We start from the raw sequence: 140,774 nt of genomic DNA, 5'->3' as shown, positions 1-140,774 counted from the left end.
AGTGGAAAGAGCTTGGGAGTCAGAGGTCATGGGTTCTAATCCCGACTCCGCCACTGATCAGCTGTGTGACTTTGGGTAAGTCACTTCGCCTCAGGGCGCCTGCGCACAACGTCCGGGCCTCCGGCGGCGGGGCGCCTGCGCACAACGTCCGGGCCCTCCGGCGCGGGGGCGCCTGCGCATAACGTCCGGGCCCTCCGGCACAGGGCACCTGCGGACAACGTCGGGCCTCCGGCGGCGGGGCGCTTGCGCACAACTTCGGGCCTCCCCCCGCCCCCCAGACGGCGGGGCGCCTGCGCACAACGTCCGGCCTCCCCCTACTCCGGGGCGGCGGGGCGCCTGCGCACAACGTCCGGCCTCCCCCTACTCCGGGGCGGCGGGGCGCCTGCGCACAACGTCCGGGCCTCCGGGCGACCAGGCGCCTGCGCACAACGTCCGGCCTCCCCGACGCGCCCCGAGCGGTGGGGCGCCTGCGCACAACGTCCGGCCTCCCCCTACTCCGGGGCGGCGGGGCGCCTGCGCACAACGTCCGGCTTCCCCCCCACCCCGGGGCGACGGGGCGCCTGCGCACAACGTCCTGGCCACCGGGCGACCAGGCGCCTGCGCACAACGTCCGGGCCCAACGGCGGCGGGGCGCCTGCGCACAACGTCGGGCTCCCCCCCGCCCCCCGGGCGACGAGGCGCCTGCGCACAACGTCCGGGCCCCCGGGCGACGAGGCGCCTGCGCACAACGTGCGGGCCCCTGGGGCGGCGGTGACGTGGCGTGGGGGCCGTGACGTCACCGGTGGCGTTCCCCTCCCCCATCTCCCGGCTCCGCTGCACGGTGAGAGGGAAGGCCGCGGGGGGCGGGGGACACATTTTCCCAGTCACATTTTCCCAATTTTCACGTTTTCCTAGTCTGGCATTCCCGGACTGAGCCCCTTCCTTCCTCTCCCCCTCATCCCCCTCTCCATCCCCCCATCTTACCTCCTTCCCTTCCCCCCAGCACCTGTATAGAGGTATATATGTTTGTACAGATTTATCACTCTATTTATTTATCTTACTTGTACATATCTATTCTATTTATTCTATTTTGTTAGTATGTTCGGTTTTGTTCTCTGTCTCCCCCTTTTAGACTGTGAGCCCGCTGTTGGGAGGGACTGTCTCTATATCAATCAATCAATCAATCGTATTTATTGAGCGCTTCCTGTGTGCAGAGCACTGTACTAAGCGCTTGGGAAGTCCAAGTTGGCAACATCTAGAGACGGTCCCCACCCAACAGCGGGCTCACAGTCTAAAAGGGGGAGACAGAGAACAAAACCAAACATACTAACAAAAGAAAATAAATAGAATAGATATGTACAAGTAAAATAAATAGAGTAGTAAATATGTACAAACATATATCCATCTATACAGGTGCTGTGGGGAAGGGAAGGAGGCCAGATGGGGCGATGGACAGGGGGATGAGGGGGAGAGGAAGGAGGGGGCTCAGTCTGGGAAGGCCTCCTGGAGGAGGTGAGCTCATGGGTTGAAATCCCGGCTCTGCCATGTTGCCAATTTGTACTTCCCAAGCGCTTAGTACAGTGCTCTGCACACAGTAAGCGCTCAATAAATACGATTGATTGATTGATTGATTTTATTTTGTTAGTATGTTTGGTTTCGTTGTCTGTCTCCCCCTTTTAGACTGTGAGCCCGCTGTTGGGTAGGGACTGTCTCTATAGGTTGCCAACTTGTACTTCCCAAGTGCTTAGTACAGTGCTCTGCACACAGTAAGCGCTCAATAAATACGATTGATTGATTGATTTTATTTTGTTAGTATGTTTGGTTTTGTTGTCTGTCTCCCCCTTTTAGACTGTGAGCCCGCTGTTGTGTAGGGACCATCTCTAGTTGTTGCCAACTTGTACTTCCCAAGTGCTTAGTACAGTGCTCTGCACACAGTAAGTGCTCAATAAATACGATTGATTGATTGATTGATTTTATTTTGTTAGTATGTTTGGTTTTGTTCTCTGTCTCCCCCTTTTAGACTGTGAGCCCACTGTTGGGTAGGGACCGTCTCTATATGTTGCCAACTTGGACTTCCCAAGTGCTTAGTCCAGTGCTCTGCACACAGTAAGCGCTCAATAAATACGATTGATTGATTGATTCCCATTCCCTATTCCCAGTCCCTAATCCCATTCCTTATTCCCCTTCCCCCGGGGAGGACCCTGGCTCCAGTTGGCCTCCTCGCCATTGTGGAGGCTGCCCCTTCTAGCCTGTGAGCCCCTTCTTGGATAATAATAATAATAATAGTAATAATAGTAGCATTTGTTAAGCGCTCACTATGTGCCAAGCACTGTTCTAAGCGCTGGGGGAGATACAAGGTGATCAGGTTGTCCCACGGGGGGCTCACAGTCTTCATCCCCATTTGACAGATGAGATCACTGAGGCCCAGAGAATAATAATGATGGCATTTGTTAAGGGCTTACTACGTGCCAAGCGCTGTTCTAAGCACTGGAGGAGATACAAGGTGATCAGGTTGATCCAAGGGGGGCTCCCAGTCTTCATCCCCATTTGACGGATGAGGGAACTGAGGCACAGAGAATGATACTGATAATAATGATGGCATTTGTTAAGCGCTTATTATGTGCCAAGCACTGTTCTAAGCACTGGAGGAGATACAAGGTGATCAGGTTGATCCAAGGGGGGCTCCCAGTCTTCATCCCCATTTGACGGATGAGGGAACTGAGGCACAGAGAATAATATAATAATAATGATGGCATTTGTTAAGCACTTACTATGTGCCAAGCACTGTTCTAAGCGCTGGGGAGGTTACAAGGTGATCGGGCTGTCCCACGGGGGGCTCCCAGTCTTCAGCCCCATTTGACAGATGTGGTCACTGAGGCACAGAGAATAATAATGATGGCATTTGTTAAGTGCTTACTATGTGCCAAGCACTGTTCTAAGCACTGGGGAGGTTACAAGGTGATCGGGTTGTCCCACCGGGGACTCACAGTCTTCAGCCCCATTTGACAGATGAGGTCACTGAGGCCCAGAGAATAATAATAATAATAATGATGGCATTTATTAAGCACTTACTGTGTGCAAAGCACTGTTCTAAGCACCTAGTGGGGAGGTTAATCAATCAATCAGTTAATCGTATTGATTGATTGATTGATTGATTAACCTCCCCACTAGGCGCTTAGAACAGTTACAAAGTGATCCGGTTGGCCCACGGGGGGCTCACAGTCTTCATCCCCATTTTACAGATGAGGGAACTGGGGCACGGGGAAGTGAAGTGACTTGCCCAAAGTCACCCAGCTGACAAGTGGCGGAGCCGGGATTTGAACCCATGACCTCTGACTCCAAAGCCCGGACTCTTTCCACTGAGCCATGCTGCTTCTCTAACAATGTAGTATATAGTAGTATAATGTAGTAGTAATGTAGTATATAATAGTATAATGTAGTAATAATGTAGTAGATAATTGTATAATGTAGTAATAATGTAGTAGATAATTGTATACTGTAGTAATAATGTAGTAGATAATTGTATAATGTAGTAATAATGTAGTAGATAATTGTATAATGTAGTAATAATGTAGTATATAATTGTATAATGTAGTAATAATAGTAATAATGATGGTAAGCCGCGTTCTAAGCGCCAGGGCAGATACAAGGTCAACAGGTTGTTCCCTGTGGGGCTCACAGTCTTCATCCCCATTTTGCAGATGAGGGACCTGAGGCACAGACAGGTTAAGTGACTTGCCCAAAGTCACACAGCTGACAAGGGGCGGAGCCAGGATTAGAACCCATGACCTCTGACTCCCAAATCCGGGCTTTCCCCCCCTCTTTCTACTTGGGCGTGGCTCAGTGGAAAGAACCCGGGCTTTGGAGTCAGAGGTCGTGGGTTCAAATCCCGGCTCTGCCCATTGTCAGCTGTGTGACTTTGGGCAAGTCACTTCGCTTCTCTGGGCCTCATCTGTCAAATGGGGATGAAGCCTGTGAGCCCCCCGTGGGACAACCTGATCACCTTGTAACCTCCCCAGCGCTTAGAACAGTGCTGTGCACATAGTAAGCGCTTAATAAATGCCATTATTATTATTATTATTATTATTATTACAATTATATACATCCTCCCTGCTGTTTTCCCTTCCCATGGCACTAACCACTGGGTTCATGAGGAAGTGAAATCCCTTTCCGGTTCTGTTTTTGGTACACTTTCTTCTCTTTCCCTGTGTGTGTGTGTTGGGGGGGTATGAATGGAGATGAAGGATAATAATAATCAATCAATCATCATCATCATCATCAATCGTATTTATTGAGCGCTTACTATGTGCAGAGCACTGTACTAAGCGCTTGGGAAGTACAAATTGGCAACATATAGAGACAGTCCCTACCCAACAGTGGGCTCACAGTCTAAAATCAATCAATCAATCATATTTATTGAGCGCTTACTGTGTGCAGAGCACTGTACTAAGCACTTGGGAAGTACAAGTTGGCAACATATAGAGACATCCCTACCCAACAGTGGGCTCACAGTCTAAAAGTAATAATAATGATGGCATTTATTAAGAGCTTACTATGTTCAGAGCGCTGTTCTAAGTCTTTTAGACTGTGAGCCCATTGTTGGGTAGGGACCGTCTCTATGTGTTGCCAACTTGGACTTCCCAAGCGCTTAGTCCAGTGCTCTGCACACAGTAAGCGCTCAATAAATACGATTGATTGAATAATAATGATGGCATTTATTAAGCGCTTACTATGTGCAAAGCACTGTTCTAAGCGCTGGGGAGGTTACAAGGTGATCAGGTTGTCCCACGGGGGGCTCACAGTCTTCATCCCCATTTGACAGATGGGGTTGGCAGAGTCGGGATTTGCACATAGTAAGCGCTTAACAAGTGCCATTATTATTTCTCAGTCAATCAATCGTATTTATTGAGCACTTACTGTGTGCAGAGCACTGTACTAAGCGCTTGGGAAGTCCAAGTTGGCAACAACATCTAGAGACGGTCCCTACCCAACAGTGGGCTCACAGTCTAGAAGGGGGAGACAGACAACAAAACTAAACATATTAACAAAATAAAATAAATAGAATAAATATGGACAAATAAAATCAATAAATAGAGTAATAAATCCGTACAAACATATATACATATATACAGGTGCTGTGGGGAAGGGAAGGAGGTAAGGCGGGGGGAGGGGCGTGGGGAGGGGAAGAGACGGTCCCTACCCAACAGTGGGCTCCAGGTCTAGAAGGGGGAGACAGAGAACAAAACAAAACATATTAACAAAATAAAATAAATAGAATAAATATGTACAAATAAAATAAATAAATAGAGAAGTAAATACATACAAACATATACACATATATACAGGTGCTGTGGGGAGGGGAAGGAGAGGAGGAGGGGGAGAGGAAGGAGGGGGCTCAGTCTGGGAAGGCCTCCTGGAGGAGGTGAGCTCTCAGTAGGGCCTTGACCCTAGCGCTTAGTACAGTGCCTGGCACATAGTAAACACCAAATGCTGAGAGGCAGCGTGGCTCAGTGGAAAGAGCCCGGGCTTTGGAGTCAGAGGTCATGGATTCCAGTCCCGGCCCCGCCAATTGTCAGCTGGGTGACTTGGGGCAAGTCACTTCACTTCTCTGGGCCTCAGTTCCCTCATCTGTCAAATGGGGATGAAGACTGTGAGACCCCCTGTGGGACAGCCTGATAATAATAATAATAATAATGGCATTTATTAAGCGCTTGCTACGTGCAAAGCACTGTTCTGACCTGATCACCTTGTATCCCCCCCAGCGCTTGCTTGATTGATTGTACATATTTATTCTATTTATTTTATTTTGTTAATATGTTTTGTTTTGTTTTGTTCTCTGTCTCCCCCTTCTAGACCTGGAGCCTGCTGTTGGGTAGGGACTGTCTCTTCCCCTCCCCACCCACCCCCCCGCCTTACCTCCTTCCCTTCGCCACAGCACCTGTATATATGTATCTATGTTTGTACGGATTTATTACTCTATTTATTTATTTTATTTGTGCATATTTATTCTATTTATTTTCTTTTGTTAATATGTTTTGTTTTGTTGTCTGTCCCCCCCTTCTAGCCTGCGAGCCTGCTGTTGGGTAGGGACCGTCTCTAGATGCTGCCAACTTGGACTTCCCAAGCGCTTAGAACAGTGCTTTGCACGTATTAAGCGCTTCACAAATACCGTTATTATTATTATTATTTTGAAAAATCAGTGCCATCGATTGATTAAGAGGTGTCTTTCTTCGCTTGGCAGGGTCCGGAGTGAAGACGGGCCCTCTCCTTCCCTTCCCCACAGCACCTGTATATATGTATATATGTTTGTACGGATTTATCACTCTATTTATTGATTTTATTTGTCCATATTTATTCTATTTATTTTCTTTTGTTAATATGTTTTGTTGTCTGTCCCCCCCCCCCCCGCCCTTCTAGACTGTGCGCCCGCTGTTGGGTAGGGTCCGTGTCTAGATGTTGCCAACTTGTCCTTCCCAAGCGCTTAGAACAGTGCTTTGTGCATAGTAAGCGCTTAACAAATACCATTGTTATTATTATTATTATTTTGAAAAATCAGTGCTGTCGATTAAGAGATGTCTTTCTTTGCTTGGCAGGGTCCGGAGTGAAGACGGGCCCTCTCCTTCCCTTCCCCACAGCACCTGTATATATGTATATATGTTTGTACGGATTTATTACTCTATTTATTGATTTTATTTGTCCATGTTTATTCTATTTATTTTATTTTGTTAATATGTTTTGTTTTGTTGTCTGTCTCCCCCCTCTAGCCTGTGAGCCCACTGTTGGGTAGGGACCGTCTCTAGATGTTGCCAACTTGGACTTCCCAAGCACTTAGAACAGTGCTTTGCACGAAGTAAGCGCTTAACAAATACCGTTATTATTATTATTGTTATTATTTTGAAAAATCAGTGCCGTCGATTGATGAAGAGATGTCTTTCTTCGCTTGGCAGAGTCCGGAGTGAAGACGGGCCCTCTCCTTCCCTTCCCCACAGCACCTGTATATATATATATATATATATATATATATGTTTGTACGGATTTATTACTCTATTTATTGATTTTATTTGTACATATTTATTCTACTTATTTTGTTGTCTGTCTCCCCCTTCTAGCCCGCGAGCCCGCTGTTGGGTAGGGACCGTCTCTAGATGTTGCCAACTTGGGCTTCCCAAGCGCTGAGAACAGTGCTTTGCACGTAGTAAGCGTTTAACAAATGTCGTTATTATTATTTTGAAAAATCAGTGCCGTCGATGGATTAAGAGATGTCTTTCTTCGCTTGGCAGGGTCCGGAGTGAAGACGGGCCCTCTCGTTCCCTATGGGCAGCTGGCAGGCGGGAAAGAACCTGCGATATTGCTTGGCACACCGCCCGCCCTTGGTCTGCGCCGCTCTTTCACTGCTGCTGCTAGGGGCCGCGGGCCTGGGCCTCGGGACCTTTGTTCATTTTCACGGGGCCGGGCTCCGCGACCCTGACGTACCCCAGGTGAGTAACCCACCCTCTCCTCCGGGCCCCTTCATTCATCCACTCAATCGTCCTTATCGTAATCAATCGTATTTATCATCTTCTAGACTGTAAGCCCGCTGTCGGGTAGGGGCCGTCTCTCTAGGTTGCCAACTTGGACTTCCCAGGCGCTTAAGTCCGGTGCTCTGCACACAGTAAGCGCTCAATAAATACGATTGAATGAATGTTTGTACGGATTTATTACTCTAGCTGGTACTTATTTACTCTTCTATTTGTTTTATTTTGTTAATATGTTTTGTTTTGTTGTCTGTCTCCCCCTTCTAGACTGTGAGCCCGCTGTCGGGTAGGGGCCGTCTCTCTAGGTTGCCAACTTGGACTTCCCAGGCGCTTAAGTCCGGTGCTCTGCACACAGTAAGCGCTCAATAAATACGATTGAATGAATGTTTGTACGGATTTATTACTCTAGCTGGTACTTATTTACTATTGTATTTGTTTTATTTTGTTAATATGTTTTGTTTTGTCGTCTGTCTCTCCCTTCTAGACTGTGAGCCCGCTGTCGGGTAGGGGCCGTCTCTCTAGGTTGCCAACTTGGACTTCCCAAGCGCTTAAGTCCGGTGCTCTGCACACAGTAAGCGCTCAATACATACGATTGAATGAATGTTTGTACAGATTTATTACTCTAGCTGGTACATATTTACTATTCTGTTTGTTTTATTTTGTTAATACGTTTTGTTTTGTCGTCTGTCCCCCCCTTCTAGACTGTGAGCCCACTGTCGGGTAGGGGCCGTCTCTCTAGGTTGCCAACTTCCCAAGCGCTTAAGTCAGGTGCTCTGCACACAGTGAGTGCTCAATAAATACGATTGAATGAATGTTTGTACAGATGTATTACTCTAACTGGTACATATTTACTATTCTATTTATTTTCTTTTGTTAATATGTTTTGTTTTGCCGTCTGTCTCCCCCGTCTAGACTGTGAGCCCGCTGTTGGGTAGGGACCGGCTCTCTATGTTGCCAACTTGGACTTCCCAAGCACTTAGTACAGTAAGCAGTCAATAAATGCGATTGAATGAATGAATGTTTGTACAGATTTATTACTCTATTTATTTTACTTGTACATATTTACTATTCTATTTATTTTATTTTGTTAATATGTTTTGTTTTGTCGTCTGTCTCCCCCGTCTAGACTGTGAGCCCACTGTCGGGTAGGGGCCGTCTCTATAGGTTGCCAACTTGGACTTTCCAAGCGCTTAGTCCAGTGCTCTGCACACAGTAAGCGCTCAATAAATACGATTGAATGAATGAATGTTTGTACAGATTATTACTCTATTTTACCTGTACATATTTACTATTCTATTTATTTTATTTTGTTAATATGTTTTGTTTTGTCGTCTGTCTCCCCCTTCTAGACTGTGAGCCCGCTGTTGGGTAGGGACCGTCTCTATAGGTTGCCAACTTGGACTTCCCAAGCGCTTAGTCCAGTGCTCTGCACACAGTAAGCGCTCAATAAATACTATTGAATGAATGAATGAATGAGTTGGGAGCTTACTGTGTGCAGAGCACTGTGCTAAGCGCTTGGGAAGTACAAGTTGGCAACATCTAGAGACGGTCCCTACCCAACAGCGGGCTCACAGGCTAGAAGGGGGAGACGGACAACAAAACAAGACATATTAACAAAATAAAATAAATACAATAGTCAGTATGTACGGGTAAAATCAACAGAGTAATCAATATGTACAAACATATATACAGGTGCCATGGGATTCATTCATTCAATCGTATTTATTGAATGCTTGCTGTGTGCAGAGCGCTGTACTAAGTGCTTGGGAAGTCCAAGTTGGCAACATCCAGAGCCGGTCCCTACCCAACAGCGGGCTCACAGGCTAGAAGGGGGAGACGGACAACAAAAAAAGACATATTAACAAAATAAAATAAATACAATAGTTAATATGTACGAGTAAAATCAACAGAGTAATCAATCTGTACAAACATATATAAAGGTGCTGTGGGATTCATTCATTCAGTCGTATTTATTGAGCGCTTACTGTGTGCAGAGCACTGGATTTAAGCGCTTGGGAAGTCCAAGTTGGCAACATCTAGAGACGGTCCCTACCCGACAGCGGGCTCACAGTCTAGAAAGGGGAGAAAGACGACAAAAGAAAACATATTAACAAAATAAAATAAATAGAATAAATATGTACAAATAACATAAGTAAATAAATAGAGGGATATGTATGTACAAATATGTACAAATAAAAAAGTAGAGTAATAAGTACATACAAACATATACATATATACTATGTATATATATATTCATAGTATATATACATATATACTATGTATATATATATATATATATTCATTCAATCGTATTTATTGAGCGCTTACTATGTGCAGAGCACTGTACTAAGCGCTTGGGAAGTACAAGTTGGCAACATATAGAGACAGTCCCTACCCAACAGTGGGATCACAGTCTAGAAGGCGGAGACGGAGAACAAACCAAACATATTAACAAACTAAAATAAATAGAATAAATATGTACAAATAAAATAAGAGTAATAAATACGTACAAACATATCATCATCATCATCAATCGTATTTATTGAGCGCTTACTGTGTGCAGAGCACCGTACTAAGCACTTGGGAAGTACAAGTATATATATATATATCTATATGCATACATATATGGGAAGCAGCGTGGCTCAGTGGAAAGAGCCCGGGCTTTGGAATCAGAGGTCATGGGTTCAAATCCCGGCACCGCCACTTGTCAGCTGGGTGACTTTGGGCAAGTCACTTCGCTTCTCTGAGCCTCAGTTCCCTCATCTGTAGAATGGGGATTAAGACTGTGAGCCCCCCGTGGGACGATCTGATCACCTTGTAAACTCCCCAACGCTTAGTGCTTTGCACATAGTGAGCACTTAATAAATGCCATCATTATTATTATTTATATATACGGGTGCTGTGGGGAGGGGATGGGGGTTCCTAGTGCCGTCCTTTCTCAGCCTGACCCGCCTTTCTTTCTCTTCTCCCTCCCTGTCTCCCGGCCCCGCCGCAGGACTGGATCTCCTTTCTGAGGTCCCTGGGACAGCTGAGCCTCTGCCCCGGGAATGGGTCGGCCGCGGGAAGGCCGCCGCTTCCTCCGGGAACTCATTCCGTGCGCCTGCTGACCCGGCTGAGCCTCGGAGGGGGCCCCAAAGGGAACAAGACCCGGAGGCTGCAGGCCGCCATCTGGGGCCACCAGCTGGGCCTAACTGGTGAGCTAAGGGAGGGGTAGCTCTTCCTATTTTATGTATTTATTGATTTATTTTATTGCTACATATTTATTTTGTAAAGATGTTTTGTTGTCTGTCTCCCCCCTCTGGACTGAGCCAGCGGGGTATTTTACTTGTATTTACTTGTAGAAATAGCTGTTGGGTAGGGACCGTCTCTCTGTTGCCAACTTGGACTTCCCAAGCGCTTAGTCCGGTGCTCTGCACACAGGAAGCGCTCAATAAAGACGATTGAATGAATGAATGAATAGCTGTTGGATAGGGACCGTCTCTCTATGTTGCCAACTTGGACTTCCCAAGCGCTTAGTCCGGTGCTTTGCACACAGGAAGCGCTCAATAAAGATGATTGAATGAATGAATGAATAGCTGTTGGGTAGGGACCGTCTCTCTATGTTGCCAACTTGGACTTCCCAAGCGCTTAGTCCGGTGCTCTGCACACAGTAAGCGCTCAATAAATATGATTGAATGAATGAATGAATAGCTGTTGGGTAGGGACTGGCTCTCTATGTTGCCAACTTGGACTTCCCAAGCACTTAGTCCAGTGCTCTGCACACGGGAAGCGCTCAATAAAGACGATTGAATGAATGAATGAATGAATAGCTGTTGGGTAGGGACTGTCTCTCTGTGTTGCCAGCTTGGACTTCCCAAGCGCTTAGTCCGGTGCTCTGCACACAGGAAGCGCTCAATAAAGACGATTGAATGAATGAATGAATGAATAGCTGTTGGGTAGGGACTGTTTCTGTATGTTGCCAACTTGGACTTCCCAAGCGCTTAGTCCGGTGCCCTGCACACAGGAAGTTCTCAATAAAGATGATTGAATGAATGAATGAATAGCTGTTGGGTAGGGACCGTCTCTAGATGTTGCCAACTTGAACTTCCCAAGCGCTTAGTCCAGTGCTCTGCACGCAGTAAGGGCTCAATAAAGATGATTGAATGAATGAATGAATGAATGAATAGCTGTCGGGTAGGGACCGTCTCTATATGTTGCCAACTTGGACTTCCCAAGCGCTTAGTCCGGTGCTCTGCACACAGTAAGCGCTCAATAAATATGATTGAATGAATGAATGAATGAATAGCTGTTGGGTAGGGACTGGCTCTCTATGTTGCCAACTTGGACTTCCCAAGCACTTAGTCCAGTGCTCTGCACACGGGAAGCGCTCAATAAAGACGATTGAATGAATGAATGAATGAATAGCTGTTGGGTAGGGACTGTCTCTCTATGTTGCCAGCTTGGACTTCCCAAGCGCTTAGTCCGGTGCTCTGCACACAGGAAGCGCTCAATAAAGACGATTGAATGAATGAATGAATGAATAGCTGTTGGGTAGGGACCGTTTCTGTATGTTGCCAACTTGGACTTCCCAAACGCTTAGTCCGGTGCCCTGCACACAGGAAGTTCTCAATAAAGATGATTGAATGAATGAATGAATAGCTGTTGGGTAGGGACCGTCTCTAGATGTTGCCAACTTGGGCTTCCCAAGCGCTTAGTCTGGTGCTCTGCACACAGTAAGGGCTCAATAAAGACGATTGAATGAATGAATGAATGAATAGCTGTTGGGTAGGGACCGTCTCTCTATGTTGCCAACTTGGACTTCCCAAGCGCTTAGTCTGGTGCTCTGCACACAGTAAGGGCTCAATAAAGACGATTGAATGAAGGAATGAATGAATAGCTGTTGGGTAGGGACCGTCTCTCTATGTTGCCAACTTGGACTTCCCAAGCGCTTAGTCCGGTGCTCTGCACACAGTAAGCGCTCAATAAATACGATTGAATGAATGAATAGCGTTCGTTGACATTTCCCCCCACCAACATCCCACTGCCCGCCCCCACCCGCGTGGTCCTCGGAAGCCTTTTTCTGCCTCTAACTGGAATATGTCAGCGCCGTCTCCCAGCCCCGTCTCTTTGAGATCCTCAGGAGAAAAAGTCTTTACAGCCGCGTGCCCTATTTAGAACAGGGACGGGCAAGTTCCTTAGTTCGTTCATTCCCTCGTTCCGCCGTACTTATTGAGCGCTGACTCTGTGCAGAGCACTGGACTGAGCGCCGGGGAAGTCCAAGTCGGCGACGTAGACGGTCCCTACCCCACAGCGGGCTCCCAGTCTAGAAGGGGGAGACGGACAACAAAACAAAACATGGAGACGGGTGTCAGAATCGTCAGAATAAATCGAATTAAGGCTGTGTGCGCATCATTAACAAAATAAATAGAATAGTGAATATGGACAAGTACAATAGAGTGATAAATCTGTACAGATATATACCTGTGTGCGCATCATTAACAAAATAAATAGAATAGTGAATATGGACAAGTAAAATAGTGATAAATCTGTACAGATATCTACCTGTGTGCACATCATTAACAAAAGAAATAGAATAGTAAATATGGACAAGTAAAATAGAGTGATAAATCTGTACAGATATATACGAGTGCTGTGGGGAGGAGGAGAGGAAAAGGGGGGCTCAGTGTGGGAAGGCCTCCTGGAGGAGGTGAGCTCTCAGTAGGGCTTCGAAGGGAGGAAGACAGCTAGCTTGGCGGATGTGCGTGGCTCAGTGGAAAGAGCCCGGGCTTTGGAGTCAGAGGTCATGGGTTCAAATTCCGGCTCTGCCAATTGTCAGCTGTGTGACTTTGGGCAAGTCACCTCTCTGTGCCTCAGTTCCCTCATCTGTAAAATGGGGATTAAAACTGTGAGCCCCCCGTCGGGCAACCTGATCACCTTGTAACCTCTCCAGCGCTTAGGACAGTGCTTTGCACATTGTAAGTGCTTAATAAATGCCATTATTATTATTATGTGGGGAAGGAGGGCATTCCGGACCGGGGGAGGACGTGGGCCGGGGGTCGATGGCGGGACGGGCGAGAACGAGGCCCGGTGAGGAGGTGAGCGGCGGCAGAGGAGGGGACGGTGCGGGCTGGGCTGGAGAAGGACACAAGGGAGTTGTCGTTCAGTTCATTCATTCATTCAATCATATTTATTGAGTGCTTACTGTATGCAGAGCACTGTACTAAGCGCTTGGGAAGTACAAGTCGGCAACATCTAGAGATGGTCCCTACCCAACAACCGGCTTACAGTCTAGAAGGGGGTGGGGGTGGGGGGTGAGAGAGAGAAAGAGAGAGGAGTGTTCATTCATTCAATCATATTTATTGAGCGCTTACTGTGTGCAGAGCACTGTACTAAGCGCTTGGGAAGCCCCAAGTTGGGAACGTATAGAGACGGTCCCTACCCGACAGTGGGCTCACAGTCTAGAAGGGGGAGACAGAGAACAAAACAAAACATATTAACAAAATAAAATAAGTAGAATAAATATCTACAAGTAAAATAAATGAATAAATAGAGTAATAAATCCGTGCAAACATATATACATATATACAGGTGCTGTGGGGAGGGGAAGGAGGTATGGCGGGGGGGATGGAGAAGGGGAAGAGGGGGAGAGGAAGGAGGGGGCAAGTTCAGTTGTCGTTCAGGAGTGGCAGGGGCTCACACCACTCGGTCATATCCGAGTGGAGAAGCAGCGTGGCTCAGTGGAAAGAGCCTGGGCTTTGGAGTCAGAGGTCATGGGTTCAAATCCTGCTCCACCAATTGTCAGCTGGGTGATTTTGGGCAAGTCACTTCACTTCTCTGGACCTCAGTTCCCTCACCTGTAAAATGGGGATTAAGACTGTGAGCCCACCGTGGGGCAACCTGATTACCGTGTAACCTCCCCAGCGGTTAGAACAGTGCTTTGCACATAGTAAGCGCTTAACAAATACCATTATTATTATTATTATTGCTCTCTGGGCCTCAGTTCCCTCATCTGTAAAATGGGGATTAAGACTGTGAGGCCCCCCGTGCGACAACCTGATCACCTTGTAACCTCCCCAGCGCTTAGAACAGTGCTTTGCACATAGTAAGCGCTTAATAAATGCCATCAAAAAAAAAATATCCATTGAGTGCTTTCTGTGTGCGGAGCTTGGGAGAGTCCAGTATGACAATAAATAGACATATTCCCCGCCCACAACTACGCTGTTGGATAGGGACCGTCTCTATATGTTGCCAACTTGGACTTCCCAAGCGCTTAGTCCAGTGCTCTGCACACAGTCAGCGCTCAATAAATACGATTGAATGAATAGAGGGGGTGACAGACATGGATATAAATAAATAACTGTCGGCCGAGCTGCCCGCACTTTGCACTGGACTCTTGATCCCGGGCTCAGGGGGCTGGGTGGGGCCGCGTCTTAGAACCGGGGGTGTCATGTGGTTTATTCATTCAATCGTATTTATTGAGCGCTTACTGCGTGCAGGGCACGGTACTAAGCGCTTGGGAAGGACAAGTTGGCAACATATATTGTATGTTGTATTTACCTCAGCACTTAACAGTAAACACTTAACTAATACCATACAAAAAGAGAGCCACTCCTTTTTTTAACTGTGTGCTGCAAGTGTTGGGTAGGGACTATCTCTATATGTTGCCAATTTGTCCTTCCCAAGCGCTTAGTACAGTGCTCTGCACATAGTAAGCGCTCAATAAATACGATTGATGATGATGAAGTGTCTCCCAACGTTCAACTTTAATGCCTCAATCTACTAAGGGTTTACGCAGAGCGAGGGTAATACAGCCTAATGGATAGACCATGAGCCCGGGAGTCAAAAGGACCCGGGTTCTAGTCCCCGTTCTGCCCCTTGGGCCGCTGTGTGACCTTGGACAAGTCACTTGGCTTCTCGGGGCCTCAGTTCCGTTTTCTGTAAAATAACTATGGTAATAATAATAATAATGTTGGTATTTGTTAAGCACTTACTATGTGCAAAGCACTGTTCTAAGCGCTGGGGTAGATACAGGGTAATCAGGTTGTCCCACGTAGGGCTTACAGTCTTCATCCCCATTTTGCAGATGAGGGAACTGAGGCCCAGAGAAGTGAAGTGACTTGCCCAAAGTCACCCAGCTGACAAGTGGCGGAGCCGGGATTTGAACCCACGACCTCTGACTCCAAAGCCCGTGCTCTTTTCCACTGAGCCGGTACTTTTTAAGTGCTTATTGTGTGCCAGGCGCTGTACTGAGCGCCGGGGTGGAGACAAGCAAATCAGGTTGGACCCGGTCCCCGTCCCCCGTGGGGCTCACGATCTCAATCCCCGTTCCACAGACGAGGGACCTGAGGCACAGAGAAGTGAAGCAACTTGCCCCACGGTCACACAGCAGGCAGGTGGCAGAGGAGGGATTAGAACCCGTGACCTTCGGACTCCCCCCGGGCCCGTGCTCAATGGGGAGTAAGACTATGAACCCCAGGGACTGCGTCCAACTCGATTTGCTTGTATCTACCCCAGCGCTTAGTGCAGTGCCTAGCACGTAGTAAACGCTTAACAAATACCATTAATATTATTACCACTGCCTGTTTAGTGAACGCCCCTTGTCCCCAAAGAGCTCGCAGTGTCACGGAGGGGAAGAGTTGGGCGCAAGCTACCCGCAGGAGGAGGAGGAGGAGCTGGACGGGGAGCTGGAGAGGTGAATTAACCGGTGGTTGAGAAGCAGCGTGGCTCAGTGGAAAGAGCCCGGGCTTTGGAGTCCGAGGTCATGGGTTCAAATCCCGGCTCCGCCACTTGTCGGCTGGGTGACTTCACTTCTCTGGGCCTCAGTTCCCTCATCTGTAAAATGAGGATTAAAACTGTGAACCCCCTGTGGGACAGCCTGATCACCTTGTAACCTCCCCAGCGCTTAGAACAGTGCTTTGCACATAGTAAGCGCTTAATAAATACCATCATTATTAGTAGTAGTAGTAGTAAGCGCTTAATAGATGCATTATTATTATTAAATAATAATAATGAAGTGTTCGTGAAGTGTTGACGACGGGCCAAACCCTGCGTCGCTCAGTGGAAAGAGCCCGGGCTTTGGAGTCAGAGGTCAGGGGCTCAAATCCCGGCTCCGCCACTTGTCAGCTGGGTGACTTTGGGCAAGCCACTTCACGTCTCTGGGCCTCAGTTCCCTCATCTGTAAAATGGGGATTAAGCCTGTGAGCCCCACGTGGGACAACCTGATCACCTTGTAACCTCCCCAGCGCTTAGAACAGTGCCTTGCACATAGTAAGCGCTTAATAAATGCCATCATCATTATTATTATTAGAGAAGCAGTGAGGCTCAATGGAAAGAGCCCGGGCTTTGGAGTCGGAGGTCATGGGTTCAAATCCCGGCTCCGCCACTTGTCAGCTGTGTGACTTTGGGCCAGTGACTTCACTTCTCTGGGCCTCAGTTCCCTCATTTGTAAAATGGGTATTCGTTCATTGATTCATTCAATCGCATTTATTGAGCGCTTACTATGTGCAGAGCACTGTACTAAGCGCTTGGGAAGTCCAAGTTGGCAACATCTAGAGACGGTCCTTACCCAACAGTGGGCTCACAGTCTAGAAGGGGGAGCCAGACAACAAAACTAAACATATTAACAAAGTAAAATAAATAGAATAAATATGTACAAATAAAATAAATAGAGTAATGAATATGTACAAAGATGTATACATAATATAAAGGTGCTGTGGGGAGGGGAAGGAGGTAAGGCGGGGGGGATGGGGGTATGAAGACCGTGAGCCCCCCGGGGACAACCTGATCACCTTGTAACCTCCCCAGCGCTTAGAACAGTGCTTTGCACATAGTAAGTGCTTAATAAATGCCATCATTATTATTATTATTATTATTATTAGAGAAGCAGCGTGGCTCAATGGAAAGAGCCCGGGCTTTGGAGTCGGAGGTCACGGGTTCTAATCCCAGCTCTGCCACTTGTCAGCTGGGTGACTTGGGGCCAGTCACTTCACTTCTCTGGGCCTCAGTTCCCTCGTCTGGAAAATGGGGATGAAGACTGTGAGCCACCTTGGGACAACCTGATCACCTTGTAACCTCCCCAGCGCTTAGATCAGTGCTTTGCACATACTAAGCGCTTAATAAATGCCATTATTATTATTAGAGGAGGATGACACGTGGATATGAACAAATAACTCTGTCAGCTGATCCGTCAGCTGCCAGCCCGTTCTACTGGTATCGGTGACAGAGGCCTTTTATGCCTCTTCTAGAACACAGAGTTGTTCATTCATTCATTCAATTGTATTTATTGAGCGCTTACTGTGTGCAGAGCACTGTACTAAGCGCTTAGGAAGTCCAAGTTGGCGACATAGAGAGATGGTCCCTACCCAACAGTGGGCTCACAGTCTAGAAGGGGGAGACAGAGAACAAAACAAAACATATGAACAAAATTCATTCATTCATTCAATCGTATTTATTGAGCGCTTACTGTGTGCAGAGCACTGGACTAAGCGCTTGGGAAGTCCAAGTTGGCGACATATAGAGACGGTCCCTACCCAACAGCGGGCTCACAGCCTAGAAGGGTGAGACAGACAACAAAACAAAACATATTAACAAAATTCATTCATTCATTCAATCGTATTTATTGAGCGCTGACTGTGTGCAGAGCACTGGACTAAGCGCTTGGGAAGTCCAAGTTGGCGACATAGAGAGACGGTCCCTCCCCAACAGCGGGCTCACAGTCTGGAAGGGGGAGACGGACGACAAAACATATGAACAAAATTCATTCATTCATTCATTCAATTGTATTTATTGAGCGCTTACTGTGTGCAGAGCACTGGACTAAGCGCTTGGGAAGTCCAAGCTGGCGACATCTAGAGACGGTCCCTACCCAACGGCGGGCTCACAGTCTAGAAGGGGGAGACAGAGAACAAAACAAAACATATTAACAAAATAAAATAAATAGAATAAATATGGACAAGTAAAATAGAGTAATAAATACGTACAAACATATGTACACTGAGAAGCAGCGTGGCTCAATGGAAAGAGCCCGATCGCAGGTTCAAATCCCGGCTCTACCAATTGTCAGCCGCGTGGCTTTGGGCAAGTCGCTTCACTTCCCTGGGCCTCAGTTCCCTCATCTGCAAAATGGGGATGAAGACCGTGAGCCCCCCGTGGGACAACCTGATCACCTTGTAACCTCCCCAGCGCTTAGAACAGTGCTTTGCGCATAGTAAGTGCTTAACAAATGCCATCATTATTATGATTATTATATGCAGGTGCTGTGGGGAGGGGGAGAGGAAGGTGTTACCGACTTGTACTTCATTCATTCAATCGTATGTATTATAATGATGGCATTTATTAAGCGCTTACTATGTGCAAAGCACTGTTCTAAGCACTGGGGAGTTTACAAGGCGATCAGGTTGTCCCACGGGGGGCTCACAGTCTTAATCCCCATTTTCCAGATGAGGGAACTGAGGCCCAGAGAAGTGAAGCAACTTGCCCAAAGTCACACAGCTGACAATTGGCGGAGTCAGGGTTTGAACCCATGAACTCTGACTCCAAAGCCCGGGCTCTTTCCAGTGAGCCACGCTTACTGTATTTATTGAGCGCTTACTGTGTGCAGAGCACTGTACTAAGTACTTCCCAAGCGCTTCGTCCAGTGCTCCGCACACAGTAAGCGCTCACTAAATACGACCGAATGAAGAAGCGCTTAATAAATGCCATCATTATTATTGTTATTATATCATCATCATCATCATCAATCGTATTTATTGAGCGCTTACTATGTGCAGAGCACTGTACTAAGCGCTTGGGAAGTACAAATTGGCAACATCTAGAGACAGTCCCTACCCAACAGTGGGCTCACAGTCTAAAAGTCCCGGCTCCGCCACATGTCTGCTGTGTGACCTTGGGCAAGCCACTTAACTTCTCTGTCCCTCAGTTCCCTCATCTGTAAAATGGGGATTACTACTGTGAGCCCCACGTGGGACAACCTGATTACCGTGTATCCTCCCCAGCGCTTAGAACAGTGCTTTGCACATAGTAAGCGCTTAACAAATGCCAATATTAAAAGGGGGAGACAGAGAACAAAACCAAACATACTAACAAAATAAAATAAATAGAATGGATATGTACAAGTAAAATAAATAAATAAATAAATAGAGTAATAAATATGTACAAACATATATACATATATACAGGGGCTGTGGGGAAGGGAAGGAGGTAAGATGGGGGGGATGGAGAGGGGGACGAGGGGGAGAGGAAGGAAGGGGCTCAGTCTGGGAAGGCCTCCTGGAGGAGGTGAGCTCTCAGCAGGGCCTTGAAGGGAGGAAGAGAGCGAGCTGGGCGGATGGGCAGACGTACATGCAGGTGCTGTGGGGAAGAGTTGTCGCCCTCCAGCCCGATTCCACCCCCAAATGTGCTCCTCCCGCCCCCTCCCCTGCTTTTGTCCCAGGCCTTTCTGCCGGAGAAGTGGTGTTGCTCACAGCCCAGGTGCCGATGGAGGGGACCGCGGGGACTTGCCTGGTCTTCACCGCAGCCCGAAGCGTCCTCCCGCCGAGCCAGCCGCCTCAGTCCTGCCGGGAGGAAGGAGACGGGGACGCCGTGAATGTGTTCGCCGACGAGAACCCCAGCCCGGGAGAGGAGTGTTATCGGGTCTGGGGCCGGGGAGATGTCATCGTCACCAAATTACTTACCTCAGTAAGTATTCCGGGGCGGGCGGGTGGGGGGGGACGGGACCACCCTGCTTCCTCCCTTCCCTTGTCCGTGGGCTGGATTCCCGGATTCCCTTCCCGGAGGGCGGAGATCCTGGGCGGGAGGCACCTCACCGTTCCCTCCTTCTCTGCCCCACCGATGCCCAGGAGGAGCTGGCGCTATGTGGTTCGCGTCTACTCTACTCCGGCTGTTTCCTCCTCTTCGTCTGCGGCCTCCTCTGCTGCTGTGCGGCCGTCGGTACCCATCCCCACTGGGAGACCCCCCTGCCCTGGAACCAAATCTAGCCCCCCGGCCCTCACCCTCAGCTTAGGTAAGAGCCTTCATATCCTTTTAGACTGTGAGCCCACTGTTGGGTAGGGACCGTCTCTAGATGTTGCCAACTTGGACTTCCCAAGCGCTTAGTACAGTGCTCTGCACACAGTAAGCGCTCAATAAATACGATTGATGATGATGATGGTGATGACTTCCCAAGAGCTTAGTCCAGTGCTCTGCACACAGTAAGCGCTCAATAAATACGATTGATGATGATGATGACTTCCCAAGCGCTTAGTACAGTGCTCTGCACACAGTAAGCGCTCAATCAATACGACTGAATGATTGATTGTCCTCATCAACGGTATTCACATTCATTCATTCATCTCTATCAATGGTATTTATTCATTCATTCAGTCACATTTATTCATTCATTCATTCAATCGTGTTTATTGAGCGCTTACTGTGTGCAGAGCACCGTACTAAGCACTTGGGAATAATAATAATAATGTTGGTAATTGTTAAGCGCTTACTATGTGCCAAGCACTGTTCTAAGCGCTGGGGAGGTTACAAGGTGATCAGGTTGTCCCACGGGGGGCTCACAGGCTTCATCCCCATTTTCCAGATGAGGGAACTGAGGCCCAGAGAAGTGAAGTGACTGGCCCAAGGTGACACAGCTGACAAGTGGCGGAGCCGGGACTTGAACCCATGACCTCTGACTCGAAAGCCCGGGCTCTTTCCACCGAGCCACGCTGCTTTTCTGTCAACTTCTCTGCCAACTTGGGAAGGCCAAGTTGGCAACATACAGAGACGGTCCCTACCCAACAGCGGGCTCACAGTCTAGAAGGGGGAGACAGAGAACAAAACAAAACAGATTAACAAAATAAAATAAATAGAATAAATATGTACAGATAAAGTAAATAAATAGAGTGGTAAATACGTACAAATTCAGTCATTCAATCGTATTTATTGAGCGCTTGCTGGGTGCAGAGCACTGGACTAAGCGCTTGGGAAGGCCAAGTTGGCAACATACAGAGACGGTCCCTACCCAACAGCGGGCTCACAGTCTAGAAGTGGGGGCGGGGGGGCAGAGAACAAAACAAAACATTAACAAAATAAAATAAATAGAATATGCACAGATAAAATAAATAAATAGAATAATAAATACGTACAAGTTCACTCATTCAGTCGTATTTATTGAGTGCTTACTGTGCGCAGAGCACTGGACTAAGCGCTTGGGAAGGCCAAGCTGGCAACATATAGAGACGGTCCCTACCCAGCAGTGGGCTCACAGTCTAGAAGGGGGGAGACAGAGAACAAAACCAAACAGATTAACAAAATAAAATAAATAGAATAAATATGTACAGATAAAGTAAATAAATAGAGTGATAAATACGTACAAGTTCAGTCATTCAATCGTATTTATTGAGCGCTTGCTGGGTGCAGAGCGCTGTACTAAGCGCTTGGGAAGGCCAAGTTGGCAACATATAGAGACGGTCCCTACCCAACAGCGGGCTCACGGTCCTGAAGGGTGTTGGGGGGCAGAGAACTAAACAAAACATTAAAATAAAATAAATAGAATATGCACAAAGTAAATAGAATAATACGTACAAGTTCACTCATTCAATCGTATTTATTGAGCGCTTACTGTGCGCAGAGCACTGGACTAAGCGCTTGGGAAGGCCAAGTTGGCAACATATAGAGACGGTCCCTACCCAACGTTTATTGAGCGCTTACTGTGTGCGGAGCACTGGGCTAAGCGCTTGGGAGGGACAAGTTGGCAACATATAACGGGTGGGAGGCGCGAAATCCCGGTGTTGACATTTCAAATCACCACGGGACATCTGTGGCTTTGGACATATGTATATACGTTTGTGCAGATTTATTATTCTATTTTATTTGTACATATTTATTCTATTTATTTTATTTTGCTAATATGTTTTGTTGTCTGTCTCCCCCTTCTAGACTGTGAGCCCGCAGTTGGGTAGGGACCGTCTCTAGATGTTGCCAACTTGGACTTCCCAAGTGCTTAGTCCAGTGCTCTGCACACGGTAAGCGCTCAATAAATACGATTGAATGAATGAATGAGGCAGAGGTCATGGGCTCAAATTCCCCCTCCACCACCTGTCTTCTGTGTGACCTTGGGCAAGTCGCTTAATTTCTCTGCGCCTCAGTTACCTCACCTGTAAAATGGGGATTAAGGCTGTGAGCCCCACGTGGGACAACTTGATCACCTTGTATCCCCCCCCCAGCGCTTAGAACAGTGCTCTGCACATAGTAAGCGCTTAACAAATGCCATCCTTATTTATTATTTAAAAGGAAATCAAAATTAGAACAGGAGTTAAAATTTACAATCTATTTAAACTTTAATTTGTGCATTGGGAGCCCCACGGAGGGCAACCTAGTCACCTTGTAACCCCCCCAGCGCTCAGAACAGTGCTTCATTCATTCATTCCGTCGTATTTATTGAGCACTTACTGTGTGCAGAGCACTGTACTAAGCGCTTGGGAAGTAGGGAAGCGGCGTGGCTCAGCGGAAAGAGCCCGGGCTTTGAAGTCAGAGGTCATGGGTTCAAATCCCGGCTCTGCCACTTGTCAGCTGGGTGACTTTGGGCAAGTCACTTCACTTCTCTGGGCCTCAGTTCCCTCCTCTGTAAAATGGGGATTAAGACTGTGAGCCCCACGTGGGACAACCTGATCCCCTTGTAAATTCCCCAGCGCTTAGAACAGTGCTTTGCACATAGTAAGCGCTTAATAAATGCCATCATTATTATTATTATTATTATTATTATTATTATATGAATGACTGCAACACACTCGGGTCTTTGTTTTTTTAAGAATGACATTGTTAAAGGCACATTTCATTTTACAGTGTGCTCTGCACAAAGAAAGCGCTCAATAAAGATGACTGAATGAATGAATAAATGCGATTGAATGAATGAATAAATACCGTTGATGGAGATGAATGAATGAATGTGAATACCGTTGATGAGGACAATCAATCAATCAGTCGTATTTATTGAACACTTACTGTGTGCAGAGCACTGTAATAAGTGCTTGGGAAGTCATCACATTTTCCTTACAAAGTACTTGAGCAGCCACTTACAGATACAGTGTAGCAAAATATATTTACAATCTAGTTTCAAATTTAACTAAAAATATATTTTGAAGAACTACAGAGAAAATTAGTGCTTTCTTCAGCTTAATTGTGTGAACCTACCCTGCCCTCTAATTTTTTTTTTAGTGATTTACTTCAATTAAAAAAAAAATGTCTGTACAAATGTAGTTACAAAAAGACCAAGTCAGTTTTTAATGCTAAAAAGCCCCTCTTCAGACACTGCTTCCAATGGGATTTTGGGGAAACTCGATGGGGGTGCAGACACAAAAGTATTTAGCGTTTATGTAAGTATTTAAAAGTATTTATTGGGCGCTTACTATATGCAGAGCACTGTCCTAAAGGCTTGGGAGCGTACGGTGGAGTTTTCCTTCTCTTCGCTCCCAGGCTTCGCCCTCCCACCCCTCGCCAAGCTCCTAAGCGCTTAGAGCGGTGCTTTGCGCATAATAATAATGGCATTTATTAAGCGCTTACTAGGTGCAAAGCACTGTTCTAAGCGCTGGGGAAGTTACAAGGCGATCAGGTTGCCCCTCAGGGGGCTCACGGTCTTAATCCCCATTTTACAGATGAGGTACCTGAGGCCCAGAGAAGTTAAGTGACTTGCCCATAGTCACCCAGCTGACAAGTGGCGGAGCCGGGATTTGAACCCATGACCTCTGACTCCAAAGCCCGGGCTCTTTCCACTGAGCCACGCTGCTTCTCTACATTCTCTACATAGTAACCGCCTTACCTCCTTCCCCTCCCCACAGCACCTGTATATATGTATGTACATATTTATTACCCTATTTATTGTCCATATTTATTCTATTTATTTTATTTTGTTAATGTGTTTTGTCGTCCGTCTCCTCCTTCTAGACCGTGAGCCCGCTGTTGGGTAGGGACCGTCGCTAGATGTTGCCGACTTGGACTTCCCAAGCGCTTAGTCCAGTGCTCTGCACGCAGTAAGCGCTCAATAAATACGATCGAATGAATGCACAAATGCCATTATTATACCCCTTCCGTTTCCGCGGCTCTGCCTTGGCTTTCAGACCGTCTTCCTCTCCGTCTCTCCCTAGGTTTGCCGCTGGATTTCCCTGGCCCCGCGGGGCGCGTCTGGTCGGAAGGAAACCGAGGATTGGGGATAAGGACCAATAAAACATTTTCGTTCGCTCACTGCCCGCTGTTGGGTAGGGACCGCCTCTCTGTGTTGCCGCTTTGTACTTCCCAAGCGCTTAGTACACACAGCCGGCGCTCAATAAATACGATGAATGAATGAACTTATTGAGCACCGACGGTGTGCAGAGCACTGGACTGAGCGCCTGGGAGACGACGCTGCAACGATAACCGGAGTGAGGTCGGAGGGGACTGCTGGGTTTTGAGCGTCACGCGTGTTTTCCCCCCAACGGGGAAATATTGGCGTGAGAAGCAGCGTGGCTCAGTGGAAAGAGCTCAGTGGAGTCAGAGGTCATGGGTTCGAATCCCGGCTCCGCCCCTTGTCAGCTGGGTGACTTTGAGCAAGTCACTTCACTTCCCTGGGCCTCAGTTCCCTCATCTGGAAAATGGGGATTAAGGCTGTGAGCCCCCCGTGGGACAACCTGATCACCTTGTCACCTCCCCAGCGCTCAGAACAGTGCTTTGCACATAGTAAGCGCTTAATAAATGCCATTATTATTATTTTTATCGGCGTGATTGCGGACGGGGTGGGAGACGCACATCTGTCCCTCCTTGGAGGGGAGGGCTTCCGTACTGGATCTGGGGAGTCGGAAAGCCCAAATGAATCGTTAAGGTAGTCACGTCTTTCCCTTGAGAAGCAGCGTGGCTCAGTGGAAAGAGCCCGGGTTTGGGAGTCAGAGGTCGTGGGTTCTAATCCCGGCTCGCCCCTTGTCAGCTGGGTGACTTTGGGCGAGTCACTTCACTTCTTTGGGCCTCAGTCACCTCCTCTCTAAAATGGGGAGAAAGACTATGAGCTCCCCGTGGGACAACCGGATCACCTTGCGGCCTCCTCAGCGCTTAGAACAGTGCTTTGCACATAGTAAGCGCTTAATAAATGCCATCGTTATTATTATTATTCCATCATCAATCGTGTTTATTGAGCGCTTACTGTGAGCAGAGCACTGGACTAAGCGCTTGGGAAGGCCAAGTTGGCAACATCTTTAGACGGTCCCTACCCGACAGCGGGCTCACAGGCTAGAAGGGGGAGACGGACAACAAAACAAAACATATTAACAAAATAAAATAAGTAGAATAGTAAATATGTACAAGTAAAATAGAGTAAGAAATCTGTACAAATATATATACATATACATGTAAACATAAGGAGATGGCTCGATTTGAGGAGATCCGGAAAAGCGAGATGAAGAAAAGAACAGAGCCAGCCTCCGCAAATAGAGAGCATTCAATCATTCATTCAATCATATTTATTGAGCGCTTACTGCGTGCAGAGCACTGTACTAAGCGCTTGGGAAGTCCAAGTTGGCAACATCTAGAGACGGTCCCTACCCGACAGCGGGCTCACAGTCTAGAAGGGGGAGACAGAACAGCGCTTGGCACACAGTAAGTGCTGATTTGTACTTCCCAAGCGCTTAGTCCAGTGCTCTGCACACAGTAGCGCTCAATAATAATAATAATAATGATGCCATTTATTCTGCTGCTCAATAAATACGATTGAATGAATGAATGAGTGAACAAATACCATTATTATTATTATCCATAATAGTGGATAAAGCAGCGTGGCTCAGTGGAAAGAGCCCAGGCTTGGGAGTCAGAGGTTGTGAGTTCTAATCCCGGCTCCGCCACTTGTCCGCTGTGTGACTGTGGGCAAGTCACTTCACTTCTCTGGGCCTCAGTTCCCTCATCTGGAAAATGGGGATTAGATTGTGAGCCCCACATGGGAGAACCTTGATTACCTTGAAGCAGCGTGGCTCAGTGGAAATAGCCCGGGCTTTGGAGTCAGAGGTCATGGGTTCAAATCCCGGCTCAGCCAACTGTCAGCCGTGTGACTTTGGGCAAGTCACTTCACTGCGCCTCAGTTCCCTCATCTGTAAAATGGGGATTAAAACTGTGAGCCCCCCGTGGGACAACCTGTTCACCTTGTAACCTCCCCAGAGCTTAGAACAGGGCCTTGCACATAGTAAGCGCTTAACAAATACCATCATTATTGTCATTATTATTGTATTCCCCCAGTGCTTAGAACAGTGCTTGGCACATAGTAAGCGCTTAACAAATGCCAACATTATTATTATTATTATTGTCCATGGGGGGGTTGAGGTAGTAATAATGATGGCATTTATTAAGCGCTTACTATGTGCCGAGCACTGTTCTAAGCACTGGGACAGTGATCTGAGTAAGCGCTCAATAAATACGATTGAATGAATTTATTCATTCGTTCATTCAATCATATTTCTTGAGCGCTGTGTGCAGAGCACTGTACTAAGCGCTTGGGAAGTCCAAGTCGGCAACACATAGAGACGGTCCCTACCCAACAGCGGGCTCACAGTCTAGAAGGGGGAGACAGAGAACAAAACAAAGCATATTAACAAAATGGAATAAATAGAATAAATAAATAGAGTAATAAATATGTACAAACATATACAGGTGCTGTGGGGAGGGGAAGGAGGTAAGGCGGGGGGGTGATGAGGGGGAGAGGAAGAAGGGGGCTCAGTTTATGTGCAAAGCACTGCCCTAAGCGCTGAGGAGGTTACAATAATAATAATGATGGCATTTATTAAGCGCTTACTATGTGCAAAGCACTGTTCTAAGCGCTGGGGAGGTTACAAGGTGATCAGGTTATCCCCCTGGGGGGCTCCCAGTCTTCATCCCCATTTTACAGATGAGGGAACTGAGGCCCGGAGAAGTGAAGTGACTCGCCCAAAGTCACTCAGCTGACAGTTGGCAGAGGCGGGATTCGAACCCACAACCTCCGACTCCCAAGCCCGGGCTCTTTCCACCGAGCCACAATGCTTCTCCAGGTTGCCCCTCAGGGGGCTCACAGTCTTCATCCCCATTTTACAAATGAGGGAACTGAGGCCCAGAGAAGTGAAATGACTCGCCCGAAGTCACCCAGCTGACAGTTGGGAGAGGTGGGATTCGAACCCACTACCTCCAACTCCCAAGCCCGGGCTCTTTCCACCGAGCCACAATGCTTCTCCAGGTTGCCCCTCAGGGGACTCACAGCCTTCATCCCCATTTTACAAATGAGGGGAACAGAGAAGTGAACCCAAAGTCACCCAGTTGACAGAGACGGAATTTGAACCCACGACCTCCGACTCCCAAGCCCGGGCTTTTTCCACTGAGCCACAGTGCTTCTGCAGGTTGTCCCTCAGGGGGCTCACGTTTTAGAAATGAGGGGAACTGAGGCCCAGAGAAGTGAAGTGACTCGCCCAAAGTCACCCAGCTGACAGTTGGCAGAGGCGGGATTCGAACCCACCACCTCCGACTCCCAAGCCCGGGCTCTTTCCACTGAGCCACAATGCTTCTCCATGTTGCCCCTCGGGGGGGCGCATAGTCTTCATGCCCATTTTACAAATGAGGGTAACTGAGGCCCTTAGAAGTGAACCCAAAGTCACCCAGCTGACAGTTGGCAGAGGCGGGATTCGAACCCACGACCTCCGACTCCCAAGCCCGGGCTCTTTCCACTGAGCCACAGTGCTTCTTCAGGTTGTCCCTCAGGGGGCTCATGTTTTAGAAATGAGGGGAACTGAGGCCCAGAGAAGTGAAGTGACTTGCCCAAAGTCACCCAGCTGACAGTTGGCAGAGGCGGCATTCGAACCCACGACCTCCGACTCCCAAGCCCGGACTCTTTCCACCAAGTCACAATGCTTCTCCAGTTTGCCTCTCAGGGGGCTCACTGGCTTCATCCCCATTTTACAAATGAGGGGAACAGAGAAGTGAACCCAAAGTCACCCAGTTGGCAGAGGCGGGATTCGAACCCACAACCTCCGACTCCCAAGCCCGGGCTTTTTCCTCTGAGCCACAATGCTTCTTCAGGTTGTCCCTCAGGGGGCTCACATTTTACAAATGAGGGGAACTGAGGCCCAGAGAAGTGAAGTGATTTGCCCAAAGTCACCCAGCTGACAGTTGGCAGAGGCGGGATTCAAACCCACGACCTCCAACCCCCAAGCCCGGGCTTTTTCCACTGAGCCACAGTGCTTCTCCAGGTTGCCTCTCAGAGGGGCTCATAGTCTTCATGCCCATTTTACAAATGAGGGGAACTGAGGCCCTTAGAAGTGAACCCAAAGTCACCCAGCTGACAGTTGGCAGAGGCAGGATTCGAACCCACAACCTCCAACTCCCAAGCCTGGGCTTTTTCCACTGAGCCACAATGCTTCTTCAGGTTGTCCCTCAGGTGGCTCACGTTTTACAAATGAGGGGAACTGAGGCCCAGAGAAGTGAAGTGACTCGCCCAAAGTCACCCAGCTGACAGTTGGCAGAGGCGGGATTCGAACCCACGACCTCCAACCCCCAAGCCCGGGCTTTTTCCACTGAGCCACAATGCTTCTCCAGGTTGCCCCTCAGGGGGGCTCATAGTCTTCATGCCCATTTTACAAATGAGGGGAACTGAGGCCCTTAGAAGTGAACCCAAAGTCACCCAGCTGACAGTTGGCAGAGGCGGGATTTGAATCCACGACCTCCGACTCCCAAGCCTGGGCTCTTTCCACTGAGCCACAATGCTTCTTCAGGTTGTCCTTCAGGGGGCTCACAGTCTTCATCCCCATTTTCCAGATGAGGGAACTGAGGCCCAGAGAAGTGAAGTGACTTGCCCAAAGTCACCCAGCTGACAGTTGGCAGAGGCGGGATTCGAACCCACGATCTCCGACTCCCAAGCCCGGGCTCTTTCCACTGAGCCACAGTGCTTCTCCAGGTTGCCCCTCGGGGGGGCGCATAGTCTTCATGCCCATTTTACAAATGAGGGGAACTGAGGCCCTTAGAAGTGAACCCAAAGTCACCCAGCTGACAGTTGACGGAGGCGGGATTCGAACCCACGACCTCCTACTCCCAAGCCCGGGCTTTTTCCACTGAGCCACAATGCTGCTTCAGGTTGTCCCTCAGGGGGCTCACATTTTACAAATGAGGGGAACTGAGGCCCAGAGAAGGGAAGTGACTCGCCCAAAGTCACCCAGCTGACAGTTGGCAGAGGTGGGATTCGAACCCACGACCTCCGACTCCCAAGCCCGGGCTTTTTCCACCGAGCCGCAATGCTTTTCCAGGTTGCCCCTCAGCAGGCTCACAGTCTTCATCCCCATTGTACAGATGAGGGAACTGAGGCCCAGAGAAGTGAAATGACTCGCCCAAAGTCACCCAGCTGACAGTTGGCAGAGGCTGGATTCGAACCCACGACCTCCGACTCCCAAGCCCGGGCTCTTTCCACTGATCCACACTGCTTCTCCCGGTTGCCCTCCTCTCCCGCCTTTTTATTGACACCTCCCTCCCCCCACGACGACGCCTCATCCAAGCTGTTGCGCAGGCGCAGTAGCTCGCTCCTCTCCAAGCTTCCCCTAGCAACAAGCGGGAGACGGCGCCTGCGCCGTGACCGCCTTCCCCCCCCTCCCCCGTGTGCCCTCCGTCGCTGATTGGCTGGCGGGTGGAGGGGAGGGGAGGGGGAAATCCGCGTGGCCCCGCGCCTGCGCACTCTCCCGAGGTCGCGAGGACGTGGGGGGGAGGGAGGGAAGGGGGCGGGGCTGTGCTCCAGCCCGCGCATGCGCGCTCTCCCCTGGCTACCATCTTGGAATTGGGGGGAAGAGAGGGACAGGGAAGGGATCTCAGCAGGGAAGAAAGGAAGTGAGGGGAGAGGCTGGATCCAGGATTGCCCCCCGATTCCCTGGCTTCTCCCTGGTGGAGCGAGGTGGAAGGAGAGGGGGTGGGGGGTGGGGTCCAGCCCCCTGCCCTCAGGTGGGGGCCTGGGTACCACTGGAGAAAAGGTGGATTTCCAGGGCTGCCCAGTTCCTCCAGTCCCTGGGGGTTGCCCTCCCTTTGGGGGGGGGGTCCCTTCCCCCCGCCCCCCCCCCACGAGGACAGGTTGGTGAGGAGGGGGGGGGCGGTGGAGACCCCTCCTCCAGCTCCTGGGAGCTGCTGGACAATCCCAGGAGGAGGAGGAGGAGGAGGAGAAGGAGGCGCTGGCTGGGCTGCTGGAGTGACCCCCACCAGGTGAGTGATGATGATGATGATGATGATGAAGGCATTTGTTAAGCGCCTACTATGTGCACAGCACTGTTCTAAGCCAACTCCAGGGGTTGGCACCCCCTCCCCTCATCCTTCCCACCCCCCAGTGCCATTCAGTCCATCGTCTTTATTGAGCGCCCACTGGGCCTGGAATGGCCCTCCCTCCACACATCCTCCGTTCAAAGCCCTGCTACAATCAATCAATCAATCGTATTTATTGAGCGCTTACTGTGTGCAGAGCACTGGACTAAGCGCTTGGGAAGTACAAGTTGGCAACACATAGAGAGACAGGCCCGACCCAACAGTGGGCTCATAGTCTAAAAGGGGGAGTAATAATGATGGCATTTGTTAAGTGCTTACTACGTGCCAAGCGCTGTTCTAAGCCCTGGGGAGGGTGACGACTGGGAGCCCCCCCCCAGGGGACAACCTCACCACCTTGGAACCTCCCCAGCGCTTAGAACAGCGCTTGGCACATAGTAAGGGCTTAAGTTGGGTAGGGACCGTCTCTAGATGTTGCCAACTTTTACTTCCCAAGCGCTTAGTCCAGTGCTGTGCACACAGTAAGCGCTCAATAAATACGATTGAATGAATGAATAAATGCTATAATAATAATAATTGGCTTTGTTAAGCGCTTACTATGTGCAAAGCACTGTTCAAAGCAAAGCGCTGGGGGATACAAGGTGATCAGGTTGTCCCACGTGGGGCTCACAGTCATTATCCCCATTTGACAGATGAGAGAACTGAGGCTCTGAGAAGTGAAGTGACCTGCCCAAGGTCACACAGCAGACATGGGGCGGAGCTGGGATTCGAACCCATGACCTCTGACTCCAAAGCCCATGCGCTTTCCACTGAGCCACGCTGCTTCTGTCATTATTATTATTACCATTACCAGGTGATCGGGTTTGTCCCACAGCCTTCACCCCCATTTGACAGATGAGGGAACTGAGGCCCAGAGAAGTGAAGCGACTTGCCCAAGGTCACACAGCTGACAATTGGCCGGGCCGGGATTTGAACCCATGACCCCCGCCTCCCAACCCCGGGCTCTTTCCACTGAGCCACGAGAGCTCACCTCCTCCAGGAGGCCTTCCCAGACCGAGCCCCCTTTTTTCCTCTCCTCCTTTCATTCACTCATTCCTTCAGTCGTATTTATTGAGCGCTGACTGTGTGCAGAGCACTGGACTAAGCGCTTGGGACCCCTCCCTACAGCACTTGTAGATATATTTGTACGGATTTACTCCTCTTGTACGTATTTACTATTCTATTTATTTTGTTAATGATGTGCATCCAGCTTTAATTCCATTTGTTCTGACGATTTGGACACCTGTCTACGTGTTTTGTGGTCTGTCTCCCCCTTCTAGACTGTGAGCCCGTCTATCTGTTGCCCAGTTGGACTTTCCAAGCGCTCAGTCCAGTGCTCTGCACACAGTCAGCGCCCAATAAAGACGATGAAATTCATTCATTCATTCCATCGTCTTTATTGAGCGCCGACTGGGTGCAGAGCACTGGACTGAGCGCTTAGGAGAGGACAAGTTGGCAACCCCAGCCGGGCAAAGGTGCAGCAGCCGCCGCCGGCCGGGTGGCACCTTGGCATGGCTTTCCGTCTGGGAACTGCAGTTCCTGTCTCTGCTGCAGGTTCCCCCCCCTTCCCCCTTTTTATTTTTTAGAGGAGGGGAAGGAGAGAGGTCGAGTGACATCACCTCGGGATGACACGGAGCGAGGTGTGCATAATAACGATGGCATTTATTAAGCGCTTACTCTGTGCAAAGCCCTGTTCTAAGCGCATAATAATAATAATAATGGCATTTATTAAGCGCTTACTCTGTGCAAAGCCCTGTTCTAAGCGCATAATAATAATAATAATGGCATTTATTAAGCGCTTACTCTGTGCAAAGCCCTGTTCTAAGCGCATAATAATAATAATAATGGCATTTATTAAGCGCTTACTCTGTGCAAAGCACTGTTCTAAGCGCATAAGAATAATAATAATGACATTTATTAAGTGCTTACTCTGTGCAAAGCACTGTTCTAAGCGCATAAGAATAATAATAATGACATTTATTAAGCACTTACTCTGCAAAGCCCTGTTCTAAGCGCATAATAATAATAATAATAATGGCATTTGTTAAGCGCTTACTCTGTGCAAAGCCCTGTTCTAAGCGCATAATAATAATAATAATAATGGCATTTATTAAGTGCTTACTCTGTGCAAAGCACTGTTCTAAGCACATAATAATAATAATAATAATGGCATTTATTAAGTGCTTACTCTGTGCAAAGCACTGTTCTAAGCGCGTAAGAATAATAATGGCATTTATTAAGCGCTTACTATGTGCAAAGCACTGTTCTAAGGGCTGGGGAGTTTACAAGATGATCAGGTTGTCCCACCTGGGGCTCACCGTCTTCATCCCCATTTTACAGATGAGGGAACTGAGGCCCAGAGAAGTCAAGTGACTCGCCCAAAGTCACCCAGCTGACAAGTGGCGGAGCCGGGATTTGAACCGATGACCTCCGACTCCAAAGCCCGGGCTCTTCCCACTGAGCCACGCTGCTTCCCCCGGGGGGGACAGCGACAACTGGCCTGGCGTCTTGGCACCTCTCCCGCCCGCCCTGGCTTTCGTGGCATTCCCGAATGCCGGGCCCCCCGGGAATCTGGGCCTTGGGTTCCCCTGGAACCCGGCCCTCCTCTCCCTTTTCGGGCGACACCCCCACGGGAAGCAGGCCCACCCGTCCCGTCCCTGCCAGTCCTTCCCTAAACGATCCCAACAGCTCTGGTTATTGAAACTTTCCCTCCCTTTGGAAAAGGGAAAGGCGGGCGGCTTTCCGCCCGAGTTCTTTCCCAGAGAAGAATAATGTTGGTATTGAACTAATAACAATAACAATTTTGGTATTTGTTAAGCGCTTACTATATGCCAAGCACTGTTCTAAGCGCTGGGGAGGATGCAAGGTGATCCGGTTGTCCCACGTGGGGCTCACAATTTTAATCCACTGAGCCACGCTCCTTCTCTACTCTGTGCCAAGCACAGCTCCAAGCGCTGGGATAGATACAAGGTGATCGGGTTGTCCCACGTGAGGCTCACAGTCTTCATCCCCATTTGACAGATGAGGGAACTGAGGCCCAGAGAAGTTGCGTGAGGCCCAGAGAAGTTGTGTGACTTGCCCAAGGTCACACAGCTGACAAGTGGCAGAGCCGGGATTAGAACCCAGGACCTCTGGCTCCCAAGCCCGGGCTCTTTCCACCGAGCCACGCTGCTTCTTCCCGGAGAACCCTGGCGACGTCGGCTTGGGTCTCGCCGCCTTTCTTCCGCCGCGGCCCCGGTTTTCGGGTTAGGGGACTGGGGTTCGGGTTGGGTGTTAGAGATCGAGAAGCAGCATGGCTCAGTGGAAAGAGCCCGGGCTTGGGAATCAGCGGTCATGGGTTCAAATCCCCGCTCCGCCACTTTTCAGCTGTGTGACTTTGGGCAAGTCACTGAACTTCTCTGTGCCTCAGTTACCTCACCTGCAAAATGGGGATTAAGACTGTGAGCCCTCAGTGGGACAACCTGACCACCTTGTAACTTCCCCAGCGGTTAGAACAGTGCTTTGCATATAGTAAGAGCTTAACAAATGCCATTATTATTATTATTCTTAAGAGTCTGAGGTCATGGGTTCGAATTCCGGCCCCGCCACTTGTCGGCTGTGCGACCTTGGGCAAGCCACTTCACTTCTCTGTGCCTCCGTGACCTCCTCTGCAAAATGGGGATGAAGACTGGGAGCCCCACGTGGGGCAACCTGATCACCTTGTGTCTATCCCAGCGCTTAGAACAGTGCTTGGCCCATAGTAAGCGCTTAACAAATACCATCATTATTGTTATTATTATTGGGAAGGGGAACCGGGGCAGGGAATGTCAAGCCCGCTGGACTGAGCTCATTTTGGGCAGGGAGTGTGTCTATTTATTGCTATGTCGTACTCTCCCAAGCGCTCGGTTCAGTGCTCTGCACACAGTAAGGCGTCAATAAATACGATGGAATGAATTTATGATTGAAAGGCAGTTCCATCCTGGGGCTCAGATGAAGCCGACCCCCCTCAACCTTGGGGAAATAGCCTCTCCCATGCCAGGGTGATCCGGCCAAGGAATTGGCTGCACCCTGGTAGACATCATCATCATCATCATCATCAGTCGTATTTATTGAGCGCTTACTGTGTGCAGAGCACTGTACTAAGTGCTTGGGAAGTACAAATTGGCAACATATAGAGACAGTCCCTACCCAACAGTGGGCTCACAGTCTAAAAGGGGGAGACAGAGAACAAAACCAAACATACTAACAAAATAAAATAAATGGAATAGATATGTACAAATAAATTAAATAACTAGAGTAAAAAAAAATATGTACAAACATATATACATATATGCAGGTGCTGTGGGGAAGGGAGGGAGGTAAGATGGGGGGATGGATGGGGGACGAGGGGGAGAGGAAGGAAGGGGCTCAGTCTGGGAAGGCCTCCTGGAGGAGGTGAGCTCTCAGCAGGGCCTTGAGCTCTCAGCAGGGCTCATAACGATGAAGGTACTTGTTAGCGCTCACTATGTGCCAAGCCCCGTTCTGAGCGATGGGGTAGATACAAGGTCATCGGGTTGTCCCGCGTAGGGCTCGCAGTCTTAATCCCCAGGATCTCCCCGAGAAGTATCTCTTCCGCTAGGATTTTCCCGATGGGGCCCGTGACTTTCCCGGGGGGCATGGAGAAGTGGTGACCGGCTAGGAGGTGCGGGTAGCCATCCATCGGTGGGGATTGCCAGGGCGCTGACTTGGAATTTGGGGGAACGGCGGAATGGAAAACGGGAAGATTTGAGATGACCTGACAGGTGTAGTGGTGAGACGTGAATCGAAGCAGGGCGTCTTTAGGAGGGGTCAAGGGGGGTCAGCCGACCTGTTGCTTTGGGAAGTAGCGGTCTTTCTGGAACAGAACGGGCACGTCGAGGGGGAGCAGAGTGAGAGGAACTCTGGCCCGGGCAAATGGAGCTAAATCCCAGTTCCAGTTTGGATCCTGACCCCTCAGTTTCTCTTTGTGTCTCTGGTCCCACCGGGCTGGGGCTGGGAATCCCAACAATGGCCGGATTTCCACCGTGTCCGGCCCGGCTATTTCCTGCCCCTCTCGCGGGCGTGCGTCCGCATGCCGGCAGGGAGGTGGGAAGCCAGAGGGTGAGGGGGGAGAACCAGGGGCCGAGGCGGGTCACCTGGGATTCCCAGCCGGGAGTTGGGAAGCGAGATATCAATCGTATTTATTGAGAGCCTACTGTGTGCAGAGCCCTGGACTAAGCGCTTGGGAAGTACAAATTAGCAACATATAGAGACAGTTCCTACCCAACAGTGGGCTCACAGTCTAAAAGATAGGAAGATAGATATTCAAGGAATAGCCTTTGGGAGCGAGGTGGGACCCCCAGGGCCGGATGTTTGGTGACTGGGGTCCCAATAGTTTGAGAAGGGTTCCAAACTCTGGCATTTGCCTAATTTTCACCCCGTTTTTGGCCCTCTGATGGAGTTCTCTTTCCCCCACCCTTCCCTTTCCCATGCTCCCCTATACAGTAATAATAATAATAATGATGGCATTTGTTAAGCACTTACTTTGTGCAAAGCACTGTTCTAAGCACTGGGGTGGCTACAAGGTGATCAGGTTGTCCCATGTGGGGCTCCCAGTCTTCATCCCCATTTTACAGATGAAGTAACTGAGGCACAGATCCCAAACCAGGGGCATTTTCATTCATTCATTCATCATCATCATCATCAATCGTATTTATTGAGCGCTTACTGTGTGCAGAGCACTGCACTAAGCGCTTGGGAAGTCCAAGTTGGCAACATATAGAGATGGTCCCTACCCAACAGCGGGCTCACAGTCTAAAAGGGGGAGACAGAGAACAAAACCAAACAATTCATTCATTCAATCGCATTTATTGAGCGCTTACTGTGTGCAGAGCACTGTACTAAGCGCTTGGGAAGTCCAAGTTGGCAACATAGAGAGACGGCCCCTACCCAACAGTGGGCTCGCAGTCTAAAAGGGGGAGACAGAGAACAAAACCAAACCATTCAATCGCATTTATTGAGCGCTTACTGTGTGCAGAGCACTGTACTAAGCGCTTGGGAAGTCCAAGTTGGCAACATAGAGAGACGGCCCCCACCCAACAGTGGGCTCACAGTCTAGAGTTTGCATTTCCAGTTCCGCTGTGCGGATCCCGTGCCGAGCGCGTGTTTTTTTTTTCTTTTCCCCGAAGGGTCCGTGCGGGGAGGGCCGCGCGCGCGGTCCGGAGGTCTGAAGGCTCCTTGTGTGTGTGTGTGTGTGTGTGTGTGTGTGTGTGTCTGTGTGTGTGTGTCTGTGTTCTCCAGGCCGGGCCCCGCTCCCCGTGGCCTCGGGGACCGCCATGCCCGCAGGGGGCCGGGCCGGGAGCTTGAAGGACCCCGACGTGGCTGAACTCTTTTTCAAGGATGACCCTGAGAAGCTCTTCTCGGACCTGCGGGAGATCGGCCACGGCAGCTTTGGGGCTGTGTACTTTGTGAGTGGGCCCCCCCCCCCCGTCATCCCTTCCTGCTCCCACCCTCCTCTTCCTCTCCAGAGGGCCTGCCCCCACCCCAGTTTCTCCCCTCCTCCCCCAACCCAACCCACCGATTCCACATTCCCGCTTGCCCCCACCTAACCCTCTCCCCCAACTTCCCAACCCACCTCCGCCCTTCCAGGCTCGGGATGTCCGGAGCAGCGAAGTTGTTGCCATCAAGAAGATGTCCTACAGTGGGAAGCAATCGAATGAGGTGGGTAGGAGGAAGCGGGTGGGGCAGAGGTAGAGGAAAGGGGTCCCGGGTATCGGTCGGCAGACGTTTAAACGCTTGATAGTCAAACAATCAGTCAATCAATCAATCAATCGTATTTATTGAGCGCTTACTATGTGCAGAGCACTGTACTAAGCGCTTGGGAAGTACAAATTGGCAACATATAGAGACAGTCCCTACCCAACAGTGGGCTTACAGTCTAAAAGGGGGAGACAGAGCACAAAACAAAGCATATTAACAAAATAAAATAAATAGAATAGATATGTACAAATAAAATAAATAAATAAATAAATAGAGTAAAAAATATGTACAAACATATATACAGGTAGTCACTCCACCCTCAGCCCCACAGCGCTTCCGTACGTAGCCGTACTCGGTTTGTCTATATTAACGTCTTTCTCCCTTTCTAGACTATGAGCTCCTTGTGGGCAAGGGAGGTGTTTACCAACCCCGTTATCCTTAGTCTCCGAGAGCTTAGTACGGTGCTCTCTCCGACGCAGTAAATGCTCGATAAGCAGAGAGGCAGTGTGGCTTGATGGGAAGAGCACGGGCCCGGGAGTCGGAAGATATAATAATGATAGTGATGGCATTTGTTAAGCGCTCGCTACGTGCAAAGCACTGTTCTAAGTGCTGGGAAGGATACAAGGTGATCAGGTTGCCCCATGTGGGGCTCACAACCTTAATCCCCATTTTCCAGAGAAGTGAAGTGACTTGCCCAAAGTCACCCAGCTGACAAGTGGCGGAGCCGGGATTTGAACCCACGACCTCTGACTCCAAAGCCCGGGCTCTTTCCACTGAGCCACGCTGGAAGATCTGGGTTCCAAACCCGGCTCCGCCACATACCTGACGGGTGACCCGGGGCAAGCCGCTCTTACTTCTCTGGGCCTCGGTTACCTCTTCTGCCAAACGGGGATGATGATGATGATGGCATTTGTTGAGCGCTTACTATGTGCCGAGCACCGTTCTAAGCGCCGGGGGAGGTACAAGGTCATCAGGTTGTCCCATGTGGGGCTCCCAGTCTTCATCCCCGTCTTCCAGCTGAGGTAACTGAGGCACGGAGAAGTCAGGTGACTCGCCCAAAGTCACGCAGCTGACGATTGGCGGAGCCGGGACTAGAACCCACGACCCAAGCGCTTAGTACAGTGCTCTGCACACAGTAAGCGCTCAATTGATTGATTGATTGATTGACCTCTGGCTCCCAAGCCCGGGCTCTTTCCCCTGAGCCACGCGGCTTCTCGGGGGCCGGCGAGCCCCACGTGGGGCGTGGACCGCGCCCAACCTGATTCGTCTTTATCTACCCCAGCTAGTACGGTGCCTGGCACGTAGCCCATGCCATTGAAAATAAAAGTAACGGTAAATGCGATTGATTGATGGATTGGATGACATTCCCTCCCCCCCCTGCTCTGACGGTTCCTCAGAAGTGGCAGGACATCATCAAGGAGGTGCGGTTCCTGCAGAAGCTGCGGCATCCAAACACCATTCAGTACCGGGGCTGTTACCTGAGGGAGCACACGGCTTGGGTGAGCCTGGACGCCCATCCCCACCGCCCCGCGTCCCCCGCCTCAGCCTTCAAGCTAGATCGCCGTGACCCCTAGACGCCCCCGGCCGAGCCCGGCTCCTGGTCATTCAGGCCCAAACGGGGGTCTTTTTCTCCCCCCGGGTCCTTCCCTCCCCTCCTTTCCGTCTGATCCTCTCCGCCGAATTGACCTGTTCTTTCTCGGGATGAGAGAGCGTTTCTCGTCGTTGCCTTTCTTCTTCGTTCCTTCCTCCTCGGGGGCTGGGTCAGGGGGTGAAAGTGACCTACTGACCTCTGACCCCTCCCTCAGCTGGTGATGGAGTACTGCCTGGGTTCTGCCTCCGACCTCCTGGAGGGTGAGTGAGTGATCCTGGGCTCCGGGTGGGGAAAAAGGGAGGCGGGAAGGAGCGGGCCGACGGAGACAGCCGGGGAAGCGCTAGCTGGGTGGCTCACCGTGAGAGCTTATGGTGTCGGCCTCCCGCTTCCTCCCTCTCGTCTCTTCTGATTTCGTTGTTTTTCTACCAAACGGTCAAGAGGGAGGGGGAACCTTAAAGCCCCCGGGGATTCGGGGACTTCCTGGTGTCCTTTGGGGGCTTCCCCGGCTCTCCCGCTCGCTGTTCCTCCATCCCTTGGACCCAGAAGTCCGGCTGCTCCGAGGGCAGCCCCTGGGGTCCCCGCGGGGACGGCTGGGAAGCCGGGATGACCCACGGATTGGCTCTGGAATCACGAAGCCGGGTTTTCCCTTTTCCTGCATTCCTTCTTTTCCAAGCGGGGGGGAGCTGGGGGTCTCATTGGAGCCCCACGAGGAGAAGCGGGGGTCCCTCTGACCCGGGCTCTCTCCCTGGCCTTCCCAGTGCACAAGAAGCCCCTCCAGGAGGTGGAGATCGCAGCCGTGACGCACGGGGCCCTGCAGGGGCTGGCCTATTTGCATTCCCACAACATGATCCACAGGTACCAACCTGAAGTCTTCCGTGGCTCCCAACCCCCTCCCTCGCCCTTTGACCCGAGCAGAACCCCCGGACCTCCGCCAAGCCCCCGATCCCGATAGGCCTCGGCTTTCTGGAACGCGGTCCGTACCCGCCCCCTGATCCCGACTGTTCTCTCGAGCCTGAATTTGACCTTTGAGGTGCCCCGGCACGCCCCCGACCTCCTTCTCCTTCCCGGCAGGGATGTGAAAGCTGGCAATATTCTGCTTTCGGAGCCAGGGCTGGTGAAACTGGGAGACTTTGGCTCAGCCTCCATCATGGCGCCTGCCAACTCTTTTGTGGGCACCCCGTACTGGTGAGGAGCCATGGGGGGAAGGGAAGGGAAAAGGAAGGCGGGAGAGAAGACGAGAGAGTGAATGTGAGCGAACGGAGGACGTGAGGGGTTAGGAGCAGCGGGGGTCTCAGAGGGAGGTGAAATCAGGGACGCCGTAGCCACGATCGATGGTATTTCAATCGGTGGCATTTACGGAGCGCGTCCTGCGTGCCGAGCACCGTGCTGAGCGCTCGGGAGAATTCAGCGCGGCAGAGTCGGAAGACACGTTCCCTGGCCCACGACGAGCTTCCCGCTTAGAGCCCCTCCCCTCTTGCCCCCAGGATGGCTCCTGAGGTGATCTTGGCTATGGATGAGGGCCAGTACGACGGCAAGGTGGATGTCTGGTCCCTGGGGATCACGTGCATCGAGCTGGGTAAGGAGCCGGACGGAAGAAGGCCGAAGGCGGGTCCTCCTTCACCCAACTCCCTCCCCCTCATTCTTTTCCTCTGCCTTTCTTTGTGCGTTCCCCTTTCTCTCTCTCTCTCCCTCTCTCCCCCCAAATCTCGGTTCCCTCCTGGGCTTTCCCATCCATATATCCCCCACACCCCAACGCTATCCAGCCTGTTGTCTTCCCATCCTCAGTCTCCCTCTTTTTCTCTCTGTCTGTCCATCTTTGTCTCCCCAGCGGAGCGGAAGCCACCCCTATTTAACATGAATGCGATGAGTGCCTTATACCACATTGCTCAGAACGAGTCCCCCGTGCTCCAGTCCGGACACTGGTGAGGAAAGGGGCACGTCCGCAGGTCCCGCCACCCCCTGGGAGGGCCGGGTGTCCCTGACCCCCGCTTGCCAGCCCGTGACCTCTTCCTCGCAACCCCTCCAGGTCCGAGTACTTCCGGAATTTTGTGGATTCCTGTCTCCAGAAAATCCCTCAAGACAGACCGACCTCGGACGTGCTGCTTAAGGTGCGGTTTTGAGCGATCGGAGGCGGGAAGGCCCGGTTCTCGGGGGGCGCGCCGGGCCGGGGGGAGGATGCTCGGTTTCCAGGAGGGGATCCGGCTCCGAGCGCGGAAGAGGGCGACGGGGCACCGTCCTCCGGGAGCAGGATCTTCGAGAAGAGCCTTGGGCTCCGGGTTTCGTGGGAAGGGGGACCGGAGTTCGGCGGCGGGGGACCTGACCGTCCCCACGCTTCCCTCAGCACCGGTTTGTTCTCCGCGATCGGCCTCCCACGGTGATCATGGACCTGATCCAGAGGACCAAGGACGCCGTGCGGGAGTTGGACAACCTGCAGTACCGGAAGATGAAGAAGATCTTGTTCCAGGAGGCTCAGAACGGGCCTAGCGCCGAGGTCCCCGAGGAGGAGGAGGTGAGGGCCGTCCCCGGGCCTCCCCCTGCTCCGGGTCCCGCGGGTCACCCGTGCGAGTCCCACCCGTCCTCTCCCCGTAGGAGCCGGAGCCGTACCTGCACCGGGCGGGGACCCTCACCAGCCTGGAGAGCAGCCACTCGGTGCCCAGCATGTCCATCAGCGCCTCCAGCCAGAGCAGCTCGGTCAACAGCCTGGCCGACGCCTCTGACAACGAGGAAGAGGACGAGGACGAGGAGGAAGAGGAGGAGGAAGAGGAGGAGGAGGAGGAGGACGGTCCGGAGGCCGGCGAGATGGCCATGATGCAGGAGGGCGAACACACCGTCACCTCCCACAGCTCCATCATCCACCGCCTGCCCGTACGCAGCCCCCTCCCCTGGGGCTCTTGGCTCGCTCTCTTCGGAGAGGGAGACCCTCCCCCGACCCGAGGGGGGGTTGGGGGAGCCGGGGGCGGGGAGCAGCGTGGCTCAGTGGAAAGAGCCCGGGCTTTGGAGTCAGAGGTCCTGGGTTCAAATCCCGGCTCCACCAACTGTCAGCTGTGTGACTTGGGTCGAGTCACTTCCCTTCTCTGGGCCTCGGCTCCCTCATCTGTCAAATGGGGATGAAGACCGTGAGCCCCCACCCCGTGGGACAACCTCATCACCTCGTAACCTCCCCAGCGCTTAGACCAGTGCCTTGCACGTAGTAAGCGCTTAACAAATGCTATCGTTATTATTATTATTATTATTATTATCCCAGCCTTCCCAGAGGAGAGGGCTCTGAATAGAGGAAGCCCGGCATTTGTCCGGGCCCGGCCGCCCGGAGCTGGGACGGGCCAGCGGGGCCTCCGGATGGGCCGGGAGAGGTCGGGCCCATTAAGCCCAAATTTCGGCACCAGTCTACACGTTTGGTTGTCTGTGTCCCCCTTCCAGACTGTGAGCCCGTTGCTGGGTAGGGACCGTCTCTATATGTTGCCGACTTGGACTTCCCAAGCGTTTATTACAGTGCCCTGCACGCGGTAAGCGCTCAGTAAATACGACTGAATGAATGAATGAAGCTGGCCCTCTCGGGTCCTTCCCCGGTCTCCCCAGGGTCTCAGGCCGCGTGCCCACCCTTCGCTCTTCAATCTCCCTCCCTGTTCCTCCAGGGCCCGGAAAACCTGTACGATGATCCTTACCAGCCGGAGCCGTCTCCGGGGCCCCTCCAGCCGCCTCCTCCCCCGGCCTCCTCCTCGTCCTCCGCCCGGCGCCGAGCGTACTGTCGCAACCGGGACCACTTCGCCACCATCCGCACCGCCTCCTTGGTGAGCCGGGAGCGGGGCGCCCGGCTCCGGGATGGGGAGAGGGACCGGGAGCGGGCTCTGACGCCCTTCCCTCCCTCCCTCCCCGCCTCCCGCGTCCAGGTGAGCCGTCAGATTCAGGAGCACGAGCAGGACTCTGCTCTGCGGGAGCAGCTGAGCGGTTACAAGCGGATGCGGCGGCAGCACCAGAAGCAGCTCCTGGCGCTGGAGTCCCGTCTGCGGGGCGAGCGGGAGGAGCACGGCGTCCGGCTGCAGCGGGAACTGGAGGCCCAGAGGGCCGGCTTCGGGGCCGAGGCCGACAAGCTGGCCCGGCGCCACCAGGCCATCGGGGAGAAGGAGGCCCGGGCCGCCCAGGCCGAGGAGCGCAAATTCCAGCAGCACATCCTGGGCCAGCAGAAGAAGGAGCTGGCCGCTCTGCTGGAAGCCCAGAAACGCACGTACAAGCTGAGGAAAGAGCAGCTTAAGGAGGTGGGCTGGGCCGGGGGCTGGGAATGTACTCATTCATTCATTCAATCGCATTTATTGAGCGCTTACCGTGTGCCGAGCACTGGACTGAGCGCTTGGGAAGTCCAAGTTGGCAACATCGAGAGACGGTCCCTACCCAGCAGCGGGCTCACGGTCCCGAGCGCTTCGTAGCGTGGCTCGTTGGAAAGAGCCCGGGCTTTGGAGTCGGAGGTCACGGGTTCAAATCCCAGTCCCTGGGTGACTTTGGGCAAGTCGCTTCGCTTCTCTGGGCCTCAGTTACCTCATCTGGAAAACGGGGATTAAAACTGTGAGCCCCAGGTGGGGCAACCTGATCACCTTGCATCCCCTCCCAGCGCTTAGAACGGTGCTTCGCACATAGTAAGCGCTTAACAAGTGCCATCATCGCCATTCTCTGGGCCTCAGTTACCTCAGCTGTAAAATGGGGATGAAGACTGTGAGCCCCTTGTGGGACAACCTGATCACCTTGTAACCTCCCCGGCGCTTAGAACAGTGCTTTGCACAAAGTAAGCGCTTAATAAATGCCGTCGTTATTATTCTTATAGTACGGTGCTCCGCACAGGGGAAGCGCTCCGTAGATCCCACCGACGGGGCGGCCGGGCCGGGGAGGTGCCACGCGGAGGGACCGCCGCGGGACTTGGGGGTCGGGGGAGTGGACATGGGGGGCTCCGAAGAGGCGCTTAGACCGGGCCATGTCCGGGGAAGGGGATGGAACGGACTCCAGACTGGGAGCTTGTCTCCATTCACTTAATCATATTTATTGAGCGCCGACTGTGCGCAGAGCACTGTACTAAGCGCTTGGGAAGTCCAAGTCGGCAACGTCTAGAGACGGTCCCCACCCAATGATGGGCTCACAGTCTAGACGGGGAGACAGACAACAAAACAAAGCGTGTGGACGGGTGCTCTAGATCGTAAGCTCGTTGTGGGCTGGGGACGCGTCCTCTCGTTGTCGTGGCGTCCTCTCCCAAGCGCTTAGGACGGTGCTCCGCGCCCGGTAAGCGCTCAGTAAATACGATCGACCGGACGAACGACGGGCGGGATCCCGGGAAGCCAGGGCGGGACGGGCCCCCTGACCCGAGCCGGCCCCCGCCCCAGGAGTTGCAGGAGAATCCGAGCACACCGAAGCGGGAAAAGGCAGAGTGGCTTCTGCGGCAGAAGGAGCAGCTGCAGCAGTGCCAGGCGGAGGAGGAGGCCGGGCTGCTGCGGCGCCAGCGCCAGTACTTCGAGCTGCAGTGTCGCCAGTACAAGCGCAAAATGCTGCTAGCCCGGCACAGCCTGGACCAGGACCTGCTGCGGGAGGTGAGGCCCCCTGCCCCGGCCCGGCCCGGCCCGGCCCGCCCCGCCTGCCCGCTCCCCTCCCGGCCTCTCCACCCCTCCGTCCCGCTCTCCCAGGCTCGCTCTCGCTCCCCCCGGCCCCCCGGCGCGGCTCAGAGGAGCCAGCTTCCGTGCCCGGCCAGCCCGGCCGACCCCTCACTCGCCCGAGCCACCCGCTTCCAGGGTTTCATTCTCTCTCTCTCTCTCTATCTACAACCTTCCCTTCTCCATCTTGGGCTTGTCTTCTCCCACCGTGTCCCACTGTGTCTGTCCACCTGGCCTCCTCCTGCTTCTCTCCGCCCCGATTTCCCCGTGAAGCCACCGTTTCTCTTCTGCACCCCGCCTTCCTCCGCCCGCCCATCCCTCCCCTTTCTTCCTCCAGATCCCACCCCTTCTTGATCACCTTTTCTCTCCGAAGGATTCCGCCTCAGCTCTTCCTGTGTCCTCGAGTCCTTCCCCTCCCTGCCCTTCTTGAAATCCCTCCACGGCCGCCACCTCCGTGAGGCTCGCAGCCCCCTGTCCCGTCCCCCATCTCCCCTTCCGCCTCAGCTCTCCTTGCGTCCTCGAGTCCTTCCCATCCCGTCCCTCATCTCCCCTTCCGCCTCGGCTCTCCCTGCGTCCTCGAGTCCTTCCCCTCCCTGCCCTTCTTGAAATCCCTCCACAGCCGCCGTCTCCGTGAGGCTCACCGCCCCCGTCCCGTCCCCCATCTCCCCTTCCTCCTCAGCTGTCCCTGTGTCCTCGAGTCCTTCCCCTCCCTGCCCTTCTTGAAATCCCTCCACAGCCGCTGTCTCCGTGAGGCTCCCCACGCCCCGACTCGTCTCATCTCCCCTTCCACCTCAGCTGTCCCTGCATCCTCGAGTCCTTCCCCTTCCTGCCCTTCTTGAAGTCCCTCCACGTCTGCTGTCTCTGTGAGGCTCACCACCCCCGTCTTGTCCCCCATCTCCCCTTCAACCTCAGCTCTCTCTGCGTCCTCGAGTCCTTCCCCTCCCTGCCCTTCTTGAAATCCCTCCACAGCTGCCGTCTCTGTGAGGCTCCCTACGCCCCATCGCGTTCCCCATCTCCCCTTCCGCCTCAGCTCTCCTTGCGTCCTCGAGTCCTTCCCATCCCGTCCCTCATCTCCCCTTCCGCCTCAGCTCTCCCTGTGTCCTCGAGTCCTTCCCATCCCATCCCTTATCTCCCCTTCCGCCTCAGCTCTCCCTGCGTCCTCGAGTCCTTCCCCTCCCTGCCCTTCTTGAAATCCCTCGACGGCCGCCGTCTCCGTGAGGCTCGCCGCCCCCCGTCCCGTCCTCCATCTCCCCTTCCTCCTCAGCTGTCCCTGCGTCCTCGAGTCCTTCCCCTCCCTGCCCTTCTTGAAATCCCTCCACGGCCGCCGTCTCCGTGAGGCTCACCGCCCCCCGTCCCGTCCCCCACCTCCCCTTCCACCTCAGCTCTCCCTGCATCCTCAAGTCCTTCCCCTTCCTGCCCTTCTTGAAGTCCCTCCACGTTTGCTGTCTCCGTGAGGCTCACCACGCCCCATCCTGTCCCCCATCTCCCCTTCCACCTCAGCTCTCTCTGCGTTCTCAAGTCCTTCCCCTCCCTGTCCTTCTTGAAATCCCTCCACAGCCGCCGTCTCTGTGAGGCTCCCTGCACCCCATCCCGTCCCCCATCTCCCCTTCCGCCTCAGCTCTCTCTGCGTCCTCGAGTCCTTCCCCTCCCCGCCCTTCTTGAAATCCCTCCACGGCCGCTGTCTCCGTGAGGCTCGCCGCCCCCCGTCCCGTCCCTCATCTCCCCTTCCGCCTCAGCTGTCCCTGCGTCCTCGAGTCCTTCCCCTCCCTGCCCTTCTTGAAATCCCTCCACGTCCGCCGCCTCGGTGAGGCTCCCCACGCCCCGTCCCGTCCCCCATCTTCCCCTTCCGCCTCGGCTCTCCCCGCGTCCTCGAGTCCTTCCCCTCCCTGCCCTCCTTGAAGTCCCCCCGCGTCGGCCGCCTCCGTGAGGCTGGCCGCCCCCCGCCCCGTCCCCTCGGTGCCCCCGCCCCGGCCCTGACCGTGCCGTGCCCCTCCCAGGACCTGAACAAGAAGCAGACGCAGAAGGACCTGGAGTGCGCCCTGCTGCTGCGGCAGCACGAGGCGTCGCGGGAGCTGGAGGCCCGGCAGCTGCAGGCCGTGCAGCGCACGCGGGCCGAGCTGACCCGGCTGCAGCACCAGACGGAGCTGGGCAATCAGCTGGAGTACAACAAGCGGCGCGAGCAGGAGCTGCGCCAGAAGCACGCGGCTCAGGTCCGCCAGCAGCCCAAGAGCCTCAAAGTACGTGCCGCCGAGCCCCAGGCCCCCCCGGCCCCCGCTCCCCGGGTCCCAGATCCCGGCCCCCGGCCGCCGCAGCGGGAGGAGGAAGAGCGGGAGCGGCGGCGACGGCAGCAGCAGCCCGCCGGGGAGGAGAGGAGCCGCGGCCCGAGAGAGGAGCGGAGCACGTTGGGAGAGGAGGAGGCGGCCCGGGAGCGCGCAACGCCCGGAGAGGAGGCGGCCCCGGAGCGCCGGATCCCGGGAGCGCGGGACGAGGCCGCCGCCGCCGCCGTCGCCGCCCGGGAGCGGAGCGTTCCGGGAGAGGAGGAGGAGGAGGAGGAGCAGTGGATGCTGGGAGAGGAGGAGGAAGTGGAGGCCGGAGCCTCCCTGGGGCCCGAGGAGCGGAGGATCGTGGGGGAGGAGGCCGAGGAGCCGCCGCCGCCGCCGCCGCCGGCCCCGTCCCCGACCCCCGGGGGACGGAGGACTCCGGGAGACGAGGGGCCGGCGGGGCCGGACGGGACCCCCCCCCGCCCCCGGGGAACGGAGGATCGTGGGCCGGGAGGGGGCCGAGGCGTGGAGGCCGTGCGAGGAGGAGTGGAGGATCGCGGGCGAGGAGGCCAAGCCGGGGTGGCCCCGGGGCGCGGCCCTGGCCCCGGTCCCGGAGGAGCAGGAGGAGGAGCAGGAGGAGGAGGAGGGGGCCCCGGCCGGGAGCCCGCGGGCCCCCGGGGACGGCTGCCCCTCCCCGGAGGCCCCCCCGCCGGTGGCGGCGGCGGCGGCGGCGCCCCGGCTCCCCGGCCTCCTGACCCACGGGCTCCTGGCGGGCCTGTCGCTGGCGGTGGGCTCCTCGGCGGCCCTGCTGCCCCTGCTGCTGCTGCTGCTCCTGCCGCTGCTGGCGGCTCAGGGCGGGGGCGGCCTGCAGGCGGCCCTGCTGGCCCTGGAGGTGGGCCTGGTGGGCCTGGGGGCCTCCTACCTGCTCCTGTGCACGGCCCTCCTCCTGCCGCCGGGCCTCTTCCTCTGGCTGGCGTGCGGGGCGGCCCTGGCGGCGGTGCTGGGGCTCAGCTGGCGGCGGGGGCTGGCCGGGGTGCCCCTGGGCCTGGGCGCCGCCTGGCTGCTGGCCCGCCCGGGCCTGGCCCTGCCCCTGCCCCTGGGGGCCGCGGCGGCGGCGGCGGCGGGCGGCGGCTGGCTGCGGCGCCGGGGGGCCCCGGCTGCGCCAGGCGGGCTCCAGGCTCTGGCTGCGCCTCCTGCTGCGGCTCCCGCCCCCCGTCTTCCGGGCCCTGCAGGGCTGCGGGGCCGTGGGGGACCGGGGCCTCTTCGCCCTCTACCCCAAGACCAACAAGGAGGGCTTCCGCAGCCGGCTGCCCGTGCCCGGGGCCCGCCGCCCGCGCCGGGGCCCGGCCGGGGGGCCCCGCGCCCTGCTGGGCCGGGCCTGGGCCCTGTGCGGGGGGCTCAACCGCCGCCTGGCCGGGGCCGGCAGGGGCCTGGCCGCCCGCCTGCCCCCCGACGCGGTCCGCCTCCTGGCGCGCTGGGGCCTGCTGCGGGGGGAGCGGCCCAGCCGGATCCCGCGGCTCCTGGGCCGGGACCAGCGCCGCCCAGCCGGCGCCTCCCCCCGCCCGCCGGTCCCCGGGGGGGGGGGTCGGCCCGCCGCCCCCGCACCCGCCGGGCCCGGGCGCCCCCGCCCTGGAGGTGACCCGAGACCCCGAGACACAGCACTTTAACGGCCCCCTCCCGTCCCCGTCCCCCCCTCGGGTCCCGGGTGGGAATGGAGAGGAGCTCCCCGGGGGTTCCTCCTTCCTTCCCTCGCTCCTCGTGTCTTCCCTATCCATCCCTCCCTCCTCCCTCCACCACGCCCCACCGTAAGCTTGAAGGGAATCGGGCAGGAGGCGACCAGTATTCCCAGCCAGCTCTCTCCCTCCCCTCCACCTTAGTCCCCCGGGAGGACCACCACCACCACCACCACCACCACCACCACTTATTTATATCCCCCCCCTCCCTCCCCAGCCACCTCCCTAAGTTATTGATGTCCCCCCCGCTCTCGTGTGGGTGTTCGTGTGAGTGGTTGCGCGCGTGTGGGCGCGGATGGCTTTCTCATCCTCATTCATTGCCTCTCCGTGGTCTGGGGGCTACCCCTCAGCTTCCTCATGCAGGTTTGGGAGGGTTTTTTTTTTAAGGTGGGAATGTTTTGGTTTTTTGGTTTTCTTCCCCCCCCCCAACCCCCACCCCTTCAATTTTGTTTTCTCCCCGTCTCCCTTCCCTTCCCCCTGCCAAAGCAAAGACAAATAAAATATGCGAGCGGAACTGTCCTTGCCCCTGGCTGCCTGGTCTGCTTTTGTCCTACTGCCCCCCTTCCCCTCCCCAAAGCCCCCTTAATCCCACCCGGCTCCCGTGGGCCCCGGTTCGCCCCCTCCCCGTCCTCCGGGCCCCGTTGAGTACTCTTCCAGAGTTTACTCGGGCCCCGGCCGGCCCCTTCCCCGTCAGAACCGCCTCCTCCTTCCACACGTTCCCTCCCCCCCGGTTTGGCCGCCTCCTCCGTGCCTCCCTCCCTGCTTCGCACCTCGGAACGGTATTCCCGCTCTCGGCTCTGCCCCCTTCCGTGCGGACCGTCGGGACGGTTAGCCGTCGAGGGTGTCCCGGGCGCCTCTGCCCCCTTCCCCGACCTTCCTCGCTTTCCAAGCCCTCCCGCCACCGCCCGCCCTCTCGTTTCTCCTTCATCCTCCTCACCTCCTCTCGTCATCCGCGCTTTCATTCCCTACCCGTAGCAGCCGAGCCCCGACCCTTTCCGAGGCCCCACAGGGCAGCGGCGGGGGGCGGTTGGAAGCTCCCTCCGACGGAGGACGGGCGGAGAAGGGGGGTCGGGCCGAGAAGGAGAAAGCCGTCTGTGAGGGGGCGGCGGGACCCTGGAGTTGGCGGAGCGTGGGGAGACGGGGAAGAGGAGGGATAGCGTGGAGTTGGGTCTCCAGGCGGGCCGGGCGAGATGGTTCATGACCAGCGGGATGGGTTCGAGAGACGGTGACCGGCACCCCAGGGGGAGGAGAGGGAGTTAGGGTCCCCCAAGGCGGCAGCCGCTCCTCTCCGCTCCGGAGAGCCACGGGGTCCGGCCCGCGTCCCTCTAGACGGGGTCCCCCCCACCCCCGTTTGAAGCGACCCGACGTCTCCCCGCCGCCTCCGGGCTCCTTGTCTCCTTCCCCCCGGCCTCGTGCTCGTCGTAACGGGATCTCGGCCCGGCTCGCGTTGTTCCCCGCCCGCGGTTGGCGGGCGTCCCCGCGGCCGGTTCTTCGTCCCCCCCGTCCGCGTGCGGCTCCCTGTCCGTCTAACGTGGTTTCCGCTTCTCTCCCCCTCCCCGTGTCTCTGTCCCGCTGCCCGCCCGGCAGTCCAAGGAGCTGCAGATCAAGAAGCAGTTCCAGGAGACGTGTAAGATCCAGACGCGGCAGTACAAGGCCCTGAGGGGGCACCTGCTGGAGGGCACGCCCAAGGCCCAGCACAAAGGCCTGCTGAAGCGGCTCAAGGAGGAGCAGACCCGCAAGCTGGCCATCCTGGCCGAGCAGTACGACCAGTCCATCTCGGAGATGCTCAGCTCCCAGGCGGTGAGACCCCCCGGCGGGGCGGCCGCCGTCGCCCGGGTTTCGGGATGGAGGAGGAGGAGGGTGCCCGCCAACTCCGTCGGGAGCGTGCTCTCCCGAGCGCCCGCGCTCCGTCATTCATTCAGCCCTATATATTGAGCGCTTACCGTGTGCGGAGCACTGGACTGAGCGCTTGGGAAGCCCAGGTCGGCAACATATAGAGGCGGTCCCTACCCGACAGCGGGCTCACGGCCTAGAAGGGGGAGACGGGCAACGAAACGTGAGAAGCAGCGTGGCTCAGTGGAAAGAGCCCGGGCTTTGGAGTCAGAGATCGTGGGTTCAAATCCCAGTTCCGCCGTTTGTCAGCTGGGTGACTCTGGGCAAGTCGCTTCACTTCTCTGGGCCTCTGTTACCCCATCTGTAAAATGGGGATTAAGACCGTGAGCCCCCCGTGGGACAACCTGATCACCCTGTATCCCCCCCCAGCGCTTAGAACAGTGCTTTGCCCATAGTAAGCGCTTCCTCTTTTAGACGGTGAGCCCACTGTTGGGTAGGGACTGTCTCTATATGTTGCCAACTTGTACTTCCCAAGCGCTTAGTACGGTGCTCTGCACACAGTAAGCGCTCAATAAATACGATTGATGATGATGATGATGATTAAATGCCATCGTTATTATTAGTATTATGCGGACAGGTGTCAAGTCGACAGAACAAATAGAATTAAAGCTCCATTCTTCAATCGTATTTGTTGAGCGCTTACTGTGTGCAGAGCACTGGACTAAGCGCTTGGGAAGTCCAAGTTGGCAACATAGAGAGACGGTCCCTACCCAACAGCGGGCTCACAGTCCCGAGCGCTTAGTAGCGTGGCTCATTGGAAAGAGCCCGGGCTTTGGAGTCAGAGGTCACGGGTTCAAATGCCAGCCCCGCCAATTGGCAGCTGGGTGACTTTGGGCAAGTCACTTCACTTCTCTGGGCCTCAGTTACCTCATCTGGAAAATGAGGATTAAAACTGTGAGCCCCAGGTGGGGCAACCTGATCACCTTGCAATCCCCCCCCCCAGCGCTTAGAACGGTGCTTTGCACATAGTAAGTGCTTAACAAATGCCATCATCATCGTCATCCAAGTTGGCAACATATAGAGACGGTCCCTACCCAGCAGTGGGCTCACAGTCTAGAAATGCACATCATTAACAAAATAAATAGAATAGTAAATATTCATTCAGTCGTATTTATTGAGCACTTACTGTGTGCAGAGCACTGTACTAAGCGCTTGGGAAGTACAGGTTGGCAACATATATAGTCAGTCCCTACCCAACAGTGGGCTCACAGTCTAGAAGACTAGTAAATATGTACTAAGCTCTTGGGACGTACAAGTTGGCAACATATAGAGACAGTCCCTACCCAACAGTGGGCTCACAGTCTAGAAGACTAGTAAATATGTACGAATAGAGTAATAAATCTGTACAAACATATGTACAGGTGCTGTGGGCAGGGGAAGGTGGTAGGGTGGGGGGCGATGGGGAGGAGGAGAGGAAAAAGGGGGCTCAGTGTGGGAAGGCCTCCTGGAGGAGGTGAGCTCTCAGTAGGGCTTTAAAGGGAGGAAGAGAGCTAGCTTGGCGGATGTGGGGAGGGAGGCCATTCTGGGCCAGGGGGAGGACGTGGGCCGGGGGTTGATGGCGGGACAGGCAAGAACGAGGCCTGGTGAGGAGGTGAGCGACTGCAGAGGAGTGGAGGGTGTGGGATGGGCTGGAGAAGGACAGAAGGGATGGGAAATAGGAGGGGGCGAGGGGATGGATGGACAGCCTTGAAGCCGAGAGCGAGCCATCGATCGGGTGTGAAGAGGGTCCCGCTTGCCTCTGCCCACCGCCATCCTGGGCCCCGCCCCCCACCCCCCCCCACCCCCACCCCGGTTCTGCTGCAGCTTCGCCTGGATGAGACCCAGGAGTCGGAATTTCAGACCCTGCGTCTGCAGCTGCAGCAGGAGCTGGAGCTGCTCAACGCTTACCAGAGCAAGATCAAGATCCGCACGGAGAGCCAGCACGAGCGGGAGGCCCGAGAGCTGGAGCAGAGGGTGGCGCTGAGGCGGGCCCTGCTGGAGCAACGGGTACGGAGGGGGCCCCGGGGGGTACGGAGGGGGCCCCGGGGGGCACGGAGGGGGCCCCGGGGGGCCCGGCCGCAGGGCCGAGCTTCATTCATTCAATCGTATTGAGTGAGCGCTCACTGTGTGCAGAGCACTGGACGGAGCGCTTGGGAAGGCCGAGGTGGCAACAGAGAGAGACGGTCCCTACCCGACAGCGGGCTCACAGTCCCGAGCGCTTAGTAGCGTGGCTCATTGGAAATCAATCAATCAATCAGTCGTATTTAGTGAGCGCTTACTGTGTGCAGAGCACTGGACGAAGCGCTTGGGAAGTCCAAGGTGGCAACATAGAGAGACGGTCCCTACCCAACAGCGGGCTCACAGTCCCGAGCGCTTAGTAGCGTGGCTCATTGGAAATCAATCAATCAATCAATCAATTGTATTTACTGAGCGCTTACTGTGTGCAGAGCACCGTACTAAGCACTTGGGAAGTCCAAGTTGGCAACATATAGAGACAGTCCCTACCCAACAGTGGGCTCACGGTCTAAAAGGGGGAGGCAGAGAACAAAACCAAACATACTAACAAAATAAAATAAATAGAATAGATATGTACAAGTAAAATAAATAGAGTAATAAATATGTACAAGCATATATACGTATATACAGGTGCTGTGGGGAAGGGAAGGAGGTAAGATGGGGGGATGGAGAGGGGGACGAGGGGGAGAGGAAGGAAGGGGCTCAGTCTGGAAAGAGCCCGAGCTTTGGAGTCAGAGGTCACGGGTTCAAATCCCAGCCCCTACCCAACAGCGGGCTCACAGTCTAGATGGGGGAGACAGAGAACAAAACATTTTAACAAAATAAGTAGGATAAATATGTGCAAGTAAAATAGAGTAATAAATACGTGCAAACATCTATACATATATACAGGTGCTGTGGGGAAGGGAAGGAGGTAAGGCCGGGGGGGGATGGAGAGAGGAAGGAGGGGGCTGAGTGTGGGAAGGCCTCCTGGAGGAGGTGAGCTCTCAGTAGGGCCTTGAAGGGAGGAAGAGAGCGAGCTCGGCGGATGTTGGGAGGGAGGCCATTCCGGGCCGGGGGGAGGACGTGGGGCCGACGGTGGGACGGGTGAGAACGAGGCCCAGTGAGGAGGTGAGCGGCGGCAGAGGAGCGGAGGGTGCGGGCTGGGCTGGAGAAGGACACAAGGGAGGTGAGGGAGGACGGGGCGAGGTGACGGAGAGCTTAGTCCTCGTCCCGGCCCCAGCCCTTTCCTCCTTCCCCTGACCCCGTGCGGCCCAGGTGGAAGAGGAGCTGCTGGCCCTGCAGACGGGACGGTCGGAGCGGATCCGGGGGCTGCTGGAGCGCCAGGCGCGGGAGATCGAGGCCTTCGACGCGGAGAGCATGCGGCTGGGCTTCTCCAGCATGGCGCTGGGGGGCATCCCGGCCGAGGCCGCCGCCCAGGGCTACCCCGCCCCGCCGCCGGCCCCCGCCTGGCCTTCGCGCCCCGTGCCCCGCTCCGGCGCCCACTGGAGCCACGGCCCCCCGCCGCCGGGCATGCCCCCGCCGGCCTGGCGGCAGCCCTCCCTGCTGGTGCCCCCCGGGCCGCCCACCTGGCTGGGCCCCCCGCCGGCGGCCGGGCCGCCCCGGCCCGGGGCCCTGCTGCTCCTGAGGAACAGTCCCCAGCCCCTGCGCCGGGCAGCCTCGGGCAGCGGGGACGGGGGCGGCCCGGGCCCCGGGCCCGGGGGACTCAGTCGCAGCACCAGCGTCGCCTCCCACATCCTCAACGGCTCTTCCCACTTCTACTCCTGAGCGGCCCGGGGTTCGGGGGAGCCGGTGGTGGCAGCGGCGGCCGGTGATCCCTTGGGGCGGAGGGCGGGGAGCGGGCAGGGGACGGGGTGGGGGGGAGGGCACGCGCGCCTGGATTATCTCTCTGGGCCTTAAAGGGTGACGGCCCCGCAGCCGGACCGCCGCCTCCTTGAAGGCCCCGGGGAGACGGACGAGACGGGATGCGTGAGTTCTCCAGCCCGGGACTCGGGGTGGCTCTTCAGCTCCCATCCCGGCCGTCCCCCGGGATGGATGGATGGAAGGAAGGAAGGAACGGCCTCTGGGGCCCGAGGTTTCCGCTTGCTCATATTAGGTCTCCGAAGCGGAGGCGGGCCATCGCGGGCGGCCCCAATCGTGCCACCGTCTCCCTCGATCGTGAAACGGGGAGAGGAAGATGCGTGTCAAATAGCCTAGCCAGCGGGCTAGCCGGGGTGGCGGGGGAAATCTCCCTGGGCCTCGGGGAGGGGTTGTAGATATCTAGAAAACTATACTTAAATTCGTCCAGGAGCCCCTCTGACCCTCCTGCCCGGGGAACCCCGCCCCTGTCACTGGGGGAGCCGGGGTCCGGAATGCTTAGACCCCCCCCCCCCCCACCGCCCCCCGAAAGTGGAAAGCGTGGGTTAAGGACCAGCGCCCGGGACCCGAGGGGGGCAGAGCCAGTGGAGGGAGGGAGTCCGGCCCGGGGCCAAGGCCCCGTCCTTGACCCTCCCCTACTTCCGTCCCCGTTGCTGTCTGACGTCCTGTGCTGGTCTTGTCTTGTTATTCTTTTTTATTGCGCGGAGGGAGGGGAGCGGGGGGACGGGGCAGCCCCCCGAAGGTGGAGGGGAAGGGGAACCTGTGGCCGATTTTTAGTCCCGCTCCGAGAGGGGAAGGAGGTGACAAAGAACCACCCCACCGCCCCTGTTCTCCCCCATCGCCCCCCCCAAAGCACTGAGGGGGCATCACGGAGGCCCCGAGGCAACAGAGCGGGGCTTTTAATAAACTGTTGGATATTCTAACCAGCCCCCCTGAGTCAGCTCTTCTGTTCAGGGAAGGAGGGAGATGATGGTTGGTTGCGATATTTGGCCGCTGCTTCTCCCTCCCGGGCCGTACTGCTCCTGGAAATCAGTCCGGCTTGTGCCAAAAGTGTGAAACAGGTTAAGGAAGGCCAGGGCATAGAGCTTGCCAGAATGGGCCGGGATGGGGGTAATCAATAAGTCACAGAGCTGACTTGAGAAGGGGCCCGGTGGAGCGGACGGGGGATGCTAGGAGCACCGGATGGCCAAGCCCGTCACCCCCGGCCACTTGAGCGACGAACCTAGATGCAAGCCCCCAACCCTCTTCCTTCCCGGGGACTGGAACCGGGATTTTCCCGGAAACAATTTCCTCCTGCCTCCGCTCTAGGATTTTAGAAGCCCCAAGGACTCGGAAGAACTTCAAGGAGCTAAGGTCGGGGCGGGATGTCCCACAGGGCTACCTCGGAGCTGGCTTCAAGTGATAAACAGTCATTTATTGGAGGCTTAAAAAGTGACAACCCTCCGCCCCGAACGCGAGGGACGAACATGATCGAGCACGGCTCCCTCTCCCTCCTGCTTCACCAGAACCTTTTCCCTAGCGATCCCCCGCTCCGGGGCAAGGCACCAAGGTGGGAGGAGTAGTACGTCTTTTATACATATATACAGCCCCAAGGGTGGTTCTCTACGTGCGGTTTTGTCACACCGCCTGCTCGTCGTCGGTTTAGGACGCCGGGGAAGAAGCACGGAGCGACCTTCCCGCAAGGCGAGCCCGTTCCGGTGCCGCGTGGCCTCGTGTCGGAAGAGCCGGCTGCGCCCGGCGTGTATCGCAGCGCAAGCTCCGGCCCGTCGTCGTCTCTCGCCGCGTTTTGTCCGAAGGCTCCGCGGGGCACCCTCTTCCTATTCAGTCACTCTCCCCGTCGCTGCTGATGATCCCACGCAGGTTGGACCAGTCGGGAGGCAACGGGCGAGACGGCGACTCCTCCCCGTCCGAGTCCAGCGCTGGGCGAGCGCGGCCCCCGGGGCCGGGGCCGGCTTCTTGCGGAGGGGGCCAGGCGGCCCGGCGGCGGGGCCGGCCTGCGGAGGCGGGGGAGGACCGGGGTGACAGGGGAGAAGACAACTAAGACCCTAGCGTGGCTCGGCCGAAAGAGCCCGGGCTTTGGAGTCAGACGTCCTGAGTTCAAATCCCGGCTCTGCCGCTTGTCAGCTGTGTGACTCTGGGCAAGTCACTTCACTTCTCTGGGCCTCAGTTCCCTCATCTGGAAAATGGGGATTAAGGCTGGGAGCCCCACGGGGGACAACCTGATCACCTTGTATCCCCCCCAGTGCTTAGAACGGTGCTCTGCACATAGTAAGCGCTTAACAAATACCATCGTTATTATTGGAGAAGCAGCGTGGCTCAGTGGAGAGAGCCCGGGCTTTGGAGCCAGAGGTCATGGGTTCAAATCCCGGCTCCGCCAATTGTCAGCTGGGTGACTTTGGGCAAGTCACTTCACTTCTCTGGGCCTCAGTTCCCTCATCTGTAAAATGGGGATTAAGACTGGGAGCTTCCCGTGGGACAACCTGATCACCCTGTAATAATAATAATGATGGCATTTATTAAGCGCTTACTATGTGCAAAGCACTGTTCTAAGCGCTGGCCGGGGGGTACAAGGTAATCAGGTTGTCCCACAGGGGGCTCACAGGGTTCATCCCCATTTTACAGATGAGGGATCCTCATCTTGTATCCTCCCCAGCGCTTAGAACAGTGCCTTGCACGTAGTAAGCGCTTAATAAATGCCATCATCATCAACTCCCCGACTCTTCCAGGCGTGGGAGGGGTAAGGGGAGGCTCCCTCCTTCCTTTGGTACCTGAGGTGCTGATGATGTTGCTGACGTCCAGGGACGCCATCTCGGCCGCCTCCTCTCTCTGCTCCTTCACGGCTCGGCACTTCTCCAGGGAGGGATTACCTGGGGCGAAGGAGAGGAAGGGGTGTCAGAAGGCGTCATCAGGTCTTGCTCAGCCCGGGGTCCTGTCGGCCTCACCCCCTCCTCCTTCTCTAACTGCCCCCCACCGATCCCTCCCGCTCCTTCCCGCGTTCTTCAAGGCAGGTGGGAGGATTCAGGGGCCCCATGAATTATCACGCCCGGCTTCGGGAGAGGAATCAGAATGGGAAATCCATCCTCTCTCTCCTCTAGCTTTTCCTGTTGCCAGCACTGGGGGAGAGGAGGGCAGCTTTTCAGTTTCAGGGGGCATTGGAAGGGGTTGAGGGGGGAGAAGAGGGGGAGAAAAAGAGGAAGAGAAGTGTGGGGGTGGAGAGGAGGAGAAAGAGAAGTGGAAAAGGAGAAGGAAAGGTTCTGACTTTCCCCGTTGTCACCGCAGTTGAGGGGGAGAAAAAGAGGAAGAGAAGTGTGGGGATGGAGAGGAGGAGAAAGAGAAGTGGAAAAGGAGAGAGAAAGGTTCTGACTTTCCCCGTTGTCACCGTAGTTGAGGGGGAGAAGAGGGGGAGAAAAAGAGGAAAAGAAGTGTGGGGATGGAGGGGAGGAGAAAGAGAAGTGGAAAAGGAGAGGGAAAGGTTCTGACTTTCCCCGTTGTCACCGTAGCTGAGGGGGAGAAGAGGGGGAGAAAAAGAGGAAAAGAAGTGTGGGGATGGAAGGGAGGAGAAAAAGAAGTGGAAAAGGAGGGAGAGGGAAAGGTTCTGACTTGCCCTGTTGTCACCGTGGTTTTCCTTGCCCTCTCTGGCCCCGGCCCCATGAAGCCAAAATGGAGTAGAGGGGCAGAAAGGAGGAGGAGAAAAAGGAAGAGAAGTGTGGGGATGGAGAGGAGAAAGAGAAGTGGAAAAGGAGAGGGAAAGGTTCTGACTTTCCCCGTTGTCACCGTAGTTGAGGGGGAGAAGAGGGGGAGAAAAAGAGGAAAAGAAGTGTGGGGATGGAGAGGAGGAGGAGAAAGAGAAGCGGAAAAGGAGGGGGAAAGGTTTTGACTTTCCCCATTGTCACCGTAGCTGAGGGGGAGAAGAGGGGGAGAAAAAGAGGAAAAGAAGTGTGGGGATGGAGAGGAGGAGGAGAAAGAGAAGTGGAAAAGGAGGGAGAGGGAAAGGTTCTGCCTTCCCCTGTTGTCACCGTAGTTTTCCTTGCCCCCTCTGGCCCCGGCCCCATGAAGCCAAAATGGAGTAGAGGGGCAGAAAGGAGGAGAAAAAGAGGAAGAGAAGTGTGGGGATGGAGAGGAGGAGGAGAAAGAGAAGTGGAAAAGGAGGGAGAGGGAAAGGTTCTGACTTTCCCTGTTGTCACCATAGTTGAGGGGGAGAAGAGAGGGAGAAAAAGAGGAAAAGAAGTGTGGGGATGGAAAGGAGGAGAAAGAGAAGTGGGAAAGGAGGAGAAAGAGAAGTGGAAAAGGCAGGAGAGGGAAAGGTTCTGACTTGCCCTGTTGTCACCGTAGTTTTCCTTGCCCTCTCTGGCCCCGGCCCCATGAAGGCAAAATGGAGTAGAGGGGCAGAGAGGAGGAGGAGGAGGGCCTGTGCTGGATCCCTCATCCTCATGACTTGTACTTCTCCCAAGGGCTGTCCCTCCAGCCCCCAACCCTTCCCCTCCATGCCCGGCGGGATTCCCCATTTCCCTTGTCCGGGGATGGGGGGGGACGACGGACACGGCCCCCTCAGCCTCACCCTTCATGCCCAAGGCCTGCAGCTCGGCCCGGAGCACGGTGAGCCGTTCTTTGTGAGAGCGGCAAGATCCCAGCAACCTCTTGTAGTTGCGGTGCGCCCCGCAGGCCCGGATGTAGCGCTTTAGCCGGACCACTGCCGGGTGATCCTCTCCACGGCGGGAGGCCTACAAGGGTTAGAAGAGGGCCCCGTCGGATCTTCTGAGCCCTTCCTGTGCGCGCGGCACTGTACTAAGCGCTTGAGAGACTATAACAGAGTGAGCAGACACATTTCCCCGCCCACAACGAGCTTACAGTCTAGAGGGATGAGGAACAAAGAGCTCGTCTCCAGCGGTAGACTGCAAGTTTCTCGTGGGCAGGGTTCACGTCCACCGATTGTACTCCACTCTCCCAAGCGCTTAGTAGTGCCCTGCACATGGAAAGTGCTCCGTGCCTCAGTGGAAAGAGCCAGGGCTTGGGAGTCAGAGGTCGTGGGTTCTAATCCCGGCTCCACCACTTGTCGGGCAAGTCACTTCACTTCTCTGGGCCTCAGTTCCCTCATCTGGAAAATGGGGATTAAGACTCTGAGCCCCACGTGGGACAACCTTGATTACCATGTATCTCCCCCAGTACTTAGAACAGTGCTTGGCACATAGTAAGTGCTGAACAAATACCAACATCATTAGTATTATTATAAATGCCATCGATTGACCATGATCTGTCAGTGCTTTGCACATAGTAGGCGCTTAATAAATGCCATTACTTATAAGCGCCATCGATCGTCCACGATTTGTCTGACCTCAGGATTCATTCAATTCCATCGTAGTTTTGTTTTTTAATTTTTATTCTTTTTAATGGCATTTATTAAGCGCTTACTATGTGCAAAGCACCGTCGTAAGCGCTGGGGAGGTTACAAGGTGATCAGGGGCTCACAGTCTTAATCCCCATTTTCCAGATGAGGTAACAGGCCCAGAGAAGTGAAGTGACCTGCCCAAAGTCACACAGCTGACAAGTGGCAGAGCCGGCATTTGAACCCATGACCTCTGACTCCAAAGCCCGGGCTCTCTCCACTGAGCCACGCTGCTTCTTACTGGGGGCGGAGCACTGTACTGAGCACTTGGGAAAGTACAACGCGACTATAAACAGTGGCTCCTTGCCCACAGCAGGCTTACAGCCTACAGTCCAGAAGACGGGTCTCGATTCGTCCCTCAGCTCGCCACCCAGCACCGTCCCGGGACGGCCTGCTAAACTCGGCTTAGTTGGGGCGCTCTGCACACAGTAAGCGCTCAATAAATACGATTGATTGGGTCCTGTGAGCCGAATCCAGACCAGGCCCCCCAAAAACCCTGCCCGACGTGAGCCAACCTCAAGCGTGGCTGAGGTAACCCCACCTCACCCGCCCCATAGGTACCCTGACTCCCTGAGGCTCGGCTGGGCGGCGGCGGTCAGCCCCGAGCCCCTGGTTCGAGGCCCGCGGCCCCGGGTTTCAGCTCAGGTCGGGCGGGCCCCCAAGTTTCGGTGGCCACAAGGTTCAAAACTCTCTCCAATCGTGTCCCTTTCCCCTCGAGGCCACCACCCTTCTGCCTTCTCCTTGGAGTTGCGGTCGTGGCCTCACTCCCACCTTCTTTTTGGGCTGGGGACTATTGTTCCGTGAGGAAGAGGAGGAGGAAGAAGGGGTGCTTGGTTTGGCTCCTTCTCCATCCTTCCTGGGCACGTTTGTCTTCTCCCCGCTGTCCTCGTCACTTTCTTTTTCGTCCTCGGAGCTCTCGCCTTTCTCACTGTCAGTTTTCGGTGATTTTTCTTCAGCCTTCTTCCCCTCACAGCCTGTCTCCTCGCTATTATCCTCACTACTTGCCCTCTCCCGTTCTTTCCCTGTCTCTCTGGCTCCCCTCTTCCTGCCCACACTTCCCTTCTCGCCGTCCTCCTCGCTACTCTCTTCTCCTTGACTGCTTTCACTCTCCCGTGACTTCTTTGCCCCCTTCTTCCCAGCTTGGCCTTTCTTCTTGTCACCGCTGCCGCCCTCTTCATTATTACTCTTCTCCCTCGAGGGCTTTCTTGTTCCCTTCCTCACTGCTGGACTGCTGTCATCTTCACTGCCCTCCTCTGCCACTGCCCTTTTCTTTCCTTTCTTTCCAGAACCTCTCTTCTGCTTGCCACCTCCCTCCTCCTCTTCCTCACTACTCTCGCTCTCAGATGTACTTTTCTTTCCCCCTTTCCTGGCCCCGCTTCTGTTCTTTCTTTCCCTTGCTCCACCGTTCTTCCACTTGGTACAGTTTTCTCTACTTGCCTCCTCTTCACTACTTGTTTTATCCTCCACCGGGGCTTTTGCTCCTGTGTTCTTAACCCCGCCTTTCCTCTTGCTACTCTCTTCCTCCTCACTCTCTTTCCTCTCACCATTCTCCACCTCTTCCCTGTTTCCTTTCCTCACTAATTTCCCCATAGGTTGCTTCCCCGCCCGGCTTTTTCCTTCTTCTTCCTCCTCCTCACTCTCATTCTCCAGAGCTTTTTTTGCTCCCTTCTTCTGAACTGCCTGCCTTCTCTTCCTGCGGTCCTCTTCCTGCTCATCCTCACTGCTTTCGCTCTCCATTTTTGCTCCCTTCCTCCTCGTCGGTCCCCTCTGCTTCTTTCCCTGACTGTCCTTGGGCTTCCTGCTCTCATTCTTCACTGCCCTGCCTGTTCCCCTCGGTTTCCCATTCTGCTCCTCTTCACTAGTTTGGCCCTCCTTTGGGGACTTCTTCAAGGAGGGACTTTTGCTCTCCACCGCAGCCTGTTTTACTCCTTTCTTAGTCAGGCCTTTCGCCATCCCTCTCACTGCTACAGTGCTCTTGGAGCTGCCAAGCAGCCGCGTGGCCTGGGGACCGGGATCCGAGTCATCGGAGCTGTGCTCTGCAAAGAAACAAGTACAGAAGGTGTGAGTCTTCCTCTCAGCCTCAACTCATTCCCTCAAACTCCCTTCCCCTAAGAGTCCTCTGTCCCCACCTCCCCCCGGCTTTCTTCGACTGGGCCCCTAAATAAAACCACGGCACATCCGTCTCTGGGAGACCGAATCCTGGTCCGCATCGCCTCGTGGGAGGGACGGGCGGGAGACGGAAAAAGAAGAGAGAAGGGCAACCGAAAAGCCCGGGGATTTGGGAGCGGCTCCTGTCAGTGTGGCCAGCCTGAAAAAAAATTCACATTTCTTTAACACTTGATAGGGATCGGGACAGTGGAAATCTACAACATGATAAAGGCTTTAGACAAAGTGCACACCAAATTATCGCTCATCACATCCCACGGCGCCAAAACTTGGGATAGCATTGAAGCCTGAGAGAGGCAAGTTTAGGTTTTCAAAGGAAAACCTTCTTCACCCAGTCGGGGATAGCAGTCCATCAGGCAGAAATATCGGGAGGTTTTATACAAAGCTCTGGATAACTGACTGGACAATGGGTCCATAATGGTCGTTAGAAATCAATCAATCGTATTTATTGAGCGCTTACTGTGTGCAGAGCATTGCACTAAGCGCTTGGGAAGTACAAGCTGGCAACATAGAGAGACGGTCCCTACCCAACAGTGGGCTCACAGTCTAGAAGGGGGAGACAGAGAACAAAACCAAACATAAAATAAATAAGTAGAAATAAAATTATTTCTAATAATTTAATAGAAATAAAATAAAAACAAAATAAAATAAATAGAATAGATATGTACAAGTAAAATAATAGAGTAATAAATATGCATATATACATATATACAGGTGCTGTGGGGAAGGGAAGGAGGTAAGATGGGGGGATGGAGAGGGGGGAAGAAAGACCCAGAGTTGTGAAAAGGTTTAGGTGGGTCTAGATGAATTCTTGGAAGATTGCTGCTTGAAGGATTATTAAAGGGAAAAAAACGAGGACTATTAGAGGGTCATCTCTAAGAAGATTGACTTCTGCCAATAGCATATTTTCTATTCTTCTGTCAAAGAGATGGGGGGAGCCACCACCCTGCTCCTGCAAGCAGTCGTTGACGCCACAGACAGTGGAAATCTTATTACCTGTCCTTTGTATTCCACAACAGGACACAATACACCGTCACAACAGGGGACCACCTTTTTGTGTGCCCAATGTGGCCAGGACTGCAGATCCCATTTTGGACTTTTCGGGCACATGTGCTCTCCTAGGTAAGCCCACCCATTAGTGGTGTCTTCTACGAATGCGAAGGACAGTTAAACGTGGCTCAGTGGAAAGAGCCCGGGCTTGGGAGCCAGAGGTCATGGGTTCTAATCCTGGCTCCGCCACTTGTCAGCTGCGTGACTTTGGGCAAGTCATCATCATCATCATCATCATCAATCGTATTTATTGAGCGCTTACTGTATGCAGAGCACTGTACTAAGCACTTGGGAAGTACAATCAATCAATCAATCAATCAATCGCATTTATTGAGCGCTTACTATGTGCAGAGCACTGTACTAAGCGCTTGGGAAGTACAAATTGGCAACATATAGAGACAGTCCCTACCCAACAGTGGACTCACAGTCTAAGAGGGGGAGACAGAGAACAAAACCAAACATACTAACAAAATAAAATAAATAGAATAGATATGTACAAGTAAAATAAATAAGCCACCAAGTCACTTCACTTCTCTGGGCTCCAGTTCCCTCATCTGCAAAATGGGGATGAAGACTGTGAGCCCCACATGGGACAACCTGATCACCTTGTATTCCCCCCCCCCCCACAATGCTTAGAGCAGTGCTTTGCACATAGTAAGCGCTTAATAAATGCCATTATTATTATTATATAATAAAATAATGTCATTGGTAGTGACTCAAATGACTGACCCTGGGGCTGGCTTTCCAACTACCCCCTTTTCCTCAGCTCCCCCTCCCTTCTGCATCAGACTCTCTCCCTTTGCTTTCTCCCCACCTGCCCCGCAGCACTTATGTTTATAAGCGCTTAGTACACTGCCTGGCACACAGTAAGCGCTTAAATACCACAATAATTATGATTATATATATATATACATATATATATAAAATTCCATTTATTTATATTGATCCTGTTTATTTGTTTTGATGTCTGTCTCCCCGCCCGTCTAGACTGTCAGCCTGTTGTGGGCAGGGACTGTCTCTCTCTATTGCTGTATTGTACTTCCCAAGCGCTTAGAACAGCGCTCCGCACACAGTAAGTGCTCAATAAATACGACTGAATGAATGAACACCACTAGGCAACCGCTGCTGCTTGCAAATTTTCCTTAGTTCTGTGATTCTCTTGAAGCTTTTTGGCTCAAAGAGGACCCGAGAAGCAGCGTGGCCTATCAGAAAGACCCCGGACCTGGGTTCTAATCCTGGCTCTACCACTTGTTGGCAGGGTGACCTTGGGCAAGTCACTTCACTTCTCTGTGCCTCAATTAACCTCACCTGTAAAATGGGGATGAAGACTGTGAGTCCCACGTGGACAAGCTGATTAGCTTGTATTCATTCAATCGTATTTATTGAGCGCTTACTGCGTGCAGGGCACTGTACTAAGCGCTTGGGAAGTACAAGTTGGCAACATATACTGTATGATGTATTTACCTCAGCACTTAACAGTAAACACTTAACTAATACCATACAAAACGAGAGCCACTCCATTTTTAACTGTGTGCTGCAAGTGTTGGGTAGGGACTGTCTCTATATGTTGCCAATTTGTACTTCCCAAGCGCTTAGTACAGTGCTCTGCACACAGTAAGCGCTCAATAAATACGATTGATGATGATGAAGTGCCTCCCAACGTTCAGCTTTAATGCCTCAATCTTCTAAGGGTTTACGCAGAGCGAGGGTAATACAGCCTAGTGGATAGACCATGAGCCCGGGAGTCAAAAGGACCCGGGTTCTAGTCCCCGTTCTGCCCCTTGGGCCGCTGTGTGACCCTGGACAAGTCACTTGGCTTCTCGGGGCCTCGGTCCCCTTTTCTGTAAAATAACTATGGTACTTTTTAAGTGCTTATTGTGTGCCAGGCGCTGTACTAAGCGCCGGGGTGGAGACAAGCAAATCAGGTTGGACCCGGTCCCCGTCCCCCGTGGGGCTCACGATCTCAATCCCCGTTTTACAGATGAGGGAACTGAGGCACAGAGAAGTGAAGCAACTTGCCCCACGGTCACACAGCAGGCAGGTGGCAGAGGAGGGATTAGAACCCGTGACCTTCGGACCGCCCCCCCACCCGGGCCCGTGCTCTATGGGGAGTAAGACTATGAACCCCAGGGACTGCGTCCAACTCGATTTGCTTGCATCTACCCCAGCGCTTAGTGCACTGCCTAGCACGTAGTAAACGCTTAACAAATACCATTAATATTATTACCACGGCCTGTTTGGCCCAGTTTTGTCAGGTGACGCAAGTGATCGGGAGTTATAGAGGAGCAGCGTGGCTCAGTGGAAAGAGCCCGGGCTTTGGAGTCAGAGGTCATGGGTTCAAGTCCCGGCTCCGCTCCTTGTCAGCTGGGTGACTTTGGGCAAGTCACTTCACTTCTCTGGGCCTCAGTTCCCTCATCTGGAAAATGGGGATTAAGACCGTGAGCCCCACGTGGGACAACCTAAAATCACCTTGTATCCCCCCCCCAGCGCTTAGAACAGTGCTTTGCACATAGTAAGCGCTTAATAAATACCATCATTATTATTATTATTATCGGGTAATTTTAAAGGCACCTTTCCTAATTCCCTACCCTCATTTGGGATGAGCAGTGCATTCTTATCTGTTTATAACAATGTCTCTGTCAGCCTCTAGACTGTAAGCTCCCGGTGGGCAGGGAACAGTGCTCTGCACACAGTAAGCGCTCAATAAATACGAATGAATGAATGCCAAGCCCACATTTACTCTCCCAAGTTCTTAGTAGAGTGCTCTGCACACAGTGAGCACTCAAATATCACTGATTGAGGGATTCCTTAAGAGGACTGTTCGCTGGCCCACTGTTGGGTAGGGACCATCTCTATATGTTGCCAACTTGGACTTCCCAAGCACTTAGTACAGTGCTCTGCACACGGTAAGTGCTCAATAAATACGACTGATTGATTAGTAGAGTGCTCTGCACACAGTGAGCACTCAAATATCACTGACTGAGGGATTCCTTAAGAGGATTGTTCGCTGGCCCACTGTTGGGTAGGGATCGTCTCTATATGTTGCCAACTTGGACTTCCCAAGCGCTTAGTACAGTGCTCTGCACACGGTAAGCGCTCAATAAATACGACTGATTGATTAGTAGAGTGCTCTGCACACAGTGAGCACTCAAATATCACTGATTGAGGGATTCCTTAAGAGGACTGTTCGCTGGCCCAAATGCGGCTGCTTCTTTAACAACCAGATGATCAATTCAGTCACTGGATCGTATTTACTGAGCGCTTACTGTGTGCACAGCACTGTGCTGAGCGCTTGGAAAGTATAATTCATCATCATCATCATCATCAATCGTATTTATTGAGCGCTTACTATGTGCAGAGCACTGTACTAAGCGCTTGGGAAGTACAAATTGGCAACGTATAGAGACAGTCCCTACCCAACAATGGGCTCACAGTGTAGAAGACGGGCTCCAAAGCCATGATAAATAGTAGGGGATCTTATGCCGCTCCTACAACATGTGTCAAGGAGGTGTGAGCAACCCTACAAAAACTGGGCCGCCTCCTCCCGTCTACTGACTCTATGGTGCTTTCCCAAGCGCTCAGTACGGTGTTCTGCACACGGTAAGCGTTCAATAAATACCCCTGATTGATTGATAGGGAGGATTTTAATGAGGAAATTGCACCACTGGTACGGCAGGCCCCTAAACAGTTCTTCTGCAGTGGTGACCACATTTACTGAGACCCCCACCGTCTTGGCCGGTCCCTTTCTGAACAACGGCATCCCCCCTGATACGGTGGCTAGTCTGGGGGTGGAAACTGTGGCTGGGGAACAGAAAAGTTCGCCTCACCCTCCCGCATCCTCCTCTGCTGCACGCGAGGCCTCTGCTGGGGTCGCAATCAATCAATCAATCGTATTTATTGAGCGCTTACTGTGTGCAGAGCACTGGCCTTTTGAGAAGCGAAACACGTTCTTCTACAAATTGCTGGGGTCTTTACTACTACTACTACTACTACTAATCAATCAATCAATCAATCGTATTTATTGAGCGCTTACTGTGTGCAGAGCACTGGACTAAGCGCTTGGGAAGTACAAGCTGGCAACATATAGAGAGAGTCCCTACCCAATAGTGGGCTCACAGTCTAGAAGGGGGAGACAGAGAACAAAACCAAACATACTAACAAAATAAAATGAATAGAATGGATAGGTACAAGTAAAATAAATAAATAGAGTAATAAATATGTACAAACATATATACATATATACAGGTGCGGTGGGGAAGGGAAGGAGGTAAGATGCGGGGGATGGAGAGGGGGACGAGGGGGAGAGGAAGGAAGGGGCTCAGTCTGGGAATAATAATGATGGTATTTGTTAAGCGCTTACTATGTGCCAAGCACCGTTCTAAGCGCTGGGGGGATACAAGGTGATCAGGTTGTCCCACATGGGGCTCCCGGTCTTAATCCCCATTTTACAGATGAGGGAACTGAGGCCCAGAGAAACGAAGTGACTTGCCCAAAGTCACACAGCTGACAATTGGCAGAGCTGGGATTCGAACCCATGACCTCTGACTCCAGAGCCCGGGCTCTTTCCACCGAGCCACGCTGGGCATCGGCAGCTGCTTGATGGGGAAAGACTAAAAAGGGTGGGAGAAAGGAAGAAAAACCAGGGGCCTGTGTCGGTAGGAGCAACACGCAGCCTATTTTCCCAGGCAACTGAAGCAGCGTGGCTCAGTGGAAAGAGCCCGGGCTTTGGAGTCGGAGGTCACGGGTTCGAATCCCGGCTCCGCCACGCGTCTGCTATGTGACCTTGGGCAAGTCACTTCACTTCTCTGAGCCTCAGTTCCCTCATCTGGAAAATGGGGATTAAGACCGTGAGCCCCACACGGGACAACCTGATCACACTGTATCCCCCCCAGCGCTTAGAACAGCGCTTCGCACATAGTAAGCACTGAAATGCCATCATTATTATCAACTCTCTCCAACCCAAGTCAGGGGAAAAGGAAAGGAGAAACAGATCATCAGCCTGTAATTTTTCTGTCCACGCTCTCCATTCTTCCCCCACCCACCACAAGCAGAATTTGTGAACTGGAATGCCCGTCGATGTCAGGGTGACCAGGGCCCGCTTCAGACAGTAAAAGTGTGGGAGGCGGTGCACTGAGAAGCAGCGTGGCCCAGTGGAAAGAGCCCGGGCTTTGGAGTCCGAGGTCCTGGGTTCAAATCCCGGCTCCGCCAATTGTCAGCTGGGCGACCTTGGGGAAGTCACTTCACTTCTCTGGGCCTCAGTTCCCTCATCTGGAAAATGGGGGTTAAAGGACTGTGAGCCCCCCCGCCGTGGGACAACCTGATGGCCTTGTAACCTCCCCAGCGCTTAGAACGGTGCTTTGCACATAGTAAGCGCTTAATAAATGCCATCATTATTATTAATGTCACTATCACGGGGGAGTGAGTCACAGCTGCAAATTTGAAAGTCCACAGCCTCCCGCCACCTAACTGGGAGACTGTGAGCCTGCTGTTGGGTAGGGACCGTCTCTATTATGTTGCCAACTTGAACTTCCCAAGCGCTTAGTACAGTAAGCGCTCAATAAATACGACTGAATGAATGAATCAATCATCCCAAGCACTTAGTACAGTAAGTGCTCAATAAATACGATTGAATGAATGAATGAATGAATCGTATTTATTGAGCGCTTACTGTGTGCAGAGCTCTGTACTAAGCGCTTGGGAAGTACAAGTTTGAAACAGGGCCTGCGAAGGGAAAACAATGACTCAGAGAAGCATTTTAATTTGGGGGGTTCAGAAAGACTTCTGGATGACATCATTATGTTACGCTGCGGGGCTAGGGTTTTGCAGATGGCGTGGCTCAGTGGAAAGAGCGCGGGCTTGGGAGTCGGAGGTCATGGGTTCGACTCCTGCCTCCCCCACATGCCTGCTGTGTGACCTTGGGCAAGTCCCTTCGCTTCTCTGTGCCTCAGTTCCCTCATCTGTAAAATGGGAATGAAGACTGTGAGCCCCACATGGGACAACCTCATCTCCTTGTGTTCCCCTCAGTGCTTAGAACAGTGCTTGGCACATAGTAAGCGCTTAACAAATACCACCATTATTATTATTATTATCAAAACGGCATCTTACAAATGGGGGCGGGGGATACACGGTGCATTCCTCACCCCCCTCACCACCGGCCAAATATCTGAAAGCAGGCTCGAGGGTGACCAGGATGGCATTTTCTTCCACTTTTAAATATATAAATCTTCTCTACCGCAGTCCCACTTCACGTACAAAAGCTTTTTCCTTTCTGCCTTTGGTTCAGGCCGTAGTGCCCCCGTCTCTCCGACCCTCCGGGGCCCCAGCCTTCTCCTTTGCAGTTTCCACTTCTCCCCAACTGCAACAGCTTCCTCGCCTGCGACGGCCTCTCCAAACCCAAATCTGGCTTTTTTTAAAAAAATGGCATTTTACTAATACTTAATTTAATATAATTAATAAATATAAGCATTTATTAAATGCTTATTACGTATCGAGCACCGTTCTAAGCGCTGAGGGGGTTACAAGGTGATGAGGCTGTCCCACGGGGGGCTCACAGTCTTTATCCCCACTTTACAGATGAGGGAACTGAGGACCGGAGAAGTGAGGTGCCTTGCCCAAAGTCACCCAACTGACAAGTGGCGGAGCCGGGATTTGAACCCATGACCTCGGACTCCCAAGCCCGGGCTCTTTCCACTGAGCCACGCTGCTGCTTCTTTCCCGTCTAACTCACCTGACTCCGAGTTGAACCTCTGCTTCTTCTCAGAGCTCACTACTTCTGGCGAGCTGGGTGGGCTGAGGGGCCGTTTCACCCCCTCCCCAGGAAGCGGGGCGTCCTCTGCAGCCCCCGCTTCGTCTACCTGAGGGAGAAAGTTGGACACACACATATATACAATCAATCGCATTTGATACGATTAATTGATACGAACACGCAAATAAACACACAGGAACATTCCACCCTTCAGCTCTCGCTTGGGAAATCCTATCCCCCCTATAATAATAATAATAATGATGGCATTTATTAAGCGCTTACTATGTGCACAGTACGGTTCTAAGCGCTGGGGAGGTTACAAGGTGATCAGGCTCACAGTCTTCATTCCCATTTTACAGATGAGGTCACTGAGGCCCAGAGAAGTGAAGTGACTGGCCTAAAGTCACCCAGCTGACAAGCGGCGGGGCTGAGATTTGAACCCATGACCCATGACTCCAAAGCCCGGGCTCTTTCCACTGAGCCACGCTGCTTCTTGTAATAATAATTATGATTCAATCACATTTATTGAGCGCTTACTGCGTTATGCTAAGCACTTGGGAAGCACAAATCAGGAACAGAGAGACAATCCCTGCCCACAGTGAGCTCCCAGTGTAATAACGATGGTATCCGTTAAGCGCTTACTATGTGCCAAGCACTGTTCTAAGCCCTAGTGTAATAACGATGGTATCCGTTAAGCGCTTACTATGTGCCAAGCACTGTTCTAAGCTCTGGGGTAGATGCAAGGGAATCAGGTTGCCCCATGTGGGGTTCGCGGTCTTAATCCCCATTTTCTGGATGAGGTAACTGAGGCACAGAGAAACGAAGTGATTTGCCCGAAGTTGACAGACTGTGAGCCCGCTGTTGGGTAGGGACCGTCTATGTTGCCAAGTTGGACTTTCCAAGCGCTTACTCCAGTGCTGTGCACACAGTAAGCGCTCAATAAATACGACTGAATGAATGAATGGCAGGTGGGATTAGAACCCACATCCTCTGCCTCGAAGCCCGTGCTCTTTCCACTGAGCCACGCCGCTTCTTGTCCCAGTTCTCCCGGCTGGGGACCCTGCCCGTCCAGCAGCCCGAGGAGAAGGGGGCCGGAGAGCCGCGCTGCTGCCCGTCATTCCATCGGCTTTATTGGGCGCTTCCTGCGTGTGGAGCACTGGACTAAGCGCTTGGGAAGTCCAAGTGGGCAACCCAGAGAGATGGTCCCTACCCCACAACGGGCTTCCAGTCTAGAAGGGGGAAGCAGACGACAAAACCAAACACGTGGCCAGGTGTCAAGACTCCCTCACCTGCATCTTGCCCAGTTCTGCCTCCACCAGTGGCTTCGGGGCCTGCTTCTCCTGGGGAGCTGGTGGTCCGGGGGGTCTGGGGGGTCCGGTCCCACGGGGGCCACGTAGCGCTTCCGCACCAGCAAGTGTGTCCGCACGCTGTGGGGACAGGGGGGGCGACAAGGAGGAGGACACGCGCGGGTGGTCACACGGACACCCCCAGACAGACACACATGGGCAGGCGGAGACACACACACAGAGCCAGACAAAGACACACAGATGGAGCCACACACACAAAGTCAGACAGACACACCGACACACACACACACACACGTCAGACACACCCAGACACACCCAGACACACAAACACACACTCTCACACACACAGAGTCTGACACAAACACATACACATAGCCAGACACAAACGGCCAGACACAAACACACACACAGCCAGACACAAACACACACACAGCCAGACACAAACACACACAGCCAGACACAAACACACACAGAGTCAGACACAAACACACACAGAGTCAGACACAAACACACACACACAGACACAAACACACACACAGCCAGACACAAACACACACAGCCGGACACAAACACACACAGCCAGACACAAACACACACACAGTCAGACGCAGACGCAAACACACACAGCCAGACACAAACACACACAGAGTCAGACACAAACACACACAGAGTCAGACACAAACACACACAGAGTCAGACACAAACACACACACAGTGAGACACAAACACACACAGCCAGACACAAACACACACACAGTCAGACACAAACACACAGCCACAAACACACACACACCGTCAGACACGGCCAGACCACGCAAACGCACACATAGTCGGACACACAGTCAGACACCCACAGAGAGTCAGACCCACACGGACACACACACACACACACACGGACGGTCAGACACACATAGACAGACACACGCAGAAAGTTTGTCAGACACACAGACACAGCCAGACCCACACAAAGTTAGTCAGACACACAGAAAGTTTGTCAGACACACAGACACAACCAGACACACACACCAAGTGGGTCAAACACAAACAGTGAGTGCGTGAGTGTGTGAGGCCGAGGGGCCCGTTACCCTCCCCCCCCTCCATCCCCCCGCACCTGCCTCTGGGCCTTCAAGGCCGCGGGCCCCGGGGGATGACGGGAAAAAAACCAATTGTGCGCGCGGGACTCCGTGCGTGCGTGCGTGCGTGCGGGACTCCGTGCGTGCGTGCGTGCGTACGTGCGTGCCGGGGGGCGGGGGAGGGGGGGTTCTGGAGCCGGCTCCCCTCAGAGGAGCGCCTGAGGAGGGGCACGCGCGGGACGCCTCCCAAGCGCTTAGTCCAGTGCCCTGCGCGCAGTAGGCGCTCAATAAATACGATGGAATGTATTAGGCGGCGCTTCTGGACCCCCCCCCCCCACCTCGGGGCGGGCCCGGAAGAGACCCCGGATCACCTGCCCCTCCCCCTCGCCCCCGCGCCCGTTCCCGCCTTTTTCCTCGCCGCGGCGGCGCGCGCTTAAATGGCGCCAAGCGGGGGGGGGGGGGGGGGGGCGGCCCGAGTCTGCGCAGCCGCACTAGGAGGGGGCGCGGTCTTTCAGTCAGTCAGTCAGTCAGTCAGTCAGTCATTTATCCATCCTATTTATTGAGCGCTGTGTGCATAGGGAGCCGGCCGTCATGGGGTCATTTAATCATTCATTCAATCGTATTGATTGAGCGCTTACTGTGTGCAGAGCACTGGACTAAGCGCTTGGGAAGCCCAAGTTCATTCATTCATTCACTATCCTATTTATTGAGCGCTGTGCCGTCATGGGTTCATTCGTTCATTCGATCGTATTGATTGAGCGCTTACTGTGTGCAGAGCACTGGATGAAGCGCTTGGGAAGCCCAAGTTCATTCATTCATTCACTATCCTATTTATTGAGCGCTGTGCCGTCATGGGTTCATTCGTTCATTCGATCGTATTGATTGAGCGCTTACTGTGTGCAGAGCACTGGACGAAGCGCTTGGGAAGTCCAAGTTCATTCATTCATTCATTCACTAGCCTATTTATTGAGCGCTGTGCCGTCATGGGTTCATTCATTCATTCGATTGTATTGATTGAGCGCTTACTGTGTGCAGAGTACTGGACTAAGCGCTTGAGAAGTCCAAGCTCATTCATTCCTTCATTCATTCACTCTATCCTATTTATTGAGCGCTCACTGTGCAGCGGGAGCCGGCTGTCATGGGGTCATTTATTCATTCATTCAGTCGTATTGATTGAGCAATTACTGTGTGCAGAGCACTGGACTAAGCGCTTGGGAAGCCCAAGTTCATTCATTCATTCATTCATTCACTATCCTATTCATTGAGCGCTGTGCCGTCATGGGTTCATTCATTCATTCAATCGTATTTATTGAGCGCTTACTGTGTGCAGAGCACTGGACGAAGCGCTTGGGAAGTCCAAGTTCATTCATTCCTTCATCCATTCCTTCATTCATTCACTCTATCCTATTTATTGAGCGCTGTGTGCAGCGAGAGCCGGCCGTTATGGGTTCATTCATTCATTCAATCGTATTGATTGAGCGCTGACTGTGTGCAGAGCACCGGACTAAGCGCTTGGGAAGCCCAAGTTCATTCATTCATTCATTCATTCACTATCCTATTTATTGAGCGCTGTGCCGTCATGGGTTCATTCATTCATTCGATCGTATTGATTGAGCGCTTACTGTGTGCAGAGCACTGGACTAAGCACTTGGTGAGTCCAAGCTCATTCATTCCTTCATCCATTCCTTCATTCATTCACTCTATCCTATTTATTGAGCGCTAACTGTGTGCAGCGGGAGCCGGCCGTCATGGGTTCATACATTCATTCATTCAGTCGTATTTATTGAGCGCTTACTGTGTGCAGAGCACTGGACTAAGCGCTTGGGAAGCCCAAGTTCATTCATTCATTCATTCACTATCCTATTTATTGAGCGCTGTGCCGTCATGGGTTCATTCGTTCATTCAATCGTATTTATTGAGTGCTTACTGTGTGCAGAGCACTGGACTAAGCGCTTGGGGAGTCCAAGTTCATTCATTCCTTCATCCATTCCTTCATTCATTCACTCTATCCTATTTATTGAGCGCTAACTGTGTGCAGCGGGAGCCGGCCGTCATGGGGTCATTTATTCATTCATTCAGTCGTATTGATTGAGCGCTTACTGTGTGCAGAGCACTGGATGAAGCGCTTGGGAAGCCCAAGTTCATTCATTCATTCATTCATTCATTCATTCACTATTCTATTTATTGAGCACTGTGCCGTCATGGGTTCATTCATTCATTCAATCGTATTGATTGAGCGCTTACTGTGTGCAGAGCACCGGACTAAGCGCTTGGGGAGTCCAAGTTCATTCATTCCTTCATCCATTCCTTCATTCATTCACTCTATCCTATTTATTGAGCGCTAACTGTGTGCAGCAGGAGCCGGCCGTCATGAGGTCATTTATTCATTCATTCAGTCGTATTGATTGAGCGCTTACTGTGTGCAGAGCACTGGACTAAGCGCTTGGGAAGCCCAAGTTCATTCATTCATTCATTCATTCATTCATTCACTATCCTATTTATTGAGCGCTGTGCCGTCATGGGTTCATTCATTCATTCGATCGTATTGATTGAGTGCTTACTGTGTGCAGGGCACTGGACGAAGCGCTTGGGAAGTACAAGTTCATTCATTCATTCACACTATCCTATTTATTGAGCGCTAACTGTGTGCAGGGCACTGGACTAAGCGCTTGGGAAGTCCAAGTTCATTCATTCATTCACTATCCTATTTATTGAGCGCTGTGTTCAGCGGGAGCTGGCCGTCATGGGTTCCTTCCTTCATTCATTCATTCAATCGTATTTATTGAGCGCTTACTGTGTGCAGAGCACTGGATGAAGCGCTTGGGAAGGACAAGTTCATTCCTTCCTTCCATCCTATTTATTGAGCGCTAACTGTGTGCAGCGGGAGCCGGCCGTCATGGGGTCATTCATTCATTCATTCAATCGTATTGATTGAGCGCTTACTGTGTGCAGAGCACTGGACTAAACGCTTGGGAAGTCCAAGTTTATTCATTCCTTCCTTCCTTCATCCATTCATTCATTCACTCTATCCTATTTATTGAGCGCTAACTTTGTGCAGCGGGAGCCGGCCGTCGTGGGTTCATTCATTCATTCAATCGTATTTATTGAGCGCTTACTGTGTGCAGGGCACTGTACTAAGCGCTTGGGAAGTCCAAGTTCATTCATTCATTCATTCATTCTATCGTATTTATTGAGCACTAACTGTGTGCAGCGGAAGCCGGCCGTCATGGGTTCATTCATTCATTCAATCGTATTGATTGAGCGCTGACTGTGTGCAGAGCACTGGACTAAGCGCTTGGGAAGTACAAGTTCTTTCATTCATTCACTCTATCCTATTTATTAAGCGCTAACTGTGTGCAGCGGCAGCCGGCCGTCATGGGTTCGTTCATTCATTCATTCATTCATTCGATCGTATTGATTGAGCACTTACTGTGTGCAGAGCACTGTACTAAGCGCTTGGAAAGCCCAAGTTCATTCATTCATTCCTTCATTCTATCGTATTTATTGAGCACTAACTGTGTGCAGCAGCAGCCGGCCGTCATGGGTTCATTCATTCATTCAATCATATTTATTGAGCGATTACTGTGTGCAGAGCACTGTACGAAGCGCTTGGGAAGCACAAGTTCATTCTATCCTATTTATTGAGCGCTAACTGTGCAGCAGGAGCCGGCCATCATGGGTTCATTCATTCATTCAGTCGTATTTATTGAACGCTTGCTATGTGCAAAGCACTGTTCTAAGTGCTGAATAATGATGGTATTTGTTAAGCGCTTACTATGTGCAAAGCACTGTTCAGTTTACAAAGTGATCAGGTTGTCCCATGTGGGGCTCACAGTCTTCATCCCCATTTTGCAGATGGGGGAACTGAGGCACAGAGAAGTGAAGTGACTTGCCCTAAGTCACACAGCTGACAAGTGGCGGAGCCGGGATTTGAACCCATGACCTCTGACTCCAAAGCCCGGGCTCTTTCCACTGAGCCATGCTCCTTGGGAAGTCCAAGTTCATTCATTCCTTCATTCACTCTATCCTATTTATTGAGCGCTAACTGTGTGCAGTGGGAGCCGGCCGTCATGGGTTCATTCATTCATTCAATCATATTGATTGAGCACTTACTGTGTGCAGAGCAGTGTACGAAGCGCTTGGGAAGTACAAGTTCATTCCTTCCATCCTATTTATTGAGCGCTAACTGTGAGCAGCAGGAGCCGGCCATCATGGGTTCATTCATTCATTCGATCGTATTGATTGAGCGCTTACTGTGTGCAGAGCACTGGACTAAGCGCTTGGGAAGTCCAAGTTCATTCATTCATTCATTCACTATCCTATTTATTGAGCGCTAACTGTGTGCAGCGGGAGCTGGCCATCATGGGTTCATTCATTCATTCATTCATTCAATCGTATTTATTGCGCGCTTTACTGTGTGCAGAGCACTGTACTAAACGCTTGGGAACTACAAGTTCATTCATTCATTCATTTACTCTATCCTATTTATTGAGCGCTAACTGTGCAGCGGGAGCCGGCCGTCATGGGTTCATTCATTCATTCATTCATTCATTCATTCAATCGTATTTATTGCGCGCTTTACTGTGTGCAGAGCACTGTACTAAACGCTTGGAAAGTCCAAGTGCATTAATTTCTTCCTTCATTCTATCGTATTTATTGAGCACTAACTGTGTGCAGCGGCAGCCGGCAGTCATGGGTTCATTCATTCATTCATGTATTCATTCATTCAATCATATTTATTGAGCGCTTACTGTGTGCAGAGCACTGTACGAAGCGCTTGGGAAGTACAAGTTCATTCTATCCTATTTATTGAGCGCTAACTGTGCAGCGGGAGCCGGCCGTCATGGGTTCATTCATTCATTCATTCATTCATTCATTCAATCGTATTTATTGCGCGCTTTACTGTGTGCAGAGCACTGTACTAAACGCTTGGAAAGTCCAAGTGCATTAATTTCTTCCTTCATTCTATCGTATTTATTGAGCACTAACTGTGTGCAGCGGCAGCCGGCAGTCATGGGTTCATTCATTCATTCATGTATTCATTCATTCAATCATATTTATTGAGCGCTTACTGTGTGCAGAGCACTGTACGAAGCGCTTGGGAAGTACAAGTTCATTCTATCCTATTTATTGAGCGCTAACTGTGCAGCAGGAGCCGGCCGTCATGGGGTCATTCATTCATTCATTCAGTCGTATTTATTGAGCGCTTCCTGTGTGCACAGCACTGGAGGAAGCACTTGGGAAGTCCAAGTTCATTCATTCATTGACGGGAGCCGGCCGTCATGGGCTCATTCATTCATTCAATCGTATTGATTGAGTGCCTACTGTGTGCAGAGCACTGTACTAAGCGCTTGGGAAGTACAAGTTGGCAACATCTAGAGACGGTCCCTAACCAACAGTGGGCTTACAGCCTTTCAAGCCTAGAGGAGATAGGAACCGAGAAAGGGGGCGTTTACAGCGCTCTGCACACAGTGAGCGCTCAATAAATAAGACTGAATAAATGAATGAATGTTGAGGGCGCGCCCGGCAGAGGGGGAAAAAATGCATATTTCAGGCCCTCAAAAGCTGCCCCGTTTTGTCATTTCCGCTACTCTTCCGGTGACGTCACTGCGCTGGGTCCCCGGCCACCATTTTGGGTGGGGCCTCCTGGAGCCGTAGTTCCCTCGCGCGCCCCCACCCGGCCGGCTGGGCAGGCGCGCGCGATGCCCGATGGGACTTGTAGTTCTTCCCTCACGGCCCCCAGCGCGGGTCCGGGCCGGGTGACGAGAATGCGCACGCGCGCGCTGACTGATGGGAGTTGTAGTTCTGTCCTCACCACCCCACCCCCCCCCCCCACCGCGCGGGCCCGGGCCGGGTGACGAGTACGTGTGCGCGCGCTGCCCGATGGGAGTTGTAGTTCTGTCATCACCGCCCCCTGCGCGGGCCCGGGCCGGGTGACGAGGACGTGCGCATGCGGACGCGCTACCCGATGGGTGTTGTAGTTCTTGCAGCTGGGCTCAGTGGACAGAGCCCGGGCTTTGGAGTCAGAGGTTCAAATCCCGGCCCCGCCACTTGCCGGCTGTGTGACTTTGGGTAAGTCACTTCACTGGGCCTCTGTTACCTCATCTGTAAAAGGGGGGTTAAGCCTGTGAACCCTCCGTGGGACAACCTGATCACCTTGTAACCTCCCCAGCGCTTCGAACAGTGTTTTGCATATAGTAAGTGCTTAATAAATACCATTATTATTATTATTATTTGCTCACCGACCCCAGCGTGGGCCCGGGCCGAGTGACGACGACGTGTGCGCGCGCGCGCTGCCCGATGGGAGTTGTAGTTCTTTCCTCACCTCCCCCAGCGCGGGCCCGGGTGACGAGGACGTGAGCAGGCGCGCAACCCGATGAGAGCTGTAGTTCATCCATTCATTCAATCGTATTTATTGAGTGCTTACTGTGTGCAGAGCACTGTACTAATCAATCAATCAATCGTATTTATTGAGTGCGTACTGTGTGCAGAGCTCTGTACTAAGCGCTTGGGAAGTACAAGTTGACGACATACAGAGACGGACCCCACCCAACAGCGGGCTCACAGCGTGGCTCACTGGAAAAGAACATGGGCTTTGGAGTCAGAGGTCATGGGTTCAAATCCCGGCTCCGCCAATTGTCAGCTGGGTGAATTTGGGCAAGTTACTTAACTTCTCTGTGCCTCAGTTCCCTAACCTGTCAAATGGGGATGAAGACTGGGAGCCCTCCGTGGGACAACCTGATCACCTTGTAACCTCCCCAGCGCTTAGAACAGTGTTTTGCACATAGTAAGCGCTTCATAAATGCCATCATTATTATTATTAGAAGGGGGAGTTCTTTCCTCATCGCCCCCAGCGCGCGCTGCCCGATGGGAGTTGTAGTTCTTTCCTCACCGCCCCCAGCGCGGCCCGGGTGACGAGGAGGTGCGCGCGCAGCCCGCTGGGAGCTGTAGTTCATTCATTCATTCACTCGTATTTATTGAGCAATTACTATGTGCAGAGCACTGGACTAAGCGCTTGGGAAGTACAAGTTGGCAACATCTAGAGACGGTCCTTACCCAACAATGGGCTCACGGTCTCGAAGGGGGAGTTCTTTCCTCACCGCCTCCAGCGCGGGCCGGGTGACGAGGACGTGCGCGCACTGCCCTATGGGAGTTGTAGTTCTTTCCTCACCGCCCCCAGCGCGGGCCGGGTAACGAAGACGTGCGCGCGCGCGCTGCCCGATGGGAGTTGTAGTTCTTTCCCCTCCTCCCCCAGCGCCGGCCCGGGTGACGAGACGTGCGCGCGCGCGCTGCCCGATGGGAGTTGTAGTTCTTTCCTCCCGAGCGCGGGCCCGAGCCGGAAGTGTGTGACGAGGACGTGCGCGCGCGCTGCCCGATGGGAGTTGTAGTTCTTTCCTCAAGAGCGCGGGCCCTGGCCGGAAGTGTGTGACGAGGACGTGCACGCGCGCGTGCGTTGTGGGGCGGGTGGACGAGGTAACTGGGCGCGCGGGGCCGCGGGCTGGACGGAGGAGCGGGGAGCGCTTACTACGGTGCTCTGCACATAGTAAGCGCTCAATAAATACAATTGAATAAATGGAAGGTCCCGTCGTCGGGCTGTTAACAACAACAACAACAATAATGACGACATTTGTTAAGCGCTTACTATGTGACCAGCACTGTTCTAAGCGCTGTGGTTCGGTGGAAAGAGCCCGGGCTTTGGGGTCAGAGGTCACGGGTTCCAATCCCGGCCCCGCCACCTGTCAGCTGGGTGACTTGGGGCAAGTCACTTCTCTGGGCCTCAGTTACCTCATCTGTCAAATGGGGGTAATTATAATAATAATGGCATTTATTAAGCGCTTACTATGCGCAAAGCACCGTTCTAAGGGCGGGGGAGGTTACAAGGTGATCAGGTGGTCTCACGGGGGGGGGCTCACAGGCTTCATCCCCATTTGACAGATGAGGGAACTGAGGCCCAGAGAATAATGATAATGGCATTTATTAAACGCCTACTATGTGCAAAGCACTGTTCTAAGCGCAGGGGAGTATACAAGGTGATCAGGTTGTCCCACTGGGGGGGCTCACAGTCTTCATTCTCATTTTACAGATGAGGGAACTGAGGCCCAGAGAATAATAATAATAATAATGACATTTATCAAGTGCCTTCTATGTGCAAAGCACTGTTCTAAGCGCTGAGGTCGTCCCACGGGGGGGGGCTCACAGTCTTCATCCTCATTTGACAGATGAGGGAACTGAGGCACAGAGAATAATAATAATAATAATGGCATTTATTAAGCACCTATTATGTGCAAAGCACTGTTCTAAGCATTGGGGAGGTTACAAGGTGATCAGGTTGTCCCACCGGGGGGGGCTCACAGTCTTCATCCCTATTTGACAGATGAGGGAACTGAGGCCCGGAGAAGTGAAGTGACTCCCCCAAAGTCACCCAGCTGACAATTGGTGGAGCCGGGATTTGAACCCTTGACCTCCGGCTCCAAAGCCCGGGCTCTTTTCCACTGAGCCACGCTGCATTTATTAAGCGCTTACTACGTGCAAAGCACCGTTCTAAGCGCTGGGGAGGTTACAAGGTGATCAGGCCGTCCCACACGGGGCTCACAGTCTTCATCCCCATTTTCCAGATGAGGGAACTGAGGCCCGGAGAAGTGAAGTGACTCGCCCAAAGTCACCCAGCTGACGGTTGGCGGAGCCGGGATTTGAACCCGTGATCTCCGACTCCAAAGCCCGGGCTGTTTCCCGCTGAGCCACGCTGCTTCTCTGGGAAGGTGAAGACCGTAAGCCCCCATCCCGTGGGCCAACCTGATCACCTTGTGACCTCCGCAGCGCTTAGAACGGGGCTTGGCACGTAGTAAGCGCTTAATAAACGCCATCATTATTATTATTATTGTTCTCAGGTTGTCCCACGGGGGGCTCACAGTCTTCATCCCCATTTTGCAGATGAGGGGACTGAGGCCCGGAGAAGGGAAGTGACCAAGTGGCCGAGCCCCGCTGCTTCTCCGCTAACATGTCCGTTGGCCACCACTTCTCACGACTAGCCATGAACGGCCCGCCGGACGGGGAGGTGGACTACAAGAAGAAATATCGGAACCTGAAGAGGAAACTCAAGTTCCTCATCTACGTGAGTGCACCCCTGGCCCGGCCCGGGGGGAGAGAGAGAAAGAGAGAGTGCCCCCGAGGGCCTCCATTCATCATCATCATCATCATCATCATCATCATCATCATCATCAATCGTATTTATTGAGCGCTTACTATGTGCAGAGCACTGGACTAAGCGCTTGGGAAATCCAAATTGGCAACATCTAGAGACAGCCCCTACCCAACAGTGGGCTCCCAGTCTAAAAGGGGGAGACGGAGAACAAAACCAAATGTACTAACAAAATAAAATATATAGAATAGATAGGTACAAGTAAAATAAATAGAGTAATAAATATGTACAAACAGATATACATATTTTCAGTCGTATTTATTGAGCGCTTACTGTGTGCAGAGCATCGTACTAAGCGCTTGGGAAGTACAAGTTGGCAACATATAGAGACAGTCCCTACCCAACAGTGGGCTCACAGTCTAAAAGGGGGAGACAGAGAACAAAACCAAACATACTAACAAAATAAAATATATAGAATAGATAGGTACAAGTAAAATAAATAAATAGAGTAATAAATACGTACAAACATATATACATATTTTCAGTCATATTTATTGAGCGCTTACTGTGTGCAGAGCACTGGACTAAGCGCTTGGGAAGTACAAGTTGGCAACATATAGAGACAGTCCCTACCCAACAGTGGGCTCACAGTCTAAAAGGGGGAGACAGAGGACAAAACCAAACGTACTAACAAAATAAAATAAATAGAATAGGTAGGTACAAGTAAAATAAATAAATAGAGTAATAAATATGTACAAACATATATACATATATTCAGTCGTATTTATTGAGCGCTTACTGTGTGCAGAGCACTGGACTGAGCGCTTGAGTCAGCGGGGGTGACCTCTGAACTCTCCCCCTCCGTCGATCGTATTTATGGAGCGCTTACTGTTACTAAACGCCTGGGAGAGTACGCTCTAACAGCCTTGGCAGGCACGTTTCTCTGCCCACAACGAGCTTCCAGCCTAGAGGAGGAGGAGACGGGCATTAATGTAAATAAATAAATTACGGCTATTCATTCATTCACGGTATTTGTTGAGCGCTTCCTGTGTGCAGAGCACCGGACTAAGCGCTTGGGATACGTACAGAGGTGCTGTGGGGCGGAGGGAGGGGGTGATGAAAGGGTAATAATAATTATAATGGCATTTATAAGACTGCACTTGTATATATAGACCCACGGCACCTGTATATATGTATATATGGTTGCACATATTTATTACTCTATTTATTTATTTTTCTTGTACATATCTATCCTATTTATTTTATTTTGTTAGTATGTTTGGTTTTGTTCTCTGTCTCCCCCTTTTAAACTGTGAGCCCACTGTTGGGTAGGGACTGTCTCTATATGTTGCCAATTTGTACTTCCCAAGCGCTTAGTCCAGTGCTCTGCACATAGTAAGCGCTCAATAAATACGATTGATGATGATTTATAAGACTGTGAGCCCCCCGTGGGACAACCTGATCACCTTGTAACCTCCCCAGCGCTTAGAACAGTGCTTTGCACATAGTAGGCACTTAATAAATGCCATTATTATTATTATTAAGCGCTTACTATGTGCAAAGCACTGTTCTAAGCGCTGGGGGGGATACAAGGTGATGAGGTTGTGGGGCTCACAGTCTTCATCCCCATTTTCCAGATGAGGTCACTGAGGCACAGAGAAGTGACGGGACTTGCCTAAAGTCACCCAGCTGACAAGTGGCGGAGTCGGGATTCGAACCCATGGCCTTTGACCCCAAAGCCCGGGCTCTTTCCACTGAGCCACGCTTTCTAGACTGTGTGAGCCCACTGTTGGGTAGGGACCGTCTCTATATGTTGCCAACTTGGACTTCCAAGTGCTTAGCCCAGTGCTCTGCCCACAGTAAGCGCTCAATAAATACGATTGATTGATGGATTGATTGATAAATCCAAGTGCCAGGGCAGCGCAGAAGGAAATGGGAGAGAGGGAAGGTTTAGTCAGGAGACTAACTCGGAGATGTCATCATCATCATCAATCGTGTTTATTGAGCGCTTACTATGTGCAGAGCACTGTACTAAGCTCTTGGGAAGTACAAATTGGCAACATATAGAGACAGTCCCTACCCAACAGTGGGCTCACAGTCTAAAAAGTCCTTTTAATAAGGCTTTGAAGGGGGGGAGGATGATCATCCCAGGCCCCTGGTACAGTGCTCTGTACACAGTAAGTGCTCAATAAATACCACTGATGATGATGATGCTGTTCGTCTTCTCCCCTCTCCCCTATCGTTTTAGGAACATGAGTGTTTCCAGGAGGAATTGAGGAAGGCGCAGAGGAAGCTCCTGAAGGTGTCTCGGGATAAGAGGTGCGGGGAGATGGCTGGGCCGGAGCTGACGGGGAAAGGAGGGCGGAGGTCCGGATCCTGAGGGGAAAGGAACAAAGCCTGTTCGGGGGGGCCTTGGTGGGAAAAGCCATAGGGAGAGCGGTGGGAAGAGAGGAATCAATCCGCCTTTCCCTGTCTCTCGTTAGTTTCCTCCTGGATCGGCTCCTGCAGTACGAGAATGTAGATGAAGACTCTTCAGGTAAGGAAGAGCTTTCAGGGATGGCGGTGGGTGACCCCTTCCTTCCTCTCCCCCTCGTCCCCCTCTCCACCCCCCCCCATCTTACCTCCTTCCCTTCCCCACAGCACCTGTATATATGTATATATGTTTGGACATATTTATTACTCTATTTATTTATTTATTCATTCATTCATTCATTTATTATCTATTATTTACTTATTTATTTTTATTTATTTATTTATTTATGATTCATCATTATTTATTTTTATTTATTTATTTATGATTTATCATTTATTTATTATTTATTTATTATTTGTTATTTATTTATTTATTTATTCATTCATTCATTCATTTATTTTACTTGTACATATCTATTCTATTTTGTTAGTATGTTTGGTTTTGTTCTCTGTCTCCCCTTTTTAGACTGTGAGCCCACTGTTGGGTAGGGACTGTCTCTCTATGTTGCCAATTTGTACTTCCCAAGCGCTTAGTACAGTGCTCTGCACATAGTAAGCACTCAATAAATGCGATTGATGATGATGACAGGAGGAAGATCTTTTTGAGATAACATCACCCTCCCCGGCCCATTCTCTTTCTGCCACTTGGGCTCTGCCCGTCCCATAAAGTGTCACCCGACCATTTGCAATTCTCCCAAGCCCTTGGTACAGTGCTCTGCACACAGTGAGTGCCCCACGGAGACCATTGAATCAATAAGTGAATAATAATAATAGTAATGGCATTTGTTAAGCGCTTACTGTGTGCAAAGCACGGCTCTAAGCGCCGGGGAGTATACAAGGTGATCAGGTTGTCCCATGTGGGGCTCATGATCTCAATCCCCATTTTACAGAGGAGGGAACTGAGGCCCAGAGAAGTGAAGTGACTTGCCCAAAGTCACACAGCTGACGAGGGTTGTCCCATGTGGGGCTCACAATCTTAATCCCCATTTTACAGAGGAGCGAACTGAGGCCCAGAGAAGTGAAGTGACTTGCCCAAAGTCACACAGCTGACGAGTGGCGGAGCCGGGATTTGAACCCATGCTCTCTGACTTCAAAGCCCGGGCTCTTTCCACTGAGCCACGCTGCTTGAGTTCCTCTCCCCAAGCTTGATGATCACCTCTGCATTCCTTCAGCCTCTCATTTTTCCTGACTCCGACCATTCAATCAATCAATCGTATTTATTGAGCACTTACTGTGTGCAGAGCACTGTACTAAGCGCTTGGGAAGTCCAAGTTGGCAACATATAGAAATGGTCCCTGCCCAGCAGTGGGCTCACAGTCTAGAAGGGGGAGACAGAGAACAAAACCAAACATATTAACAAAATAAAATAGAATAGATATGTACAAGTAAAATAAATAAATAGTGTAATAAATATGTACAAACATATATACATATATACAGGTACTGTGGGGTAGGGAGGGAGGTAAGGCGGGGGGGTGGAGAGGGGGAAGAGGAGGAGAGGAATCAATCAATCAATCGTATTTATTGAACGCTTACTGTGTGCAGAGCACTGTACTAAGCACTTGGGAAGTTCAAGTTGGCAACATATAGAGACAGTCCCTACCCAACAGTGGGCTCACAGTCTAAAAGGGGGAGACAGAGAACAAAACCAAGCATACTAACAAAATAAAATGAATAGATATGTACAAGTAAAATAAATAAATAAATAAATGAATAGAGTAATAAATATGTACAAACATATATCCATATATACAGGTGCTGTGGGGAAGGGAAGGAGGTAAGATGGGGGGGTTGGAGAGGTGGAAGAGGGGGAGAGGAAGGAAGGGGCTCAGTGTGGGAAGGCCTCCTGGAGGAGGTGAGCTCTCAGTAGGGCCTTGAAGGAAGGAAGAGAGATAGCTTGGCGGATGGGCAGAGGGAGGGCATTCCAGGCCCGGGGGAGGACGTGGGCCGGGGGTCGACGGCGGGACGGGCGAGAGCGAGGCCCGGTGAGGAGGTGAGCGGTGGCAGAGGAGCGGAGGGTGCGGGCTGGGCTGGAGAAGGAGAGAAGGGAGGTGAGGGAGGAGGGGGCCAGGGGATGGATGGATGGATGGACAGCCTGGAAGCCCAGGGGGAGGAGTTTCTGCCTGATGCGCAGATTGATTGGGAGCCACTGGAGATTTTTGTGGAGGGGAGTAACATGCCCAGAGCGTTTCTGGACAAAGACAATCCGGGCAGCGACGTGAAGTATGGATTGAAGTGGGGAGAGACAAGAGGATGGGAGATCAGACCATTCAGCGGCAGACTCGATATACTCAGTCAGACAAAATCCAGTCCTCACTTCCCTTCCAGACTCCGATGCCACAGCGTCCTCGGAGAATAGCGAGACGGAGGGGACGACCAAACTGGCCGAGACGCCGGCCCCCAAGAGGTCAGGAGAAATGATCCGTTCCCCTTCCTGCCGGCAACTCGGCCCTTTTCCGGGTCCTGATGGGGGGCCGGTGTTGTCTGGGTTGTGACCCTCTCGTCTGTCCGCTCTCTCTAGGAAGAAAAGCCCCCAGCTGGGGGGTGTCCCGTCACCCTCTGCCCTGTCACTGCCACCCTCTGGGTTTCCCCTGCAGGCTTCTGGAGCCCCCTCCCCCTATTTGAGCTCGGTGAGTAGGGTCTGTGGGGGGATGTGGTTTTCCAAGTCGCAAAGGGGACCCTTGGCTTGAGGGTTGGGTGAGGGGTGAGCCACCCGGGTGGATGTGAGTTAGGGGCTTGACTGGGGCTCAACGTGGCAACCGAATCTAAATTCGGTTAGATTTCCCTGGTAAAATAGGCTTCTCTGCCAGACCACAGGCCGTGGGAGTTTTGGGCTCCGGGTTGGATTTGCTCAGTTCACGGCCGGGGCGGGGCCCGGTGCGACAGAGATCGCCGCCTGAAAGGAGAGGAAATAATGATGGTGGTATTTATTAAGCACTTACAACATGCAAAGCACTGTTCTAAGCGCTGGGGAGGATACAAGGTGATCAGGTTGTCCCACGGGGGGTTCACAGTCAATCCCCATTTTCCAAATGAGGTCACTGAAGCCCAGTGAAGTGACTTAGAGTCACAAAGCTGACAATTGGCGGACCTGGGATTTGAACCCATGACCACCGACTCCAAAGCCCGGGCTCTTTCCCCAGAGCCACGCCGCTTCTCTAGGAAAGACAACATCATCATCATCATCAATCGTATTTATTGAGCGCTGACTGTGTGCAGAGCACTGTACTGAGCGCTTGGGAAGTACAAATTGGCGACACACAGAGACAGTCCCTACCCAACAGTGGGCTCCCAGTCTAAAAGGGGGAGACAGAGAACAAAACCAAACATACTAACAAAATAAATAGAATAGATATGTACAAATAAAATAGATAAACACAGAAGAGGCCCCAACTACAACTTGGGGCCAGGGGGAAATATGACAGCGATGTCTTGCTGAGGGAGAGTTATTACTGTGGAAACGGGCCCCGTTGCACCTAGTCCAGAATCCAGCCTTGCGAAACGGGAGGTAAATTTAGACTACGGAGGTAGGTTGTGGATCATCTAGAAGTAGAGTGATCCAAATTACCCGGCGGGCACAGGAAAGGGTTCACACTGGCTTCAAAACCGGGCCGAGGCCCGCAGGTACCGAGTGCGAGTCTCCGTCTCGGATCCTCTCTGCGGGTGATGTGGGGAGAGGGGCGGCGGGATTGGGAGTAGCGCGGGCAGCGGTGGCTGGGCCTTCCCACACTCATCGCCTTCTTTTTGCTTCTCCGTTTTCTCTCGTTTATAATAATAACGGCATTTATTAAGTGCTTACTACGTGCAAAGCACCGTTCTAAGCGCTGGGGAGGTTACCCGGTGATCAAGTTGTCCCTCGGGGGGCTCACAGTCTTCCCCCCCATTTTACAGATGAGGTAACTGAGGCACAGAGAAGTGAAGTGACTTGCCCAGAGTCACCCAGCTGACAATTGGCGGAGCCGGGGTTTGAACCCATGACCTCCGACTCCAAACCCCGGGCTCTTTCCACTGAGCCACGCTGCTTCTCAAAATGGTGGTATTTGTTAAGCGCTTACTCCGTGCAAAGCACTGTTGTAAGCGCTGGGGGGGGGATACAAGGTGATCAGGTTGTCCTACGTGGGGCTCACAGCCTTCATCCCCATTTTCCATATGAGGGAACTGAGGCCCAGAGAAGTGAAGTGACTTACCCAAAGTCACCCAGCTGACAATTGGCGGAGCCGGGGTTTGAACCCATGACCTCCGACTCCAAAGCCCGGGCTCTTTCCACTGAGCCACGCTGCTTCTCAAAATGGTGGTATTTGTTAAGCGCTTACTCTGTTATAAGCGCTGGGGGGGCGGATACAAGGTGATCAGGTTGTCCTGCATGGGGCTCGCAGCCTTCATCCCCATTTTCCAGATGAGGGAACTGAGGCTCAGAGAAGTTGCCCAAAGTCACCCAGCTGACCAGTGGGGGGGCCGGGATTAGAACCCACGACCTCTGACTCCCAAGCCCGGGCCCTTTCCACCGAGCCACGCTGCTTCGCTGCTTGTTTGGTTTCTCCCGCCTTCCCTGCCCCCTGTTCGCCTTCCTCAACTGGTTTCCCCATCGCCATTCTCTCCCTTTGCCCCTGCCCTGCAGCTGGCCTCCCCCCCATACCACCCCTTCCCCTCCGACTACTTGGCGCTGCAGTTGCCCGAACCCAGTCCCCTGAGGCCCAAGCGGGAGAAACGGCCCCGCCTGCCCCGGAAGCTCAAGGTACCTTGCTTTGGCGCGGCGGGGTGGGGGGACGGCCCGGGAGATTTGGGGGCGGCGGGATGGGAAGAAACACCCTGTTCAACTTCCCTCTTGGGGACCAGGGCGCTGGTTTTTGGGTTACGGAAAGGAGGAAGGCCAAAAGGGGCCGAGATCGCCGCGATGGGGAGTGCCGTTATCCTCAAGTCACATTTTAAGGTGTGCCGATCGCTCCTTTAACGAGCCTCTTTTAAGAAACGAAGGAAGAAAACGAAGCCGAGTCGACCTGGTTCGCACCGCTAGCCCACTCTTCCGCCTCCGATGCGGGAGGCTCGGAAGAAGAGTGTGATAATAATAATAATAATAATAATGATGACGGTATTTGTTAAGCGCTTACTATGTGCAAGGCACTACTCTAAGCGCTGGGGAGGTTACAGGGTGATCAGGTTGTCCCACGGGAGGCTCACAGTCTTAATCCCCATTTTACAGATGAGGGAACTGAGGCACAGAGAAGTTAAGTGAGTTGCCCAAAGTTACACAGCTGACAGTTGGCGGAGCCGGGATTGGAACCCATGACCTCTGACTCCAAAGCCCGGGCTCTTTCCACTGAGCCACACTGCTTCTCCAATAATGATGATAATAATGGCTTTTTAAGTGCTAGGGAGGTTACGAGGTGATCAGGTTGTCCCGCGGGGGGCTCACAGTCTCAATCCCCATTTTACAGATTCACTCATTCATTCATTCAATTGTGTTTATTGAGGGCTTACTGTGTGCAGAGCACTGGACTAAGCGCTTGGGAAGAACAAGTTGGCAACATATAGAGACGGTCCTTGCCCAACAGTGGGCTCACAGTCTAGAAGAATAATGATGCTATTTGTCAAGCGCTTACTATGAGCAAAGCACTCTTCTAAGCGCTAGGGAGGTTACGAGGTGATCAGGTTGTCCCACGGGGGGCTCACAGTCTCAATCCCCATTTTACAGATGAGGTAACTGAGGCACAGAGAAGGTAAGTGACTTGCCCAAAGTCACACAGCTGACAACTGGCGAAATCCCCATTTTACAGATTCATTCATTCAGTCATTCAATCGTATTTATTGAGCGCTTACCGTGTGCAGAGCACTGGACTAAGCGCTTGGGAAGTCCAAGTTGGCGACATATAGAGATGGTCCCTACCCAACAGTGGGCTCACAGTCTAGAAGAATGATGATGGTATTTGTTGAGCGCTTACTATGTGCAAAGCACTGTTCTAAGCGCTAGGGAGGTTACGAGGTGATCAGGTTGTCCCACGGGGGGCTCACAGTCTTCATCCCCATTTTACAGATTCATTCATCCATTCACTCAATCGTATTTATTGAGCGCTTACTGTGTGCAGAACACCGGACTAAGCGCTTGGGAGGTACAAGTTGGCAACGTAGAGAGACGGTCCCTACCCAACAGTGGGCTCACAGTCTAGAAGAATAATGATGGTATTTGTTAAGCGCTTACTATGTGCAAAGCACTGTTCTAAGCGCTAGGGAGGTTACGAGGTGATCAGGTTGTCCCACGGGGGGCTCACAGTCTCAATCCCCATTTTACAGATGAGGTAACTGAGGCACAGAGAAGGTAAGTGACTTGCCCAAAGTCACACAGCTGACAACTGGCGAAATCCCCATTTTACAGATTCATTCATTCAGTCATTCAATCGTATTTATTGAGCGCTTACCGTGTGCAGAGCACTGGACTAAGCGCTTGGGAAGTCCAAGTTGGCGACATATAGAGATGGTCCCTACCCAACAGTGGGCTCACAGTCTAGAAGAATGATGATGGTATTTGTTGAGCGCTTACTATGTGCAAAGCACTGTTCTAAGCGCTAGGGAGGTTACGAGGTGATCAGGTTGTCCCACGGGGGGCTCACAGTCTCATTCCCCATTTTACAGATGAGGTAACTGAGGCACAGAGAAGGTAAGTGACTTGCCCAAAGTCACACAGCTGACAACTGGCGAAATCCCCATTTTACAGATTCATTCATTCAGTCATTCAATCGTATTTATTGAGCGCTTACCGTGTGCAGAGCACTGGACTAAGCGCTTGGGAAGTCCAAGTTGGCGACATATAGAGATGGTCCCTACCCAACAGTGGGCTCACAGTCTAGAAGAATGATGATGGTATTTGTTGAGCGCTTACTATGTGCCAAGCACTGTTCTAAGCGCTAGGGAGGTTACGAGGTGATCAGGTTGTCCCACGGGGGGCTCACAGTCTTCATCCCCATTTTACAGATTCATTCATCCATTCACTCAATCGTATTTATTGAGCGCTTACTGTGTGCAGAACACCGGACTAAGCGCTTGGGAGGTACAGGTTGGCAACGTAGAGAGACGGTCCCTACCCAACAGTGGGCTCACGGTCTAGAAGAATAATGATGGCATTTGTTGAGCGCTTACTATGCGCAAAGCACTGTTCTAAGCGCTAGAGAGGTTACGAGGTGATCAGGTTGTCCCACGGGGGGGCTCACAGTCTCAATCCCTGTTTTACAGATGAGGTAACTGAGGCACAGAGAAGGTAAGTGACTTGCCCAGAGTCACCCAGCTGACAACGGGCGGAGCCGGGATTCGAACCCCTGACCTCTGACTCCAAAGCCCGGGCTCTTTCCACTGAGCCACGCTGCTTCTCCGAGAAGCAGCCCCCCTGACGGTTGCCCTCCTTGACATTCAGTCTGAAGTCCACCCTAATTTACGAGGGACCGTCCGCCTAAGCTCCGCTTGAATTTACGGCCGTGAGATCAGCAGACGAAACCGAAATGTCGCCGGAGGGAGGGCAGGGGGACAGCTGACGCTTCTGAAGATTACCGCCTATTGCCGGCCGCCCCTTTAAGTGGATCGAGTTAAGTATGGCCTGTCTTTTTTGGCTGTGGACCCCTAAAAAGATATAAAAAGGGAGGATCAAGAAGCGAGGTGTCCTTTCAAGGAGGAGCTTTTCTTTTAGTAAAGACCGCAGGCAGGGAAGTGTTTGCTGTTGCACACACTGTTGGGGTTCATTCATTCATTCAGTCGTATTTATTGAGCGCTTACTCGGTGCCTTTTAGACTGTGAGCCCACTGTTGGGTAGGGACTGTCTGTATATGTTGCCAATTTGTACTTCCCAAGCGCTTAGTCCAGTGCTCTGCGCACAGTAAGCGCTCAATAAATACGATTGATGATGATGATGATGCAGAGCACTGGGAAGTACAAGTTGGCAACGTATTATAGAGACGGTCCCTACCCAACAGAGGGCTTACAGTCTAGAAGGGGGAGACGGACAACAAAACAAAACATATTAGCAGAATAAAATAAATAGAATAAATATGTACAAGTAAAATAAATAGAGTAATAAATACGTAGCCGACCCCAGTTTATCCCACCTTCAAAACCTTATGAAATCACCTCTCCTCCAGCTGATAGGCCAAAAAGTTCTAAAAAGACTAGACAGAGACAACTTCCGCGCTTTTTTTATGGTATTTGATGTGGCAAGCACTGTTCTGAGCGCTGAGGTTGAATCCCGCTGATCAGGTTGGGCACAGTCTTCACCCCCGTTTTCCAGATGAGGTGACTGAGGCCCAGAGAAGTGAAGTGACTTGCCCAAGGTCACACAGCAGACAGGTGGCAGTGCCGGGATTAGAACCCAGGTCCTTCTGACTCCCAGACTGTGCTCTTCCTCAAGGCCGTGCTGCTTCCTCAGGTGCAGAATGCAGGAGCAGCTCAAATCAGAAGCCTCGAATCAACAATCAGGCCGTTTCAGACAAACGGAAACGATTCCAAGTGTTTTCTTGCAGAACAACCTTGGCATTCATTCATTCCTTCAATCATATTTAGTGAGCGCTTCCTGTGTGCAGAGCACTGGACTAAGCGCTTGGGAAGTCGGCAACATCTAGAGACGGTCCCTACCCAACAACGGGCTCACAGTCTAGAAGGGGGAGACAGACAACAGAACAAAACATGTGCACAGGTGTCAAGTCACCAGAATAAATAAAAATAAACCTAGATTATTATTATTATGGCATTTGTTAAGCACTTACTATGTGCAAAGCACTGCTCTAAGTGCTGGGGAGGCTACCAGATTGTCCCAGGCGGGGGCTCACAGTCTTAATCCCCATTTTACAGATGAGGCAACTGAGGCACAGAGAAGTGAAGTGACTTGTGCAAACTCACACAGCTGACAATTGGCGGAGCCGGGATTTGAACCCCTGACCTCTGACTCCAAAGCCCGGGCTCTTTCCACTGAGCCATGCTGCTTCTCACGATGATGATGGCATTTGTTAAGCGCTTACTATGTGCAAAGCACTGTTCTAAGCGCTGGGGAGGTTACCTTAACCTGGGGAGGTTAAGGTGATCAGGTTGTCTCACGTGGGGCTCACCGTCTTAATCCCCATTTTTCTGGAGAGGTAACCGAGGCACAGAGAAGTGAAGTGACTTGCCCAAAGTCACACAGCTGACAATTGGCAAGGGCGGGATTTGAACCCATGACCTCTGACGTACGCATCATTAACAAAATAAATAGAATAGTAAATATGTACAAGTAAAATAGAGTAATAAATCTGTACAAGCATATATACAGGTGCTGTGGGGAGGGGAAGGAGGTAGGGCGGGGGAGATGGGGAGGAGGAGAGGAAATGGGGGCTCAGTTCATTCATTCAATCTTATTTATTGAGTATTAATGCTCATACTTATTGATGAGTATTTATAAATTCAGTCAATTTATTGCTGTGTGCAAAGCACTGCAATCGGGTTTTTTTAGCACTCTCTGTGTGCAGAGCACTCTTATTGGGTATTAATACTCATACTTATTGATGAGTATTTATTTATAAATTCAGTCAATTTATTGCTGTGTGCAAAGCACTGCAATCAGGTATTTTTAGCACTCTGTGTGTGCAGAGCACTCTTATTTATTGGGTATTAATACTTGTACTTATTGATGAGTATTTATTTATTTATAAATTCAGTCAATTTATTGCTGTGTGCAAAGCACTGCAATCAGGGGTATTTTTAGCACTCTGTGTGTGCAGAGCACCCTTTATTTATTGGGTATTAATACTCATACTTATTGATGAGTATTTATTTATAAATTCAGTCAATTTATTGCTGTGTGCAAAGCCCTGCAGTCAGGGGTATTTTTAGCACTCTCTGTGTGCAGAGCACCCTTTATTTATTGAGTATTAATACTCATACTTATTGATGAGTATTTATTTATAAATTCAGTCAATTTATTGCCATTTGCAAAGCACTGCAATCGGGTATTTTTAGCACTCTCTGTCTGCAGAGCGCTCTTATTTATTATTAGTACTCATACTTATTGATGAGTATTTATTTATAAATTCAGTCAATTTATTGCTGTGTGCAAAGCACTGCAATCGGGTATTTTTAGCACTCTGTGTGCAGAGCACTCTTATTTATTGGGTATTAATACTTGTACTTATTGATGAGTATTTATTTATTTATAAATTCAGTCAATTTATTGTTGTGTGCAAAGCACTGCAGTCAGGGGTATTTTTAGCACTCTCTGTGTGCAGAGCACCCTTTATTTATTGGGTATTAATACTCATACTTATTGATGAGTATTTATTTATAAATTCAGTCAATTTATTGCTGTGTGCAAAGCACTGCAATAGGGTATTTTTAGCACTCTGTGCAGAGCACTCTTATTTATTGGGTATTAATACTCATACTTATTGATGAGTATTTATTTATTTATAAATTCAGTCAATTTATTGCTGTGTGCAAAGCACTGCAGTCAGGGGTATTTTTAGCACTCTCTGTGTGCAAAGCACCCTGTATTTATTGGGTATTAATACTCATACTTATTGATGAGTATTTATTTATAAATTCAGTCAATTTATTGCTGTGTGCAGAGCACTGCATTCAGGGGTATTTTTAGCACTCTCTGTGTGCAGAGCACCCTTTATTTATTGGGTATTAATACTCATACTTATTGATGAGTATTTATAAATTCAGTCAATTTATTGTCGTGTGCAAAGCACTGCAATCAGGGGTATTTTTAGCACTCTCTGTCTGCAGAGCGCTCTTATTTATTATTAGTACTCATACTTATTGATGAGTATTTATTTATAAATTCAGTCAATTTATTGCTGTGTGCAAAGCACTGCAATCGGGTATTTTTAGCACTCTGTGCAGAGCACTCTTATTTATTGGGTATTAATGCTCATACTTATTGATGAGTATTTTCTTATAAATTCAGTCAATTTATTGCTGTGTGCAAAGCACTGCAATCAGGGGTATTTTTAGCACTCTCTGTGTGCAGAGCACTGTCCTAAGCGCTTGGGAAAGTACAGTAAAATAGTTGTGAGGCGTGATCCCCGCCCACAAGGAACTGGCAGTCTTGAAAATGAGACAGTAAAATAGATTAGTGGTGGAAATGTGTCTTAAAGATAGGGGGTGAGAGAGGTGCTTGGAGGGGATGGCATTTTATTAAGCGCTTACTATGCACAAAGCACTGTTCTAAGCTCTGGGGAGGTTACAAGGTGATCAGGTTGTCCCACGGGGTGCTCACAGTCTTCATCCCCATTTGACAGATGAGGGAACTGAGGCACAGTGAAGTGACTTGCCCAAAGTCACACAGCTGACAATTGGCGGAGCTGGGATTTGAACCCATGACCTCTGACTCCAAAGCCCGGGCTCTTTTCCACTGAGCCATGCAGCTTCTCTGTCTGCCCTAATGGTTACAGCATGGGCCTGGGAGCTGGGTTCTAGTCAATCAATCAATCATATTTATTGAGCGCTTACTGTGTGCAGAGCACTGTACTAAGCGCTTGGGAAGTACAAGTTGGCAACAGCGTGGCTCAGTGGAAAGAGCCCGGGCTTTGGAGTCAGAGGTCGTGGGTTCAAATCCCGGCTCTGCCACTTCTCAGCTGGGTGACTTTGGGCAAGTCACTTCACTTCTCCGTGCCTCAGTTCCCTCATCTGTAAAATGGGGATTAAGATTGTGAGCCCCCTGTGGGACAACCTGATCACCTTGTAGCCTCCTCAGCGCTTAGAACAGTGCTTTGCACATAGTAAGCGCTTAATAAATGCCATTATCATTATTATTATTAACACATAGAGACGGTCCCTACCCAGCAGTGGGCTCACAGTCTGTCCTGGCCCATGAGAAACTTATGATTTTGGGAGATAAGTATTCCCCACGTAGAGGGAAGAGAAGTCTTTTAAAAAAGACCCGAAAGCTCACCGGGAGGGGTGGGCCAAGAAACAATCACTATTGCCACGACGTAACGTCGCTTCCCCAAGAAATATTGGGAACTTTTAGAGCGCTGCCGACCGTCCCTTTAGTGGAGCGGAGTAGTGACGATGGCCGACTGAAATTGGCAAAGGGTTAGTCGGAGGGGACCGACTTCCCTCTCCTCCTTTTCTTCGTCCTTCAAGGAGGTGCAGCCGGGGACTTGGAAAGGAAAGGAAGTTGTCGTTGGCTGTTCCTTACGCGTCTGTTGCTGAACCGTACTTCCTAAGCGCTTAGTACAGTGCTGTGCACAAAGCAAGCGCTCAATAAACACGATCGAACGAATGCAAGGCACTGTTCGAAGCGCTGGGGGGATACAAGGCGATCAGGTTGTGGGGCTCACTGTCTTCACCCCCATTTTACAGATGGGGGAACTGAGGCTCAGAGAAGCTGAGTGGCTTGCCCGAGGTCACACAGCAGACAGGTGAAGAGGCAGGATTAGAACCCACGACCTCTGACTCCCAAGCCCCGGCTCTTTCCACACTTGTCAGCTGTTTCGTTGTCTGTCTCCCCCCTCTAGACTGTGAGCCCAAGAAATACTGGGGACTTTAGAGCGCTGCTGACTGTCCCTTAAGTGGAGTATTGATGATGGCCGACCGAAATTGGCAAAGGGTTAGTTGGATGTTGCCAGCTTGTACTTCCCAAGCGCTCAGTACAGTGCTCTGCACACAGTAAGCGCTCAATAAATACGATTGATTGATTGATTGGAGGGGACAGCCGGCCAAATGTTGGGCTGACTTCCCTTCCCTCCTTTTCTTCGTCCCTGTGAGCCCACTGTTGGGTAGGGACCGTCCCTCTACGTTGCCGACTCGTGCTTCCCAAGCGCTTAGTCCAGTGCTCTGCGCACAGTAAGCGCTCAATAAATACGATGGAACGAAAGAATGAAAGTGAGTTGGAAAGGAAGTTCTCACTGGCTGCTCCTTCCCTGTCTTCCCCTGCAGATGCCCGTGGGTCCGCCCGAGTGTCCCGTGGGAGGCCCGCTGTCCTTCCCGGGGCGAGGGGCCGGCGAGGGGGGCGTAGGGGCGGCCCTGGCCCCGCTGGGGGCCACCAAGCTGCCCCCCCACACCATCCTCAGCACCGTCCCGCGCCAGATGTTCAGCGACGCCGGCAGCGGGGATGACGCCCTGGATGGAGACGACGACCTGGTGATCGACATCCCCGAGTGACCGGCCTTCCGCTCCGAGGACCGCGGGTCGCGTCGTCCTCCGGAAGGCCTCAGCTCAGACCGTGACCCGCTGTCTCATCCGTCTCTCCTCCACCCCGTCCCCCAAATCCTCCCTTCCGTCTCCCTCCTATTTTTCCCCTTCTTGCCTTTCCCCTCCAAAACCTCACCTGCTTCCCCACGCATCCCCCCCATGCCCCCTCCACCCCATTCCCAGGCGGTTGCAAGGATGAACTGCTAGTGACTCTTTCGGCTTCTCTGAGACTTTTTATTGATTTTTCTCGGTTTCCGTGGTTTTGGCATTGACACAATCAAAAGGCGTAGAAACATGCAACACGGACCGACAGAGCCGGGGCCGGGGGGGAGGAGGGGCGGGGAGGAAGCCCCCACACCGGCTCCCCCGCCCCCATTCTCCCTCACCCCTGAAAGACTAGAAATACCCTGCTGCTCCTTTGAGTCAGTCCCTTTTTCTTAGATTTTTTTTCCACTGTAGGAGGCAAATTTTATAGAAAGGGTGGGCCCTGCAAAGCAGAAAAGACGACACTGGCGCCTACCCTCTTAAGAGGAGCGTCCTCCCGATCTCTGGATTGCAGCCCGAAAAACATATTCTACAGAGGAGCAGACCAAGGTACTTCCAAGGGAGACGGGGCACGCCTGTCTCCCATTCCTGAAGGCAAAGCTCACACGACTATCCACCCTCTAACGGGGGTGGGTAACCGGTGCTGATTTTTTTATTTTTTTATTTTTTGGCCACAAACCAAAATTTTTGTCATTGGGGTGGGTTTTTTTCTCTCCTGTAAACTATCTCCCCACCCTATCCTCCCCGAATCCGGCTTTCTCTCCCCTCCTGAAGGGATTTTTGCCGGGCAGCCTGGAGAGGTGGGAAAGGGGAGAAATGACCCCAGAGGGAGAGGGGCATTAAAAAAAAATCCCCCCCCCCACTCCTTTACACATGCGTGTGCTGTGGTTTGTTTGCATATAACATCACATCAGGCAGTAGGAAATTTGCATATGTCCCTGTCCCCCACAAAAAAGACAACCCCACATTAACCAAGTGAATCTCACGAAATAAGACAGGAAGTGTCGGGGGGGGCGGCGAGGAAGCGTCCCCCCCCCCGTGTAAACGTGCAACATACTCGTGCAAAATTTAGTCACAATCACGTCCCCTCTTTCCGTTTCTCCCTCCGTGATGACAGGGGTGGGTTTTCTGTTTCTTTTCCGACTAGAGGAGCCGAGACCCCCCACCCCGCCACCTCCCAGGGCTGTGAAGGAGGGGACCGCTGGAGAGACGGAGCGCTTGTTTTCTCCTGAAGGCATCCCCCGACTCGGTGCAGAAGGCGGCCCCTCTTCCCGACGTGTCCCGCGCCTCAGTGGGCCGCCAAGGCTCAGAGCCCGGGGAGCAGGGCTGAGAGACCAGAGAATCGGAGGAGGAGACGGGACGATGGGTCCCTTCGATCCCCCCGCAACCCCTCTTACTGCCTTGCCAAAGGAGGAGCGTGGGCTGGCGGAGACGGGTCGGGCGATCAGGCGGAGTAGGAGGCGGCGGCGGGGGGCAGCTCGCTGGTCAGGGTGTGCCAGTGCTCCAACGCCGTGTCCGGCCGCCGCAGACACTCTCCCCAGTGCTTCAACGCCTCGCCTTGGGAGCCGGGGCCTAGAGACACCCCGCCTGGGGAGAAGCGGGGGGGATTCAGGGCCCATTCGTTCATTCCGTCATACTTATTGAGCGCTTACTGTGTGCAGAGCACTGGACTATCATTCAATCAGCAATCGTATTTATTGAGCGCTTACTGTGTGCAGAGCACTGGACTAGGCTTGGGAAGTCCAAGTTGGCAACATATAGAAATGGTCCCTACCCAACAGTGGGCTCACAGTCTAGGCGCTTCTCCCCCTTGTTCGTTCCACGGTACGCGTTGAAGGCTTTCTATGTACCGAGCGGCGTCTTAATAACGATCATAGTGGTATTTGGTAAGCGCTTACTATGTGCAAAGCACTGTTCTAAGCTCTGGGGGGAGGATACAGTTCATTCAGTCGTATTTATTGAGCGCTTACTGTGTGCAGAGCACTGGACTACGCTTGGGAAGGACAAGTTGGCAACGTATAGAGACGGTCACTACCCAACAGCGGGCTCACAGGCTAGAAGGGGGAGACAGAGAACAAAACAAAACATATTAACAAAATAAAATAAATAGAATAAATATGTACAAATAAATAGAGTAATAAATACGTACAAACCTATATACATATATACAGGTGCTGTGGAGAGGGGAAGGAGGGGGCTATATGCAGTTGTGCATATAGCTTTAATTCTATTTGTTCTGATTTGTCCTTTTAGACTGTGAGCCCACTGTTGGGTAGGGACTGTCTCTATATGTTGCCAACTTGTACTTCCCAAGTGCTTAGTACAGTGCTCTGCACACAGTAAGCGTTCAATAAATACGATTGATTGATTGATGATTTTGACACCTGTCTCCATGTTTTGTTTTATTGTCTGTCTCCCCCTTCTAGTCTGTGAGCCCGTTGTTGGGTAGGGACCGTCACTTTATGTTGCCAACTTGGACTTCCCAAGCGCTTAGTACAATGCTCTGCACACAGTAAGCGCTCAATAAATATGATTGAATGAATGAATACAAGGTGATCAGGTTGTCCCTGGTGGGGCTCCCAGTCTTCATCCCCATTTTACAGATTCATTCATTCATTCAGTCGTATTTATTGAGCACTTACTGTGTGCAAATCAATCAATCAATCATTTATTGAGCGCTTACTATGTGCAGAGCACTGTACTAAGCGCTTGGGAAGTCCAAGTTGGCAACATGAGGGAACTGAGGCAAGGAGAAGTGAAGTGACTTGCCCAAAGTCACACGGCTGACACGTTTTCAGTGCTGGGGTTGGCAGAGGTTTATCGGGATGGACACAGTCACTGTCCTACGTGGGCCTCACATTCTAAGACGGCGGGAGAACGGTTACTTAATCCCAGTTTTAGAGATGAGGTAACCGAGGCCCAGAAAAGTTAAGTGACCTGCCCAAGATCACACAGCAAGCAGCGTGGCTCAGTGGAAAGATCCTGGGCTTGGGAGCCAGAGGTCATGGGTTCTAATCCTGGCTCTGCCACTTGTCAGCTGTGTGACTTTGGGCCTCAGTTACCTCATCTGTAAAATGGGGATTCATTCAATCGTATTTATTGAGCGCTTACTGTGTGCAGAGCACTGGACTAAGCGCTTGGGAAGTCCAAGTCGGCAACATATAGAGACGGTCCCTACCCAACAGCGGGCTCACAGTCAATCAATCAATCGTATTTATTGAGCGCTTACTGTGTGCAGAGCACCGGACTAAGCGCTTGGGAAGTCCAAGTTGGCAACATATAGAGACGGTCCCTACCCAACAGTGGGCTCACAGTCTAAAAGGGGGAGACAGAGAACAAAACCAAACATACTAACAAAATAAAATAAATAGATATGTACAAGTAAAATAAATAGAGTAATAAATCTGTACAAACATATATACATATATACAGGTGCTGTGGGGAAGGGAAGGAGGTAAGATGGGGGGATGGAGAGGGAGTCTAGAAGGGGGAGACAGAACAAAACAAAACGTTAACAAAATTAAATAGAATAAATATGTACAAATAAAATAAATAGAGTAATAGCCCCATGTGGGACAACCTGATCACCTTGTACCCCCCTCAGCGCTTAGAACAGTGCTTTGCACATAGTAAGTGCTTAATAAATGTCATAATAATAATAAAAATAATAAGCAAATGGCCAAGCTGGGATTAGGACGCAGGACCTCTGAGTCCCTTGCTGGTGTTCTTTCTACGAGGCCACGCTGCTTCCTCCTGGCTCCTGGAATTTATCTAGATTGTCCCCATGGCCTAGGAGACTCAAGCGCTGGGATCGATCAACGTGGCTCAGTGGAAAGAGCCCGGGCTTTGGAGTCAGAGGTCATGGGTTTGAATCCCGGCCCCGCCAATTGTCAGCTGGGTGACTTTGGGCAATACACTTTGCTTCTCTGGGCCTCAGTTCCCTCATCTGTAAAATGGGGATTAAGACTGGGAGCCCCACATGGGACAACCTGATTACCTTGTAACCTCCCCAGCACTTAGAACAGTGCTTTGCACATAGTAAGCCTTAATAAATGGTATTATTATTATTATTATTATTATTATCTCCCTTCCGGGCCCCTCACCGATGAAGTCGTTGGATTTGCCAATGTCGTAGTCCCAGACGGTTATCTCCAGGGTCTTGGTGGCCAGAGCTGGAAGCTCCATCTCATAGAAAAACTCCTGCGGGATGAAGAAGTATGGGACAGAGTTAGGAGAGGAGGGAAGTCTTACCTCCTTCTTTCATTAGTTCATTCATTCAATCGTATTTACTGAGCGCTTACTGTGTGCAGAGCACTGTACTAAGCGCTTGGGAAGTAAGTCTTCTTACCGCCTTAAGTCTTACCGCCTTAGCTCCTTCCCCTCCCCACAGCACCTGTATATGTGTTTGTACATATTTATTACTCTATTTATTTTACTTGTATATATTTACTAGTCTATTTTATTTTGTTAATATGTTTTGTTTTGTCGTCTGTCTCCCCCTTCTAGACTGTGAGCCCGCTGTTAGGTCGGGACCGTCTCTAGATGTTGCCAACTTGGACTTCCCAAGCGCTTAGTACGGTGCTCTGCACACAGTCAGCGCTCAATAAATACGATTGAATGAATGAATGAAAGTCGGGGATCGGGGGAGAGAGCGTGGCTCAATGGAAAGAGCCCGGGCTTTGGAGTCAGAAGTCTTGGGTTCAAATCCTGGCTCTGCCAATTGTCAGCTGTGTGACTTTGGGCAAGTCACTTCACTTCTCTGGGCCTCAGTTCCCTCATCTGTAAAATGGGGATTAAGACTCTGAGCCCGCCGCGGGACAACCTGATCTCCTTGTAACCTCCCCAGCGCTTAGAACAGTGCTTTGCACATAGTAAGCGCTTAATAAATGCCATTATTATTATTATTATTCATTGAGCGCTTACTGTGTGCAGAGCACTGGACTAAGGGCTTGGGAAGTACAAGTTCTCAACATATAGAGATGCTCCTTACCCAACAACTGGAGTGCTTTCTCCCCTCCTCCTCCTCCCCATCCCCCCCGCCTTACCTCCTTCCCCTCCCCACAGCACCTGTATATATGTTTGTACGGATTTATTACTTTATTTTATTTGTACATATTTATTCTATTTCTTTTATTGTTAATATGTTTTGTTCTCTGTCTCCCCCTTCTAGCCTGTGAGCCCGCCGTTGGGTAGGGACCGTCTCTAGATGTTGCCAACTTGGACTTCCCAAGCGCTTAGTCCAGTGCTCTGCACACAGTAAGCGCTCAATAAATACGATTGAATGAATGAGAGATCAAGCAATGCTATTTATCGAGTGCTTACTATGTCCAGAGCGCCTTTCTAAGCGCTTGGGAGGCAACCAACAGAATTAGACGCGTTCCCTGCCCGTAACAAGGTTACAGTCCAGAGATCCGACTAAAAGGAAGAAGTTTCCCTTCTTCCCGATCATTCATTCATTCATTCAATGGTATTTATTGAGCGCTTACTGTGTGCAGAGCACTGGACTAAGCGCTTGGGAAGTCCAAGTTGGCAACATCTGGAGACGGTCCCTACCCAACAGCGGGCTCACAGTCTAGAAGGGGGAGACGGACAACAAAACATCAGCGTGGCTCAGTGGAAAGAGCCCGGGCTATGGAGTCAGAGGTCATGGGTTCAAACCCCAGCTCCGCCAATTGTCAGCTGTGTGACTTTGGGCAAGTCACTTCACTTCTCTGGGCCTCAGTTCCCTCATCTGTCAAATGGGGATTAAGACTGTGAGCCCCCCGTGGGACAACCTGATCACCTTGTAACCTCCCCAGCGCTTAGAACAGTGCACGTAGTAAGTGCTTAATAAATGCCATCATCATCATCATCATCATCACTAACAAAATAAAACAGAATAAATATGGACAAGTAAAATAAATAAAGTAATAAATGCGTACAAATCAATCAATCAATCGTATTTATTGAGCGCTTACTGTGTGCAGAGCACTGGACTAAGCGCTTGGGAAGTACAAGTTGGCAACACATAGAAACAGTCCCTACCCAACAGCGAGCTCACAGTCTAGAAGGGGGAGACAGAGAACAAAACCAAACATACTAACAAAATAAAATAAATAGAATAGATATGGACAAGTAAGATAAATAAATAGAGTAATAAATATGTACAAACATATACATATATACAGGTGCTGTGAGGAAGGGAAGGAGGTAAGATGGGGGATGGATAGGCGGATGAGGGGGAGAGGAAGGAAATACGATTGAACAAACATTCATTCATTCAATCGTATTTATTGAGCGCTTACTGTGTGCAGGGCACTGGACTAAGCGCTTGGGAAGTACAAGTTGGCAACATCTAGAGACGGTCCCTACCCAACAGCGGGCTCACAGTCTAGAAGGGGGAGACAGGGAACCAAACAAAACATATTAACAGAATAAAATAAATAGAATAGTAAATATGTACATCATCTGACGCATTTCTGCACCGCCACCCCCCGACCCTCTCTCCTTCGCCCAGGAGGAACTCACCTCATTGAATTCAGGATTCAGGGTTTTCTTCTTCACCGCTGTTTTGTGCTTTGATTTTTTCTCCACATCAGGTCTCAGATACCTGTGGAGGAAGTTGTGAGTTGGGGGGAGAGGAGGAGGCGCCCCCGGTTCTGGAAAAGGGACAGAGTCTGGTGGTGTGTTGGGGGAGACGGGTGTGAGTGTGTCACAGGGAGAAGGGGGGGCAGAGGGATACGCCAAGCGCTTAGTACAGTGCTCTGCACACAGTAAGCGCCCAGTAAATACGATTGAATGAATATGTGCGTGTATGCGTGTGCGTTTAGAGTGTGAGCCCACTGTTGGGTAGGGACCGTCTCTATATGTTGCCAACTTGGACTTCCCAAGCGCTTAGTACAGTGCTCTGCACACAGTAAGTGCTCAATAAATATGATTGATTGATTTAGGCCACGGTTCTGGTCCTGGGGATGTGTCTGTACATATTTATTACTCTATTTATTTTACTTGTACATATCTATTCTATTAATTTTATTTTGTTAGCATGTTTGGTTTTGTTGTCTGTCTCCCCCTTTTAGACTGTGAGCCCTCTGTTGGGTAGGGACCGTCTCTATATGTTGCCAACTTGGACTTCCCAAGCGCTTAGTACAGTGCTCTGCACACAGTAAGTGCTCAATAAATACGATTGATTGATTGATTGATTGATTTAGGCCACGGTTCTGGTCCTGGGGGTGTGTTTGTACATATTTATCACTCTATTTATTTATTTTACTTGTCCATATCTATTCTATTTATTTTCTTTTGTTAGTATGTTTGGTTTTGTTCTCTGTCTCCCGCTTCTAGACTGTGAGCCCTCTGTTGGGTAGGGACTGTCTCTAGATGTTGCCAACTTGGACTTCCCAAGCGCTTAGTACAGTGCTCTGCACACAGTAAATGCTCAATAAATACAATTGATTGATTGATTGACTGATTGATTTAGGCCATGGTTCTGGTCCTGAGGGTGTGTTTGTACATATTTATTACTCTATTTATTTATTTTACATGTACATATCTATTCTATTTATTTTCTTTTGTTAGTATGTTTGGTTTTGTTCTCTGTCTCCCCCTTTTAGACTGTGAGCCCTCTGTTGGGTAGGGACCGTCTCTCTATGTTGCCAACTTGGACTTCCCAAGTGCTTAGTCCAGTGCTCTGCACACGGTAAGCGCTCAATAAATACGATTGATGATGATGATGATGATGGGGTCAGGGCTGAGGCCCAGGGGCCCGGAGTCAATTTTAGACTGTAAGCCCGCTGTTGGGCGGCTCAATGGAAAAGAGCCCCGGGCTTTGGAGTCAGAGGTCATGGGTTCAAATCCCGGCTCTGCCACTTGTCAGCTGGGTGACTTTGGGCAAGTCACTTCACTTCTCTGGGCCTCAGTTCCCTCATCTGGAAAATGGGGTTTAAGACTGTGAGCCCCATGTGGGACAATCTGATCACCTTGTAAGCTCCCCAGCGCTTAGAACAGTACTTTGCACATAGTGCTTAATAAATGCCATTATTATTATTATTATTATTATGACCGTCTCTATGTTGCCAACTTGTACTTCCCAAGCGCTTAGTCCAGTGCTCTGCACACAGTAAGCGCTCAATAAATACGATTCAATGAATGAATGAATCAGGAAGGCCGGGGAAGACCCACGGGCCGGGATTGAAGACATCAGGAGAAGCAGCGGGGCTCAGTGGCAAGAGCCTGGGCTTTGGAGTCCGAGGTCATGGGTTCAAATCCCGGCTCCACCACTTGTCAGCGGGGTGACTTTGGGCAAGTCACTTCAATCAATCAATCAATCGTATTTATTGAGCGCTTACTGTGTGCAGAGCACTGGACTAAGTGCTTGGGAAGTACAAGTTGGCAACAGATAGCGACAGTCCCTACCCAACAGTGGGGTCACAGTCTAAGAGGCTTCACTTCTCTGGGCCTCAGTGACCTCATCTGGAAAATGGGGATGAAGACGGTGAGGCCCCCCCGTGGGACAGCCTGATCACCTTGTAACTTCCCCAGCGCTTAGAGCAGTGCTTTGCACATAGTAAGCGCTTAATAAATGCCATCATTATTATTCCCCAGTGCTTAGAACAGTGCTTTGCACAGAGAGCTCACCTCCTCCAGGAGGCCTTCCCAGACTGAGCCCCTTCCTTCCTCTCCCCCTCGTCCCCCCTCCATCCCCCCATCTTACCTCCCTCCCTTCCCCACAGCACCTGTATAGATGTATATATGTTTGTACATATTTTTTTACTCTATTTATTCATTTATTTATTTGTACATATCTATTCTATTTATTTTATTTTGTTAGTATGTTTGGTCTCTGTCTCTCCCTTTTAGACTGTGAGCCCACTGTATATATGGTTGTACATATTTATTACTCTATTTATTTATTTATTTTACTTGTACATTTCTATCCTATCTATTTTATTTTGTTGGTATGTTTGGTTCTGTTCTCTGTCTCCCCCTTTTCGACTGTGAGCCCACTGTTGAGTAGGGACCGTCTCTACGTGTTGCCAATTTGTACTTCCCAAGCGCTTAGAACAGTGCTCTGCACACAGTAAGCGCTTAACAAATGCCATCATCATCATAGTAAGCGCTCAATAAATACGATTGATTGATTGATTGATTGTTGGGTAGGGACTGTCTCTATATGTTGCCAACTTGTACTTCCCAAGCGCTTAGTCCAGTGCTCTGCACATAGTAAGCGCTCAATAAATACGATTGATGGTGATGATGAGTAAGTGCTTAATAAATGGGATCGTTAATATGATCTGGTTCTAGGAGAAAAGCAAGGCCGGGGGTCCCCGGCCCCCTGGGTTCCTCACGTCTTGACGTAGGGGTCAGAGTAGCCGTTGACGTCCATGGCTGCCAGGTGGGCACAGCGCACGATGCCCACCAGCAACCCCCGCGGCTGCTGAGAGCTGTAGGTCAGGCTGAGCAGGATGCGGCCCCGCTCCTCCAGCAGGCCCTGGCCCTGCTCCGCTCGCTCCAGCTGCGGAAGACATAAAAACCGGCTAAGCAGTGGGGCTCGGTGGAAAAAGCGCGGGTTTTGGAGTCGGAGGTCATGAGTTCGAATCCCGACCCCGCCACTTAGCTGTGTGACTTTGGGCAAGTCAGTTCTCTGGGTAGGCCTCAAATCATCTGTCAAGTAGCCCACTGTTGGGTAGGGACTGTCTCTAGATGTTGCCAGCTTGTACTTCCCAAGCGCTTAGTACAGTGCTCTGCACACAGTAAGGGCTCAATAAATACGATTGATTGATTGATGAAGACTGTGAGCCCCCCATGGGACAACCTGATCACCCTGTAACCTCCCCAGCGCTTCGAACAGTGCTTTGCCCATAGTAAGAGCTTAATAAATGTCATTATTATTATTATTATTATTATTATTATTATTAAAGGGAAACCTCTTACCCCCCACCCTCCTCCTGGGACTAGGAGCTCAGCCCCGACTCCCACCCCATCCCCGATCTGCTCCCCTCTTCCCTCATCTCCCTTAGAGAAGCAGCGTGGCTCAGTGGAAAGAGCCCGGGCTTGGGAGTCAGAGGTCATGGGTTCAAATCCCAGCTCCGCCAACTGTCAGCTGTGTGACTTTGGGCAAGTCACTTCACTTCTCTGGGCCTCAGTTCCCTCATCTGTAGAATGGGGATGAAGGCTGTGAGCCCCACGTGGGACAACCTGATCACCCTGTATCCCCCCAGTGCTTAGAACAATGCTTTGCACATAGTAAGCGCTTTATGAATATCATTATTATTATTATTATTGTTATTCTCTGTGCCTCAGTTACCTCATCTGTAAAATGGGGATGAAGACTGTGAGTCCCCCGTGGGACAACCTGATCACCTTGTAACCTCCCCAGCGCTTAGAACAGTGCTTGGCACATAGTAAGTGCTTAATAAATGCCATCATCATTATTATTAAAGGGAAACCTCTTACCCCCCACCCTCTTCCCGGGACTAGGAGCTCAGCCCCGACACCCACCCCATCCCCAATCTGCTCCCCTCTTCCCTCATCTGCCTTAGAGAAGCAGCGTGGCTCAGTGGAAAGAGCCCGGGCTTTGGAGTCAGAGGTCATGGGTTCAAATCCCGGCTCCGCCACTTGTCAGCTGTGTGACTTTGGGCAAGTCACTTCACTTCTCTGGGCCTCAGTTCCCTCATCTGTAAAATGGGGATGAAGACTATGAGCCCCCCTTGGGACAACCTGATTACCTTGTATCTACCCCAGTGCTTAGAACAGTGTTTTGCACATAGTAAGCACTTAATAAATGCCATCATTATTATTATCTCAGCTCTATTCCCTGCAGCCCCCACCCCATCCCAGCTCTGCTTCCAACTCTCAGCGTGGCTCAGTGGAAAGAGCCCGGGCTTTGGAGTCAGAGGTCATGGGTTCAAATCCCAGCTCCGCCAACTGTCAGCTGTGTGACTTTGGGCAAGTCACTTAACTTCTCTGGGCCTCAGTTCCCTCATCTGTAGAATGGGGATTAAGACTGGGAGCTCCCCGTGGGATAACCTGATCACCTTGTAACCTCCCCAGGGCTTAGAACAGTGCTTTGCACATAGTAAGTGCTTAACAAATACCAACATTATTATTATTATTATTCTCTGAGCCTCAGTTACCTCATCTGTAAAATGGGGATTAAGACTGTGAGCCCCACGTGGGACAACTTGATCACCTTGTATCCCCCCCAGTGCTTAGAACAGTGCTTTGCACCTAGTAAGCGCTTAACAAATACCAACATTATTATTATTATTATTCTCTGAGCCTCAGTTACCTCATCTGTAAAATGGGGATTAATACTGTGAGCCCCACGTGGGACAACGTGATCACCTTGTATCCCCCCCAGCGCTTAGAACAGTACTGTGCACATAGTAAGCGCTTAACAAATACCAACATTATTATTATTATTCTCTGAGCCTCAGTTACCTCATCTGTAAAATGAAGATTAAGACTGTGAGCCCCACGTGGGACAACTTGATCACCTTGTATCCCCCTCAGCGCTTAGAACAGTGCTGTGCACATAGGAAGCGCTTAACAAATACCAACATTATTATTATTATTATTCTCCGAGCCTCAGTTACCTCATCTGTAAAATGGGGATTAAGACTGTGAGCCCCACGTCTTGATCACCTTGTATCCCCCCCATCACTTAGAACAGTGCTGTGCACATAGGAAGCGCTTAACAAATACCAACATTATTATTATTATTCTCTGAGCCTCAGTTATCTCATCTGTAAAATGAAGATTAAGACTGTGAGCCCCACATGGGACAACTTGATCATCTTGTATCCCCCTCAGCACTCAGAACAGTGCTCTGCACATAATAAGCACTTAAGCCATTATTATTATTATTATTATTATTATTATTATTATTATTATTATTATTATTAACTCTCCTCCCCCCGGCCCTCCCCAACCTCTTGACCGGAGGAGGGGGAATGTTGGGCATATCCCCTCACCTCTTTCAGGTAGCAGGAAATGCCTCGCAAGGCGGCTGACATGGACGAAGGGGAGGCCAGCTAAGGGAAAAGAGGGGAAGGGTGGAGGAAGACAAGGGGAAGAAGCAGAAATAAGGAGGAGTCATTTCCAGGGAATAACAGATTCTCCCACTCGGGCTCCTCCGATTCTCCCAACCCACCGGGATCTCTCTTCCTCCAGACCCACGCCCGGCCCCCTCGCTCTGGTTTCCTTCTGCTGGAAGTCCCGGAGTTGGGTAGGAAAGTCCATCTGTTCCCGAGCCTCAGGTGAGCTGGAGATGTGGATAGAGGGATGGTGTGTACCTCTCCATCCCCCCCATCTTACCTCCTTCCCTTCCCCACAGCACCTGTATATATGTATATATGTTTGTACAGATTTATTTTATTTTGTTAGTATCTTTGGTTTCGTTCTCTGTCTCCCCCTTTTAGACTGTGAGCCCAGTGTTGGGTAGGGACTGTCTCTATATGTTACCAATTTGTACTTCCCAAGCGCTTAGTACAGTGCTCTGCACACAGTAAGTGCTCAATAAATGCGATTGATGATGATGATTTATTACTCTATTTATTTTACTTGTACCTATCTACTCTATTTTATTTTGTTAGTATGTTTGGTTTTGTTCTCTGTCTCCCCCTTCTAGACTGTGAGCCCACTGTTGGGTAGGGACCGGCTCTAGATGTTGCCAGCTTGGACTTCCCAAGCGCTTAGTCCAGTGCTCTGCACACAGTAAGCGCTCCATAAATACGATTGATTGATGGATTGATTGTTGGGGGGAAGATGGGAGTTTTATTTTGTTGTCCATCTCCCCCTTCTAGACAGTGAGCCCATTGTTGGGTAGGGACCGCCTCTATATGTTGCTAACTTGTGCTTAGTACAGTGCTCTGCACACAGTAAGCGCTCAATAAATACGATTGAATGAATGAATGTAAATGGGCAGGGAGTGTTATTCCATGCTCCCTCACAGGCCCTGCTCAGGACTCCTCCCACCCAAAAAATCTGCTTTGAGCCCTTTTTCTCCACCCTTTCATTAATGCCTCACCTCAGTTCGTGAGAAAAGGAACAAACATTTCGTTTACTTCTCCACCTCCCCCTACCCTCAATCTCCGGCCCTTTCCCAGCCCCTGGGCCCAAGAAAGGAGGCCGGTGGGGAATTTTGAAGCTTTTTCCGCCTTTATTTTCCAGGCCTTGGGCCTGGAATCCCCCTCCGCCTTACCCCCTTCCCCTCCCCACATCACCTGTATGTATGTTTGTACGTATTTATTACTCTATTTTACTTGTACATATTTATTCTATTTATTTTATTTGGTTAATATGTTTTGTTGTGTGTCTCCCCCTTCTAGACCGTGAGCCCGCTGTCGGGTAGGGACCGTCTCTATGTGTTGCCCAATTGGGCTTCCCAAGCGCTTCGTCCAGTGCCCCGCACACAGTCAGCGCTCAATAAATACGATTGAACGAACGAGGAAGCCACACTGACCGGGGCCTGCCGCTCCAGGCAAATGTTGAAATGCTTCTTCTGCGCGGGTTTGAGGCGCCTCAGGGGGACACGGGTCTCCCCAATAAACTCGTTGTGGCTCAGCTTATCCTCGTCACACACCGCGATCCTGAGAGGGGATTGAAGTAGGGGGTTTCTCAGGAAGGCAGCCTCCAGCTGTCCACGCGTCCTACCCGCCGGTCCTCAGTTTCCCCTCCGGACCTCCCGGAGGCCGGGGCCCTGTCGTCCTCAGCTTAGAGAGCTGAGAAAAGGGTTTATTGGGCCGGAGGATCTGTGGGGCGTCGGAGGGGCTCGGGTGCATTGTGGGAAGATCTTGTAACACTTCCCCCGTATCACCCCCATTTCCCCAGCCCCCGTCTTAGTAATAATAATAATAATAATAATAATAATAATAATAATAATAGTGTTTGTTAAGCGCTTACTATGTGCCAAGCACTGTTCTAAGCGCTGGGGAGGTTACAAGGTGATCAGGTGGTCCCCCGGGGGGCTCACAGTCTTCATCCTCACTTTACAGATGAGGGAACTGAGGCCCAGAGAAGTGAAGCCCCCCTCTCATCCCCCCGTCTTACCTCCTTCCCCTCCCCACAGCACATGTATATATGTACGAATTTATTACTCTATTTGTGCATATTTATTCTATTTATTTTATTTTGTTAATAGGTTTGGTTTTGTTCTCTGTGTCCCCTTTCTAATAATAATAATAATAATAATCGGCATTTGTTAAGCGCTTACTATGTGCAAAGCACTGTTCTAAGCGCTGGGGAGGGTACAGGGTGATCAGGTTGTCCCACGTGGGGCTCACAGTCTTAATCCCCATTTTACAGATGAGGTAACTGAGGCCCAGAGAAGTTAAGTGACTTGCCCAAGATCACACAGCTGACAGGTGGCGGAGTCGGGATTCGAACCCTTGACCTCTGACTCCAAAGCCCGGGCTCTTTCCACTGAGCCACGCTGCTTCTCTAATGCTGCTTCTAGACTGCGAGCCCACTGTTGGGTAGGGACCGTCTCTAGATGTTGCCAACTCGTACTTCCCAAGCGCTTAGTACAGTGCTCTGCACACAGTAAGCACTCAATAAATACGATTGAATGAATGAATGAATGAAGTGACTTGCCCGAAGTCACCCAGCTGACACTTGGCAAAGTCGGGATTTGAACCCGTGACCTCGGACTCCCAAGCCCGGCCTCTTTCCACTGAGTCACACTGCTTCTCAGTACAGTGCTCTGTACACAGTAAGCACTCAATAGATACCACTGACTGGTCGAAACAAGAGAAATAATTAGCTGAGGGTTGTCGACTGAGGAGAAGCGTACATAATGAGGCAAAACTATCCCCCTTAGACCATTCTAGACTGTGAACCCGCTGTTGGGTAGGGACCGTCTCTATATGTTGCCAACTTGGACTTCCCAAGCGCTTAGTACAGTGCTCTGCACACAGTAAGCGCTCAATAAATACGATTGAATGAATGAATATGCTCGTTGTGGGCAGGGAATGTGTCTGTTATATTGTTATATTGTACTCTCCCAAGCGCTTAGTACAGTGCTCTGCACAGAGTAAACCCTCAGTAAATATGGTTAACTGACTGACTGACCTAAGGAGTCAGTAGTAGTATACACCGACATGAAAGCACGGGCTTGGGAGTCGGAGGTTGTGGGTTCAAATCCTGGCTCTGCCACTTAGCTGGGTGACTTTGGGCAAGTCACTTCACTTCTCTGGGCCTCATCTGTAAAATGGGGACTGAGACTGTGAGCCCCACGTGGGACAATCTGATAAGTTCGTACCTACCCCAGCACTTAGAACAGTGCTTGGCACATAGTAAGCGCTTAACAGACACCATCATTATTATTATTATTATTGTTATTATTACAGATCAATTGCTGATCATGAATTACCTTTATGCAAAGGCAATCTTTGAAGGCTACTATTACTCAAGGACTGTCACTGCCCTAACACTTTTATGTGGCTTAAGGTATTAGAGAAGCAGCGTGGCTCAGTGGAAAGAGCCCGGGGCTTTGGAGTCAGAGGTCATGGGTTCAAATCCCGGCTCCGCCAATTGTCAGCCGTGTGACTTTGTGCAAGTCACTTCACTTCTCTGGGCCTCAGTTATCTCATCTGGAAAATGGGGGTGAAGACTGTGAGCCCCCCGTGGGACAACCTGATCACCTTGTAATCTCCCTAGCGCTTAGAACAGTGCTTTGCACATAGTAAGTGCTGAACAAACACTATTATTATTATTATTATTACAGATCAATTGCTGATCATGAATTACCTTTATGCAAAGGCAATCAATGAAGGCTACTGTTACTCAAGGACTGTTACTGCCCTAACACTTTTATGTGGTTTAAGATATTACAGGGAGGGCATTCAATCAATCATCTTTGTTGCACACTTACCACGTGCAAAGCACTGTACTAAACACTTACGCCCAACATGTTACTGGAGGAACCGAGAAGCAGCATAGCCTAGTGAATAGAGCATGGACCCGGTAATCCCAACGACCTGGGTTCTAATCCCCGGCTCTGCCCGTCATCTGCTGTGTGATCTTGGGCAACTCACTCAACATCTCTGTGCTTCAGTTACCTCATCTATACAATGGGGCGGGCTCACAGTTTTTAATCCCCACTTTACAGATGAGGGAACTGAGGCACAGAGAAGCGGGCCATGGACAGTGTCCAACTTGATTCAATTATATCTACCCCAGCACTTAGGTCAGTACATAGTAAGCACTTAACAAATACCATTTTTTTTTTTAGGAAAAAGAGCTAAGCTATTTTAGAAAAAGAGCTATTTTTTTTTAGAAAAAGAGCAATTTTTTTTTAGAAAAAGAGCTATTTGGAAGTTGACCTGGTGGAATCTTGAAGGCTGTGAAGGGCTGCCACCCATCCCGTCCAGCCTATGAAGCTAGGCCTGCCTGTAGGCTCTAGCTCTCTTCCTCCCTTCAAAGCCCTACTGAAAGCCCACCTCCTCCAAGAGGCCTTCCCGGACTGAGCCCCCTTTTTCCTCTCCCATCCCCCCCGCCCTACCTCCTTCCCCTCCCCACGGCACCTGTATATATGTTTGTACAGATTTATCACTATTTTACTTGTACGTATTTACTATTTATTTTGCTAATGATGTGCATCTAGCTTTAATTCTATTTGTTCTGACGACTTGACACCTGTCCACATGTTTGGTTTTGTTGTCTGTCTCCCCCTTCTAGCCTGTGAGCCCGTTGTTGGGTAGGGACCGTCTCTATATGTACTTCCCAAGCGCTTAGTCCAGTGCTCTGCACACAGTAAGCGCTCAATAAATACGATTGACTGACTGAATGAATGAATGTAGGCCCTGGACTGGGATGGATTTGGGCTGAAGCAGCAGGGGAAGGGCGCGCTTGAAACGCGCGGGTTCTGAGTTCCAGATTTCTACAGCTGGAGAGGACTGGGAGTTCGGATGCGGATCGCTACGTCCTAAGCCAGCCAGAAGATTTGGAGCCCACTGTTGGGTAGGGACTGTCTCCATGTGTTGCCAACTTGTACTTCCCAAGCGCTTAGTACAGTGCTCTGCACACAGTAAGCGCTCAATAAATACGATTGATGATGATGATGATGATTTGGATTCCTTTCTGGATCAACCAGGGAGCCAGCGTTGGCCAAGTTGGCCTGGCCGCTTTCTCCTCCCACCTCTTCTCTCTCACTCCCATCCCAGGACAGGGTGGGGGAAGAATGGATTAGTGAAGCAGCGTGGCTCAGTGGAAAGAGCCCGGGCTTTGGAGTCAGAGGTCACGGGTTCAAATCCCGGCTCCGCCAATGGTCAGCTGTGTGACTTTGGGCAAGTCACTTCACTTCTCTGGGCCTCAGTTCCCTCATCTGTCAAATGGGGATGAAGACTGTGAGCTCCCGTGGGGCAATCTGATCACCTTGTAACCTGCCCGGTGCTTAGAACAGTGCTTTGCACATAGTAAGCGCTTAATAAATGCCATTATTATTCTTCTTATTATTATTAATTGAAGGGAAAATTTCCAGGGAGGCGTTAAGCGGTAGGGACTGTCTCTATATGTTGCCAATTTGTACTTCCCAAGCGCTTAGTACAGTGCTCTGCACATAGTAAGCGCTCAATAAATACAATTGATGATGATGATGATGACGGTCCCACCAGGAGGCAACAAGGATGGAAGAGTGGGGAACCCCAGAGGACCATTATGGGGCTGGTCGGAGCGTGTGAATTTCCCAAGGAAGCTCAAAGACTTCTAGACTGAACTGGATTCTAATCCCGACTCTGCCACTCGTCTCCTGTGTGACCTCGGGCAAGTAACTTCTCTGTGCCTCAGTTTCCTCAACTGAAAAAGGGGGATTCAACACCTACTCTCTCTTCTCCTTAGACTGCAAGCCCTAAGTGGGAGAGGGACTGTGTCCGACCTGATTTGCATTGTATTTACCACCAGGGCTTAGCACAGTGCTTGGCCTGGAGAAGCAGCGTGGCTCAGTGGAAAGAGCCCGGGCTTTGGAGTCAGAGGTCATGGGTTCAAGTCCCGGCTCCGCCAACTGTCAGCTGTGTGACTTTGGGCAAGCCACTTCACTTCTCTGGGCCTCTGTTACCTCATCTGTCAAATGGGGATTAAAACTGTGAGCCCCCCGTGGGACAACCCGATCACCTTGTAACCTTCCCAGAGCTTAGAACAGTGCTTGGCATATAGTAAGCGCTTAACAAATACCATTATTATTATTATCATCTGGAGCCAAACAAACTGGACATGACCACTTGAGGAGTGGTCCAGAGGGCCAGAGGCTAAGCCCCCCAATTTTTCCATCATTATAGACAACAGCACTATCCTTCCTGTCTGACAAGCACATAACCTTGGCATTATCCTCGACTCATCTCTCTCATTCAACCCACATATTCAGTCCATCTCCAAATCCCATCGGTACTACCTTCATAACGCCTCTTGAATCAATCCCTTTCATTCATTCATTCATTCAATCATATTTATTGAGCGCTTATTGTGTGCAGAGCACTGTACTGAGCGCTTGGGAAGTCCAAGTTGGCAACATCTAGAGACGGTCCCTACCCAACAACGGGCTCACCGTCTGGAAGACTTTTTTTCTTTCTTTCCATCCAAACCGCCCTGACACTGTTCCAAGCACTTATCATATCCCGCCTTGACTCTGGCTGACCTCCCCGCCTCCTGCCTCTCCCCTCTCCAAGTCTGTACTTCGCTCTGCTGCCCAGATTATTTTTGTAAAACAAAGTTCAGTCCGCATCTGACTGCATGTGTAGAGAAGCAGCGTGGCTCAGTGGAAAGAGCCCGGGCTTAGGAGTCAGAGGTCATGGGTTCGAATCCTGGCTCTGCCAATTGTCAGCTGGGTGACTCTGGGAAGTCACTTCACTTCTCTGGGCCTCAGTTACCTCATCTGTCAAAATGGGGATTAAGACCGTGAGCCCCATGTGGGACAGGGCTGATTAACTTGTGTCTACCCCAGCGTTTAGAACAGTGCTTGGTACATAAGTGCTTAGCAAGTACCAGAATAATAATAATTATTTTTATTATTGTTCTAAGCTCCCTGTGGGCAGGGATCATGTCTACCGATTCCGTTGTACTGTACTTTCCCAAGCGCTTATTACAGTGCTCTGCACACAGTAAGCACATAATAAATACCACAGACTGATTGATGATTTGACTCGGGGCGTCTCAGTTGAGGCCGCCCTGGAACTTTAGGCTCTGAGCTTTCTACGGTAATAATAATAATAATGGCATTTATGAAGCGCTTACTATGTGCTGAGCACTGTTCTAAGCACTGGGATAGATACAAGGTGATCAGGTTGTGCCACGTGGGGCTCACAGTCTTCATCCTCATTTTACAGATGGGGTAACTGAGGCCCAGGGAAGTGACGTGACTTGCCCAAAGTCACACAGCAGACAAGTGGCGGAGCCGGGATTTGAACCCACGACCTCTGACTCCAAAGTCCGTGTTCTTTCCACTGAGCCACGCTGCTTCTCATAGCAGCAAGGGTTCTCACAGTAGCAAGGGTTGTTTGAGAGGAGCTTAGAGAGGGGGCTGTTCCAGGGAGAAAACCTTTTAAGAAGGTTGGGAGAGGGGGCCCTGAGAGTGACAGGAGTTATCTGTCACCCAGGGGTGGGCCCACGGGGAGTGATGGATGGGATGGCTCCAGCGGGATCCTGGAAGAAATTCCAGGGCCCCGTAGACCCAACACGTCCGATTGGTGACCGCTTTGTCCTCCCACCCCGCAGTATGGGGGTGGCTACCAGTCAACCTACGCATCAAGCAAAATCTCCTCACCCTGGGCTTCAAGGCTGTCCATCCATCCATCCCCTGGCCCCCTCCTCCCTCACCTCCCTTCTGTCCTTCTCCAGCCCAGCCCGCACCCTCCGCTCCTCTGCCGCCGCTCACCTCCTCACTGGGCCTTATTCTCACCTGTCCCGCTGTGGACCCCTGGCCTGGAATGTCCTCCCTCCACACATCCGCCAAACTGTCTCTCTTCCTCCCTTCAAAGCCCTACTGAGAGCTCACCTCCTCCAGGAGGCCTTCCCACACTCAGCCCCCTTTTTCCTCTCCTCCTCCCCATCCCCCTGCCCTACCTCCTTCCCCTCCCCACAGCACGTTGTATATATATCTGTACAGATTTATTACGGTCATCCCGGGGTCATCAGGCTGAGAGCTCACCTCCTCCAGGAGGCCTTCCCACACTGAGCCCCCTTTTTCCTCTCCTCCTCCCCATCCCCCCGGCCCTACCTCCTTCCCCTCCCCACAGCACCTGCATATATGTTTGGACAGATTTATTACTCTATTTTACCTGTCCAGATTTACTATTCTATTTATTTTGTTAATGGTATGCATCTAGCTTTACTTCTATTTATTCTGATGACTTGACACCTGTCCACATGTTTTGTTTTGTCATCTGTCTCCCCCTTCTAGACTGTGAGTCCGTTGTTAGGTAGGGACCGTCTCTATATGCTGCCAACTTGGACTTCCCAAGCGCTTAGTCCAGTGCTCTGCACACAGTAAGCGCTCAATAAATACGATTGAATGAATTTGTGTTTGGTAAGGAGTGGGGCCACTTCCTCACACCAGGCTGGGATCAGATGCGGTTGGAGACGGTCTCTGGACCCCAAAGAGGACAGCTCCCTCAGGGAGCAGGGACCCAAGGACATACCCTCCCGCCACACATCCACCAAACTATCTCTCTTCCTCCCTTCAAAGCCCTACTGAGAGCTCACCTCCTCCAGGAGGCCTTCCCAGACTGAGCCCCCTTATTCCTCTCCCCCTCCCCATCCCCCCCACCCTACCTCCTTCCCCTCCCCACAGCACCTGTATATGTTTGTCCAGATTTATTACTCTATTTATTTTACTTGTACATATTTACTATTCTATTTATTTTGTTAATGATGCGCATTAGGTGGAGAAGCAGCGTGGCTCAGTGGAAAGAGCCCGGGCTTTGGAGTCAGAGGTCATGGGTTCAAATCCCGGCCCCGCCAACTGTCAGCTGTGTGACTTTGGGCAATTCACCTAACTTCTCTGTGCCTCAGTTACCTCATCTGAAAAATAGGGATTAAAAACTGTGAGCCCCCCGAGGGACAACCTGATCACCTTGTAGCCTCCCCAGTGCTTAGAACAGGGCTTTGCACATAGTAAGCGCTTAACAAATACCATCATTATTATTATTATTGTTATCATGTGTATATAGCTTTAATTCTATTCGTTCTGACGACTTTGACACCCGTCTCCATGTTTTGTTTTGTTCTCTGTCTCCCCCTTCTAGACCGTGAGCCCGTTGTGGGGTAGGGACCGTCTCTCTATGTTGCCGACTTGGACTTCCCAAGCGCTTAGTCCAGAGCTCTGCACACAGTCAGCGCTCAATACATTCAATCATATTTATTGAGCGCTTACTGTGTGCAGAGCACTGTACTAAGCACTTGGGAAGTAAATGTTGCCAACTTGTACTTCCCAAGCGCTTAGTACAGTGCTCTGCACACAGTAAGCGCTCAATAAATACAATTGAATGAATGAATGAATACATACGATTGAATGCACTTTTTTTCTGAGTATCACAGGGATACCGTCTCTCCCTCCACCGTGGAAAAAATGAAAGTTCCCATTGCAATTACAGCAGAGGGGAAGATGGAGACAGGGAAAGATGAGACGCAGGGGACCTCAGCCTCTCTGAGAACTGCCAACTTGTACTTCCCAAGCGCTTAGTACAGTGCCCTGCACACAGTAAGTGCTCTATAAATACGATTGATTGATTGATTGACTGAAGGGTGAGCCTGTGTATTTCTTGGCCCTCCTTTAGCTCCAGCCTCATCCCACCCCATCCCTCCTGCATCGGAATCTGTAAAATTGAAGTTGTCGGAAGTCTCTGACTGGTCCAAGAGAGTCCCAGATAGGGATTGGTTGGGATGCCTGGTGCATGGGGGCTTGGAGAGGGAGAAAGGGGGGTTGTGAGTTATGAGCATCTCCCTCCCACCTGCTGCGGTCCGGCCTCCCAGAAGAGCGGGAGCAGGACTGCAGTGGACGGGGCCGGCCTTCTAGTCATCCCAAGAATCCGCGTCCGTCCCTGTCCCTGCCGTGCCCACATGGAAACCCAGGTCTCCGCACTCGGGCGATCCCGGCCCAGGGGAATCTAGCCCAGGGTGACCACCCTTCTTCCCGTGCAAAACCTCGCCTTAGCCAAGGCAGGCCATCTTCCGTCAGAGCTGAGGTGGGAGAGGGCTGAGGAGGGAAGGCCAAAGCCTTGGGGGAGCAGAGGGAGGAGGGTGAGGAGGAAGGGAGAGCTGAAGGCTCCCTGGGGGTGGGGGAGACGCCCCTCACCTGAGCACCTTGCGGGTAATATCCTCATCCGTGATGCCCCGATACATCAGGTCCTCATTCCACACGGGGTTCAGCGTGTTCCTCTGCGTCTTGGTCTTCAGCTTGTTCGCCTGGGGGGTCGGAGGTTGGGGTGGGATCCAGGATCCCCCATGCTTAGAACAGTGCTTTGCTCATAGTAAGCGCTTAATAAATGCCATTATTATTATTATTATTATTAAGCAAGTCACCGGGGACCCGTCACCACCGACCCGCCGATGCACAGGAGGGGAGGAAAAGTAAGAGGGAACTACGTGGGAGTGGGAGCCGCCGAGGGAGATGGGGACGGGCAGGGGGAGGCCCACACTGCTGGGTGGGGAGGGGGATAGGGTTGGGGGCGTCACCGGTCCTCGGTAGATGATGGGGGGCAAAGTTGAGGGGATGAGAAGCAGAGGCAGGGCAGAAGGGTTACCTTGCAAGCCCCTGGTAGGAGATGCAGTTTGACATAGGGGTCAGCTAGGCCGTTGAAGTCCATGGGTTTGAGACCCTGGTTAGAGGGAAAGGGGGGAAGGAAGAAAACATTAGTCCTTTCCTCCCTAAGCCCCCCCAAACAAGCTGCAGAGCCCTCAGAGACACCTCACCCCTCCCTTCACCCCCATTCCCAACCCCATCGGAAAGTCCTGCTTGGGGAAGGAAGAGTTGGGGAGAGGGAAACGTCGAGGTGGAGGCCGTGAGAGGAGAAGACGGAGGGGGAGAGGGGCGGAGGGCATAGACGAGGGATGGACGGGAGTCCGGAATTGGGATGCAGTGGGGAAGGAAAAGGCAGCGAGCGACGGCACCTGGAGAAAGGCTGACAGAGGGGAACGGAGACCGAGAGGCCAATGGAGGGAGACAAGACAGGCAGAGGCGAGAACAGAAGATGGGAAGAGTCGGAGGCGAAGGGGAGTGGTGACGTGACCTAATAATAATAATGGTGGTATTTGTTAAGCGCTTACTACATGCAAAGCACTGTTCTAAGTTCTGGGGCGATACAGGGTGATCAGGCAGTCCCACATGGGGCTCCCAGTCTTCATCCCCATTTTCCAGATGAGGGAACTGAGGCCCAGAGAAGTGAGGTGACTTTTTTTTTTGATGGCATATATTAAGCGCTTACTATGAGCAAAGCACTGTTCTAAGCGCTGGGGAGGTTACAAGGTGATCAGGTGGTCCCACAGGGGGCTCACAGTCTTCATCCTCATTTCCCAGATGAGGGAACTGAGGCCCAGAGAAGTGAAGTGACTTGCCCAAGGTCACACAGCAGACACATGGCGGAGCTGGGATTAGAACTCATGACCTTTGACTCCCAACCCCTGATCTTTCCACTGAGCCACGCTGCTTCTCACGCTGGAAAAACCCCGAGCTTGGGAGTCAGGACAACCCGCTTCTAGTCCCAGCTCCACCCCTGGCCTGCTGTGTGACCGTGGGCAAATCACTTAACCTCTCTGGACCTCAATTTCCTCATCCGTAAATGGTGAGCAGATAGATTGGGAGCCCGCCGTTGGGTAGGGACCGTCTCTCTATGTTGCCGACTTGGACTTCCCAAGCGCTTAGTCCAGTGCTCTGCACACAGTAAGCGCTCAATAAATACGATTGAATGAATGGATTGTGAGCCCCGAATGGGACAGGGCCTGCAGCCAATCTGAAAAACCTTCCTTCGACCCCAACACACATAGTAAGCACACGGGAAGCAGTGTGGCTCAGTGGAAAGAGCCCGGGCTTGGGAGTCAGAGGTCATGGGTTCTAATCCCGGCCCCGCCACTTGTCGGCTGTGTGACTTGGGGGAAGTCACTTCACTTAGAGAAGCAACGTGGCTCAGTGGAAAGAGCCCGGGCTTTGGAGTCAGAGGTCATGGGTTCTAATCCCGGCCCCACCACTTGTCGGCTGTGTGACTTTGGGCAAGTCACTTACCTTCTCTGTGCCTCAGTTACCTCATCTGGAAAATGAGGATTAAGTCTGTGAACCCCACGTGGGATAACATGATTACCTTGCATCTACCCCAGCACTTAGAACAGTGCTTTGCACATAGTAAGCACTTACTAAATGCCATCATTATTATTATTATTCTCTGTGCCTCAGTTACCTCATCTGTAAAATGGGGATTAAGATTGTGAGCCCCACGTGGGACAACTGGATCCCCTTGTATCCCCCCAGCGCTTAGAACAGTAAGCGCTTAACAAATACCACCATATTATTATTATACTAAGCACTTGGTAAGTGCCATCAACTTGTACTTCCCAAGCACTTAGTACAGTGCTCTGCATACAGTAGGCGCTCAATAAATACGATTGAATGAATGAATTATGATGATGGCGACAAAAAGGGGGAAGAGCAGGCCTCAGGCTCCTGTAGGCTGAGAGCTGTGGGCTCGGATACTGGTTCTCTCCCAGGCCAACCGGTGGGATGATCCCACTTGCCAAGTGCAGAGGTGTCTAAGGGTCAGGTCTCCGCAGGGCCGGGGGGGGAGAGAGCGGCGGAGTCACGGAGGAGCCAGGGAATGGAAGGAAAGAGCAGAGCCGTGGAACAGCCAAGGGAGGCACGGATCGAAGGGAGACAATCGGAGCTTCTGACCTTGGCCCTGAGGATGCTGCAGTGCAGAGTGCAGGAGGCCTGATCGTACAGCAGGTCAAACTCCAGGGTCCCCAGGGTAGCTGTGGAGATGGAAAGATGGGAGGGCCGACTCCGCGTGAGTCTGCGTCTCCCGCCGCGCGTGGGTGTGAGCGTGTCTCGGCACCAATATTTAATATTGAAAATGGACAGGCAGCCCACTTGGATGACTGCATCTGGAACCCGTTTCCCCGGCCCCCAGCCTCTCCCACCTCATCCCCCCGGAGCCCCCGGATGGGAGCCCAGAGGCCCCACCGCCTCCCCTCGAGTTTCCAAGGGTGGAGCTGAGGCCTCTGGCCCCCCAGACTCACTGGTGTCATCCGAGTCGTAGCTGTCCACTTCGGCCCCCTCCTCCGGAGCCCCCGCTCCCCGAAGTCCTCCCGCAGGGACCAGGGCCAGGGACGCGAGCCCCGCCGTGGCCCCCGCTCCTGGGGAGAGCTGGGCCGGAGGGTCGCCCCCGCCCGCCTCGGGGCCCGGCCGGGGGAAATAGTCCGAAATCTGGCGGATAGGCCGGATGGGTCCCGGACAGACGTTGATGGCCATGTGCTCCTGAATGTTGATGGTCATCCGGTCACCCCTCCGGCCCCTCATCCACACAGACACACAAAGACACACGTACGCAAACACACGCACACACGCCCGCGCTGCGGGACAGAGGAAGAGGATGGTGAGGATGGTGAATTTGGGTTCAGCCCCCTCTAGCCCACCAGCCCTCCCCTCTCCCCCTTCCAAGCCCACCCAAAAGAGCCCGGGCTTGGGAGTCAGAGGTCGTGGGTTCTAATCCCACATCAGCCACTTGTCAGCTGTGTGACTTTGGGCAATCACTTCACTTCTCTGGGCCTCAGTTCCCTCATCTGGAAAATGAGCCCCATGTGGGTCAACCTGATTACCTTGCTCAGAACAGCACTTGGCACTTAATAAATGCCATCATTATTATTATCTTAGGCCCAGCAACACATCCTATACGTTGCCAACTTGTACTTCCCAAGCGCTTAGTACAGTGCTCTGCACACAGTAAGCACTCAATAAATACGATTGATGATGATCCTAAGGATCACTGGCCTCAGGCGGGAGTGAGGCCTCGGACTCTAAGGGAAGAGGGTTCCCCCCCACCCCACATCCCCAACTCAGACACCCCCCGGGAAAGGCCAAGAGCAGACTGGAGTAGGGATGAGGGGATGAGAGAAAAGAGACAGAGGCAGGGGAGAGAGCTTTCGGCCACCTGAGAGAGTCAAAAGGGAAGGGGAGAGGAAGCAGGAGGGGTGGCATTTCTTCCTTCCTAAGGAGAGAGGGCAGCAAGAGGAAGCTTCCCTCCCCAGTGGCTCTTGCATCCTCGGGAAAGGGGGAAGAAAGGGGGGCATGGGGAGGGAGGGGGGAGCTTGAGGGAGGAAAAGTCCCTAAGGCGGGACCAGGATGCAAGGAATGGGATGTCCGGTGCTCCATTGCTTCCCATCCTCTGAGGGCTGAGAAAAGGGAGTGGGGATTGGGGTGGGTTGGAGCTGAGGCACTGAAGATGAGGAAATCGTTTAGGTCTTAATTTTTCTCAATGATGTGTCTCAGAAGGAAACTAGAAGGGAAAGGAAGCACGTGCTGAGGGCGGGGAGGGGGTCTGAGGTCTAAGCCTCCTCCCCGCTGCTGAGCCCTTGGGAGGAGGGTCCTGGTGTGGTCCCCCTCCTCTGCCTCCCAAGCTAGTCATCCCCCGGGGCCTTTGGGAGACTTCGAGTTGGGAGCCGGGGGACAGAACTGCCTGCCCACCCCTGCTCCAGGGGTCTGGGGCTCATTTCCCCCTGGGCTCTGCTCGTTGACCCTCCCTTGGCTCTCAACCTCAGACTCAGGCTGCCCCTTTGGACTCCCTCCGCCTTTTCTCAAGCTCCATTTGCCTCCCTGACTTCTGTCCACCCACCCCCTCCCAACCCACCGACTCTATGTATTGCCCTGCCGGCCTCCCCAACGCCAACCTTTCTTCCCATTCACTTGTCGGCCCACCCAGGGTCGGCCCATCCCCTGCCTGGCCCCATTTAGCCACCGCGGACTCCGGTCAGCCCCCAGCCCAGGCCCCAGCATGAGCTCTGCAAGGAAGTCCTTTCTCTCCTTGGGTCTCTGCCTCACTCCCAATCGCAGGGAGATTGCAGTAAACGGGAGATAAACACGGATGCAGCCCCACGCATCAGCCCTCAGCCCCCAGCCAGCCCCTGGCCCCCCACCCACCCAAGCCCCCCGACTCTGGTCCCTTCCACCTGTCTCTCTGGGTCCAACAGGTGCACAGGAACCCGGGGAATGCCCAAAGGGGAGGCGGAGAGATGTGGCGGGAGAGGCGGCAGAGAAGGCAGTGGCAGCGGCGACGAGAGGAGATTCCAGAGGTGGAGATAGATAGAGGAAGGGAGTCCGGCTGTGCGTGCGTGTGTGTGTGTGTGTGTGTGTGTGAGAGAGAGAGAGAGAGAGAGACAGACTGAGAGAAAGCAAACGAGCGAGTGAGAGAAATAAAAAGAGAGGAGGGAGGAGAGAGGTAGAGGCGCGAGAGAGAGGCAGCAGACAGACAGAAGGACAGAGAGAGGGAGAGACAGAAAGAGAAATGCAGGTTTGGGGTGATTGGTTGGGTGCATTCACACTCGCACACACATATAAAATCACAGGAAACATCTTTTCAGGGCCCGGCCCTTTCTGGGGTTCTGGATTTTGAGGATTCACCATCCTAAAGCTACGGGGAGATACGTAGGGAAATTCTCAGCTCTCCCTTCCCCAAATCCAGGTGTCTTAGGCCCAGTGTGTAACTTTCCCTCTCAGATACCTTTCGCCCCAGTGTTGGCTCTCCTTGCGCCAGTTCTCTCCCCCAGAATCCCCCTGACTTGCCCTCCATTTCCTGGTCTCGCCCCAGGACCCAGGCGTCCAGGTCCCAGTCCCTCCAGGGCCTCTGTCCTTCTGCCCACTCCTCTCCCCCCAACCCCGAGCCCCTTGCCCGGCTGGCCGGCCGGGGAGACGCAAGTGGCTTGGAGCTGACACCTCCAAACTCTGGGTCCTGGTTACCATGGTGATGGTTGCTCATCCTTTTCCCCCCTCAACCCTCCCGCTCCCGGCTTTCCCCTCCCTTCTATGCATGTCACATCTCACTAGATCTGCACTGCCTCCCCGGGGGAAAGGGGATGTTTCCCTTCTTAGCCCCTCACCAGTGCCAAGAGGCCTCTCTCCAAGGCCTCCGTGCTCCCCAGACTCCTCGGTCTGAAGCTGGGAAAATTCATCCTGCACCCTCTTTGGACCCCCTTGGACTTTCTGCCCTGGAGCTGAGAGGCCGTCGCGGAGAGGCCTTCTCCATCTTCCCTCTGGTCCCTTCTGCCCCTTCTGCGTTTCTGGGCCTCCCCGAAACTGGGGCCGATGCCCTGCCTTTCCTGTGGAGCCACCCCTGGAGCTGAGCTGGAAGGGTACGGTTTTCCCCGGACCAGTGCTGAGGTCCTGAGGATTTCCCTTCCCCCTCCGCCCCCACCATGCCTGAAGGGAAGGAATTGGAAAATCTTAGGTAATTATAGGCTAACGAGGCAGCTGGCATCTTTGGCAGCTGGCTGGGCAGGGGTGTCATCGGGGCCAGAGAGGGAAAGGGAGCCGTGTAGAACCGCGGGGGGAATGTGGTTTAAGCCTCTTCCATTCATTCATTCATCCAATCATATTTATTGAGCGCTTACTGTGTGCAGAGCACTGGACTAAGCGCTTGGGAAGTCCAAGTTGGCAACATATAGAGACGGTCCCTACCCAACATTGGGCTCACAGTCTAGAAGGGGGAGACAGAGCACAAAACAAAACATATTAACAAAGTAAAATAAGTAGAATGAATATGTACAAGTAAAATAGAGTAATAAATATGTACATCCTCCTGTCCCCCTCCCCCCAGCTCCTGACATCTCTGACTCCCCCAAGCCCAGCAGAATTGGGTTCTAATTGGATTGTCTGGCTGCAGCCCTAGTGAGTGATGACGGGTTTTGGATCAGTCGGGTCCTTTGGGAGACGGGGAGACGGGAAGCGATCTTGGTATTTAGGAAAGCCAAGAGGAGGGGGACCTGGGGGTGGAGGGGCCGGGGGCCTGAGTCCTAATAGGGAAGAGGGTTAGAAAGAACAAGTCGGGAGCTGGGGGACGAGGAGCCCGAGTTCTGGGATGGGGGCAGGAATAAGGGGGTGAGGAGGAAAGTCAAGGGTGTGGAGCTGTTGGAGAGCAGGCGCTATCTGGGAAACTCGCCCAGCCTCGGAGCCTAAATTTAGAGTCTCCCTCCTCCGCTCCCTCCCAAGCTAGACGGAAGCACCCCCAGTCCAGCTTGTTAGTTGGACCATTAAAACTAGAGACCAGACACACTCCTCCTCTCCCTGACCCAACTCTAGTCTCATCCCTGGCCCCCGCCTCATCTCCAGGCTCTTCCCAGAAGCCAGGTGTCTTCCTTCCTTGGTCCAAACGGTTCTCTGGGCTTTGGCGGTTGCTATCCGTCTGCTCCTTGGTTTCTGTCCGTCCCTTATACCCATCCATGACGATATCCAAACCCCAATACTTGGCTCTCACCCTGCTAGTCCTGCCTTAGAGGCCTCTCAGTCCGGAGGCCGCTCAGCCCGGACTCCTGTGGATCTTTTGTTCCTCTACCTCTCATCCAAGCTCAGGGGAGAGAGAGAACCTCATCCCCCATTAATCCCGATTTATTTCTTTTCCCTCCCCAGGTAATATCCTCCCATTCTCAGCCCGCAACTCTGCGTCCAAATCTCCAACTTGTACTTCCCAAGTGCTTTGTACGGTGCTCTGCACACAGTAAGCGCTCAATAAATACGATTGAATGAATGAATGTAATTCAATTACTTATATTAATGTCTGTGTCCCCCTCTAGAATGCTGGCTCCTTGCGGGCAGGGAACCTGGCTACAAACTCTGTTGCGTCGTGCTCTCTCAAGTGCTTAGGACAGTGCTCTGCACACAAGTAAGATGGGTTCAAATCCCGGCTCCGCCAATTGTCAGCTGTGTGTGACTTTGGGCAAGTCACTTCACTTCCCTGTGCCTCAGTTACCTCATCTGTAAAAAGGGGATTAAGACTGGGCCCCACGTGGGACAACCTGATCACCTTGTATCCTCCCCAGCACTTAGAACAGTGCTTTGCACATGGTAAGCGCTTAACAAATGCCATCATAATTACTATTATTAATAAATACCATTGATTGATTGATTGATTGAAGACTCCCACATCAGCCCCTATGCGCTCATGACTAACCGTCCTATTTAAGTACTGACTCATCCCCACATTCAGCTTTCCATTCTTATCTTCCCCTAACTAAATTATTTTTGTCTCTATCCCCATCATTAGATAGTAAACTCCAGGAGGGCAGGGATTCCGTCTCTTATTTCTACTGTGCTCGCCCAAGCACTCTCAGTAGGTACTGAATAAATACCTGACTGATCAATCCTCCTTCCCCCAGAGGTGTAAGACCTCTGACCTAAAATCTTTGCAGCTGGTGTCTACTGATGAGCCCGCTGTTGCGTAGGGACCGTCTCTATATGTTGCCAACTTGTCCTTCCCAAGCGCTTAGTACAGTGCTCTGCACACAGTAAGCGCTCAATAAATACGGTTGAATGAATGAATGAATGAACAGCCAGCAGAGCCCACACCCAAAAACATGAGAAAGAGCACGGAGCAGTGGAAAGAGCCCAGGGCTGGGGTCCAGAAGACCTGGATTCTAATCCCACCACTTTTTTCATTCATACAATCGTATTCATTGAGCGCTTACTGTACTGTACTAAGCACTTGACACTGTACTAAGCAGTTGTCTGCTGTGTGACCTGGGGCAAATCACTTCACTTCTCTGGACTTCAGTTTCCTCATCTGTCAAATGGGGGTTAAACTCTGTATCCTGTTACTTAGACTGTGAGCCCCATGTGGGATGGGGACGGGTTATATTGTATCTACCCCAGTGCTTAGTACAGTGCTTGACACATAGTAAGTGCTTAACTGTTATTATTATTATCATCATGGAGCCAGACTTACCCAGTTCTTCTCTCTTTGATAATAATAATAATGATAATAATAATAATGATGATGATGATGTTATTTGTTAAGCACTTACTATGTGCCAAGCACTGTTCTAAGAGCTGGGATAGAGACAAGGTAATCAGGTTGTCCCACGTGGGGCTCACAGTCTTAATCACCATTTTACAGATGAGGGAACAGAGGCACAGAGATGGTAAGTGACTTGCCCAAGGTCACACAGCAGACAAGTGGTGGAGCTGGGATTAGAACCCATGACCTCTCCCCCTCCTCCCCCACTCCATCCCCCCCACCTTACCTCCTTCCCTTCCCCACAGCACCTGTCTATATGTAGACATTTTTGTACATATTTATTGCTCTATTTATTTATTTATTTTACTTGTACATATCTATTCTATTTATTTTATTTTGTTAATATGTTTGGTTTTGTTGTCTGTCTCCCCCTTCTAGACTGTGAGCCCACTGTTGGGTAGGGACCGTCTCTATATGTTGCCGACTTGTACTTCCCAAGCGCTTAGTACAGTGCTCTGCACACAGTAAGCGCTCAATAAATATGATTGATTGATTGATTGACCTCTGGCTCCCAAGCCCGGGCTCTTTCCACTGAGCCATGCTGCTTTGCTCACTCTACTATAAACACAAGACAGGGACACCTTCCCATCTCCGGGCTTTGGAGTCACGGGTCATGGGTTCAAATGCCGGCTCCGCCACTTGTCAGCTGTATGACTTTGGGCGGGTCACTTCACTTCTCTGTACCTCAGTTATGTCATCTGCAAAGTGGGGATGAAGACTGTGAGCTCCCCGTGGGACAACCTGATCACCTTGTAACCTCCCCAGCGCTTAGAACAGTGCTTTGCACATAGTAAGCGCTTAATAAATGCCATCATTATTAGTTAGCATCTTCCTCTGACCAACCATTTGTCTCTGGGTCTGCTCCATCCATTCTCATCTTTTGACCATTTCCGCCCTTTGAGATCCAGTCCATCAGGCAGTATGTCGATCTGTTATCCCTCTGATGAGCTTTTAGACTGTGAGCCCACTGTTGGGTAGGGACCGTCTCTATATGTTGCCAATTTGTACTTCCCAAGCGCTTAGTACAGTGCTCTGCACATAGTAAGCGCTCAATAAATACGATTGATGATGATGATGAGCTTTGTTTGCTCCGTATATTATTTGATCCACATTTGAGAAGCCTTGTAGCCTAGTGGAAAGAGCACGGGCTTGGGAGCCAGAGGGCCTGAGTTCATTCATTCATTCATTCATTCAATCGTATTTATTGAGCGCTTACTGCGTGCGGAGCACTGGACTAAGCGCTTTGGAAGTACAGGTTGGCAACATATAGAGACGTTCCCTACCCCACATCGGGCTTCCAGTCAAGAAGGGGGAGACAGACAACAAAACCAAACACGTGGACAGGTGTCAAGTCGTCAGAACAAACAGAATTAAAGCTAAATACACATCCTTAACAAAATAAATAGAATAGTAAATATGGACAAGCAAAATAGAGTAATACATCTGTACAAACATATATACAGGTGCTGTGGGGAAGGAAAGGAGGTAGGGCGGGCGGCGGGGGGAGAGTTCTAATCCTGGCTCCGCTTCTTGTCTGTTGTATGACTTCGGGCAAGTCATTGCACTGCTCTGTGCTTCATTTACGTTTATGTGCTTCATTACAAGCGCTTAGTACAGTGCTCTGCACACAGTGAGCGCTCAGTAAATACAATTGAGTGAATTTACGTCATCCCAGCTCTGTCAATTAGCTGGGTGGCTTTGGGCAAGTCACTTGACTTCTCTGTGCCTGTTACCTCATTCTGTAAAATGGGGATTAAGATTGTGAGCCCCCCGTGGGCCAACCTGATCACCTCGTAACCTCCCCAGCGCTTAGAACAGTGCTTTGCACATAGTAAGGGCTTAATAAATGCCATCATTATTATTACTATCTGTAAAACGGGGATTAAACCTATGAGCCTCATGTGGGACATGAACTGTGTCCAACTTGATTTTTTTTTAATGGCAGTTACTAAGCGCTCACTATGTGCAAAGCACTGTTCTAAGCGCTGGGGAGGTTACAAGGTGATCAGGTTGTCCCACGGGGGGCTCACAGTCTTCATCCCCATTTTACAGGTGAGGGAACTGAGGCCCAGAGAAGTGAAGTGACTCGCCCACAGTCACACAACTGACAAGTGGCGGAGCCGGGATTTGAACCCGTGACCTCTGACTCCAAAGCCTGTGCTCTTTCCAGTGAGCCACGCTGCTTCCATGGAAGACACAGGGAATGTATCTGTTTATGTTAGATTGTACTCACCCTAGCACTTAGTACAGTGCTCTGCACACAGTAAGCGCTCAATAAATACGATTGAATGAATGAACATAAGAGCTTAATACTATAATAATGATTGAACCTAATCCATGGATTTTAAGCCCACTGAGGACAGGATCAAACTCTTATTCCAGGGCCCATCGAACCTTGGTTCCTCTTTATTTCCTGGATGGGAGAGACATAACTTTCAACCCCAGTTTCTTTACCATTTCCCTGAGAAAATCCTTCTGGGCAATATTCATTTTCCCATTAATTTAGACTTGAAAAGATTAATTCCTCCAGATGTCCACTCTCCCCACCTTCAAAGCCTTATTCATTCATAAGCAACGTGGAAGCAGCGTGGCTCAGTGGAAAAAGCATGGGCTTTGGAGTCAGAGGTTGTGGGTTCAAATCCTGGCTCTGCCAACTGTCCCCTGTGTGACTCTGGGCAAGTCACTTGACTTCTCTGGGCCTCAGTTCCCTCATCTGTAAAATGGGGATGAAGACTGTGAGCCCCCCGTGGGACAACCTAATCACCTTGTAACCTCCCCAGTGCTTAGAACAGTGCTTGGCACATAGCAAGCGCTTAATAAATGCTATCATTATTATTATTATTATTATTCATTCAATTGTATTTATTGAGCGCTTACTGTGTGCAGAGCACTGGACTAAGCGCTTGGGAAGTACAAATTATTAAAACATCTTCTCCAAGAGGCCTTCCCCGACAAAACCCTCATTTCCTCTTCTCCCACTTCCTTCTGCGTCGCTCTTGCGTTAGGATTTTCACTCTTTATTCACCCCTCCTTCAGCCTCATAGCACTTAGGTTCATAACCGTAATTTAATATATTTGTTTATATTAACGCCCTCCTCCCCCTCTAGACTGTAAGCTCGTCGTGGGCAAGGAAAGTGTCTACCAACTCTGTTGTATCGTACTCTCCCAAACAGTCCAGTGCTCTGCACACAGTAAGGGCTCAATAAGTACGATTGGTTATTTGATTGCTTGATTAATTCTAGCATTTTCCTTTTAAGGTTTCTGCATCGCTGACTGCAGTTGGCAGTGAAGATTAGATTTTTTTTTTCCTCCTCAACGATATCAATTCCCTCTTGCTGACTAGCCCCTGGAAAGCAAGGCACCGTATCAAATTATCAGGTATTTTTTCCCTGGTCTTAGTACAGTGCTCTGAATAGAGTAAATCCTTAATAAATACCATTATTACTACTAGCACGGACTGGGATATTGACTGTGTCCACCCCGATTACCCAGTGCTTAACAAATACCATAAAAAAAACCCCAGAAATTCCAGTTTGATCATCTTGCCCATCAGGACTCCTCTGCATGGATTTACACAATACGGGATATCATCATCATCAGTCATATTTATTGAGCACTTACTATGTGCAGAGCACTGTACTAAGCGCTTGGGAAGTACAAATTGGCAACATATAGAGACAGTCCCTACCCAACAGTGGGCTCACAGTCTAATTGTCTATTGCACCCTGGCATTTCCCATTTGTCATCACGGCTCTCCTTCTCTAGAAGGTCTATTTCAATCAATCAATCAATCAATCGCATTTATTGAGCACTTACTGTGTGCAGAGCACTGTACTAAGCGCTTGGGAAGCACAAGTTGGCAACATATGGAGACAGTCCCTACCCAACAGTGGACTCACAGTCTAAAAGGGGGAGACAGAGAACAAAACCAAACATACTAACAAAATAAAATAAATAGAATAGATATGTACAAGTAAAATAAATAAATAGAGTAATAAATATGTACAAACATATATACATATTGTCTATTTGTATCGATCTGAACTTCAGCACAAGTTTTATCAAGCACACTGAAGACTGTAGAATTTCTTTCTGTTAACGACTGCAAAGCAGAGATTTTATTATTATTATTATTAGTGATGATGATAATAATAATAAGTGCTTACTATGTGCCAAGCACTGTACTAAGAGCTGGAATAGACACAAGTTAAGGTGTTGGACGCAGTCCCTGTCCCACCTAAACCTCACAGTCTTAATCCCCATTTTACCGATGAGGTAACTAAAGAGAAGAGGTGTTGAATCCCCATTTTACAGATGAGGAAACTGAGGCACGGAGCTGTGAAGTGACTTGTCCAAGGTGATGCAACAGGCAAGGTGCAGAGCTGGGATGAGAACCCAGGCTCTCTAACTTTCAGGCCCGTGCTCTACTTAGTTTCCTCATCTGTAAAATGGGGATGAAGACCGTGAGCCCCCCGTGGGACAACCTGATCACCTTGTAACCTCCCCAGCGCTTAGAACAGTGCTTTGCACATAGTAAGTGCTTAAATACCACCATTATTATTATTATTATTATTATTATTATTATTATTATTATTATTATTACTCACTAGGCCATGCTACATTGCAGAAGGCCACGCTGACATGAAACTGGACCAACTAAAAGTAAATTGCAATTTAAGACAATCTCATATTTAGGGGGAAAATTATGAAGGAGAGAATGGGGAGCACCCTCCAAAACTCTGACCAAGGTTAAGACCCCTCAGGGCACCGATGCCCACATCTTTCTTGGACCTGAGTTCTAATCACAGGCCTGCCCTTGCCTGCAGTGTGACCTTGGGGAAGTCACTTCACTTCTCTCAAGATGGAAAGCTCACTGTGGGCAGGGACTACGTCTGTTTATTGTTGTATTGCACTCTCCCAAGTGCTTAGAACAGTTCTCCGCACACAGTAAGCGCTCAGTAAGTACAAATGAATGAATGAGCCAACTTCTCTATGCTTCGGTTTCCTCATCCTGTAAAGTGGGGATTGAATACATGTTCTCCTGTTACCTGTTAGGAGCAGCGTGGCTCAATGGAAAGAGCCCGGGCCCTGGAGTCAGGGGTCATGGGTTCAAATCCCGGCTCCGCCACTTGTCAGCTGGGTGACTTTGGGCAAGTCACTTCACTTCTCTGGGCCTCAGTTGCCTTATCTGTAAAAGGCAGATAGTCCCCCTTCTAGACTGTGAGCCTGCTGTTGGGTAGGGACCGTCTCTTTATGTTGCCAACTTGGACTTCTCAAGCGCTTAGTCCAGTGCTCTGCACACAGTCAGCGTTCAATAAATACGACTGAATGAATGAATGAATGAATGAGTAAAATGGGGATTAAGACTGTGAGCCCCCCATGGAACAACCTGATCACTTTGTAATCTCCCCAGCACTTAGAACAGTGCTTTGCACACAGTAAGCGCTCAATAAATGTGATTGAATGAATGAATGAATGAATGAATGAATGAATAAAATGGGGATTAAGACTGTGAGCCCCCCATGGAACAACCTGATCACTTTGTAACCTCCCCAGCACTTAGAACAGTGCTTTGCACACAGTAAGCGCTCAATAAATACGATTGAATGAATGAATGAATAAATGAAGGAATGAATAAAATGGGGATTAAGACTGTGAGCCCCCCGTGGAACAACCTGATCACTTTGTAACCTCCCCAGCACTTAGAACAGTGCTTTGCATATAGTAAGCGCTTAATAAATGCTATTATTATTATTATTATTATTATTATTCTCTCCTCCCCTTTGACTGTGAGCCCCGTGTGGGACAGGAACTTTATCTGACCTGATGATCTTGTATTTACCCTAATATTAGTGCGGTGTTTGGAACATAGTAAGGGCCTAGCAAATATCACAATTATTATTCTTGGGAAAGTGAGAAGAAAAGCTACCCAACGGGACAACAGCTGACGGATTTTTGAACATTTCAAACAGACTCACCGCTCTCCTGGGTCCCTTCCTCCTCCCCTTCTGAGGGGGGCTGAAATGGGTTCTGGTCATGGGATGATTTAAGAAGATAATAATAATAATAATGGCATTTATTAAGCGCTTACTATGTGCAAAGCACTGTTCTAAGCACTGGGGAGGTTTCAGGGTGATCAGGGTGTCCCACAGGGAGCTCACAGTCTTAATCCCCATTTTACAGATGAGGTAACTGAGGCCCAGAGAAGTGAAGTGACTTGCCCAAAGTCACCCAGCTGACAATTGGCGGAGCTGGGATTCGAACCCCTGACCACTGACTCCAAAGCCCGGGCTCTTTCCACTGAGCCACGCTGCTTCTCACAGTTGCAGCCATTTGAAGGGTAAACTGAGGAAAGGAAAGGCTGGAGGTAGACTTCAATCGATCAATGATTTTTGTTGAATGCTTACCGTATGCAATCAATCACCCGGTGGTATTTATTAAGTATCTACCCCCAGTGCTTCCTGCCTTCCTGCCTAGAGAAGCAGCGTGGCTCAACGGAAAGAGCCCGGGCTTAGGAGTCAGAGGTCCTGGGTTCAAATCCCGGCTCCGCCCGTTGTCAGCTGGGTGACTTTGGGCAAGTCACTTCACTTCTCTGGGCCTCAGTGACCTCACCTGGAAAATGGGGATTGAGACTGTGAGCCCCACGAGGGACAACCTGATCAGCAAAGTGCTTTGCACGTAGTAAGCACTGAATAAATGCCATTTTAAATTAATTAATTACATCAGGCCAATAAGGAGGTGACGCGACGAGTAAATCTGCGAAGATTTTATTTTGGAGTAACCTTAGGTCGGGGAAATTGAGAGAAGCAGGTTGTAAGCCAAAAAAAGCATTCTGGATTTACACTGCCTCCAACTAGCAGCTTCCAAGCGTTGCCATGTAAAAATAGATATGAAGCGGAACTTTTCTATTCAAAAATAGATATGAAGGGAATAAACCCTTACTACAAGCCGGGGTTTGGTTAACGGTTTGGCTCCTTCTGGCCAACTGATACTCTCCTGCTCTGTAATTCGCTCGCTCAAGAATAAATCGACTTCCCCCGTTGAACTTGGGAGAGAAATGGGAAGTTTTACCCTCCGCAACTAGGCCCGTGGCGTTTTCACTCAATAAAACGACCCCCCTTCGGAGCCAGGAGAAATAGAGCGGGAGTGAGGTTATCATAATTATTCATCTACACGGCCCGGGGATATAAAACAGCCTTCTGAGCCGTAGGTCACAGCAGCAGGACTGCATATGCTTAGCTCTATTACTCACCTTTCTTCCATTATCCCTGACCAGGATTTTAAATTAGGCCGTTAATGTATTTTCTTGGCTGTGCCCGAGCAGGAGCGTAAAGATGGATTTTAGAGGGTGCCTAGACGTATCGATCTCTGTTTCCACAGATAATCTGACTTGAATACCTTGTATCCACCCCAGTGCTTAGTACGGGGCTTGGCGCAGAGTAAGCACTTAACAAATATGATGGTGAGAAAGGGCGAGGGCTTGGGAGTCGGAGGTCATGGGTTCGAATCCTGCCTCCGCCACTTGTTGTCCCCCCCCTTCTAGACTGTGAGCCCGCTGTTGGGTAGGGACTGTCTCTATATGTTGCCAACTTGTACTTCCCAAGCACTTAGTACAGTGCTCTGCACACAGTAAGCGCTCAATAAACGCGACTGATTGATTGATTGATTGATTGCCAGCTGTGTGACCTTGGGCAATCCACTTGACTTCTCTGTGCCTCCGTTACTCACAGTCTTTATCCCCATTTTAGAGATGAGGTAACGGGGATAAATGGGGATAAAGACTGTGAGCCCCAAGTGGGACAACCTGATCACCTTGTAGCCCCCCCCACCAGAGCTCAGAACAGTGTTTGGCACATAGTAAGCGCTTAACAAATACCACCATTATTATTATTATCATTATTATTAGGTCATGGGTTCGAATCCCAGCTCCGCCAGTTGTCAGCTGTGTGACTTTGGTCAAGTCACTTCGCTTCTCTGGGCCTCAGTTCCCTCATCTGCAAAATCTGTCATCCTATTCCGACTGGATGACTGCATCAGCCAGTCTTCTAGACTGTGAGCCCACTGTTGGGTAGGGACCGTCTCTATATGTTGCCAACTTGTACTTCCCAAGCGCTTAGTACAGTGCTCTGCACACAGTAAGCGCTCAATAAATACAATTGAATGAATGAATGAATCAGCCTGATTCAACTGAATCGATTCAACTGATTCATTGAATTGATTCATTCATTGAACGAATGAATGAACGATTGAGAAGTGGCATGGCTTATAATAATAATAATGATGGCATTTATTAAGCACTTACTATGTGCAAAGCGCTGTTCTACGCGCTGGGGAGGTTACAAGGTGATCAAGTTGTCCCACGGGGGCCTCACAGTCTTAATCCCCATTTTACAGATGCGGTAACTGAGGCACAGAGAAGTGAAGTAACTTGTCCAAAGTCACCCAGCTGACAATTGGCGGAGCCAGGATAGTGGAAAGACCCCGGGCTTGGGAGTCAGAGGTCTTGGGTTCTAATCCCAGCTCTGCCATTTGTCAGCTGGGTGACTTTGGGCAAGTCACTTCACTTCTCTGGGCCTCAGTTCCCTCATCTGCAAAATGGGGATGAAGACTGTGAGCCCCAAGTGGGACAACCTAATAACTTTGTATCTACCTTAGCGCTTAGAACAGTGCTTGCACATAGTAAGCGTTTAACAAATACCAACATTATTATTATAGTTGTTAATAATGAATGTGAATTAATGAATGAATTAACAAATGAATGCTTCTAGACTGTGAGCCCGTTGTTGGATAGGGACCGTCTCTTAATCCCCATTTTACAGATGAGGTAACTGAGGCCCAGAGAAGTTAAGTGACTTGCCCAAAGTCACTCAGCTTGTACAGAAGTATTACTCTATTTTACTTGTACATATTTACTATTTATTTTGTTAATGATGTGCATAGAGCTTTAATTCTATTTGTTCTGATGATTTTGACACCTGTCTACATGTTTTGTTGTGTTGTCTGTCTTCCCCTTCTAGACTGTGAGCCCGCTGTTGGGTAGGGACCGTCTCTATATGTTGCCAACTTGGACTTTCCAAGCACTTAGTACAGTGCTCCACACACAGTAAATGCTCAATACTGAGAGCTCACCTCCTCCAGGAGGCCTTCCCAGACTGAGCCCCCTCTTTCCTCTCCCCCTCTCCATCCCCCACCTTACCTCCTTCCCCTCCCCACAGCACCTATATATATATATGTATATATGTTTGTACAGATTTATTACTCTATTTTACTTGTACATAGTTACTATTCTATTTATTTTATTTTGTTAATATGTTTTGTTTTGTTCTCTGTCTCCCCCTTCTAGACTGTGAGCCCACTGTTGGGTAGGGACTGTCTCTAGATGTTGCCAACTTGGACTTCCCAAGCGCTTAGTCCAGTGCTCAGCACACAGTAAGCGCTCAATAAATACGATTGAATGAATGAATGAATGAATGAATGAATGAATGAATGAATGAATGAATGAATGACTGCAATTGCTCCAAGCGGTTCCAGGCCCGCCCCGCCCTCCGGGCTGAGGCGCCGGAGCCAACGACCATCGAGACGGCGGGCCCTCCCGCAGCCTAGAGGGGCCCCGGAAGTGCGCCGTGCGGCCACTCTGTCCCGCGGCCGGGGAGCGCCCGGGGATGCCCGCGCGGGGCATGAGGACGGCCCCTCCTCGGGGACCGGAAACCGGCGGAAGTTTTGTTCTTTCGTTTTATTCTTTCGTTTTAATCCCTTAATGTCTCCTTTGCCGGTGGGAGCGGGGCCACGGGGGGCGAGGGTGACTGCGCATGCGCGGGGAATGGGCCAAGACTGCGCGTGCGCGGAGGTCGGGCTAAGACTGCGCATGCGCGAAGACCGGGCTAAGACCGCGCGTGCGCGGGGGGCAGGCCAAGACAGCGTGCGCGAAGGCCGGGCTAAGACTGCGCGTGCGCGGAGAAGGGCGGGGCCCCCTTAACCGTTGGCTCTTTGTAGCCCTAAATTAGACAGGCCAGTCCTTCCTAATAATAACAAAATAATAATAATAATAATAATAATAATAATAATAATAGCTTATAATTATTATTAATAATAATAAGCGCTTAGTACAGTGCTCTGCACATAGTAAGCGCTCAATAAATACGATTGATTGATTAATAATAATAATGATGTTCTTGGTATTTGTTAAGCGCTTACTATGTGCCGAGCACTGTTCTAAGCGCTGGGGGAGATACAAGGTAATCAGGTTGTCCCACGGGGGGCTCACAGTCTTCATCCCTTAGTCTAGTGCTCTGCACATAGTAAGCGTTCAATAAATAATAATAATAATAATAATGATGGCATTTGTTAAGCGCTTACTATGTGCAAAGCACTGTTCTGAGCGCTGGGGTGGGGGATACAAGGTGATCAGGTTGTCCCACGGGGGGCTCCCAGTCTTCATCCCTTCGTCCAGTGCTCTGCACATAGTAAGTGCTCAATAAATAATAATAATAATAATGATGGCATTTGTTAAGCGCTTACTATGTGCAAAGCACTGTTCTAAGCGCTGGGGGAGATACAAGGTAATCAGGTTGTCCCACGGGGGGCTCCCAGTCTTCATCCCTTAGTCCAGTGTTCTGCACATAGTAAGTGCTCCATAAATAATAATAATAATAATGATGGCATTTGTTAAGCGCTTACTATGTGCAAAGCACTGTTCTAAGCGCTGGGGTGGGGGATACAAGGTGATCGGGTTGTCCCACGTGGGGCTCACAGTCATCATCCCCATTTTACAGATGAGGGAACTGAGGCTCCGAGAAGTTAAGTGACTTACCCAAGGTCACACGGCAGACTTTGTTCAGAACACTATATAAGAAGCAGCGTGGCTCAGTGGGAAAGAGCCCGGGCTTTGGAGTCAGAGGTCATGGGTTCAAATCCCGGCTCCACCAATTGTCAGCTGTGTGACTTTGGGCAAGTCACTTAACTTCTCCAGGCCTCAGTTCCCTCATCTGTAAAATGGGGATTAGATCTGTGAGCCCCACGAGGGACAACCTGATCACCTTGTAACCTCCCCAGCGCTTAGAACAGTGCTTTGCACATAGTAAGCGCTTAATAAATGCCATCATCATCATCAAATGCTTGGGAGAGTACAGTACAACAGAAATAGCAGGCGTATTCCCTGCCCATAATGAGCTTCCCTGCGCCGACACCTGTATCCTGGACTGCAACAACTTCCCTGCCTCCGACCTGTCCCTGCTCCGGCCTCCCGGATCTGCCGCAGAAAGCCACCCTCCTCAAACATCCTTCCGATCCATTTTTCAAGCCTCCCTTCCCGGAAGCCATCGCGCCTCACTCAAAAATCGCCTGAAAGCGCCTGATGGTGGTTTGAATGGCCTCTGCCAACCGCCACCCTGCATCCCCCGCCCTCTCGTCCAGCGGTCTGACCCAGCCTCTCATCTTTGGCCCCAGGAATCTCCTCCTGACTGTCTCTATCTGTTGCCAACTTGTACTTCCCAAGCGCTTAGTACAGCGCTCTGCACACAGTAAGCGCTCAATAAATACGATTGATTGATTCCCTCCCACTGCTGTACTGTCACCTTTGTCATTTTCCCCGCCAAAGCACGGCCAAACTGAGGCCCTCCCTTCCTTTCGATCTTCGTTTAAGGATTTTTTTCCTCCAACCAGATGGGCCCCTCTTGGCTCTGGTTTGTCTTTGATTCTTCCCAACTCCCCGGTTCGGAGTTAAGCGCCAGGGACTGTACTAAGCTCTGGAGCAGGTACAAGCTATTCTGATTGGACACAGAGTATATAATAATAATAATAATGTTGGCATTTGTTAAGCACTTACTCTGTGCAAAGCACTGTTCTAAGCGCTGGGGTAGGTACCTGTGACCTCTGACTCCAAAGCCCGGGCTCTTTCCACTGGGCCACGCTGCTTCTCTAATAATAACGATGGCATTTATTAATCGCTTACTATGTGCAAAGCACCGTTTTAAGCGCTGGGGTAGATACAAGGTAATCAGGTTGTCCCACGAGGGGCTCACAGCCTTCATCCCCATTTTACAGACGAGGGAACTGAGGCCCAGGGAAGTGAAGTGACTTGCCCAAAGTCACACAGCTGACAAGTGGCGGAGCTGGGATTTGAACCCACGACCTCTGACTCCAAAGCCCGGGCTCTTTCCACTGAGCCACGCTGCTTCCCCCATGTCCTATGTGGGGCTTGCAGTCTTACTCCCCATTTTACAGATGAGGTAGCTGAGGCCCAGAGAAGTGACTTGCCCAAGAGAAGCAGCGTGGCTCAGTGGAAAGAGCCCCGGCGTTGGAGTCAGAGGTCGTGGGTTCAAATCCCAGCTCTGCCAATAGCCAGCTGTGTGATTTTGGGCAAGTCACTGAACTTCTCTGGGCCTCAGTTACCTCATCTGTCAAATGGGGATTAATCAATCAATCAATCGTATTTATTGAGCGCTTACTGTGTGCAGAGCACTGTACTAAGCACTTGGGAAGTATTAAGACTGTGAGCCCCCCGTGGGACAACCTGATCACCTTGTAACCTCCCCAGCGCTTAGAACAGTGCTTTGCACAGAGTAAGCGCTTAATAAATGCGATCATAAATGCTATCATAATAACACCGAGCGGACAAGTATCAGAGCCGGGATTAGATCCTGGGGCCTTCTGACTCCAAGGTCCGCTCTCTATCCATTAGACAATATTTACTACTCTATTTATTTTATTACTTGTGCATTATTTACAATTCTATTTATTTTATTTTGTTAATATGTTTTGTTTTGTCATCTGTCTCCCCCTTCTAGACTGGGAGCCCGCTGTTGGGTAGGGACCCGTCTCTAGATGTTGCCAACTTGGACTTCCCAAGCGCTTAG

General features: G+C 51.4%; 5 protein-coding genes across 8 annotated transcripts; 3 read left to right on the top strand and 2 right to left on the bottom strand.

Moving 5' to 3' along the window:
* Window positions 1-53: 53 nt before the first annotated feature.
* On the top strand, window positions 54-24,984 carry TMEM219 (transmembrane protein 219). Of its 3 annotated transcripts, none has more exons than XM_038763303.1 (6): window positions 54-75; window positions 7,260-7,457; window positions 10,489-10,687; window positions 19,903-20,147; window positions 20,309-20,472; window positions 24,584-24,984. In XM_038763303.1, exons 2-5 carry the CDS (start codon window positions 7,293-7,295, stop codon window positions 20,444-20,446), a joined length of 747 nt encoding a protein of 248 aa, XP_038619231.1. In that variant the 5' UTR covers window positions 54-75; window positions 7,260-7,292; the 3' UTR covers window positions 20,447-20,472; window positions 24,584-24,984. The 3 variants fall into 3 exon arrangements, with proteins under 3 accessions (XP_038619231.1, XP_038619230.1, XP_038619232.1); XM_038763302.1 differs by lacking the exon at window positions 54-75 and adding an exon at window positions 704-820; XM_038763304.1 differs by lacking the exons at window positions 54-75; window positions 24,584-24,984 and adding exons at window positions 704-820; window positions 24,384-24,417.
* A 5,558-nt stretch (window positions 24,985-30,542) lies between these two features.
* On the top strand, window positions 30,543-54,395 carry TAOK2 (TAO kinase 2). Of its 2 annotated transcripts, XM_038763189.1 has the most exons (19): window positions 30,543-30,650; window positions 37,020-37,186; window positions 37,368-37,439; window positions 38,876-38,977; window positions 39,284-39,329; window positions 39,828-39,924; window positions 40,141-40,254; window positions 40,554-40,645; window positions 40,898-40,991; window positions 41,096-41,177; window positions 41,411-41,579; window positions 41,657-41,934; window positions 42,702-42,857; window positions 42,957-43,322; window positions 44,433-44,636; window positions 46,694-46,933; window positions 50,278-50,490; window positions 52,387-52,569; window positions 53,836-54,395. In XM_038763189.1, exons 2-19 carry the CDS (start codon window positions 37,055-37,057, stop codon window positions 54,343-54,345), a joined length of 3,150 nt encoding a protein of 1,049 aa, XP_038619117.1. In that variant the 5' UTR covers window positions 30,543-30,650; window positions 37,020-37,054; the 3' UTR covers window positions 54,346-54,395. The 2 variants fall into 2 exon arrangements, with proteins under 2 accessions (XP_038619117.1, XP_038619118.1); XM_038763190.1 differs by lacking the exon at window positions 30,543-30,650 and having other exon boundaries at window positions 37,055-37,186; window positions 41,411-41,578; window positions 41,659-41,934; window positions 53,836-54,345.
* A 1,433-nt stretch (window positions 54,396-55,828) lies between these two features.
* On the bottom strand, window positions 55,829-72,253 carry HIRIP3 (HIRA interacting protein 3). Its single transcript, XM_038763346.1, has 7 exons — window positions 72,198-72,253; window positions 71,069-71,206; window positions 69,762-69,888; window positions 60,590-61,854; window positions 58,994-59,156; window positions 57,204-57,302; window positions 55,829-56,429 (listed from the first exon to the last, which is right to left on the bottom strand). Exons 2-7 carry the CDS (start codon window positions 71,072-71,074, stop codon window positions 56,257-56,259), a joined length of 1,833 nt encoding a protein of 610 aa, XP_038619274.1. The 5' UTR covers window positions 71,075-71,206; window positions 72,198-72,253; the 3' UTR covers window positions 55,829-56,256.
* A 7,359-nt stretch (window positions 72,254-79,612) lies between these two features.
* INO80E (INO80 complex subunit E) lies at window positions 79,613-97,834 on the top strand. The gene is made up of 8 exons (XM_038763516.1): window positions 79,613-79,632; window positions 81,091-81,271; window positions 83,547-83,617; window positions 83,782-83,834; window positions 86,099-86,177; window positions 86,292-86,400; window positions 88,389-88,505; window positions 96,665-97,834. The coding sequence occupies exons 2-8, from the start codon at window positions 81,158-81,160 to the stop codon at window positions 96,887-96,889; spliced, it is 768 nt and encodes a 255-aa protein (XP_038619444.1). The 5' UTR covers window positions 79,613-79,632; window positions 81,091-81,157; the 3' UTR covers window positions 96,890-97,834.
* Window positions 97,835-97,915: 81 nt separating this feature from the next.
* On the bottom strand, window positions 97,916-124,231 carry DOC2A (double C2 domain alpha). The gene is made up of 11 exons (XM_038763515.1): window positions 124,085-124,231; window positions 122,159-122,491; window positions 121,812-121,891; window positions 119,677-119,751; window positions 119,229-119,338; window positions 110,409-110,535; window positions 108,919-108,978; window positions 106,291-106,457; window positions 103,472-103,553; window positions 101,068-101,164; window positions 97,916-98,551 (listed from the first exon to the last, which is right to left on the bottom strand). The coding sequence occupies exons 2-11, from the start codon at window positions 122,436-122,438 to the stop codon at window positions 98,409-98,411; spliced, it is 1,221 nt and encodes a 406-aa protein (XP_038619443.1). The 5' UTR covers window positions 122,439-122,491; window positions 124,085-124,231; the 3' UTR covers window positions 97,916-98,408.
* Window positions 124,232-140,774: the final 16,543 nt, after the last annotated feature.

The sequence above is a fragment of the Tachyglossus aculeatus genome, chromosome 21 (genome assembly GCF_015852505.1).
Source record: "Tachyglossus aculeatus isolate mTacAcu1 chromosome 21, mTacAcu1.pri, whole genome shotgun sequence".
In the NCBI taxonomy this organism is placed as follows: domain Eukaryota; kingdom Metazoa; phylum Chordata; class Mammalia; order Monotremata; family Tachyglossidae; genus Tachyglossus; species Tachyglossus aculeatus.
The sequence above is the reverse complement of the archived record's forward strand: the minus strand, read 5'-3'. Positions and strand labels throughout refer to the sequence as shown.

Excerpts from the sequence above, each read along its gene's own strand:
- TAOK2 (XM_038763189.1), top strand. The coding sequence starts at position 37,055 with ATGCCCGCAGGGGGCCGGGCCGGGAGCTTGAAGGACCCCGACGTGGCT. Across the intron at positions 37,440-38,875 it reads GTGGGAAGCAATCGAATGAG|AAGTGGCAGGACATCATCAA; the intron begins GTGGGTAGGAGG and ends ACGGTTCCTCAG. Across the intron at positions 39,330-39,827 it reads TGCCTCCGACCTCCTGGAGG|TGCACAAGAAGCCCCTCCAG; the intron begins GTGAGTGAGTGA and ends TGGCCTTCCCAG.
- HIRIP3 (XM_038763346.1), bottom strand. Across the intron at positions 57,303-58,993 it reads GCAGGCCTTGGGCATGAAGG|GTAATCCCTCCCTGGAGAAG; the intron begins GTGAGGCTGAGG and ends CCTTCGCCCCAG. Across the intron at positions 56,430-57,203 it reads CAACATCATCAGCACCTCAG|GCCGGCCCCGCCGCCGGGCC; the intron begins GTACCAAAGGAA and ends CCGCCTCCGCAG.
- TMEM219 (XM_038763303.1), top strand. The coding sequence starts at position 7,293 with ATGGGCAGCTGGCAGGCGGGAAAGAACCTGCGATATTGCTTGGCACAC. Across the intron at positions 7,458-10,488 it reads GCGACCCTGACGTACCCCAG|GACTGGATCTCCTTTCTGAG; the intron begins GTGAGTAACCCA and ends GCCCCGCCGCAG. Across the intron at positions 10,688-19,902 it reads CCACCAGCTGGGCCTAACTG|GCCTTTCTGCCGGAGAAGTG; the intron begins GTGAGCTAAGGG and ends CTTTTGTCCCAG.
- DOC2A (XM_038763515.1), bottom strand. The coding sequence starts at position 122,438 with ATGAGGGGCCGGAGGGGTGACCGGATGACCATCAACATTCAGGAGCAC. Across the intron at positions 103,554-106,290 it reads TCTGACCCCTACGTCAAGAC|GTATCTGAGACCTGATGTGG; the intron begins GTGAGGAACCCA and ends CTTCCTCCACAG. Across the intron at positions 101,165-103,471 it reads TGAATCCTGAATTCAATGAG|GAGTTTTTCTATGAGATGGA; the intron begins GTGAGTTCCTCC and ends TTCATCCCGCAG.
- INO80E (XM_038763516.1), top strand. The coding sequence starts at position 81,158 with ATGTCCGTTGGCCACCACTTCTCACGACTAGCCATGAACGGCCCGCCG. Across the intron at positions 83,835-86,098 it reads TGTAGATGAAGACTCTTCAG|ACTCCGATGCCACAGCGTCC; the intron begins GTAAGGAAGAGC and ends CTTCCCTTCCAG. Across the intron at positions 86,178-86,291 it reads GAGACGCCGGCCCCCAAGAG|GAAGAAAAGCCCCCAGCTGG; the intron begins GTCAGGAGAAAT and ends CGCTCTCTCTAG.